The sequence below is a fragment of the Pithys albifrons genome, chromosome 5 (assembly GCF_047495875.1).
Source record: "Pithys albifrons albifrons isolate INPA30051 chromosome 5, PitAlb_v1, whole genome shotgun sequence".
Classification (NCBI taxonomy): domain Eukaryota; kingdom Metazoa; phylum Chordata; class Aves; order Passeriformes; family Thamnophilidae; genus Pithys; species Pithys albifrons.
The window spans coordinates 3,391,807-3,514,928 of NC_092462.1; the positions used below are offsets into that span (position 1 = coordinate 3,391,807).

At 46.3% G+C, this 123,122-nt stretch overlaps 1 protein-coding gene and 1 non-coding gene across 10 annotated transcripts; both read left to right on the top strand.

Annotated features, from left to right (window-relative positions):
- The first annotated feature begins 23,352 nt into the window (after positions 1-23,352).
- LOC139672047 (bifunctional heparan sulfate N-deacetylase/N-sulfotransferase 3) lies at positions 23,353-118,154 on the top strand. 9 transcript variants are annotated; one of them, XM_071555465.1, is made up of 16 exons: positions 70,506-71,035; positions 71,533-71,680; positions 72,024-72,380; positions 76,562-77,688; positions 92,416-92,503; positions 93,046-93,200; positions 96,816-97,001; positions 99,161-99,289; positions 105,867-106,049; positions 107,775-107,871; positions 108,688-108,811; positions 111,166-111,340; positions 111,761-111,931; positions 112,912-113,021; positions 113,562-113,664; positions 114,678-118,154. In XM_071555465.1, exons 4-16 carry the CDS (start codon positions 76,708-76,710, stop codon positions 114,795-114,797), a joined length of 2,622 nt encoding a protein of 873 aa, XP_071411566.1. In that variant the 5' UTR covers positions 70,506-71,035; positions 71,533-71,680; positions 72,024-72,380; positions 76,562-76,707; the 3' UTR covers positions 114,798-118,154. The 9 variants fall into 9 exon arrangements, with proteins under 9 accessions (XP_071411572.1, XP_071411566.1, XP_071411568.1 ...); XM_071555467.1 differs by lacking the exon at positions 71,533-71,680 and having other exon boundaries at positions 72,164-72,380; XM_071555464.1 differs by lacking the exon at positions 70,506-71,035 and having other exon boundaries at positions 71,042-71,684; positions 72,164-72,380.
- A 2,427-nt stretch (positions 118,155-120,581) lies between these two features.
- LOC139672678 (small nucleolar RNA SNORA24) lies at positions 120,582-120,712 on the top strand. Its single transcript, XR_011697964.1, has one exon. It is a non-coding gene; the product is annotated as a small nucleolar RNA SNORA24 (small nucleolar RNA).
- Positions 120,713-123,122: the final 2,410 nt, after the last annotated feature.

Consider the following 123,122-nt stretch of genomic DNA (forward strand, 5'->3'; position numbering starts at 1 on the left):
TCTCAGGAGTGGTAATAATGTTGCAACCTCCGCTTTGGCACGGTAATAAAATCCTTCCTTTTGTTTTGTTTGTAGGTTTATCTCAGTTTCCATCCCCCATCTCAGAACTGTTGCAAACAGGAGCTGTTAAACTCCCCAGCACATGAGAAGGTGAGCAAGTTTGCGTGGTTTGATGGCTCATTGTCCTGTGGCTGCGGCAGCTGCTGCCCATTGGGTGTTGTGTTCCATCCTGGCTCTGCTGCCTCTGTCTCAGGGTGTCCTTCAGTTCCCAGTCAGGGCTCAGCTCTTGTTTTTGGGGAGCCACCAGCAGCTCCAGTACCAGGTTAGCCCTGAGAGGCCTGGAAATACACCCAGCTCTGGTGATCTCTGGCTTGGAATTCCTCCTGTCAGTGAGTTAACCATTTCCATGCTTGATTTCACTGGAGATTTCCAAAGCTTTGCTGATAGAAAAAGGTAACAGCCAATTATTCAGACTAGTTGTAGCCACTCCATTAGTGCAGAGCTCCTGCCAAGCAGCCCCTGGTACTTTTATCTTGAGTGGCATAATTGGAGATGGTTAATCTTGTTCCATTGTCACTGAGGTGAGTGCATGAATAGCCCCTCCAACATCTGTGTGTGCAACCAGCAGTGTGAGAACATCCTTCTGTGCTCTGTATTGAGCCCCTTCTGCTTTAGAAATGTTGTTTACATTTTAGAGCCTTGGTTTTGTGCAAAATAAATCAACACCACTTCATGTAGATACATTATGAATAAAAGGTAAGTTTTAACTTTTTCAGTTTATCAAAGTTGAGCTCCAAAGTTACATTTCTCAGTTTTGGCACAAAGACAGTTTGGAAATGGTTTTGTGTATTTACAATTTTGGTGTTTTGCTGAGAAAGGAAATAGAAAGTAGAGTATAAAATGAAGGGGTTCTTAAAACATTCAGTATTTGTCACTAGAAGGCTTGCTGTGAACTGACTTGGTTACCACACATGGCTTGATGGAAGGGCTCTGTCCCTGCTGACCTTGTTCCACCTCCCTTGGATTCAGCAAGGCCTAAGGAGGCTGTTCAGTTCCCCCAGTGCAGCACAAGTGGCTGCAGCAGAAAAGCTTCTCCATCTCCCACAAATGTTCCCATTCCAGAGTCCTGTGGCCTAATTTGGATCTCTCTTTAATTGGCCCTAGTCTGCCTCCTCCACTGTTACTGCATTTCACCCACAGTCACACAGCCTTTCATCTGTTCCAGCATTTTCCAAACCCACTGAAAATCTTTGGAAATATTTCCAACTGCTAATCTGATTATCTTTCCATCCTTACACAGTCATTCCTGCTCTGACTGGCAAATAGAGACACTTAGTTCTCCCTTTAAATATAAAATTAACACAAACAGTTACTGCAGTGAGAGCTGTGCATTCACTTGGATCAGCTGAGTTGTATCTGCCCTCCACTGTAAATGGTGTTTGTTCTCTCAGTGACTCACTGATCATCCATTTGTCAAGCAAAACTTTGCTACAGTTTCTTGATTTATTTCACATCTCTGATCTCCTTGACCTTGTTTAAAAGATAAAAAAAAAAAGAAAGAACCATCAGATCTAAACCCCACCAGAATGGGAATAGAACCAAAGAAGCACTTTGTAAACAAGGGGCTCTTCTGACTGAAACTGTAGACATGAATGTATTTATGGGAATGTTTTGTTTTCTCAAGGAGAATAAACTAGATTGTTATCTGAAGTAAATAATTTCCTGACCACTTCCCTCCGGTGGGATTTCAGTGATCTGAATCACAGAAATCTGTTCAGTGCCAGAGCAGTAATAAATAAAAGTGCATGGAACATCATCTGAAGTGCAGAATACAGTAGAAAACAGGGTAAGGTGACCTGGCAACTCTGACATCTCTCATTTTTATGGTTCCTTGGGGTAGGGAAAAACAATTCTTTGGAGCTGACTGTGTTCATTGTAGCACAATGACCATGAAAGGTTCCTGTGGGACACTTGAATAACTGACCTTTGGGGAAAAACCAGCCCAGTCAGGAGAATCCGCAGATCCATTTTCTGTTCTCATTATTGTCCCTGCCCCAAGTGCAGGACAGGGCTGTGTAAGCACAGCTGGGATTGTCTGCACTGCAATGCTCTGATCAGGCACTGAGGGGCTGCAGGAGGAGAAGGTGGGGCTCCAATTAACTCCATCTTGGGGCAGATGGAACACACTGTCTGAGTAGAAACAGCTCCAGTCACTTTGTACAAGTGTTGCAGACTACACAAAAAGAAATAGAAACCTTAAATACAGGTTTGTTTGTAAATGTTAAAATGCTGTTTCAGAAATACAGGCCTTGGCTTTATGTTGCTGAAATGCTGAAAACTCATGTGGGTATCAACTTCAGGGCTATGTAATTAACACTCTTGTCTGTTACTGACAACCTTCTTTATTAATTTTGCCACTTCTGACATCAGCACCTCCCATTCATATTCAGAACAAGGCTTGTTTGTGGGATTAATTTGTCAGGTTTGTTACTGCAGTGACTTACATGTCTTTAGGCTGTTGTACAGAGAATGTCCTTTCCCTGTACAATGTTCAGCCACAGGTAACAGGAAAGCTGAGTCACAGTTACAGGTCACCAAGCCCAACATAATTTAGTGTGAGTGTAACTGCTAATGAAGTGCTCGTAGGGCCCAGTGATGGATGTGCAGATAATGAGCAAACACACACCCCCTCCTCTGTTTTTCCAGGAGTGTGTTGTTTTTCCTATTCTCTTTTTCTGTTACACTGCCAGGCTAACAATAAGCCACTGATGTTTGAGTTGTGTTATTAAAGTGTGATGGTGTAAGATGATGTACCATTAATGTGGAATTCAGCTGAGAAATGTGAGGATTCCAAGGTCAGCAGCAGGTGAGGATTATGAAAAGCATTGAAGAGCACAATGGGAGCCCCATCTGTCCTGGGTTGAGCTGGCAAAACGCCAACTGTCCAGGACAGAGTGAAGAGGGTTCCTCCTCCCCCCAACCAGCTAAGGGGAAAAGGAGAGGGAGAGAGGAAAAAAAAACTTCCAAAGTCAGGTCTATGCTGAAACTAACTACATGTATTTATACAGAAAAGAGAAAATTAAGAGGAAACTACAATGTAACACACACTTACACAAGTCATGTATAACAAGAAATAACTTCCCACTTCCCAGTAAACACAAATTCTACCATTTTAACTACAAATCATTCTAGAGAAGTTGATACTTCAGAGACAGACTTAAGCAGAGAGAAAAGCTAGGAACAAATATTTTACTTCCCTCAGATAACATGATGTTAAGCCGGTGCTCTGGGCTTGGGCCTCCCCATCCCTCCTGGGACAGCAGAGTGTCTTGCTGGCACCACAGCTGTGAAGCAACTGAACAAGCCACACCCACACACCAGCTCTTACCCCTTTTGAGATGATGCAATATGGTATGGAATACAATATTATTGGCTAGAAGAAGTCAGCTGTTAGCTAGCACAGCCCAGCTCAAGTCAGCTGACAATTCCCAGGCCTAGCTGAACTTTAAAACCTAAATTTAGGCCCACCTGGCTAAACCCATAACACCATCCAATGGCAACTTTCTGGTACAGGAATGAACTTGACCATATTGCTGAGGTTTCCAAGTGTAATTTAGTTTGACCTTTAATTAAGTGCTGATCTCTCTAAGGGCACTCAATTACCTGGTCCCTGGGGTGGTCACTTCAGGTGGGTGGCCTTGTTTGTGTGAGGTATTTGTACCACAGAGGCCTAAGAAAAGCATGCAAAGAACAACTCTCTGCTCCTTTCTGTTCATCAGCTGCCAAGCCCTGACCTTCCTGCAGCAGCTGTGCTGCTTTTGTGCTGGGACCAGCAGTAAGTGTGTGTTTTACTCCTCCAGAAATGGCTCGCTGAGCTTTTGTTGCATCCCAGTCAATTAGAGCTGACAGGAAATGATTGTGTGGCACATCTTGGGTGCTGAAGGACAGCTCAGCCCCTCCCTGTTCTGTGCGTCCATTTCCCAGTGTCTTGTTTGTGTTCCCCTCTTTTCTGTAATTACCTGATTCCTTTAATGTCACTCATGTCTAAATGGCTCAGAGCCCGAACCCCTCAGGCTGTTTGCCAGACAGTTCCACTTGCTGGTTCTCTGCTGCACACAGGGAAGGTTCTCCTCAGTTCCCTTAGGGAATGTCTTTGGTGTGCCCAGTCTGGGCTGTGAGATTGGGCTGTGAGACTGCCCAGCTGTGCTGCAGGGGCTGCTCCCCAGGGCCAGGACAGGATGTGCTGAGCAGAAAGCCACTGTCTGAACTGGCACATCTGCATGGTTTAGTTTTCCTGCATATCTTCTGGGGACCTGTCTCTGTTCCACTCAGCAAACACCCTTCCTTCCATAAAATGAGAACAAAAGGAGCTTTCTCCGGAAACAGTGCTGGGAGCATCTGCTTTCTGTGAGACAAAAATCCTGCTTGGAAACATCCTGCTGGAGATTGACACCAAACTCATTTAATAAAGCAGTGCCAAAAGCAATCGGGGGAGGTGTCAGTTGCTAATTGACCTGACAGGATTTCTGCTCCAGAGTACCTGACACCCCTCAGGCCCCTTTGGGAGCCCTTCGTTGCCCTGTGGCCCCCTCTGGGGTGGGCGGGGCTGGCACTGCTGTGTCCCTGCCCTGCTCCGAGGGGCTGTCTGGGCTGGGCTGCCCCGGGGCACCTGCAGCTGCTGGGCCTGGCCTGGCCCTGCCTGGCACAAAGGGATCAGCATTCCAGGGCTGGGCAGTGCCCATGGACTGTGCAGCCTCCCTTTCCATGTCCTGCACCTGGAAACCTGCATTTCCTCCTTCTTCCAGCTGCTTTCAGGAAGCACAAACAGAAGGTCTCTTGATCCAAGGTTGTCTTTGTAATTAGATAAAATGAACCAACATGCTTGAAACCAACACAAAGCCTTAGTGATCTGTAAAACACTTTTCTTTTTTTTAAACATGCATATGCAAAGTATATAACTGATGTGCTGTATCCTGAAAAGTCAGGTCATTGGAGTGGAACTACTTTGGGGTTTTTTCCCCTTTTATGTTATTGTTTTCCCCTCAGGCAAACTTGCCAGCCAGGGCAGCACAGCAGAAAAGCCTGGAGAAACCCCTCTTGGCTCTTCCTCATCAACAGCACTACCAGTACAGGCACTGCTTTGTGCAGCCCTGTTTCATCACTCTGGACTTTCCACATTTCCCTCTGAAGCAGTTCATGGTACAAAGACAATAAGGGGAAAGAGTGTAGTGATTTTGAAATAGGAGAGTGGTTTGAACAGTGATGGGGATGAAGTGTGGAATTCTGTTGAGAAAACACCTTGAAATATCCATGATCTGGAGGTAGCTGACAAAATCCATCTTCTCAATATTGCAGGAAACCTCTTTGTAGCTTCTACTGGAGTTTTTATAAGCCAGAAAAGTAAGAAAAGGAAAATACTTGTTCTTTTCCTCGAAATGGGCAGAAGGAAAGTAAATTTGATTTAGGGGATTTACTTCACTTATGTCACACCATCTTCTTCCCTAAATGTCATCCCTTACGTTTTGTGCAATTAGCCAGCTCAGTTTCCTCAAATAAAGGCATTGATAAGAACACCATGTTCATCAGAGCTGATCTGTCCTGGGTAAGGAAGTGGGTTTAGGGTTCCTTTCTCCCCAGCAGTGTATTTTCAGTGTCAGGGACAGCAGTCACAGTGCACAAGGCAGTGGAGGTTTCAGCTGGTGGGTTCTGCCCAGGGCAGGAATATTGGCAGTGCTGGGGCTGGAGCTGGGCTGCTCTGGGGGCAGTGAAGGGGCCCTGAGCTGGTGGCCCAGGCCAAGGTTCCTGCTGGCCAGGCAGGGGCTGGAGCTGTGGAGTGGAGCAGCTGAGAGCACTGACCCTGCTCTGTCTCCCTGGGCAGTGTCATTGCTGCTGCCTTGGAAGGAGCAGGGATAAAACATGTTTGTTTGGCTTGACATCAGCCTTGGCTTATCTCACAAATCAGCTGCTGGTTGGGCAATTCCTGTGGAGCCTGATTGTGTAGCACATTCATTTTCATGGCACAATCTCTTGCTGAAATGGCTCCTGATGACACGCTGGAAAGCTGCAGAAAATAGGAGATTTGGTGCCATTTTCTCAGCAAGATTCACTCACAGCAGCAGAACTTGCACACAGTTCTGCCAGACACATTATCTCCTGCAAAACTGAGTGTTGGGCTGTATTTATAGAACTGCTCTTGGGCTAGAAAATGACAATCATCCACTTTTCCAGTGTGTGTGGGCAGGGGCTGCAGATCCAAACAGAAGCTTTGCTTCTGTGGAGAGCAAATCAATGCCATGTTGGAATTCCCAGCCAGCCTGGCCCCAGGGATTCCAATCCTGACCAACAAGCACCCTGAGTTTGGGAACTTGGCAAGTCTCGCTTCCAATTATTTGGAAAGACTGTTTCAAATCTCACTCTTCAGTTCCCAAGGGACAATGGCAATTTCAGCCATTCCCAGAGATCTGAGCAGGGCCTGCAGTGCTGACTGGGGGGGTTGGATTGATGGCAGAGCAAAGCAAGGGAAAATGATAATCCAGTGGGCCATTTAGCTTTGGCTCTTGAAGTAGCCAGGGCAGGAAAGGAAAGTTGATGCTGCTAACCTGGGGCAAGAACTTCTCCAGGAAAAAAAGAAATTTCAGCAGCCTGTGTTTGATGGGTGTTGGTGTCAGTGAGTCACATCAAGTATTGCCAAGTCCCCGAGCAGCAATAAATCAATGAAGCTCCACAGATTCCTGTGTCCTGGGCAGGTCTCAGGGAACTGCTCAGCAGCTTCAGCAGAGAGTTCTGCTTGTTTGTATCTGTAATTAACAACAACAGAAGAGGAAAGGTTGCCACAGTCATTGATGCAGAAAGCAGAGAAAAACCTTTTCCCTCCAATTAATAAGAGTCTTTGTGGTTGTGTTGCACTTGGAAAGTGTGAGAGCTGAAAGAATTTGGACAGAATTCTAAACCAACAGAAAACATTTTCTCTCAGCTTCTTCTGCCATTCCTGACCCGTTGCATTCCTGATCCTCATGTGGTGGTGAACACACAGTGCCAGCAATGGCATTTGCAGGAGAGAGTATTTCTGTAGGAAAGGTGCTTGTCTGCATCCTGTTTGGTACCTCTGCCTGGGGATGTTTTATCCTTGGCTGAGGTGATGTGTCGTGGCTGAGCCAATTGCCCTGTTCCCTGCCAGGGAAAGGAGCATTTCTGTTCCCCCTCCACAGCCTCTCCCTGCCCTGTGCTGGCTCTGGGGGCTGTTGCTCTGCTGAGCCCTCTGGGCTGGCTGGAGCTGGAACATCCCAGTGCCAACCCTGCCCCCAGGCTAAAGCCCCCTGAGCTGTGTCAGAGGGTGGGATGGCCCTGGAGTGGCTCTGTCAGCTGAGAGCAGCCTGGGCCAGTCTGGGCCAGCAGGGCAGAGTCACTGCAAAGGCACAGCTGCTTCTGGAGTTTGTTGGACAGCTGAGAATTCAGTTTCATTAGAGATTCCTGGGGATGTTGAGTTTTGGGGCAGAAATGATCTCATTTAATATGTAACTGCTCTTGCACAGACAGCTCCTTTAATATCAAAGCTCTCTGTGCTTGTAACATGAAGACTCTTCATCAGATCTAAACTTAAAATGGTTCACTTGAGGTCTTTGTTGTATTTGGTAAGGATTAAATAAGATTTTTCCAGTTACATGTGATAGAACTGTAAGATGAGCCCTAATGATACAGTCAACAGAAAGTAATTTCATTCCTGCTCCATTGTGCTGTACAATAAAGTCTGAAATTCGTGGAGCTCCTCTCACTTTGATTTAAGCTCATCCCATTCTCTAAATAAAGCTTGTTACATACTGGAAGTGGAAACTGAGAACTGGGATCTGTTGAGTATCTCCTGGACTGTTTAAAACCATGACCTGAATCAGTTTTCATTATTAATCAGGCACAGATTCAAAAAGCAAAACAACCACCAAAAGAACACCACAAAAAACAGAAACAAGCCAAAACACTCCAGGGGCAATGAGGAGAATTTCACCCCACATAAAAGCTAAAATTCCCTAAAATGACAGGACAACTGGATATCTTGCTGTAATGGGGTAAAAGGAGTCTCTCACTGCATTGAGGCAACCCCTGTAGAGCAGGTCTGGCTGTGCCACCCACTTTGTGATTGGATTTGTTGTTGTTGTTGAGAGTTCCCCAGCACAGGAGCTGAGTGAGTGGCCCCTCTGGTGTGCAGTGTCACCCCAGCCTGGTGGCTCTTGCTGCTTGGCCACTCCCCAGGGCTGCTGCTCTGCCTCTGCTGCTGAGAGGGAGCTCAGTTTGAGCCACAGGACTTACTGTGTGAAATAAGTGATTTGGGGGAATTAAGAACATGTTTCTGAGTTAATATCTGGGCAGTGGAAACATCCCAGTGTGTTCTCTCTGTAGGGGCTGAGCCAGCACATTGCAGGGCCAGTGCTGTGGGCAGCAGAGTGAGAGTGTGGCACACCAAGGGTGGGCATTCAGGGTACAGGGCAAAGACTGATTGAATCCATTTCTGTAAAACAATACTGTAATTTTCTGCTATCCCTGTCACAAATCCAGGAGCTGCAGGTGATGGTACAGAGTAATCAGTGTCATCCTTGGATAACTTGTGCCTCCTTGAGAGAGTAAATCACCCACTGGGTGGGGCTTTTTTACCTGCTGACAATCAGACCTTTGCAGCCCCGTCCCTTTGGCTCCCAGAGCTGCAGTGCCGTGGGCACAGGGTGGTTCATGCCCCTGGTGCCAGTGCCTGGGGCTCAGGAATGGCCTGTGCCAGGAGCAGGGCCCTGGGCTCTCCGGCTCTGCTCCTCCACAGGGAAAGGGGCAGGGAGGGAGGGCTGGAATAGGCTCAGAAACTGAGAATTGGCTGCTTTGAGTGGAGAAATCAGCCACGGGTGACCTGCATTAGAACAGTCAGGTGGTGCTGGACAGACATTGCAGAGCTCTTGGTTGTCTGTTCCATTGTTCCAGTCAGAAACAGAACTAGGTGTGAAGTTCAGTGGTGTGGGCAGTTGTGATTCCCTGACAGTGTGAGCCACTGGTTTTACTGCATTTAATGACTTTGTAAATTAAGTGATTAAATTGCTCAGGAGATTCAGGCTTGGTGTATAAATAGCCTATTTTAATCTAATTGAATGTGTATCATTTGTCCTTCATATCTTTCATATAAGAGCTTAATGTTATTTGTTGCCCATTATTTTTCAAGTGAAATGAGCATAATTAAGAGGTTATTAATTAGCTGAAGTATGTTTTTATTTCATTTTGCTCTAATTCCTCACAGAGTTCTGTATTATCTGTTCAGGGAATTGCTCCCCAAACAGCAGCATTTACCACCCTGGGAGGTCCCCTGTAATTGATTTTCCAAGTGGCTGGTGGGCAGCTCGTGTTGTTAATGCTCTTACCAGTGCTCCTGTCTGGGCCAGAGGAGTGTCCAAAGGAGAGGGGCTTGGATGACACAAATCCCAAAGTTTTTCAGGTTCAAGTTGTTTATTGGTGACAGTATTTAAATGGGGGGTTTTTACACATAGGGATTGCATTTTGCTGAAAACAAATGAAAATTTTATATAGGTAAAAACAGCAGCATGAAATCCTGCATAAATAATGCAAAATAAATACATCCATCTCCCTTTAGGTTAGGTGAAACACTAGCAATTATTTTAATTAACAGCTTAGTTGACCAACTCCAATTGGAAGGTGCTGTAGAAATACAAACTGTTATCCCTGGTTGTTTTGGTACAGAAGTACCAATTAATGTTTCCTACATCCAGGGCTAATTACTGCAATGTATTTAATGAAAGGGAACAACCCTGCAGTTTGTCAGTGTGGATTCTTTCCTCTGCCTTTGCTCCTCCTGAGCACAACAGGCCAAGTGCAGGGTCAGGCCAAAAGCTGTTCCACACCTTGAGGCTGGAGGTGTTTTAGTGTCCCTTGTGTGTTTTGATCCCTGGTTGGCCCATGTGACAGTTCCCCCACATGACATGGAACGTTCTCTCTGCTTCTCCCAGAGCAGCAAGAGAACCAAACAAGAGAAACAAAGGTACTTGGTTCTTCTTGGGGTGTTTGTGGCAATATTTCATCAGGGGAAAGCTCTGATGGGGAGGGAGGAACTATTAAAAAGTAAATTTGTGACTCAATTTCCATGGTTATACTAAAGGGAACAAATTGTCAGATGGGATTATCTGTAAATTTGGACACAGGAATAATTTAGCATGAGCAGAACACTGGAATGTCTTTTCTTTATGAATAATTAACACAATTAGACAAAAGAGGGAGGCAGAGGGACATGGAGTTTGAGAGATAAAGACAGAGCAAAATGGAAAATGAGCTGTGTGAGGGACTCTGGAACAAACACACTGAGCTCAGAGCAGCTGCTTTGGATGTTGTGAAGATGAGAGAGTTTCTCACATGGCTTCAAGGGAAGGTCCAGATGCAGGACACCATAAACCATCATCTCTGAAGGTCTGGAATACTCTGAAATAGGAGCTCTGTGGCCTCTGACACAGCTCTGATCTCTCCATGGTGCTGAGAGGGACCTGGCCTGGAGCAGACACTGATTGTGGGCCAGGAATGGCTCCCTCTGCTCACAGAGGATCACCATTCAGGAGTTGCTGAAATCTCAGTTATTCCCCAAAGTCTGTGTGATAATGGCAGCCCAATCTCTGAGTAAGGGAATGCAGAGGAAATAGGGAATTGAAGATAAATTCCTTGCCTCAGGGTAGATTGTTCTGAAAGAATCTTACACTTTACTGTGAACTTCAGCTGTCCCTTCTGCCCCTCAGATCTCTCCTTTACTGTCAGAGCTGCCTAATTGGGTGAGCATGAGAACTGTTGCTGCTCTGGGCCAGCCACTTTTCCATATTTAAATCTTTTTGCTTTGTGTTCCATCTTATCATTGCTTTTGATGTGTGACTTTCTGTAGATTGCAGCAATTCCAGAGGAACACTGACCCGGATCTCCCACAGGCTGGAGGTACAAGGTCCTGAAAACATCTCCTGTGATGTTTCTCAGCTGGATCCAGCTCATCATCATGAAATTATTGCAGCAAACCAGAGCTGTTGCCACTGACTCCAGCCCATGATCTGTGCTGAAGGCTCTGATGGAAGAACAGCAGAGAGCTGAGGCTGCTGAAGGGGAATCTGCAGCTGTGAGAAACAAAAGCTGTGGCCCAGGCAATAGAGAACATCTCTGAGCCTTCAGTGTTTCTGTGAGAACAACAACTTGCTCTGTGACAAATACAGGAGGGAGCAAAAATCAGATTAACCCCAGAATATCTGAGTGTTTGCAGTGCCAGGAGGTGCACAGGGAGATAATTCATTTTGGATTGCTTGATTTGAAAGATATTTCATTATTTCATCTTCATGTCAGAAACTTTCCCTTATGTAATGAACAATCACAGCCTTTTGAGAGCAGCCAGAAAGGGAAGGGACACAGCAGGGGCTGTTCAGTTTGAGCTGTAAAAGACATGGGAGGGACATTCAGACTGACAGGAAAGCAAAAGGAGCTTTTGTCCAGGAGGAGATTTTGTTTTCCTTGTCCGTATTCAGGTCTGCAGCCACACCTGAGGGGCTTGTTTGGGTTTCTCCATTAAAGAGAAAGAGACAGAGGGACATGGAGTGGCAGAACAAAACAAGTGACACAGAGGAGAATTTGTGCTCTCCCTTCATGGAGTGTCCCTTGTGTAGAAGCTCAGCCAGGGATGGCCCAAACTGCTCCTGCAGGATGTTCCTGCCCCAGCAAAGCCCTGCAGAGTCTGCACAGGCAGCACAGGCCAAAACCTGCTGGGTTGATCTCCAAAAGTGGCTTAGGAAGTTGTTTTCCACTTTCTCAACAAAACGTGATTAGTGGTGATAACTGGTAGAACCCTAAAGGTGCCAGTACTGGCTGCATTTCTTTGAGCACTGGAGACAGGATTTTTCTGGTTGGTTGGTTGATTTTCAGGCCCTCACAGCGCTGAGTCAGAAGGGGCTTTTCCTCAGAACTCACTTCACACTTGCCTTCAGTCTGATGGCAGCAGTTTGATTGTAGGGAATTGTCCGTGTGTGATTGTAGGGACTTGTCCGTGTGTGATTGTAGGGACTTGTCCGTGTGTGATTGTAGGGACTTGTCCATGTGTGATTGTAGGGACTTGTCCGTGTGTGATTGTAGGGACTTGTCCGTGTGTGATTGTAGGGAATTGTCCCTGTGACAGGCAAACATTTACTTGTTGGTCTTTTCCCTATAAAAAGCTGCAAACCAGAATCTGATTCCAAACCACTGTCTTGATTTTTTAACACAATAAAGAGCAGATGTTTAAAATAACAGATGAGCTTTCAGGAGTGTGTGAGTTTGGATGGTAACAGAAGTGGAGTTTCCTTCTCCTGTCTAATAAGATGTGGGACCTGTTTCTTGCCCTGCCATTTTAGGCTTCACCTGGAAAATCAGGATGAATTCTCCCCATTTCCTTTTGTGGGCACTTTGCAGGTCACACCTTGGACATCTCCATCAGCCTTTTCTCCGTCCCTGCTGCTGCATTTTGGCACAGATCTGTCAAGGCTTTGATGGATGTTTGGGGTGCAGTCTGTGTTTGTTAAAAGGTGCCCTTCTGGTTTGCCTGTTTGGCTGATTTCAGTGCTCATGAGCTGCAGGATGAGGTGTCCATGAATCCTGGGAATTGGAACAATGGCAGATGCCTGTTTGGGATTCTGCAGGCACAGCCTGGCCAGGCCTGGGAGGAGTCCCTGGCACTGCCCAGCCTGGCAGGGGGAGCTTTAGGGATTGCACAGGGCACACTGCAGTCATTTCTGGAGCACTCTACTGCCTAAAAAAGGAGGATTATAAACTTTGTTCTGGACTGTATCCTGATTTGTTTCTTGATGTACAGTCAACAGTAGCTCTGTGAGATCAGTCACAGTTACTGAGGCATACTGAAATCCACTTGTTTAATTTTAATTGCTCCTATGCCTGACCCTCTGTGAGGCAGCTGTTCATAAATTGCTTTTCTCCCAGACAGGACTTTCATTTCACTCCAGGGTAGATTTTTGCCTTGTTCACTCAACCAGCATTTTGCTGTCCCTTCTCTCTCCTGCCTGGCCCATGATTCTCATTTCTGTGCAAATAATTTTCTCTCTGTTTTGCCTTCTCTCCTCATCAGCAGAAGCTGCAGCCTTGCCAATGAGTCAGCTTTAATAAGGGAGGTGGATCACTGGAATTATTAGTTGATGTAAAGTTACAGCCCTGGAGCTCTTTGTGGTGGTCTCAGTTAACCTGTGACACGTGAGCAGTTTTGGTGCAGAGTCCCAGTCAGGTCACGGAAACTGCAGTGCTGAGGGTGTGCTGGAAGCAGGGACAGTCATTTCAAACTGGCATTCTGAGTGTCCTTCTCCCCCCTCAGGCCTCAGCCCTGGCTGTGCCCTCATCTCCCTGCAGTGGAACGGCCTCACAGACCCCTCCTGGTGCCAGCCTGGGCACGAGGGGCTGCTCTGCCCTGGGCAGGGCTGGAGCTTTCCCATTCCCATCAGCTGAGGATTTTCTGGGCCCTTCAGGAGGCAATTGAAGCTTCTCTCTCTGGTCAATCCTTTTAGGCTGATAGTAAGTGCAGGAGATAAGGATAAAATCCCTGGGTTTCCTTTACTGAAAGGCAGCACTTTGAAAGGGGACAGGTGGGTGCAGGAGGCAGGAGAGCAAACCCAGAGCCTGGCTGTGTCTGGGAGAGCAGCAAAGCCAGAGCCTGGCTGGGTCTGGGAAAGCAGCAAACCCAGAGCCTGGCTGTGCCTGGGAAAGCAGCAAACCCAGAGCCTGGCTGTGTCTGGGAAAGCAGCAAACCCAGAGCCTGGCTGTGCCTGGGAAAGCAGCAAACCCAGAGCCTGGCTGTGTCTGGGAAAGCAGCAAACCCAGAGCCTGGCTGGGTCTGGGAAAGCAGCAAACCCAGAGCCTGGATGTGCCTGGGAAAGCAGCAAACCCAGAGCCTGGATGTGCCTGGGAAAGCAGCAAACCCAGAGCCTGGCTGTGCCTGGGAAAGCAGCAAACCCAGAGCCTGGCTGTGCCTGGGAAAGCAGCAAACCCAGAGCCTGGCTGTGTCTGGGAAAGCAGCAAACCCAGAGCCTGGCTGGGTCTGGGAAAGCAGCAAACCCAGAGCCTGGATGTGCCTGGGAAAGCAGCAAACCCAGAGCCTGGATGTGCCTGGGAAAGCAGCAAACCCAGAGCCTGGCTGTGCCTGGGAAAGCAGCAAACCCAGAACCTGGCTGGGTCTGGGAAAGCAGCAAACCCAGAGCCTGGCTGGGTCTGGGAAAGCAGCAATGGCTCAGCACAGCAGCTCCACAGCTGCTGAGTCTGGGTGTGGCACTGCAGGAATGGGATGTTAGGGCAGGGAGTGGCAGCAACTGGGGGGATTGGGACACTTTATCTGTGATTCCTGATGCAAAGGGAGTCAGGGAGATGGGAGAAAAGATGCACATCTGGGAAAACTGAGCACATCTTGAAGAGGTAGAATAAGTGTTTCTTCCACAGTAGAAGAAGAAATTAAAATAAAAGTGGTATTTAAAGTAAAGTAACATTACTAAGCATCATTCCAGGAGAATTGCACAGCCCCAAGTAATTCTGTCTTTAGAGATTTATTAGGAGTTTTACCCTTGTGATACTCTCAGACCCTGTAGATTTTAGAGCACTCTGTGTATTTTCCCACAGTTTCCCTCCTGTTAAATAACGAGGAGGGAAGGGGGTTTCATATGGATGATTCCCATCATTTTAGGAGTTTAGTTCAGATGTTACTTGTCTGCCTCTGCTTTTGTCGTATTTTTCATGTGCATTCTGTGCTGCTTTTGCAGCAGATTTTCACACACAGGTTGCCATTTCCCAGCAGGGGTGGGGGCAGGAGGGCAGCACACACTGCTGCTGGTGGGAGCTTGATAGAGAGAACTCCCTTTTCTTTGTATTTGGAACTTTGTTCTTAATTATCTGGAAGGACAGAATTTTACTCTAGTGCTCTGCTGAGGTGAACTTACCCTCTAAATAAAGCCTGAATTCTCCTCTTTTGAAAAGGCCTGGCCAGTCACTGGTGTAGTTTGGGTGGATCCTCCACAGACCTGCCAGCACAGGCAGGATTGAACTGTTTTCCTCTGAGTGGCCCAAACTCCAGAAAAGGTGTTTGGCTGTAGGAAGGGGCAGGATTTGCTTCCACATTGGTGCACTCTGGGAGTCATTATGGTGACTAATGAGCCGTCTGACTCAGGGCCCCAGGGCTCACACACACCAACCAGGTACCCCCGGGATGGGCACTGTATGAAAACCTCAGTCAAACAGAACCCCGGGATATTCTCCCCAGCCTGTGCCATAAATCCCAGGCAAACACTCCCAGGAATGAAAATCCTCTGGGCAACATTAATTGTAACTCACCCTTGGCTTGCAGGAATTCATCTTCCAAATGGAAAAACAGTTTGTGTCCAATTAATTCTTGGCTTTCATTTGACTCTGTCAGAGAGTTTTCCAACCCAGTTTTGATGGGGTTTATTTATTGAATACAAATCCTTGTCAGCTGAGAATTATTCATGTGTATTGGGAGGTGATTTTTACCCCCAGCAGCCTAGCCTGGCTGCTGTACACAGGAGGCCTGAAAATGCAAGGCTGTTTCAGCCTCTGAGCCCCAGAGCTGAACTCTGTGCAGAGCTGGGGCCCACCGTGCCCCACACGGGCAGGAGGTGTTTGGTGTCCTGAACCAGAGGCCACTGGAGAACAAGGGGAACGATGCCAGCCTTGGCAGTGTGAAATACCTGAGCACACTGGGGGCTGCTGGGCTGGGCTGGTTTGTGCAGAGCTGCTTTAGGGCAGTATTTCTAATGGAGAATTTTAGTTCTCACAACACAGGGTGAGCTCTTCAAACAAAGCTGTTACACAGCAGCAAAATCCATAATGCACCTGCTGGGGGAATGAGGGGGGAATTTAACCCGGGCTCCCTTACCCTCTGTGGCCCTTCTGCCTTGGGCTGTGTAGGACCATTCCAGTCCAGTTTAGGACTCCCAACTTCTGTGCCCTCATCAGTCTGCTCAGCAGCCTCTTCTTCTTCCAGCTTTGCATCTGATTTGGGGGAAAATTCTGGATAGGCTTAATTTTCTGAAATGGGCTTTGTAAAGGTTTGTGGTTATTTGACATGAGAACTTCCAAGAGAAAATAAACACATGAGATACATGTAATTGTCAGTTCAAAGAAAGGTAGGTATTTTTGCCAGCATTTATTTTATTTCCAATTCGGTTTTGTCTGGCTCACCTCAACAGTAAAAACAGTTGTGTTTGTGGCAGAAACAAATTCTTACCCAAGAAGTTTCCCACCCCAGTCCTTGCTGGGGGCTCTATTAATAGAGTAACTTCAGTATCATTGTGTCTGCTCAGTGCCTTGGCTTTGCCAGAAAATACTGATGTGTAGCATCATCTGTCCAAGGGCAACAGCACCATTAATTGCTGAGTGATGTGCAGAACAATTGGAGCCCTCCTGGCTGGTGTGCAGAGCTGAATGAGCTGGTTGTGTGTGTCACTGAGTGTAGTGTCTGCAAAATTCACAGCTGAAGATTAGAGGCTGATGTTTGATTTTGTTTACGTTCTTTGTTTACACTATTTGTTTTAAAGCCTGTTCCCCCCTTGTTTGGTTTCTGGTGATGAAGTATATTAGCAAAATTCCTGTGGCAGTCAATCCATCATTCCAGCTTGAATTTGAAGTTGATTTTGGTTTAAATTATGTATGGATTTAAAGTTGTTTTTCTCCATATAGTATTGGAGTAACACACAGCCAATTAGACACATGCCCAGTGGGTAATTTCCAGTATTTTATTGCTGGATCTGCCCCAGTTTTAGTCAGCAGGATTCTGCAGAGAGGCTGTTAGTTGTGTCAGTGCAGGCCTTACTGCAAACAGCACAAGGGCCAGAAGAGGAGCAGGAGCAGGAGAGCTCTCACTGCAGAGTGTGTGAGCTGCTGCTTCATGTGGGATTTACCACCTGCTCCTTTTGAGGAGTGTTAATCTTTCTAAAGTAGCAGCAGATCCACTGACCATCCTTCCAATCCTCAGAAGGGGAAGGGATGAGGGAGTCCCTGCAGTGAGGGATTGAGTGCAATCCCCATGATCCTGTGTCTCTGGGCAGGGCGCTGTGAGAGAGCCAAGAGGATTTATCTGGGAGATAGAAGGGCTGGAGGGAGAAAGTGATCCTCCTAAACCCACTAGAAAAGCATCCTGCTTTTGTTCCTTTAGGAAGCAGCTCCTTAAAAATGGAACTTTTCTGTAAGAGCAGCTGGATGGTTCCTGTTCTTGTTTTGCCTTTTCAGCACCAGCATTCCCCACGTGGACACACCGATCCTGCTCTGACAGAGACGCTCCTTTCAGCAGGATGGTTCTGTGCTGCTCTCAGTGCCATCCCACCAGGGCTGGGTGGGGTGACAGAGCAGTAACCTGGCTGTCCCCTGTGCAGGCAGGGGCTCCATGCCCTGTGGGTCACCGTGGCAGTGGCTCTGGCAGCCCTGGCCCCACCGCTCTGCTGGGAGCCCAGAGAGGGGGAGAAGGGCAGGGAAAATACTGAACTCTTGGCAGGCTCCCACTTTAATTGTCATCTGTGTGTTCTGCTGCCCTCCATGCACATGGAAACAAACCCAATTCATAATGCAGGTCCCAGGGAAGGAACAGAGTCTGAGGCAACAGCCAGACAGTGACAGTCAGAGTTTGTAACAGCACAGCCCTGCAAAGAGTAGGTGTTTGTAGCAGAGGAGGTTTGGGCTTTAATGGTGCCTGATTTCAGTTCCCACAGTGACTGGGGTGCCTGGAGGAGGAGAGGCTTGAGGAGACTCCCACAGCTCAGCTGTGCTGGTCCTGGCACTGCTCTGGGATTCCTGCCAGGGGGGTTTTGGAGCTGCAGCTCCCAAAGTGGTATTGTGTGGACTTGGTTTCACATGACACAATAATTTCTCAAGAGTACAGGTGGGGGAATGGAGGTTTTACTGTCAGAACTGAGATGGGCCATTCCCCTCTGCACAGGGCTCTGTGGGGCAGCTCTGTGTGCAGCCTGTCCCTCCCGCCCAGGGCTCTGTGTCCAGCTCTGTGTGCAGCCTGTCCCTCCCGTCCAGGGCTCTGTGTCCAGCTCTGTGTGCAGCCTGTCCCTCCCGCCCAGGGCTCTGTGTCCAGCTCTGTGTGCAGCCTGTCCCTCCCGCCCAGGGCTCTGTGTCCAGCTCTGTGTGCAGCCTGTCCCTCCCGCCCAGGGCTCTGTGTCCAGCTCTGTGTGCAGCCTGTCCCTCCCGTCCAGGGCTCTGTGTCCAGCTCTGTGTGCAGCCTGTCCCTCCCGTCCAGGGCTCTGTGTCCAGCTCTGTGTGCAGCCTGTCCCTCCCGCCCAGGGCTCTGTGTCCAGCTCTGTGTGCAGCCTGTCCCTCCCGCCCAGGGCTCTGTGTCCAGCTCTGTGTGCAGCCTGTCCCTCCTGCCCAGGGCTCTGTGTGCAGCCTGTCCCTCCTGCACAGGGCTCTGTGTGCAGCCTGTCCCTCCCGCCCAGGGCTCTGTGTCCAGCTCTGTGTGCAGCCTGTCCCTCCTGCCCAGGGCTCTGTGTCCAGCTCTGTGTCCAGCTCTGTGTCCAGCTCGTCCCTCTTGCCCAGGGCTCTGTGTCCAGCCTGTCCCTCCTGCCCAGGACTCTGTGTCCAGCTCTGTGTCCAGCTCTGTGTCCAGCTCTGTGTCCAGCTCGTCCCTCTTGCCCAGGGCTCTGTGTGCAGCCTGTCCCTCCTGCACAGGGCTCTGTGTGCAGCCTGTCCCTCCTGCACAGGGCTCTGTGTCCAGCCTGTCCCTCCTGCCCAGGGCTCTGTGTCCAGCTCTGTGTGCAGCCTGTCCCTCCTGCACAGGGCTCTGTGTCCAGCCTGTCCCTCCTGCAGTGTCATGTTAAATGCTCTCTGTCCTTCTGTCCCCACAGTCCAGAGCAAGGCTGGCTCTTGGGATCCCCACCCAGAAACACAGGAGGGTTCCTGTACCTCTCTGTGTCACAGCTCAGTTTGAAACAGAGAACTACAGATTGCTTAATTAGCTCAATTACTTTGCATCTGTGATTAGCTGTGGCTGCAGGAAGGGCACAGGGAAAGGAGAACAAGAGTTCAACTTTGGACAAGGCTTGTAACTTTAAATGTACATGCTGAGCTCAAATACAGCAGTTCAAAAATGCACATAATTGTAATGATTTTTCAGGATGGGTGGTTTTAATTCAGTTGTGTTTTGTTCTGCTTAGGGCAGAATCTGACTTGTTAGCACAGCAAAAGTCCCTTCTTTCTGTGCCTTTGCTCTGTTTACCAGTATTGTGCTCCAAATTAATCTTTGATCAGACCCTGTCATCTTCCTCTCCATTTTTATTTGCTAATCTGAATTAATAGCCACTAAAAGAATTTTTTTTCTCAAGGAACCATTAACTCTTTCACTGTTGTCACCTGAAACATTTACCAGGTCAGCCCAACACACAGATTGCAGGCTGTTCCTGTGCTGCTGGAGTGCCCAATCCCCCCTGTTCCCTGTCTGCTGGAACAGGAACATCCATCCTGGAGGTGTCTTGAGTTCCCTCAGGCGTTGGCAGGAAAACATCAGTACATTAGGTTTGAGAAGTGCCAGTGATTTAGAGAGAACACTGACAGTAAATGAAGTTTGAGGGAAAATAAATAATGTTTGGGTTCTGTTGTGGCACCAGAAGTTTCCAAGGCCCAGCATGGCTGTTGTTATTGCAGAGGAACTGAGGGCTGAATTCTGGGAACTTCAGATCATGGATGGAAATGTGAGTTCTTCTGCCCTTTGCTGAGAGGAAATCCTGTGTGGTTGGTGATCCTGTCAGTGTTCCCCTTCCTTGGGAAAGTGAAGAGCTGGAGTGACCTTCTGTGCCACCATTCCTCCATGGAATTGCTTCCTCATCACTTAATCCCTGGCATCCAGACCATGCCACAGTTAACCAGAGTGTTTGTAATTAGCACATCTCTAAGTGTGAGTGTGCACTGGAGTGTGTGTGGTTCCTGCTTTTGCTTATCAGTTTCTTCTTCAAACAGTTTGGTGCTTTTTTATGTAGGACCAAAAAAAAGAATTTAAACCAACTGAAACATCTTTGTTTCTTCCATCCTTATGCAGAAAACAGCTGAACAGTTTAAAAGTAACTTGGACAATTATATCTAAGACAACTTACATGCCAAGCCTCAGCCAGAAATACTTTCTGCAGTCAAATTATCAAAGGCTCTGAAAGAGCATTTCTGATGGAACTGCTGATGCCACGTTTATTGTAGGGGTATGAATGGCTGTAATGAAGCTCCAGCTGATGTGCTGGCAAAGCTGCTGCTAAAACTGGCTCTGAATTTGTCTGGCATTCAGGAATGCTTGAAGTGGCCCAAATGTTTGCAGCATCATTGCCATGTGCCAGTCTCCCTTTTCTCCCAGAGGAGTCAGTGAGGAGCAAACCAAAGCTCTGCGGGTGTCTGTGCCCCCTGCCCTGGGCAGCACCGCTGGGCTGGCACAGCGGGGCCTGTCTGTGCCCCCTGCCCTGGGCAGCACTGCTGGGCTGGCACAGCGGGGCCTGTCTGTGCCCCCTGCCCTGGGCAGCAGTGCTGGGCTGGCATGGCAGGGCCCGTCTGTGCCCCCTGCCCTGGGCAGCAGTGCTGGGCTGGCACGGCAGGGCCTCTCTGTGCCTCCTGCCCTGGGCAGCACCGCTGGGCTGGCACAGCGGGGCCTGTCTGTGCCCCCTGCCCTGGGCAGCAGTGCTGGGCTGGCACGGCAGGGCCTCTCTGTGCCTCCTGCCCTGGGCAGCACCACTGGGCTGGCACGGCAGGGCCCGTCTGTGCCCCCTGCCCTGGGCAGCACCGCCGGGCTGGCACGGCAGGGCCCGTCTGTGCCCCCTGCCCTGGGCAGCACCGCCGGGCTGGCACGGCAGGGCCCGTCTGTGCCCCCTGCCCTGGGCAGCACCGCCGGGCTGGCACGGCAGGGCCCGTCTGTGCCCCCTGCCCTGGGCAGCACCGCCGGGCTGGCACGGCAGGGCCCGTCTGTGCCCCCTGCCCTGGGCAGCACCGCCGGGCTGGCACGGCAGGGCCCGTCTGTGCCCCCTGCCCTGGGCAGCACTGCCGGGCTGGCACGGCAGGGCCCGTCTGTGCCCCCTGCCCTGGGCAGCACTGCTGGGCTGGCACGGCAGGGCCTGCTTGTGCCCCCTGCCCTGGGCAGCACTGCTGGGCTGGATCAGCAGGGCCCGTCTGTGCCCCCTGCCCTGGGCAGCACTGCTGGGCTGGCACAGCAGGGCCCGTCTGTGCTCCCTGCCCTGGGCAGCACTGCTGGGCTGGCACAGCAGGGCCCATCTGTGCCTCTTGGGGCACTGCAGGGTGAGAGGGAACTGCCCTGGGCTGTTCCTGAGGGGCTGATTTGGCTTTGTGAGCCGCCAGTGTCTGTGCTGGGCAAGGGCTCAGTTCCCAGTGGGAGTGTTTGGGAGCTTTCTCTTCTCCTGTACAATTCCAGCTGATCAAATAGTTCAGGGCCTGTTTGTGATGGTTTGGCTACTTGTGAGATTGCAGGTTAATCAAGTTGGGGGCTAAACTGGTTGTGGTAAACTCTTGTTCAGGGAGCCATCAAGTGAATTAATCCTGTCCTGTATTGACTTCCCTTGAGCTGAGAAGGGCCTGACATCCTGAATCAACAGAAACCAAATTTAAAATTATTTCAATGGGTGCACAGCAGGGTTTGCACCAGTACAATGAAGTAACTTTTATATCACAGCTTAGACAAGTTCAACAGGGTGCAACTCTGGCTCTGGCTGCATTTTCCAAGGGTTTCAGTGCTGAGGGCAGGAGAACTAAAATGTCTCTGCAAAAAAAGCTTCCATGGGAAATTTCTTGAAAGGTACATATTTTTTAAGAAATTGGAGTTTTCCCTCGTGGAATTTTCATACAGCAAAAGCTGCAATTTCTACTGGAACATTTTAGAAATGTCAGAAGATAAAAGAGGCACAGCAGTGCCTTGAAAGAGTTTTGAACTGAAATGAAGGTTTTTGTTAAATTTAACTGCAGATGCTGCTTTGTGTCACTAATCACTGAAAAATATAATTCTATACAATTAGTGAGTTCTTCATCTCTCCCTTTTTTCTTTCAAAAATCTGGAAAAGGAATTAAAAAATGAATCAAAAAATCACCACTTTGTTTGGCAGGCTTTAAATTGGATTTGATCTGTGGAGCTTTGCTGCCAATTAAATGTGCTGATGTGCTGGTTTAACAAACCTGTGTCTCAGCAGCCCAGCAGGGGGGACTCTCCTGGTTATTTTCTGTTTGCCATGAGATTTGAGCAGAACATTGGTGGGTTTGTACCAAACCATTCTGAACGAGATGGGACAATATTCGCAGTTTGTCCTGTACAATCCTGTGTTGAAGGAGAAATCTTGGTACATCTTCACACATTCAGGGGTTAAAGAGTCTGATGTTTGAATCAGTCAAAAAAGTCTTGTCATGAAAGTGAGTAAGTCCATTTTGGTTCAGTCTCCCTGGAACTAAATCTTCTGTATTTGTGAAAAGCCTTTTGCAAAACTCCATTTCCCCTGACTCTGTAACTGTCTCATCAAACCAGCAGCACTTCTGGTTGCAAGAGTTTTGTTTTTGTGAATTGATTGTCTTGAGGAAATTGTAAAAAATACTGAAATTCAATTACTTTTCAAAAATCTTATCAAGAATACTTTGCAAGGATGAAACATTCCCCTCATACACCTCCTGCCATCTGATTCACTGCAGGGGGATTATCCAGGTGTAATTTAGGGCACAACTGAGCCCTCAGAGGGCAGGTGACCTTAAGCCTGGCATCAGAAATGATGGATCCATCCAACAGCAATTGCTGTGGCTCATGAGATCACCTGAAATGTGTTTAGTCACACAAAGTGTTTAATTCAAGCCATTCCAGTGGCTGTGCTGGACAGCGGCAGGGATGGCCTGGGATATGAACAGTTCAGTGCTCGTTAAGCTGCCACTCATTAGCTGCCTTCTCCCTCATTAACAGGGATGCTTCATGAGGCTGTGCTGAACAATGGATGGGTTGAAGGGTTCCCCTCCAGCAGGCAGCCCAGTGGGCAACTGGAACTGAAAAGCAGGGCAGTAAAATCATAGTTATGGAGCAATAAAAGCAGTTTAAATGGAGCTTCATCTGTCTTGAGATACTTTATTAGGCAAAGGGTGTTGACAGGCAGTGGCAGAACTTGATCTCCAGGACCTGCCTGAAGCTTTGAGATTGTAGCCTTGATAAAAATAATGTTTAACATCTGATTTATCTGCAGAGCTGTGGAAAGACAAATCAGAATGTAATAAATCTTTTTATGTTCTTTTTCCAGCATCCTTGCACTGGAAGGAAGATTGGCACCCTGCCAGCTGAGGAGGCAGGAGAGGCACAGCCAGGGGTGCAAAGGCTGATTGTTGTGTAAGTGGAACTTGGACTGATTCCCACTCACACTGGGGTTGCTCAGGTGGGCTGTTCTTCCAGGAATTCCCAGCAAAGCTGTTGCTGCTGCCGGGGCAAAGTGTCTGAGAAATGGGCTGTGACTGGAGAGCTGAGAGCAGAGCCAGTCCCTGAGCCCCCCCAGTGCCCTTGGCCTGGCCCTGGGAAGCACAACCTGCCGTGTTCCCCCTCAGCAGGGGGAATCCCACCGGGATAATGGGCCCTTCCCACCGTCCATGGGCAGAGCAAGGTTTGTGGGGAAGGCCCTGCTGTGTGAGGGGGTAAGGCAGGCCAGAAACCAGGACAGATCAAACCCTGGGGAATCCAGTGCAGGAAATCCTGGGGAATCCCAGTGCAGGCAATCCTGGGGAATCCCAGTGCAGGCAATCCTTGGGAATCCAGTGCAGGAAACCCTGGGGAATCCAGTGCAGGAAATCCTGGGGAATCCCAGTGCAGGCAATCCTGGGGAATCCACTGCAGGCAATCCTGGGCAATCCCACTGCAGGCAATCCTGGGCAATCCCACTGCAGGCAATCCTGGCTGTGCTGTTGGACACCTGGGCTGGGATGGGGCTGAGATGTCACCTGGCCTTTGTTTCTGTGCATGATGTTCCAGCAAACACAACTGTGTCAGCCACTCTGGGGGAACTGGGTCTGTGCTGTGCTGAATTCTGCACCTTGGTGAGGTTAATGTATAACCTGAGACAAGACAGTTCTTTGTGTGTTTGGGTGTTCAGTTGTCACTGTGAATTCTGCATGAATTAAGTTCTACAGGATCTGTTGTAGCAGGTGGTAATTCTCGTAAAACTTGAGAACTTCATTATGATAACAAATGATACCTGAAACTGCTGCTGTAAAGTCCAGGGGAAAACTTGGGTTATTTTCTGAAAGACTATTATGGTAACAAAGGCCACCAACAATGCTCTGTGAGCCCAATAAAATGGAAAAATCCGTGTGTTATGAGGACAACTGAAATTGCTGAGGCTGGTTGGCTTTCTTCCCAAAACAAGGGCAGATTGATCTTTGGACACAAGCTGTGAGCTGTGCACAATTGCCTCTGCTAAATACGTGCTAATTGGCATCTGAATGAGATTTGGTTAATCTGCTGCTTAAATAAGTAGGTAGAGAAGGGCTGGGGATGAGTCCTCATTTCTCTGTTGTAAGAAAAAAGGCTTGCTAGAATAATAATTTATATCAGCAAATATAATGCAAATATGTGCTTGTAGATATGGCAGTCAATTAGCAGGTGTTTTCTGGGAACATTCTATGAAATTACACATTCCTGCTTTATTCAGGTATTTCTGAGGATTAAACTTGACAGAAAATCAGCTAAATGGTACATTTAAATGCAGTTTGGGGTCTCCTGATTTCTTGAGCCATATGGGAAAGTTTTCCAAGCAATCCTGTGTTCAGTTGCATGGGCTGCTTTGATGTCCCAATGAACCAGAAAATTCAAGTGATGGAGTTAAATGTGTGGTCCAGTAAGGGCTTCCATCTGCTTTTTTGTCTTATTAACTGCCAGAATTAGAAGAATAAATCATTGCATTTGTAAGGTGCTAATGGTACTTCCCACTGAGGACAAACCTTTGTCTTTAAGGTGCTGAGCCCCATCACAGGTAGTGTATTAAATCTGGAAAGGGAAGTGGTTCAGTCCCTCACAACAACCCAGCACCTGACACAGGCAGAGTTCAGAGCCTGGGGGTGTGTGCAGGTGGCTCTGTGTGTGTGGGCATCACCTGCCCTGGGCTGAGCCTTTGGGGTGCCCAGGACACACCAGACTGAGCCCCTGGGGGTGTGTGTGGGCATCACCTGCCCTGGGCTGAGCCTTTGGGGAGCCCAGGACATGCCAGGCTGAGCCCCCGGGGGTGTCTGGGCCTGGCTGAGTCCCCTCCCTTTGGGGCACTGCTGGCAGCGGCTGTGGTGGCCTCAGCGCCAGTTCTGGGCTCTGCCTGTGGACTGAGCAGTGAGGGCTGTTCTCAGAGGAGCAGGTGAGGTAAAGCACATTCTACAATATTTCATTAACAATCAGTGACCTGAGAATTATCCTTCAGTATCACAAGGATATTCTGCTTTTCTTCCCAGTAAAAGCAACTTGGCTGCTGCACTGAGGAATGGGCAGGACCTGACACTGCTTGTACATTTTTAGCACACCTAAGGCAAAGGTCATTGATGATGTCACAAATCAGCTCTGTGTAACTTCAGAGACAGCACATGTTACAAAAAATGTTTAATCCATGCCCACGATGCCCTTGCCCTATGAACACTGTGCCCTCAGAGAGTGTTGGATTCCATGTGCATTCCATGTGTTTCCATCCAGTGCTGTGTATTTGCAACAGTGAGCACCAAACCCACTCACCCCTTGTGACAAAGGCCCTTCTCAGAGTCGATTCTTTCCCTCTCCAGAGCAGACAAAGCTGAGGAATGGCCCATTCCCTGCCCGGCACAGCCATTCAGTAGCCCAGGCAGCCCCTCCTGCCCAGCCTGGGGAACACTCAGAGCCCTCCCCTCGGCCCCCAGTGCTGCCAGGAGTGAGAGGGAGCCTTGCCAGGATAGCACTGAGCCTTGGGCAGCAAAGTCTCCTGGCTTTTATTTATTTATGGCCTCTATCAAATAACAAATGCCTTTCATTTTTCCTCAGACAGAATTCCATTCTCTGGCTACACCATCCTGTGCCATTTTCTGTCTGGTGGAGACCTCTGTGCCCCAGAGAAAACCCTCCATTCAATAATACACATGGGGAAAAGGACATAAAAATACACTAAAAACTCTTGCAATTTGGTGTGGTTTGAGTGGAATTCCAGCTTGTCTTAGGCAGGAATCACTTCGATTGTCACTTTAAGAGTAATGATAATACTCATACAAAGATAAAGTGATTTCTGAAGAACTCCCAAGCTTTTTTTAAAGGACTTCCTGCATATTTTAGCAGTGAATAAACCTTAAATTTATTCAGTAATAGATGATGGAAAAGCACTCAAGAATATGAAAGAACATTCCACATTTGTTTGAAATTACTTCTTGAAAACCAATGGCACCATAATTTATCAAAAAAATAAATTATTTGCATTTTATGCAGTTTTGATGAAGTTTTCCATTAGTGTGGTTTCTGTGTTTATCCAGGAGATACCATTAATCTGACATAAGTATTTTTTCTGGACAATTTCCCCTCTCTGATGTTTATTTCCTGCCCTGCTCTATAACCCCCCCAGCCCTCAGCCTGCTCACCTGTCCCTGTGGGCAGACCCTCTGGCTCCTGGGCAGGGCTCTCCCTCCACCTGCCCAGGGGGAGCAGCTCCCCGAGCTCCTGGGGCTGGATTGGGATGGGCTGGTCCATAAAGCCCTTTGGGTGCCTCCTGCCCAAACCCTCCAAGGACAATCATTGCCCAGAGCTGTGGGTACCAACTGCACTTTGAAGGACTCGTGAGCAGCCTCTTTTTGTCTCCCCTGTCTCTGACCTTTTATCCTTGGCTGAGTTCTGGGAGTCATTCCCACAGCAGAGACATTTCCTACACACTGGTGACATCAGCCAAGTGTGCCATGAGGGGCCAGGCTGTTCCCTCAGCACTGGGGTGTCTGTCGGTGGGAGCCTTTCCCTCAGTGCAGAGGAACCCAAACCCTGTGCCATGGGAGTCTGGAACTGCCCATCCCAGACAGCTCCCCTTGCTCTGATAAATAAAGGTACCCAGGGGGTCCTGCTGCCCTGGGGGGATCAGAGAGACAGGATTTGTGGCTCACAGGTGCCAGTTGGACAGTGCAAATCCAGTATTGAAAGATCACTGATACCGGGAGAATCTCAGGCTATTCAGGTCACAGGTTTATGTTAATTAATGGAGAGCACTTGCAGGGATGGGTTGAGCACTTTGTCCTGATTCTCAGTGACACTTTCCCACTTATACAGGGCCATAAAATAGAGAAAACCAGCCTGTCTGTCCTTCTGTGACAAACAAGTCACTCCTGAATTTCAGACCTTTTACTTTTGTTCTTGAGCTTGAACTGCTTGGACTCAGTGCCAGTTTCTGTCTTTGTTTTCTGTGCATTTTCAGTAAGTGCCATGTCTGTCACCTGACCTTCTCTGGTGTCCTCAGGTGTCAGACACCTGCTCTGTGTCCCAGGGGTTACCCATTAATTTCTGTGTCTCCACAAACACACTTTACAGTGAACTCTCCAGCAGTGATGCACTCGAGCAATGTGTCTGTAATGTGCATAAATCTGTGTTTGTGCCAGTGGCTGTTTTTCTGCACACTGCAATTCTGGTTATTAAGTTCCATCTTTCGTGGTTGTTTTTGCAAAAATTGGCTTTACACACATCAGGCTTTGCTCCCCTTGTTTGCACAAAAGCCCTGTAACCTTATTAATAATGACTTTAATCTACAATTTCCAGCCCTGCTTTCCTGCCCCCTGCTGTCCATCATGTTATTTCCTGCTGTCTCTGGGCAGTTTGTGGCTGTGCCTCACAGTTTGCCAACTCTGTTCTGCATTTATAGGCTCCTGCATGGATATGTGAGAGCAAAGGAACAAGGGAAAGAGAATTCCTGTTCATCAGACATTGATGTCTAAATGACACTCCCACTGATTGTCATTTCTGGCTGTTTCCCAGCTCAGGGATAAGTCACTGGAATCCACGGGAGCTGGCAGGGATTGTGGCTGTTTGGCCTGAAGTGGAGCAGGTTCAGCCCCTGAGTGGGGCTGTCCAGTGCAGTGGGGCAGCAGATTGAATGGATCTTGCTGTTGCTGTTGTAGGAATAACAATAATTACCCCTTTTCCCTTTCATTAACTCTGTGATTTGATAGATATGCTGCTTTTAGAAAGGCACTGGCTGAATCTCTGCATTCCATCTTCTAAAAAGCCATCCTGTCTGGGAAAAGCTCTTCCAAAGGCCAAGGAAAGACTTCAGCTTGCAGGTTCTTCAAGCTGGTTCCTTGTGTTCTTTCTTAGGAAACTGGTCTGTAATGAGCAGATCTGATTTCAAGCTGCACTGGGAAGAGAGACATTTATAACTGTGGGTCAAAGTTTGAGGGCAGTTCCTTTTGCCTGCTCAGAGTGTGGTGTGTGATGGTCAATGGCACTCTCAGGAAGCAGGGCCTGTGCCAGGCTGGCACAGCTGCTGGACTGAGGGCTGCAGAACACACTGCATAGGGATGGACAGGCTGCATTTCTTTGTGCCAGCCTTGCAGATGAAAATACTCTTGCTTGTTATTTCTTTTCTACAAAGTAGAGATTCTGAGGTGATGACAGTCTGGGTTTTTCTGTGAGCTTTTTCACAGAGCTTCCCTTCTCCTCTCAGCACAGGAATGAGGCACTAACGAGCCATGGGCAGTCAAAGTGTCCTCATGGTATAATTTATTTAAACACCAAAGTCTCTCCCTGGTTCATTGTGATGGTCATTAAATAGGCTGAGGCCTCTGAAACCTGGGAAGGCAGAATAAGGAGCTGGTTGATCACTGACTGAACAAGGACTTAATTTAGGTGTGATAAAACAATGTGAAACCCAGGAGAGCTCTGGTGAGCACATATTGTGGTATGCCCAACTCTTTCCAATAGTGCAGAGTTGTTTCAGCAGCCCCCACCCCTCTGTGCCCCCTCTGGTTCTCACAGGACGGGTCTCACCTCAGAGCGTGGCCAGAAACTGTTGAGCACTTGAGTGGAAATGGTGCTGATGACTTTCATTTTAGGATAGGACAGGATTTCACTGGGACCTTCATCATCCTCAGTTCAATCACTGCAGTGAGCAAGGCAAAGCTTTCCTTCTCTACCATTAGTTTCCCATTTCTCATTGTACTTCTTTGTGCTGATGTTGGTGAACTCCACTATCTACATTACACACAACCCCAGCAACAGGTTCATTTGGGGAAACCAGTTTATTTTACTTCACTGGCAAAGGGTATCCTTGAAAATAAAACTGGTGTCTAGGCCATGAGGTTTTCCCTTTTTTTCTGTATCTTTATTTTCATCTCTTTCTTCCCCCAGAAGAGACATAGAAAGCTTTTAAAACGTGTTTGTGGGAGCAGAGTAAGTTGTACAGGTTTGTTTTATGTTTGCTAAGGAAAAAGTTTATCAGACTGTTTGGTTGGTCCCTGCGGATTCCTTTTGTGGAGAAAGGCTGCCAAAATGTCAGTCAAGGCTTCAGGCAAAGCCCTCAGCAATGCTGATGCATTAAAATAAACCCACAGACCAGTGCAGATGGAAAGGCTTTGGGCCTGTGTGTCTGTGCCAGGCTCAGTGCTGGGTGTGTCCCAGGCCTGGCAGTGCTGCCAGGGCTCCCTGCAGGGGATCCAAGGCAGCCCCGGCCTGTGTGGGCACAGACACCCCACCAGCCCAGGGCAGAGCTGGGGGGCAGCTCCCTCAGCTGGGGGGCTGCAGGTCCCACACACAGCCCTGCCCAGAGCTGCTGCTGCTGCCCTGGGGCTGGTGGGGAGAGCTCTGGGGGGCAATTCCTTTGTGCTGCAGGACTGACCCACTGTCCTTGGGGTGGCAATTGGGATGTGGTACCTGAAACAGCATCTCAGGCTCTGCATCAAACCCAGGGGCCTTTTCCTGCCCTAAAATGGTGCTGAGTTGTAGGGAAATAAAGTGTGTGTGCTGGGTGTGCTCGTTCAGCCCCTGCTCCTGCAGCCTCTCTGGGTTTGTGACTCCTGGGGCATCAAGAGCTCATTGTCTTGTGCTGCTCAGACACACAGTCAGTGCCTGGCTTGGGATCCCTTGGGCTGCAGGGACAGCTGGGAGGGAGCAGGGAATGGAGAGCGTGTCTGTGTGGCACAGGAACAACCTGGTGTCCAATTCACTCTGTCTTGTTGTGCACCAGCAGGAACACACTGGCCTTGCTGGGCTGTGTCTGATCTGCTGATTATTCTCTTCTCCTCAAGGCACAAACACAATCCCTTCATGTGCAGCTTCAGTTGAGGGGCTGTGAAAAATTGAGGCACCAGCAAAATCAAGTCTAGAAAACTTGGTGGTTCTCAGCAAGGATTCCTTGGTGTCTTCTTTGTCACAAATCAAAAAACTGTCTCAGATAATGAGAACTGAATTTTATATATTTTATATTTTCCCATGGCACGTGCCAATTGTTTTCCTGTCAATTTAGCCAATAATTGGCAGCCAGTATTTCTTACCCAGAGCTGTGCCAACCAGAGCAGACCATCACGAGTCTGTCTCCCTAAACTAGTAAACAAAAGCAACAAGAGCATTTTCTTACTGTTTTACAGTTTTAAGTGAAGAGGTTACTTCTGATTTGGAATTGATTTCACCCCTTTCAGCCCCAAGGCAGAGCAGGTTTCACCTGTGCTGAGGCAGAGATTTAGCTGAGAACACAGGAATGAGGCTCTGCCCAGCCAGGTCCCTAATTACCCCCTGATTGCCCTGCCAATTAGCCCTCCCCAGGCGTGGATGGCCAGTCTGTCTGTGGCCTGTGTGGGCCCCTCCTGCTCCCTGTTCCCTGCTCTGTCCTGCAGCAATCCAGGCCCAGCCAGCAGGGTCTGCCTGTGCCCCTTGCCCAGAGCCCTCGTGGCACAGGAGGCACCCCCTGTGCCCATCAGCCCTTCTGCTGCTGCACTGACCTCCTTGTAAAGTTCATTCCATTGCAGTTACTGACCCAAACCCCTCGTTCCTCCAAACTCTGGGAAATTCATGTTGATTGACAGAGAAAATAACAGCTGATTGCAGAACCTTTCTCTTTTTTTGCAAAATAAATGTGGGGGGTGTTTAATGGCATCGAGTTACCTGGGATGGAAAAGCTTCCTTAATTTAGTGAATTACTCTGTGGGTCGTGCTAAGGAGGGTTGGCCTGTTCTGCTCCTGTTCTCTGTGATGGCATCAGCAATAAAAAGCACAGAGGGCCCTTTTTAATCATTAAAATTGCAAAGGCCTGTCAGAATGCCCAAGTCAAGCAGGGCTGCTGAGGGGATGGCACATTTATGGGAGTGCTTTCAAAGTAAAAATGCTTTTTATGGTTGTGCCATTAAAACAACAAAACATGAGGAATGCAGCAACAGAGCTTTCAATCTTAATTATAAATCAGCTCAATTACAGGTACAAGGTAACTTGTATTTCTAGCTTTCTGCCTATAAAATTAAATTATCTTTGTTGCTACAGAAGAGCAGTGCCCATCTGTCAGGCAGGTGAGTTAAAAGCAGGAAGGACTTCAGATTTCTCCTCGCTCTTTTTGTGTTTGTAGCTACCTATATCTGAACAGTGAACCACCATAGAACTTTATGATTTTAATTTAACTTCTCAGGCATTAACAGAGTTGTTCCAGAAGTGAATTGCCCAACGTTCCTGGCTGGGTTGGGGGCTGATCAATTATTGAACAAGTGGAACTAATGAAATGTACATATGGAGCAGAAAGAGACCAAAAATTAAATAAGTGAGAGACAGAAACTGTCCAAAAGTACAACTGAGCAAACAGCTGCAAAAGCAGAGCTGCACTTTCAGGAGCGAACCGAGCCAGGTCTGCCCGTGAGTGCCCCTGTAATGAACAGCTCAGGGTGTGCCTGCAGGGGTTGTCCCAGGGGGGCTCTGCATTTCATACATGTATTTATGATGCTGACAGCAGTGACAGAGCACTGGGGGGTGGAGGAGCCTGGGAACAGCTGGGCCTGGAGCTCAGGCAGACACTGAACATCTGGCGTGACAGGAACCTCCTTGGGGTGTGGCAGAGCTGAAGCTCTGGGACATCACCCAGTCTGGAGGAGCCACTGAGAGAGATTTCAGCCCCTGGGTGTCAAACAGCGTTTCGGAGCAAAGAGCCAAGTGGGCCAAGGTTAAACTCTGGGCTCACATTGATTGTTTCTGTTTCTGGCCCACTGACAGTGCTCAGGCAGCAGGAGAGGAATGCACTGGCTGTCCTGCGTGTAATTAGTTGGGTGAACAGACAGCTGGAATTAGCAAAAGAGTTTATTTAGGGAAGGAGTCCTTACTGCATTCCAGCAATCCCCTGGTTCATTACAGAGCAGTATAACTCAGGTCCCATGTTAGAACTGGCTCTGCCATTCCAGCAGGGCTCCAGAATGCCCCTGACACCATCCCTGTGCCAGGGGGAGTTTCTGCAGGACCTCGTGGTGTCTCCAGTCCAAATGTGTTTCTCTCCTGTGGCAGAGGCTCTGGTGGGACCTCCAGTAGAGCAGCTCCTGAGGTCCCTTTTCCCAGTGCCCCCTTGCTGCCCCAGTGCCTGTGAGAGGCTGGTACAGTCTGGTGTCCTTCCTTTGGCACTGATCCATACCCTGAGAGTTCTCTGCAGGTGGGAACAACGGGATTAGCTCAGCTCTTGTGCTGCACTTGGAGTGCCAAGGGTCGTCCCTTCCTGTACCTTCACTTTGCACTGAGGATTGCAAATGCTGTAGTCCTAAAAAGCTCTGGAAATACAATTAAAATCAAAGAGAATACTTGCTGGGGCAGAAACTGGCAGTGGTCCTTTCTGTTCCCCAGGATGTGCCCAAAGCCATGAGAATGGGCCCTTGTTTGTGGGCAGGTGGGACGGTTCCCTGTAGGACAGAGGGATGTGCAGGGCTGTTCACACCTTCAGCTCACGGGAGGGACTGAAAGAGAAACATTGTTGGAGTGAACTGTTCAATCAGCTTCTCTCTTGTGTGTGGAGATACAGTTTATGTGTCTGAGGGATAATGGGGCACCAGAGGACAGAGTGAGCTAATTAATACAAAGGCTGAGGATGAAGATTTTAGTGTGCAGCGATGCCCAATTCTGTTCTGTTTGCAGTACAGATAATAACACCCTGCCTGTGGCATGGCCATTTCAGCATCTGTGTTCCAAATTCCTGGCACAGCAACTTGGTAGGAAAAGACAAAGATTCTTCCTGCGTTGCAGCCACTTTGATCAGGAGATAAAAATGACCAGGTTGTAAAAGAGGTAATATCTGGGTCATTGAATCAATTCAGCACCAATTTATGACTGTGCAGGGAAATGAAAAGGGAAAACAAATAGTCTTTAAGTCCTGTTAGCAGAAGAAATCCATCACTCAGGCTCAGCTTTTCATTTTTAGGGATGTGAATACCATAAGCATTGAACATGACTCAGCTCGTAAATCAGGTTTGAAACAAAAGCTTTGAGGTGTACAGGGAATATTTACAGAGCTGCTGTATAAACCAGCAGTACAGATGTGCACAGAGCAGGAGGGGATTAAATGTTGTATGTATAACCTCAGACTCCAGAGAGGGTTAGGAAGGATGTTACCATTTTCATGGGCTGACAGAGGCAGAAGCTCTGTGGTCTCTGCCTCGTTTGTTCTTAGATTTGTGAAAGTTTTAAGTGCTACTAAATTTCATCAAGGACCTGAAGTGCCAAATTAATTGAACCTGCTCAGGAGAAGCAGTGCAGGATTTTAGCAGGTGCAGGATCAGTTCCATGTCCCTCTGAGCTGCAGAGGCTTTCAGGCTGATGGGGCTCTCTGGTCCAGTTACCACCCTTGGGTTGTTACAGCAAAGGATGTGAAAATGTGTTGCCGAGACTGAGATCTTTGAGGTAACATTTACTCACACACAGCACAGCAATGTCAGGCTTAGAGCAGCTCACAGTTCCTGTGTCAGGCTGGGGTTGGTTTGTTCACTGAGGTGTTGCTGCCACAGCCCTGGGCACCGTGTCCTGCTGCAAAGGGCAGGCCAAGGGTCGTTGCTCTGTTTCTCCTGCTGCCTTCAGTCTGTCCCTGTGCTCAGTGCCCTCCCTGCTGCCCCACTGCCCCAGCAGCACCTGGGCTGGGGCTGCAGCTGGAGATGTCCAGGGTGTCCCAGAAAAGGCTGGGGGCAATTTGAGCAGCTTTGCTCTGAGAGCTGTCACTGCCCCAAGTGCTGACCAGCCCTGGGCAGCCCCTGCACTGAGGGTTTGTCTTCAGGTGTCCTCAGAGCAGTCAGGCAGAAAGAGTTCTGCTGAACTGGGGAGTTGAGTTCTGCCTGCTTTGGATGTCCTGGGGACTGTGTAGTGTTTCTGCTCATTTCTGATCTCCCTTGTTGGGCAGCCTTTGGCTCCAGCTGCCCCCAGTGCTGTCAGTACCTGCTGTGGCTGGGGCAGAGGGGATGGCTGATCCCCAGCAGGGGCAGCCCTGGGAACACCCACCCACACACAGAGGCTGCACTGTCTGTCTGCAGAGAGGTTTGGGGGGAACAAGTTTGTTTTCTCAGGTGTTTCTATATCAGCAAAGAAAATAGTCCCAAGAACAGTATCTGATGATGTTACACAAGGGCAGCAGAGCAGTTCCTGACTCCTGGTTTCTTCTGAACTCTGCTGGAGGGCAGTGAAGTGCAGGCAGTTCTTGTCCATCCTGCTGTGCTTGTGCAGCACAGACAGAGCCTGCTCTTGCTCCCAGTCCATCAGTGCCTCACAGATGGAGTGTCCTTGCAGTTCTGCCCACGGGACAGGAGTCTGAGCAGCTGCCCTGAGCCCCCAGGGCAGCAGTGCTTTGTAAGGCTGAATCCAGCACAGAATTGGGTGGATTTCCATAACAAAACTGCAGAACTGAGGTCCCACCCCACTTCTTACCCATTCTCAGAGGCTTTGAAAGGAGAGGATTTGGAGTCCTAAGATACCAATGTGCTCCTCCCAACCTCACTGTGAGCAGTTTGCTTTTAGAAGCTCTGTGGCACAGAGACATGAGCTTTTCGTGGTGTTCCCTTCTCTTCCTTGGGTGATTAACTCACTGAAATGCACAGAAAGTGCCAATAGTTTGGAGTTATGGTTACTGGTTATATTTTACTTTGCTTTTCCTAACAACCAGCTCCCCCTGCTGCCCCACTTCTCTCCTGCCCCAGCGTTCCTGGGCCCTCTGTGTCCTCCCAGGCATGTTTGTTTTCTGCATTAGAGAATGTCACCACATTTGTGTCCTGCCCCTTTTCCAGATGGCCCTTAAATATATTAAAAGCTTTTATTCTGAGGCCAGTATAAAACCTTATGGCTCTCTTTAAACATACATGGTTTATGACTTACTTCCACTGTATTTTTCCTCTTGTCTGTGCTGCCAGGGATTTCTGAGTGCACTTTGTCATTCTGACTTTGATTTGTTAATACAAGGCTGTACAGTTTTTGGCATTCCTTCTCTTGCTACCTAATGTGGTGAAAGTCACTGGAAATGCTAAAGCTGTTGCTCATATTTCAGTGAGGAAATAAAGCAACAGGTCCCTGTGAGAGATCCTTCATTCCTGCAGGTGATTCCGTTCTCGTTCCCAAGGAGCCTGGTTTGCCTTGTCCCTGAGGAGAGAGTGTGGCGTGTTTGGGAAGGGGCTTGGGGGGCCAGGCTGTCCCCCCAAACTGCAGCAAAGGCCCTGTCTGAGGGAGAGTCCCTTCCCAGTCTGCCCATGGAGGGGCAGCACAGCTGGAGGGGCAGCCCCAGGGCCTTTGTGTGGCACTGGGGGCTCCAGCCCAGCCCCAGGGCCTCTGTGTGGCACTGGGGGCTCCAGCCCAGCCCCAGGGACTCTGTGTGGCACTGGGGGCTCCAGCCCAGCCCCAGGGCCTCTGTGTGGCACTGGGGGCTCCAGCCCAGCCCCAGGGCCTCTGTGTGGCACTGGGGTCTCCAGCCCAGCCCCAGGGCCTCTGTGTGGCACTGGGGGCTCCAGCCCTGCCCCAGGGACTCTGTGTGGCACTGGGGGCTCCAGCCCAGCCCCGCCCCAGGGACTCTGTGTGGCACTGGGGGCTCCAGCCCAGCCCCAGGGCCTCTGTGTGGCACTGGGGGCTCCAGCCCAGTCCCAGGGACTCTGTGTGGACTGGGGGCTTCAGCCCAGCCCCAGGGACTCTGTGTGGCACTGGGGGCTCCAGCCCAGCCCCAGGGACTCTGTGTGGCACTGGGGGCTCCAGCCCAGCCCCAGGGACTCTGTGTGGCACTGGGGGCTCCAGCCCAGCCCCAGGGACTCTGTGTGGCACTGGGGGCTCCAGCCCAGCCCAGCCCAGCCCTGCAGTACAGCAGGGATGTGACAGGGGCTGTCCCAAGCAGAGAGCAGCACTCTGCAGCCCTGGGCTTGTGCACGAGTGTCCCACACACAGCAGGACCTTGCAGCAATGTGTGTGTCCTTGCTCTCTCCCTCCTCCTGCTCCCCAATAGTTTTCACTGAGATTGCTGAACAACAGAGCAGATGGAAACCTTATTTAAATTTAGAACCCGTGAACACCACATGCTGAGCTCAATGGAGCAATTCAAGTCAGTTTCCTTTAAATGAATATATTTTTTAATGCTGGATTCCAGTTAGAATTTTAAAATAGCATAAACATGATGTAAGGCATGTGCAGGTACCTGTATTCCTGCCCATGGAAGGCCTCACTTGGACACAAGTGTGGAAATGTGTTCTGAACAGACCAAACTTCACAGCCAGCCCTCCTAAGGGACATGAACACTCCATTATTTATTAGAGCCATTATAAAAGAAACTCCTGCCCCGTCCCTAAAGAGAGAGAATCTGTCATGGTTCCCAGGCAAGAGAAACAAGGATTATCCTTGAAAGCGGTCAGAGGAGAGAACAGTTTTTACCAACTTGTTGGTGGAGTTGCCATGGGCACCAGCCAGGAGCCGAGGTTTAAATGTCAGATTTCCCTGCCACTACTGGGTTTTCCTTTTCTTTTGTTTTCTTTTTGCATTCATTCCATTAGTCTTTCTTTTTTTCCTTTGTATAAGAATCTCTGTACCCACATTCCTGTTTTCTTAGCACCCAGTTTTCCTGCTTTTTGTGCCTATCCTTGGCCATCTTGCCAATGCCAGGTAAAGAAATATGGTTGGTTCTCTTTTCTAAGTAAGAAAAGAAGTTGTTGGATCCTGGTTTGAAAGCCATTAGCACATTGATATTTCCCCCCCAAGAACAGCAATGCAGAGCCTGAGGCAGTGGGGGCAGAGGCAGCAGCGCAGGGGCGGGAGCGGCTCCTTCGGCGGGAGCAGCCGCGGCGTGGGGAGACACGTGGGGAGCTCAGTGTGGGCTGAAACAGTGCCCGGACAGGGACGGGGGAGGCAGGAGCAGGAGGGCAAAGCTCCCATCTGTGGTGATGGCTCTGCAGGGGGAGGAAAAGGCCAATCCTGCCGTTTGTGGCGGCTGTTCCTGTGCTGCCGCTGCCTGAACTGCGCGGCAATTGAGTTAATGCACCCGTTCAATCGAGATAAAAGCTCCGCAGCAGCACTTTAGAAAACACTTCTTTCTTTTCTGTTCCTTTTGCCCCCTTTCCTTAATTCCTCTAAGCCGGCACAGGACATCTGGGTTGGGTTTGTTTTGTAAGCTGGGTTTTGTTTTGCCGTGTGTGTCTTCACTGTCACTCCCAGACAAGCCTTGGACAAACCCCATCTATCCATTTGTGTTTGGCTTCCTTGGAACAGCACTCGGGGGAGATGGGCATGGACACATCCCAATCCCAGAGGAGCAGCTCAGAGGGGCTGGGAATGGGCACGGACACATCCCAATCCCAGGGGAGCAGCTCAGAGGGGCTGGGAATGGGCACGGACACATCCCAATCCCAAGGGAGCAGCTCAGAGGGGCTGGGAATGGGCACGGACACATCCCAATCCCAGGGGAGCAGCTCAGAGGGGCTGGGAATGGGCATGGACACATCCCAATCCCAGGGGAGCAGCTCAGAGGGGCTGGGAATGGGCACAGACACATCCCAATCCCAGGGGAGCAGCTCAGAGGGGCTGGGAATGGGCACGGACACATCCCAATCCCAGGGGAGCAGCTCAGAGGGGCTGGGAATGGGCACGGACACATCCCAATCCCAGGGGAGCAGCTCAGAGGGGCTGGGAATGGGCACAGACACATCCCGCTCCTCAGGGAGCAGCTCCTGAGGGCTGGGAAGTTGGCATTGCATGGAGATCGCACATCCCAATCCCAGGGGAGCAGCTGAGGGTGGGAGCAAAGTTGGCACCTCCTCTGGAGCTGTTCCTCCAGGCTGGCCATGGGCTCGGCAGGGCCACGGAGTGCAGGCACAGCCCTTGGCAGAAGGGAAGGCAGGAGCTGCACAAGGAAAGGGGAATTTTTATAAGCACCAACTAACGCTGGCATTGACTGGGCACCTGGAACATCCATTTGGTCACTGGGTTTGTTCTGGAGAACAAAGGTGGGATTGTTCAAATTTGGATCCTGCCTTTAGTTTTGTGGCTGTGGAGAATGTGATAAAATAGTGTTTGTGGCTTTGAAACCCATTTCTGATCTGCCTCCCTGTGACCCTGCCTTGCCTTAAGGAACTGGGCATGTCTCCATGTGAATGTTTGACACATAATTAATGTAACCAGGGTCTTGGTTTGGGGTTCCTCAGGGCCCAACTTGCAGGACCGAGACCAATGTCACATGCTGAGTGCTCCCACTCTGCCAGGTGGATCAGTCCCTGCCATGGGATTCTGGTGACTGATCTTTGCTGTGCCCTGAGGATCCTCAGCAGCCTTTGGGGGAGCCCCAAGTATCAGTTTACAGCAATTCCCCACAACTTCTGAGGGAGACGTTCCAGAGGGAGAGCAGCACAGACCTGCCCATCAGGGGCAGCTCAGCTGAACTGTGGTGGCTGTTCAGGGATGCAGTGCTGGAGTGTGGAAAGGAGCTCAAGTCCCTCCCTTTGCTGAAGTGTGGAAAGGAGCTCAAGTCCCTCCCTTTGCTGAAGTGTGGAAAGGAGTTCAAGTCCCTGTCAGACAGTACAGAAAATGTTTCACTGCCAATAAAAGGCCCTTTCAGGCTGTTGGTTCAGCCCCTTCACAACGGGCCTGGGACACAAGGGCGGGTTTGGGCTCCTCGGACAGTCGTTTCCCCTCAGTAGTTGCTGACCCCACAAGGCAGAGGACCCCGCCAAGCACTCAGGGAACATCCTGAATTCCCAGATCCCTTCCGGGGCAGCAGCAGCAGCACATCCTTTGTGCTCCAGGACGGTGTGGTGGCTGCTGGGCTGGTGTGGCAGTGACACCGTCTGACAGGAGCTCTGCCCCCTCTGTCACACCCATCCCGGGCAGTCTGGTCACAATCAGAGTCTCGGTCTGCCCAGAAGGCTCTTGGAAAGGTGGGAACTCTCTTTCAGCCCAGCACTGCAAGACAGCTTGGACAGCTTCTGAGTGAAAGGTTAACAAGAAAGGCAAAAAAGCTGTACTTTTGTACTGCTTTCTGCTTTAAAGTTGTGTGTGCACTCAGTTTTAGAATTTTGGGGTGTTCTTTGACAAAAATATTTTGTTTTCCTTTAAACATTCTCAGAATTGAGACAAGTTCATTATCTCAGCCCAGGGAACAGCTGCCTTTTGTTTGGGGAGTTATGGGCCCCTGTGTCATAACAGCCCTCAGACAACTTGGTGCACACTAACTTAATATTTTCAATACAAATCTGCTTTTATTTTAATATTGTCTTTAAAACACGGGGATTTCTTCAGCCTCTACAGGTTATTGTGGTGGCTCCCTTAGGCTGGACGTGTTCACCTTCACTGAATTAGGGAAACGTCTCCACCTTCAAGAGCAAAGTACCAAAAAGGAGCTCTCAGCATCTCTGGTTCCAGTAAAGGAAACACACAAACAGAAACACAGCCGTTCCCACTCCCAGAGCAGCTGTTCCTAAGCCGTGAATAAATAAAGCTGTGCAGACTCCCAGGGATGTGCATAGAACACATTCCTGTCCTCTGCAGTCACTGGGAGGAACCTCAAACAGCAGGTGGGCCGTGGGACTGCTGACCTGAAGTCCAATCCATACAGGAGGCAGAACTTAGAACGAGCCATAATGGAGTTGTGAGACAAGACTCACAGGCGATTTCCTGCGAGAGAGAGTGAGATCGAATCCCTTTGGGGCTTCTGCAGCCGCTGCCGAGGCTCGGCTGTCACTCTGTCATAGGGGGAGGTGCTTGTCAGGACTGTCAGCAGAGGAATCGCTGCCAGCAGCTATTTACCATTTACTCACAGCCAGCAGATGATTCTCACAGCCCGTTTGTTTCATTTCTGTGCATTCCGGCTCGTGCTTTGCTGTCTCTGTACAAGGCCCAGCCTTTGTGTTACACCAACGGGCCCTCGGCAACTGTGGCTGTGAAAGTGCTCCAGGCAGAGGCAAAGCCCCTCCCTGCCCGTCAGGCATCAGCTCAGGGCGGGCATTCTCTCTGTGGTTCTGAAAGTGTTAATTCTGACAGCGTTAATTACCTCAGGGAAGCAGTTCTGCAGCTGTTGATTGATCCCAGTAATTGCTCGGCTCCTTGGAGCCGCAGCCCCGTAAATATCGGCCCCACTGGCGCTCCTGCTGCAGCCTCAGTGACCCTCAGTGCGGCAGCAAAGGGAGACACGCCTGGCACAGCATCCCCAGGGATGGCTCAGGTGGTTCCTGGGCAGCCGTTCCTGGTGCAAAGGCAGGGCATGGAGTGCCCAACCATCCTGCCAAGCCCCGCTGTGCCAGGGCTGCCACTCCCCCACAGCACTGATCAGCGTTCCTCGTCCTGTCGGGGTTATTGCAGCCCTGTCGGGATTATCTGCAGCCCTGTTGGGATTATCTGCAGCCCTGTCGGGGTTATTGCAGCCCTGTCGGGGTTATTGCAGCCCTGTCAGGGTTATTGCAGCCCTGTCGGGATTATTGCAGCCCTGTCGGGATTATCTGCAGCTCTGTCTCTGTTTCTGGCTGATGGCAGAGAGTGTATGTCCTAGTTCAGCTGGAGGGACCAGCTAACCCTGTGTGGTGGTGATCAAACCTGTGTATTCCACCCCCTCTATTCATTCCCCAAGGACAATGGGCCATTAGCAGCAGCTGCCCAGGGAGCCATTATCACTTCACACCCAGCCTGAGGGGGGCGGAGCTGCTAATGGGCCATCAACAGCTCAACAACCCCTGGCTCCCAGAGTTAATCACCCATTGTGTGAGTCCCCGCCCAGGGGGAGGGACTGAGTGCTCCCTGAGGGTACATAAGTGGTGGGTAAGAAGACCTCAGGACCTTCTCGTCGGATCCAGAGCAGCAGCAGGACCTCGACAGCAGGAGATCACCGCTCTCGCCCAGACCACAGCCCTCGCCTGCACCAACAGGTTTTTCTTTTCCTTTTGCTCTGGACTTGGGGGAGCCACAGGGGTCTCAGCAGAAGGGCAAACAAACCCCCTTGGGTTTGTGCCCCAGGACACTGGGTTATACTGCTGGGGTATTGTGAGTTGAAAGCAATTTCCCTTGTGTATCAGTGTTGTTATTGTAATATTATTATTAAATTTTAGCTCTGACTTATAATCTCTCTCGTGGTGAGTTCATTTCCCCTGCTGGTTCACCTTCAAACCAGCACATCTTTTGGCGCCCAACGTGGGGCACGAGAGAGAAGTCAGAACTACAATTTCATTTTGTGTATTTGGGTACAGAAACTCCCTGACTACCATGTTGCTTGATGTATTCATGTGGATGGTGTATCTGGGCCTGTTCATATTTCGACACATGGGGAACCATGTGCCTGTTTTGATGCTCTCTTTAATACCAGGGAGAAGGATCAAAATTGCTTTATTAATATACTATGTTTATGTTGTCATAACATCAGAAGCAATGAATTTCATTGTGAATGTATATTCAGTCTGGTCTGCCTGTCCTGGTTTGGGTTGTTACCTCTGGGGTCTCATTAAAAATAGCACCCAGACTGTGGGGAAAACAGGCGGAGATGGTTACTTCCACCTTTTCACCTCTGCTACAACAATCATTGAAAATATTGAGCTTCCTTTTGATGTTAGGGACAGCATAATCCTGCTGTTAGTGTTGCTTTGTCTCCTCTGTACTGTATACACCATGTTTAGGGTCAGAACTGGGCTCTCTAAGGAGACTTGCTGGAGGCCTGCCCTGGGAGCGGATGATGTTGAGTGGCACGGGAAGTGGGAAGATATGGGCCAGTATTTGGAGACCTTCTCTCCTCAAATGATCTGGAAATTCACCCCGGAACAACTGCAGGACCCTGCCAAAATGCTAAGCTATGTGAAAGGAAGATGCTCTGGTAGTCCCAGAGATGTGCAGCTCACAGCAACCTGCTGGGCCCTGGCCACTGCCTACCGCACACTGCTTGGTGTGGTACAGCATCATCAGGAGGAGGAGAAAAGGAGCAAACCCACCAGCACCATGTCCACCCAGACCATGACTGAGCCAGAGAGGAAGAGAGATACATCAACTAGCGCCATGTCCACCCAGACCATGACTGAGCCAGAGAGGAAGAGAGATACATCAACTAGCGCCATGTCCACCCAGACCATGACTGAGCCAGAGAGGAAGAGAGATACATCAACTAGCGCCATGTCCACCCAGACCATGACTGAGCCAGAGAGGAAGAGAGATACATCAACCAGCACCATGTCCACGCAAACCATGGAGGAGCCAGAAAGACAACAGAAACCTATAGCAGTTGCCCCTGTCCAGAAAAGGAAATCAAAGACCAAATCAGTTCGTATAGTGCATGACGAGGAAGAGTCAGGACCTTCATCTCAAGCAGAAGAAATGGAGCCAGAAATAATCACCCGGTCCCTATCCCTGGGAGAGCTGCGTGAGCTCCGGAGAGAGTTCACACGACAGGCAAATGAGTCCATCTTGACCTGGCTACTTCGAATCTGGGATGCTGCAGCCAATGATACAATTCTAGATGGGAGTGAGGCAAGGCAGCTGGGATCCCTGTCTCGAGATGTTGTCATTGATCAGGGCATTGGAAAGAGACAGGAAACTCTCAGCCTCTGGCGGCGACTGTTGTCAAGCGTGAGGGAGAGATATCTTTGTAAGGAGGACCTCCATGTACAGCAAGGACAGTGGAACACGATGGAACAAGGTATCCGGTGCTTAAGGGAATTAGCCGTACTGGAGATAATCTTTTCAGAGGATGAGAGATTCCCTAAAAGTCCAGATGGTGTCCAGTGCACATCCCAGATGTGGTTAAAATTTGCACGACTTGGGCCAGAAATGTATTCTCGCTACCTTGCAACATTGCAGTGGAGAGAGGGAGAAGACAAGGTGGGTGCACTGGTCAGCAAACTCAGGATTTATGAAGACACTGTCACTGCTCCATTACGAGCCCATGTCTCAGCTGTGGAAACAAAACTGGCTGAACTGGAAGAGAAGATTAAGGAAGGACTCTTCCATATCTCTCCAGAACAAACAAGAGTCTCCGCCATCAGAAGCAGGCGTCTCCCAGCTAAGGAGAAAGGGTACACTCCACGCGGCAATCTGTGGTTTTACCTCCATGAGCATGGAGAAGATATGAGGAAGTGGGATGGGAAACCCACCTCTTCCTTAGCAGCTCGGGTACGTGAATTGCAAAGAGGCACAACTAACACAGGCAATTCTTCAAGGTTGAAGGCTGCTCCGGTCTCTCGTGGGCAAGGCTCCAGACAGTATAGGAATGATGATGTTATGCCCGATCCTCTTGAAGGAACCTCCCGGTCATATTCACAGGGAGAGCGCAGTGAATACCATGACCAGAACTAGGGGGGCCCTGCCTCTAGCCAGGTAGAGGAGAGGGACAATCGGGTTTATTGGACTGTGTGGATTCGGTGGCCTGGCTCATCAGACCCACAGAAATGCAAAGCTTTAGTGGACACTGGCGCACAATGCACGTTGATGCCATCAGGATACGTCGGGGCAGAATCCATCTCTATTTCTGGGGTAACAGGGGGATCCCAACAGCTGACTGTACTGGAAGCTGAAGTCAGCTTGACTGGGAAGGAATGGCATAGACACCCCATTGTGACTGGTCCAGAAGCCCCATGTATCCTTGGCATAGACTACCTAAGGAATGGATATTTCAAAGACCCAAAGGGACTGCGTTGGCCCTTTGGCATAGCTGCTGTGGAGACAGAGGAAATCAGACAGCTGAGCACCTTGCCTGGCCTCTCAGAGGACCCTTCTGCTGTAGGACTGCTGAAAGTTGAAGAACAATTGGTACCGCTGGCCACAGCCACAGTGCACCGGCGGCAATACCGCACTGACCGAGACTCTGTGACCCCCATACACAAGATGATTCGTGAGCTGGAGAGCCAAGGGGTGGTCAGCAAGACTCACTCACCCTTTAATAGCCCCATATGGCCAGTACGAAAGTCCAGTGGAGAGTGGAGGCTGACGGTGGATTACCGTGGTCTCAATGAGGTCACACCCCCCCTGAGTGCCGCTGTGCCGGACATGCTGGAGCTTCAGTATGAGCTGGAGTCCAAGGCAGCCAAGTGGTATGCCACCATCGACATTGCCAATGCCTTTTTCTCCATTCCGTTGGCAGCAGAGTGCAGGCCGCAGTTTGCTTTCACCTGGAAGGGGGTGCAGTACACCTGGAATCGACTGCCCCAGGGGTGGAAACACAGTCCCACCATTTGCCATGGACTGATCCAGACTGCATTGGAAAAGGGTGAGGCTCCAGAACATCTACAGTACATCGATGACATCATTGTATGGGGGAACACAGCAGGGGAGGTTTATGAGAAAGGAAAGAAGATAATCCAGATTCTCCTAAGAGCTGGTTTTGCCATTAAACGAAGTAAGGTCAAGGGACCTGCTCAGGAAATTCAGTTCCTAGGAGTGAAGTGGCAAGACGGGCGTCGTCAGATTCCAACAGAGGTGATCAACAAAATAGCAGCTATGTCCCCACCGACCAGCAAGAAGGAAACTCAGGCTTTCCTAGGCGCCGTGGGCTTTTGGAGGATGCATATCCCTGAGTACAGTCAGATTGTAAGCCCTCTCTACCTTGTGACACGGAAGAAAAATGATTTCCAGTGGGGCCCTGAACAACAACAAGCCTTTGAGCAGATTAAACAGGAGATTACCCATGCAGTAGCCCTTGGGCCAGTCAGGACAGGACAGGATGTGAAGAATGTGCTCTACACTGCAGCCGGGGAGAATGGCCCATCCTGGAGCCTCTGGCAGAAAGTACCTGGGGAGACTCGAGGACGACCACTGGGATTCTGGAGCCGGGGATACAAAGGATCTGAGGCCAGCTACACCCCAACTGAGAAAGAGATCCTGGCAGCGTATGAAGGAGTTCGAGCTGCCTCAGAAGTGATTGGCACTGAGGCACAGCTCATCCTGGCACCCCGACTACCAGTGTTGGGCTGGATGTTCAAAGGAAAAGCTCCTTCTACCCATCACGCCACTGATGCCACATGGAGTAAGTGGATCGCTCTGATCACGCAGCGAACCCGGATAGGGAATCCTAATCGCCCTGGGATTTTGGAAATCATCACCAACTGGCCGGAAGGTGAGAGTTTCGGATTGTCCTCTGAAGAAGAAGAGGAGCAGGTGACACGAGCTGAGGAGGCCCCACCATATAACCAGCTACCAGAAGAGGAGAAGCGATATGCTCTCTTCACAGATGGCTCCTGCCGCATTGTAGGGACAAGCCGGAAATGGAAAGCAGCTGTATGGAGTCCTACACGTCGAGTTGCAGAAGCGACTGAAGGACAAGGTGGATCAAGTCAGGTCGCAGAGCTGAAAGCTGTTCAGCTGGCTTTGGATATCGCCGAACGAGAGAAGTGGCCAAGACTCTACCTTTACACTGACTCGTGGATGGTGGCCAATGCTCTGTGGGGATGGCTGGAGCGCTGGAGAAAGGCCGGCTGGCAGCGCAAAGGGAAACCCATCTGGGCGGCTGAGATGTGGCAGGACATCGCTGCCCGGGTAGAGAAGCTGAGTGTGAAGGTCCGTCACGTAGATGCTCATGTACCCAAGAGCCGGGCTAATGAGGAGCATCGTAACAACGAGCAGGTGGATCGAGCTGCCAGGATTGAAGTCTCTCAGGTAGATCTGGATTGGCAGCATAAAGGTGAATTGTTTCTAGCCCGATGGGCCCATGATGCTTCTGGTCATCAGGGCAGAGATGCGACATACAGATGGGCTCGTGACCGAGGGGTGGATCTAACTATGGACAGTGTCTCACAGGTTATCCATGACTGTGACACATGTGCTGCCATCAAGCAGGCCAAGCGGGTGAAGCCTCTATGGTATGGTGGACGGTGGTCGAAATACAGGTATGGGGAAGCCTGGCAAGTTGACTACATCACACTTCCCCAAACACGCCAAGGCAAGCGCTACGTGCTGACCATGGTAGAGGCAACCACTGGATGGCTGGAGACATACCCCGTATCTCACGCCACTGCCCGGAATACCATCCTGGGCCTTGAGAAACAAGTCCTGTGGAGACACGGCACACCAGAAAGAATAGAGTCTGACAACGGCACCCACTTCAAGAACAGCCTCATAGACACCTGGGCCAGAGAGCACGGCATTGAGTGGGTGTATCATATCCCCTACCATGCTCCAGCTGCCGGGAAAGTTGAGCGAGGTAATGGACTGCTGAAAACAACCTTGAAGGCGTTGGGTGGGGGAACTTTCAAACACTGGGAGCTGCATTTGGCAAAGGCCACCTGGTTGGTCAACACCCGGGGCTCCATCAATCGAGCTGGCCCTGCCCAATCAAAACTCTTGAATACTGTAGATGGAGATAAAGTCCCTGTGGTCCATATGAGAGGTATGTTAGGAAAGACTGTTTGGGTTAGTCCCACCTCAAACAAAGGCAAACCCACCCGAGGGATTGTCATTGCTCAAGGACCTGGTTGCACTTGGTGGGTAATGCAAAAAGATGGAGAAACACGTTGTGTACCACAAGGGGACCTAATTTTGAGCGAGAAGAGTTTGTAATGTTTCATTGTATACATGTGTATATATATGTATAGGTAAAAAGGGGGTTAATTTGGGAATGACTAGATGGAGTGGAATAAGGGGTGGATAATGTCCTAGTTCAGCTGGAGGGACCAGCTAACCCTGTGTGGTGGTGATCAAACCTGTGTATTCCACCCCCTCTATTCATTCCCCAAGGACAATGGGCCATTAGCAGCAGCTGCCCAGGGAGCCATTATCACTTCACACCCAGCCTGAGGGGGGCGGAGCTGCTAATGGGCCATCAACAGCTCAACAACCCCTGGCTCCCAGAGTTAATCACCCATTGTGTGAGTCCCCGCCCAGGGGGAGGGACTGAGTGCTCCCTGAGGGTACATAAGTGGTGGGTAAGAAGACCTCAGGACCTTCTCGTCGGATCCAGAGCAGCAGCAGGACCTCGACAGCAGGAGATCACCGCTCTCGCCCAGACCACAGCCCTCGCCTGCACCAACAGGTTTTTCTTTTCCTTTTGCTCTGGACTTGGGGGAGCCACAGGGGTCTCAGCAGAAGGGCAAACAAACCCCCTTGGGTTTGTGCCCCAGGACACTGGGTTATACTGCTGGGGTATTGTGAGTTGAAAGCAATTTCCCTTGTGTATCAGTGTTGTTATTGTAATATTATTATTAAATTTTAGCTCTGACTTATAATCTCTCTCGTGGTGAGTTCATTTCCCCTGCTGGTTCACCTTCAAACCAGCACAGTGTAACTCGGGGCAGGTTTGGCACAGAGTGTAACTCAGAGCAAGGTTGGCACAGAGTGTAACCTGGGGCAAGGTTGGCACAGGCACTGCAGGGGGTCAGACAAGGAGGGACAGGTGGGGGAAATGTCACTGAGCCAACTGCCTTGTCTGAACTAGATGGAAAATTGGACCCTCAGCCCATCACTCTCCACACACCAAACAAACTCAGCACTCCTGTAGTGGGTCTGTGGCAGGATTCCCACTGCCCAGGGATGTGTTTCTGAGGCAAATACCACTCTCCAGAACCATTTGGAGCAAACCTCTCTGTCACCACCTTTTATTGCCCCTCTGCACACCCAGCCAAGCCCCTTCCCCAGCTCGGACAGGGGGTTAAGGATCTCAAATGGTTGTTTGGGAACCCCACAGCTGTTCTCAAGAGCAGGGCTGTGTTCCAGGGCATCAGCAGCCTGCAGACACTTAGTCTTAGCTCAGGCCATGGCAGAAACGAGATGGAAAGACTGGAAAAGTTTAGGTTTCCATGGCAGTGCATCAGGAACATCCTCACCAGTTTCAGGGCAGGCCATGTGGGAACAGGAAAAGCTGGTCCAGAGGATGATGGCCAGAGGAAGGAGGGAGGGTGGGTGGGATGGAGACCCCACTGGCCAGAAAACAGGGGATACCACATGGCCTTTTAAAGCAGTAATTTTCATGGGAAACTTCAGCTCTGAGAGACAGAAATGTCAATGTGCATCAGGAGTGTGGGGGCAGCACCCAAATGCAGGAACCAAAGTGACCCAAAGAGGGGAAATCAGGGGGTGGCAGAGGGGACTTCATTGTCAGGGTATCCATAACCTATCAAGGTGGTGGTTTGTGATTGATTCTTTTTTGTCTTTAATTTTGAACAAAGAAAAGAAAACACCATTACAATAATTCACACTCAGAAGTGCATTTTCCCCATTGCATTTAATACAATTTCATTAAGTTAGCACAGTCCAAATTAAAATGTGAACAAGATATTTGTTAAATATATCAAAAGCAAATTAAGTCTGGATTTGAAAAGGTGTTAAAGCTTTTCCTTTTATAAAATACAATTAGTTCTAATTTGTCTCTGAAGTTTAAACTGAAATGAATTTATTGTTGAAATATGAACCAATGGCTTAATCCAAGCTTAATGCAGTTAACAGTGAGAAAACTTCAGCAGGTTCAAATGAATATTGTTATTATGCTGAGGGACAAATCAGCACAGCAGAGCTGAAATTCCTGGAGCTCCAGTGGGTGACCCCTTTGAAGTTCATGGCCATGGGAGAGGCCAGAACAGGGAAACAAATACACAGAAAAGGTTCATCTTTTTAGTCAACTTGCACAGGTAAATTTTCCCAGGAGTTTAAGGTGGAACATGAATACCTTGAAGCCACATTGTCTGAGGTGCAGTGTGGTGTGGAAACACAGACTGGCACTGCAGTGATGTCTTATTGGAGGGTTACAAATTCTCTGTCAGTGTTGGCATTCTTTTGCTGCTGTTCTTCATTACCTGCCCATTGCAGGGAGCTCTCCTGTTCTCCTGTGCCCCACCCACACAGCCAAGCAATGGATAGTTGGGGTCCTACTTACCTTCACTGCTGAGAGATTTCTCATTGAACTCTGCCAGTGGAAAGATTAGTGGTCCTGGTTGCTCCAGGAGAGTGAAGTTGCCCAGGACAGAAGTGAGTAATAGTGAGTCTAAAGCCATGGCTGTAAACCCACAGATCTGTTGCAATAAAGGAGTTTCAGACAATGAAATATCCTCTCCAACTTTCAGGGTCAGGCTCGTAGTTCAGTACGTCAGACACATCACTCTGATCACGTGAAGCAGAATAAAACAGCCCATTAATGGCATCAGGAGTTTCCAAACTGACTTCCTCTGTTCCCCCCTGTCCTGTGCAGACAGACTGGGAGGCTCTCCCTGAGGGCAGAGCAGGGCAAAGGCAGCTGGAGCTCCCCTGGACTCCTGGGGCCCTTTGGGTTAATCAGCATCACTGACCATACCTGGGAAAGATTATCCTGGGCTGGTTTGTTACTGCACTGCCCTGTTTGCTGGGAGCACACAAGGCTTTTTCTGCATCAAACTGCTATTCCAGTACAAAAACTGTAGATGTAAAAACATGTAATAATTTGGCCAAATAGGAAGGTTAGAAATTGAGTTTTGTTCCGTGCATGAGCCAAGCCCCCAGCCCTGTGCACAGGGGTGTGTGAGGAGCTGTTGGCTCCTTTGGCTGCCATGGCCAGGGCACAACTGAACAGGCTTTCCCACCGGGAACTGTCTGATGTTGCTGTCAGCAGGTACCAGCCCCAACCTGCACACAAATCCTGTTTGCTGGAGCCCCCGAGGTGGTTCATTCTCTGCCTCTGTCAGGCAGAATTGTCTTGCAGGAGGTCAGTTGTTCTGCAGCTCCTGTTGCTTTCTGTGAGGTCGTTCCTGCAGGAGGCACCTGGCAAAGCCCTTGGCAGCTCCAGACAAGGCTGGTGATTTCCAAGGTGCTGTGACAGCGTGGGAAGGGTTTCCACAGCTGCACAAATCTCTGTTCTCTGGATTTACCTGCAGTGACCTTACAGAGTAACCTCCTTGTGGCTACAAAACTTCATTGCTGTGATCCTGCTTTGGGTTTGCCTCCTGGGGGTATGTGTGCTCTGGAGTGGCACTCCCAGCGCCTCCCTGAAGGCTCTTTCTTTGATACTCTCCATGTTTCTCAGGTTGCCACTGCCCTTTCTGTAGCAACCAGTTCCCTGTTGCTGCAGGAATGCCAAAGAAGGGATATTCTTCTGGTTATTTCTGTCTATGTTGAAACCATTGAGGGAAAATATTTCAGGGCCTCTCCCCACAGCCCCAGCTGGACCTCCCTAAAGACCCGTTTTCTCCTTCCTCCTTTCCAGGCCTTTAATTTGCAGCCACTTCCCCACTGTTTACCAATTTTAAAATAATCCTTGTCAGTCTCTGAAGTGCAACCAAAATATGTTTTTTGTGGAAATGAATAACTGTTGTGTTGTGTTGGTGATGAGAAAAGGAAGCATTTCCATAAAGAGCAGCTCACCAAACCCAGCAGTTTCATTTACAGCCAAGTGAGAAATAAACCTTTGGTTCTCCTGGCACAGATTTCAATGATTGTCCTGTGCTATTATTTGCTAGGAACACTTCCAAGAAGACTGTAGGGAAAACATTGCTTGTAATTGTCCCATAATGGGAAAACATGGATATGGGTCAGGCAGGGCCAGGAAGGCTGGGAATGGATCCGTGGGCAGCAAAGGTCAGCAAGGGAACAATACAAAACTATGGGGTGGGCTGTTTAATATCCATGGATAGGGAACACTGGTCAGATTTGGGCTTGCATTGCCATTGCCATTGCCATTGCCATGGATGTCTGAGCCTTGCCAGGGAAAATGAGCATTTTTATGCTCCAGGTACAAGGGTGGACCAGTTCTTGTTTGCAGACTTCACGTTATTGAATTATAGGGCTACTTTTCAGCAGTAAACTTCTCAAATTTATGAACCAGACAAGATTTAACGACTCCATAAAGGAAATAAATGAGATGTTTTTCCAATTAAACAAAATTACTTCTTTAAGTCACTATTTAAGAGCTCTGTCACTGTGTTGCAAGGATGGGGAGAGGAGGATGCTGCATCCTAAAGAAACACTGAAAAAAGCTGCATTTTGGAGAAGGGGAAAAGAAAATAACATTTGCAGGTGGTGCTGAGGTGACAGGTGCTCTAAACACCCCAGGAACAGACACAGAATAGAACAGAATAGTGCTTGGTGAGACAGGGATGTGCAGAGAAATGCACAATGAGAATCTGCCTGAAAAAATGCAGAGGTGTCTCCTGGGGAAATGACCCTGACCTCAAAGGTCCAGTGGGCAGGAGGACTCTGGGCAGTGGCAGTGAGTGAGGAGCCCCTGGGGGGAGGCTGGCACAGCCCCAGCCAGCAGCACTGGGACAGGGATACAGGGAGGGGCAGGGTTGGATGCGCCGTGTTCCCGGGGCCAGCATTCCCTGGGCAGGGAACTGGTCCCAGTTTGGGTGCTGGGCCTGGCTGGGGTCAGGCCAAGGGCTCCCTGGGGCTCTGTGGGGCCTGGGAGTCCTGTCCTGCTTCACTGAGCCCTGAGTTGCACTGCTGCTGGTTCATGAAAAGAGACATGATGGGAAACACAACAGCAGCTTTCCTAAGTATTGTTTGCAATCAAATCATTGGGATTTTCCTGTGAGAAGAGGGATATTTAAGAAAAGCAGAGGCCTGAACTATGTTGCTTTTAAATGTATTCAGTTTGCACTTCAGTCTGGGAGGAGAGCAATCATTTCTCTTTGTCTCCTGATGGAAAACTTCCTCCTTCCTCCTCACTTCCCAGTTCATAGTAAAAAATATGTAGCGTTACAGACTAGAAATCATGTCAGTAGCACAGAATTGCACTCCCCAGTATTGTCATGTCAGCCCAAGGCTGCCGTGCCCTGGGTCACTCTGAAGGGCTGAATGCACAAACAGCAGCTCCAGCCCTCCATACCCACACACTCCCTGGTCCCTGCTGGGAACAGAATCAGTTACAGGTGGAGTTACAGAACCACTCAAGTGTCACCCCGGCACTTTATTTTCAGCCCCTCTCGTGACTGGGACCCCCCGAGCCTGAGGCTGTGAAGGGGCATCAGGGCAGGGGCACTGGAGCTCTGTGGGTGTGAACGTGGGGTGTGAACGTGGGCACCGTGTGGGGCTGGGGGAGGAGCTGCTGCATCCAGGGCTCCTTCTGGAGTGATCCCTCTGGCTCCAAAGGGGCATCCAGGGCTCCCTCTGGAGTGATCCCTCTGGCTCCAAAGGGGCATCCAGGGCTCCCTCTGGAGTGATCCCTCTGGCTCCAAAAGGGCATCCAGGGCTCCTTCTGGAGTGATCCCTCTGGCTCCAAAGGGGCATCCAGGGCTCCTTCTGGAGTGATCCCTCTGGCTCCAAAGGGGCATCCAGGGCTCCCTCTGGAGTGATCCCTCTGGCTCCAAAAGGGCATCCAAGGCTCCTTCTGGAGTGATCCCTCTGGCTCCAAAGGGGCATCCAGGGCTCCCTCTGGAGTGATCCCTCTGGCTCCAAAGGGGCATCCAGGGAACAGCAAACATCAACAACTGCCCAAACAAAACCCCACCACCTCCAAACCCCCAAAATGTGTTTCTTTCCCTCAACAAAAAGTTTGCAGTCTCTTTCAGAGGAGGTAAAAAGCCATTTAAATCTCAACTATTGCCAGTGGTTTCTCAGTGTTACAAAGTGCAGGAAAAGCAAATATGTAAACATTTAATTTTTGGTTTCAGCTTTACCTGGGGCTGTCCCAGCCCAAATGACACCAGGGAGCCTGTTCCTCTGACCTTGGCAAAGATGTTCCTCGTCAGGAAGTTCAGGGGCAGGGCTCAGGCCTGGGAGAGCTGCATGTCCTTGTCTCTGCCCTGTGCTCAGTCCTTACCCTGCAGGGACACAGAGCCTGTTCTGCAGCTCCAGGCTGTGCTTTTTCTTGGTTTGTGTCACACTGTGGGGAAGGAGACTCCAATCCAAATTTTAGTCCCAAATATCTTGACCTGAATCTCTGCCAGAATAAGTGGAGTCACTTTGGAAGAAGATCTTTCCCTTGTGTTGTCCCATTATGGATTTCTGCTTCCCTGCCACTCATGTCCCTCATCCCACCCTGTTCCTTGTGCTGTCTGTCACTCACAGCAGGGGAACAGCAGTTCCCTGTGTGTCCTGGCTGAGCAAGGAGCCACTCCGTGGTGTTTAATCAGATAACACAGTTCCTGGAGGAGCTGAGAGCCACAGCTGAGCAGTGACTGTGGAATGCAGCCTTTGCTCTTCTCATCCCACCTGCTTGTTTGGCATGGGAACAGTCTGGAAGGGCCTACTGGAAGCTCATTAGACAAGAGGAATAAAATGCAGCTCCTTGTTTTTATGTTACTCTTGTTGGAGACATATCCCATATAGGGATCTCAACTATAAAGAACTCTTAATGCAAAGAAGGAAACGGTGGGATCAGTGAAAGCCTAATTGGCTTTTTCAGATGTGTGAACATGAGGCCAAACACGTTCATGTGTGTGATGCCCATGAGATGAGTGTCTGGTGAAGAGCTGAGTGCTGGACCCTCCAGTGGCACAGTGGGAATGTGTGGATTCCCAGGGCTGGTGTCAGGCAGGACATGCAGTCACAGTGAAGAGCCCCAGCAGTCATTGATGGCAGCAGAACAAGGAGTGTGATGCCTCTGCAGCCCTGCTGGGGAGTGTCCTCTGGGGCATAGCAGAGGGGGGTGGCAGGGAGTGTTGGCCCTAAGGAGGTGATTTCTCTGGTTCCCACTTGGCTTCCCCCACAGCTCCCACTGTATCTCCATGTCCCCACAGACCCTTCCTTGAACCACCACATTGCTTTTCTCTTGCTGTTGTTCTGTATCCTGAGCACCTTCTGGAGCTTTGCTGTCCCTGGTTGCTTTGTGTGTGCTGGTTTGCAGCTCACCTTGAGAAAGGTTTGTTTACAGTTGCAGAGCAGCCTCCGAATTTAAGCCACCCCAGCCCTGACAAACATTAATTTTACTTTCCAGTGTTTACTTTTAATTCTTTTGCTTTTCTGTATCAAGTACCTGAGCAGTGGGAGTTTGACATTTGCTCACTGACACACACAAATTCCAATCAGCTTCAGTGGATTTTGGATTTCCAGCTTCCATAGGGAAGGCCCAGAGGTGCAGCCAAGGTGGTTCAAACTGCAAACAAATCAGTTATTGGGTAATACCCGTTATTTATTCTCAAACACTCAGTGCAGTTTGGGTGCAGGAGCACTGGGGACAGTACAAGTGGGTGCTGTTTGAACACAGGGGTTTGGAAGCAGACACGGATTTGCATTCCTTGATCCACCAGGACGGGTTAATCAGAGTCAGGGGTACTTCTGAATAAGGTTCCCTCTGCACAACTGGTTACAGAGCACATGTGGGAGCTGGTTTGACTAAGGGGGAAACAGAGTTCCTTGCTTGGCCCAGGCTGTGCCCTGGGCGCTCCCTGGGCAGTGCCAGCAGTGCCAGGGTGGATCCAGCAATGCCAGGGGGGATCTGGCAGTGCCAGCAGTGCCAGGGTGGATCCAGCAGTGCCAGGGTGGATCCAGCAGTGCCAGCAGTGCCAGGGTGGATCCAACAGTGTCAGCAGTGCCAGGGTGGATCCAGCAATGCCAGGGTGGATCCAACAGTGCCAGCAGTGCCAGGGTGGATCCAACAGTGTCAGCAGTGCCAGGGTGGATCCAGCAGTGCCAGCAGGGCCAGGATGGATCCAGCAGTGTCAGCAGTGCCAGGGTGGATCCAGCAGTGCCAGCAGTGCCTGCAGTGCCAGGGTGAATCCAGCAATGCCAGGGTGGATCCAACAGTGTCAGCAGTGCCAGGGTGGATCCAGCAGTGCCAGGGTGGATCCAGCAATGCTGGGCAAGGTCACAGACTGGTTCCAGAGCCCTGACTGGAGCCTTTAGGAATTCTGCTGCCATCTGCTTTTATTGCACATTAGTTTTAATGGATATTATTGGTTTGTGAATACCCTTCTCCCAGATGCTGCTGCAATGTAGTTTCATTGCATGGCAGTTTAATGTGATTTTATTGCTTTATAAATACACTTTTCCCCACTCTTGCCTTGCTGCCAGGCTGTACCAAAGTGTTTGCACATTGACATCCCTGCTGGCTGAAAATCAAGGTTACAGCAATCACAGCAGGGCTGTGCAGAATGGCTGAGAACTGAAAATGCACCTCACAGGATGATCTGGATGTTCTATAAACAAACAAAGCAGAATCTTTATTCATTATTTATCACTTGTGCTCTGTGACATTTCTTCACAAGGTGTATCTGTTCCCTCTCACAGAGCTGAGCCCAAACACAGGTGGGGCAGCTGCACATTCACCTCTCTCCTCTCCTCCCACACTGTGCTTTTCTCTTCCCTCAGGCTGCACCTGAAGGGTCAGATCCCCGTCCCTCAGACACCCCCAGTGTCTGCCCAGTGCCCCATCCCACCCCTGCACCATCTCCAGGTCCCACAGGCTCATTCCAGGGGGCTCTGGTGTCTTTGTGGTACAGAGACCCTGACTGGGGTCAGTGGGAAAATGCTGCTGACTTGGGACTATTCCTGCAACACCAACCTGTTTTACTTTTACCTGCCTTAAAAAAACAACAACAAAAAAATGATCTTTCAGAACAAAATTGTTTTCCTGTTCTCTTTTCTCTTCCTTTGCCTGCCTTTGGTTGGGGTCCCGCTGTGTAGTTGTGTGAGGAGCAGAGTCTGCCTGTCCTCTGCTCTTCCTCACCTCGTGGAGCAGCTGCACAATCCAGTGAGGCTCTGCTTTGTGCTTCTCTTCTCATCTGGGAAGAAACTCATTTAATTCCAAATTAACTGCTCTCAAAAGGACTTTTATTTCCTTCTTCATTTTAACACATTACAAGGCTACAAGTAACTGTAGTCCAATTTTAATGAGCACAGTTGGAGGGGATAGTGTGGATAAATGTTGGTGCACATCAGAGCATCCTCCTCTCTGGGGCTGTGATTTGTCAGAGCATCCTCCTTTCTGGGGCTGTGATTTGTCAGAGCATCCTCCTTTCTGAGGCTGTGATTTCTGGCAGAGTATCCTCCTTTCTGGGGCTGTGATTTCTGTCACACCATCCTCCTTTCTGGGGCTGTGATTTGTCAGAGCATCCTCCTTTCTGGGGCTGTGCCCCTGCCTTGGGCCAGCTGTGGGTACTGCCAGGCAGGCAGGAGAGGATGCCAGGGCCAGACCTGCTGCCCAGTGGGACTGGGGCAGTGAGGAAGGAGCTTTTTTACCTTCAGTTAATCATTTCACACTGGCTTAGGGAAAGCAGGAGGAGTTATTTCACAGCTGCATCCCCATGTGTCCTATTTCCATGGATTTTCCCCCAAAACAATGACATGAAATAAATTATTTTAATGAGATGTACAGTTCCATGGACATGAACAAAGACTCTGAAGTATTCATCATAACAAACCCATGGAACTTTGCAGTGATTTCCCTTTTTGAAGTGGACTGTTCTTCAGGCTGCCCTTGAATGTAGGTCAGTCAACCAGAAGAAAAGAGTGAGCAGCTTCAAGTTATGTATTATTTACATATTTACATTTATGTGTTATGGGCGTCAGGAGAAGAGTAATAAATCTCTTTATCTTTGACTCTTCCCTTCAGTTCTTCCAAGGGAGGAGCAGACAGGATTTGGGGTTGGGGTTGGGTTATTGTTGCTGCCTGTGGTTACTCTGGTTGTCTCTGCACACAGTGGGTGAAACCAGGGCAGAGCTTCAGCAGCAGCACGACAGGTCCTTGTGCTGAAGCTCCAGAATTCTTTCAGGTCTGACAAAAGACAAGTCAGGCTTTTTTGGTCACAGGGACAGAAAACTAATTAAGTCTTCATTGAAAATGACAGCAAGCTTCTCTGAAATGAGACTTTTTTCCCCTCCATCTTTTGCATTATTTCCAATTCTGGTATAGTCTAAAAGTCACAGACCAAGCAGACTGAGCCAAGCAGAGCAGAACATTCTTGTAGGAGCATCTGCTGTGTCAGAGATTTGTTTGTGTATCTGAGGGTAACAGACCTTGTGCCTGCTCTGGCCCAGCATCACAGGTTGCACTGAAAGCAAACGCCTTGGAAAGCTCAGAGGCTGCCAGGGCTGGAGCTGCCCCAGAGGCCCCTGCAGTGGTGCCTGAGGGCAGATGTCGCGGTGAGCGAGAGTCAGACACAGCACCCATAGGGTTATCGTGAAAGCTCTGATTTATTTAGACTTTTCTTAGGGATTATATACTTTTTTGGCAGGGTACACGCGCTTCGCAAGGCAAGCTGATTGGTTAAATGTCTATGTTCACGCGCTTGCAGTTACAGCTGATTGGTCAAGCTCTTCTGTCTACTCACAGTGCCGTGGCGCCAGGATGGCTGCTGCTTCCTTCTCTCAGTTCCTGTTTTATATCCTGCTGACATTTTGCAGGCAGCCAAGTTCCTCTTGCATGTTTACCAAGTTGTCCCAAGATGACCCAATGCTCTGTTCATATAGTTCTAGTATTTTTCCATGCCCTGCATCGGCTAAAAATTCTTCCACAATTCCCCCTTTTTCTTTTAAAGCAGGGTAGGCCTGATGTAAAAGGGCACGGGTCGTGGATTGGACTATGTTCTGTAAACAGGCACAAAAGCAAGGAGCAAAAAGAAATAGACCCACAATCACTATCAAGCACATTAGACCAATTTTTAATAGGGACGTGATCCAAGGGCCGAACCCTAAAGATCGTAGCCAATCTTCCAGACCAAACCCTGTGGACAACCCGCTCATAACGCTGATCAGGACGCTCCTTATTAAAACTGCGGAGGGTGAAAGCAAACCAACAGGTATCTTGTGGTTGAAGTGGAATTGTAAAGAAACAGTCCTTTAAATCGATGACAACAAGGTGCCAATCTCTGGGTAACATGGTCATTAATGGGAGGCCAGGTTGCAGTGCACCCATAGGCCACATCTGTTCATTGACTTTTCGAAGATCGTGCAACAGACGCCATTTTCCAGATTTCTTTGGAATGACAAAAATTGGTGTATTCCAAGGGCTCACAGACAGCCGAATATGCCCTTGCTGAAGTTGTTCTTTCACTAGCTGAGCTGCTATCTGCTGCCGTTCCTTAGTCATGGGCCATTGCTCCACCCAAACAGGTACATCTGTCTTCCATGAGATTGCAGGGGTGGGCGGCAGCTCAGCAATGGCCGTCAGAGAAAAGATGCAGTAGTCGCTGCTTGAGGTGGAATGGTGATTGTCGCCCCTAATTGTGATAATACATCTCGCCCAATCAAGCCTTGCAAATCTCCTGGCAATGACATAACGAATGGTCGCAAGCTAACAGTCTGTCCCTCTGGGAATTGGAGTTGAACAATCGATTTGCTTTGCAGAGGCATCTTGCCTCCCCCAACACCATGGACCGCATCAGACGCCTGCTGTAAAGGCCAGGTCTTAGGCCACACTATTCGGGACAGGATTGTTACATCAGCACCAGTATCACACATTGCTGTTACTTGACATTGTTCCTTCTTATGATGTACAGTAAGAGTTAGTTGTGGGCGTTGTTCCATTTTTTGTACTAAGTTAACAAGGTGTTGTCCAGTGGAACCGAACCCGCAGTCACCGCGTAGCTCACTATTAGGCAAAGGGGTGGAGGGATGCCATTCATACAGTAGCAGTTGTGCAAGTCGAGTGCCTTTTTCAATTGTTAGTGGTGGCTGAAAGGTGAAGGCAATAACACAAATTTGTCCCGTATAGTCAGCATCAATGACTCCCGGCAAAACAATAAGTCCAGCCAAGCCGGTCGAAGATTGTCCTAAGAGTAAAGCGCCAACGTTCATATTATCCTTCACTAAAGGCCTGTATGTTGTTGTAGGAATTTTACAAGGGGCAGAATCTAGTATGGTGATAGTCACTGCTGATTCCAAATCGACCCCCAAACTGCCCCCTGTGGCTGGGGAGGACAAGTTTCTTGTTGCCGAGCCACTCCTACTTGTGTCTTGGCGCGGGGCCTCTTCGCGCTGCCTCGTCCGTTTTTTGAACCTCTGCAGACGGCTGTAGCATGATTGTCGCGTTGACAATTGTCGCACCAGACCGTAGCAGAACATGTTCGTTGGAAATGTCCTTTACGACCGCAGCGGTAGCAGATGGCTGATGAGGCAGACGCTGGATCTTTGGTTCTCTGTCCAAGTTTTTGCACTGCAGCAGCAACAAGGCTTGTAGTAGGTTGTATAGCAGCCGCAACTGCGCCAGCAATGATTTTAGCTTGTTGTCCTTGCTCGGCACGCAAGGTTAGTTCAATCATCTCAGAAACATCAGCACCTTTAGGTAGCGTTGCCAATATAGACTTTGTTTTTTGGCTTGCATTTTCAAAAGCCAGGAGACGAAACATGCTGTCCCGATTATCAGGTGGAAGCTGAGATGAACCCATGATCGCAGCATGAAGACGATCGATAAAATGTGTGTAAGATTCGGTCAGACCCTGTCGAATGTTAATAAAAGAGGGAGCGCCACTGGCATCTGGAAGTGCTTCATAAGCTTGAATCGCGGTACACGCCACCAACTCCAATAATGCAAAAGGATAGCGTACTTGTTCAGCAATATTGGAATAGGCGCCAGAGCCCGTTATCATGTCGGCACGAACTCCTCCAAGTGGGTCTTCAGCCATTCTTGGCCGATTTGCTTCTTCTTTTGCAAGTCTTTCCCATTCTCTATACCATATCAAATACTGTGATGGTGTTAGAAGCAGGCGAGCCAGGTTGGCACAGTCAATGGGTATATTAAGGTCGGAAGTATACAACCAAGTAATCAAGGCTCGACCAGTTTCCGACTTATGGCCATTCTCCTTCAAGGTGGTTTTCGCTTGTTGGAGAACTTTCCATTCATGCTTCTCATATCGCACTGCCCCTCCCTCTTCGTCACGTATTATCAGGCAGGCGACCATAGAGGGGGACCACCCACCCTCGAGTATTGCATCTTTAATTACCCCTGACCATCTGCGGGGTCGCGCTACTCCTGTTGGCCATGGAGACTGTGCCTTCCCTTGTATGATATCGTGCAGGGTCGGCTGCTTATGAGTCTCGTCATTGTCCGAGGAGCTCGCCTCCTTCCCATGCTCTCGTAATGTTTGTTCAATATGATCTAAGACCCGTCTACCTCTCCCGTCTAATCGGACCATAACCTTTGTTAATTCCGCTGCAATCGACTCTAAGGTGACCGATGGAGAGGGGTCTTGCAAAGGTTCCGCATCTCTGGCGGGTGGTAATGGAACATCAGTCGGCAGAGGCCGGCAAGCATTTCCCCCCAACACAGGCTGTTGAGCACACTCAGCCCCAGCCCCATCGGAGGGCAACGGTGGGGCAGAGGGTACTGCTGTTGACGGCAGAGTCACGTCAGGCAAGGGTGGTAGCAGAACCGGAGCATTTTGTGTTGAGCCAGATATTAACTTCGATACGGATTGACAAGCTTGCCCTGTAAGACCCTTGATAGGGAGCGGGGATTCAGACCGCGTTACCGGGCACGAGAGACAAGACTTTAGTGGCGGCTGCTGAGTGACTGGGGAAAGCGCTTGTACAGCTGCGGCAGCTACTTTTGTTTCGGCTTTCATGTCTTGAAGAACATTTATAACAGTTCGCCAGGTTACGTGCAAATCTTTAAAGTCTTTATCTTTTCCTGAGATAGTCAGTTCCCACATTTTATCACCAAGGACACGCCACTCCTCAAACGTAAAGACTTGTGGGGGTGCCTTAAAATAGCCTTGGCCTCTGGCCCAGGCTAGCAGCTTTTGTAACAGCTTTTCGGATATGGCTTCCCCTCTCTTAGAGAGAATAGCCAGTAGCAGCCGTTCCGCCGCGGCGAATTCCGCCTCCATTGTCTAGGTACGAGCCGGCTTCAGAACCTCACTCGCGAATACAGCCCAGCCTTACCTTCGCAAGGAAGGACGAGGGGCTCTGCCGTTCAACGCCGTCTGCGTCTCTAAGGCGAGTCAGAAGAGGGTCTCTGTTCGGGCGCCAAATGTCGCGGTGAGCGAGAGTCAGACACAGCACCCATAGGGTTATCGTGAAAGCTCTGATTTATTTAGACTTTTCTTAGGGATTATATACTTTTTTGTCTATGTTCACACGCTTGCAGTTACAGCTGATTGGTCAAGCTCTTCTGTCCACACACAGTGCCGTGGCACCAGGGTGGCTGCTGCTTCCTTCTCTCAGTTCCTGTTTTATATCCTGCTGACATTTTGCAGGCAGCCAAGTTCCTCTTGCATGTTTACCAAGTTGTCCCGAGATGACACAATGCTCTGTTCATATAGTTCTAGTATTTTTCCATGCCCTGCATCGGCTAAAAATTCTTCCACAGGCAGAGGGGCTGTTTGGCTGCTCACACAGCCCAGTGTGAGGGCTGGGCACACCAGGGTTGGGTGCCCATCACAGCAGCTGCAGCAGGGTGAGGGCTCTGCAGCCACAGCCCTGCAGGGTGCATGTTCCGCACTCTGGGGCACAAATACACTGCAGGGAGCACCACAGGGAATTTGCCTCTAAAAGCACCATTAGAACAAAAGAAGAGAAGAGTTTGGTGATTGTCTGGGGCTCAACCCTGCAGTAACTCTGGCAATATTGTCATTAAAATCACTGGGTTTTTCCTCATTGGAAAAGGTCTACGAGAGCAAGAGAGTAATGTAAGAAAAGGTAAAGCACATATGAGGAGAACTGATTTGTTCTCAAGGAAGTCAAGCAAGTCAAGCCTCTGCCAGGGCTCAGGCACCCTGTGAGGGAAGAGTGTCCCGTGGGCATCTCCCTGCTGAACACTGCTCAGCTCCCTGGGCATCTCCCAGGACACTGCACAGCTCCCTGGGCATCTCCCAGGACACTGCTCAGTTCCCTGGGCATCTCCCAGGACACTGCACAGCTCCCTGGGCATCTCCCTGCTGACACTGCTCAGCTCCCTGGGTATCTCCCTGCTGACACTGCTCAGCTCCCTGGGCATCTCCCTGCTGACACTGCACAGCTCCCTGGGCATCTCCCAGGACACTGCTCAGCTCCCTGGGCATCTCCCTGCTGACACTGCTCAGCTCCCTGGGCATCTCCCTGCTGGACACTGCTCAGCCCCCTGGGCAACCCCTGCCAGTGCAGAGCAGGGGGATGTTTGTGTGCAGTGGTGCTTTGAGGAGCGCAGGAGTTGTCATCACACTCCTCAGAGCGTGTTGGAAATGCACCCTCACAATGGGAAAATATTATTCCTTTTATTCCAAGGACAGGAAGAAGGATATGATCCCTTGTTTTAAACAAAGACCTCTCTAACTGGGTGTCTCGAGGGCACCATTACACTGAGAGCTTTTTGCTTTACAGCTGATGTTTCAGGCTGGCTTGTGTCCACAGCAGTTGGAAATCACCACCATCTGGGACCTGGGCCTGCATTTCTTGGCATCCAAAAAGATCCTCTTAAGTCAGAGGGAGCTTTATATGCAAAGGAATTCATAATAAACCTTAATTGCTATTCAGTGGCTTTTGTGCAGCATTCTCAGTTCAGTTCCCAGTGGATGCCTCTGGCAGGGAAAGCTCCCAGTGCCACCACAGCTCGTTTGGTGTGAGATCTGAGCTGGGATCCAGCCCATGAACAAGGACCTGCTGGGGTGACCTGAACCCACAGAGCACTCACTGCCCCTGCAAATGGAGCTGTGCTGAGAAAAACAGCACTACGGGCTGTAATTGAAAAACTTCACAGAGAAATTAAAGCTATTGAAAAGTATTTGAATACTCGGGAACTGAGAGGTAGGGACTTTATTAACTACTCTGCCAGTTCTAGAAGAAGAGTTCTAGAAATGCTTGTTGTCTGCCACAAGTGCTGTCCTGTGTTACCTTGGGAAGAAGGAGCTGAAAATGGATTTTATGCAGTGTTTACATGGGTGGAGTAACATACTGTGGGAGGGGACACATCAAATTGGAGTTTGAGCACTTTGTATTGAAGGCTGAAGAAAATTAAAGGAGAAGGGGGAAAATTACCTTGTCTGTTATTAATTTATTGCTTTGTCAGCTTGAGCAATGGCCAATACACCTGTCCAGTGACTTAATTGGACTTAACTGCATTGGGCCTTCTCTGATGGCAAATGAACAGTCAACAGTTCATGGTTTTTCAAATGGACATTTTCCCTAGAAGAAAGAACCAATTCTCTGCTAGAGCTGAGGATGTCACTTCTGACAGGATACAGACCCTCAGCTTTATGCCAAGTGTCAGCAAAGTCAGGCTCCTGCTCTGTGTGTCAGTGCAGGGGTTTGTCTCTCAGAAGAGGCTCCAGAGGCAGAGAGTGCAGTGCACACAACGTGGGGATGGAGGCAAAGAGGGGCAGCTTTAATTCTTTGGCTCCAATAACACTCCAATAACATGTGGCAGCAGCTGGGTAGTGATAGCTGTCCCAGCACAGGAGCAGAGTCACTGGGGAGGCAGTGGCAGGACAGAAGCTGGGTGGCACCTGTGCCCTGTGCCAGGGAGGGCCCTGCCCCAGAACTCCTGCAGGGCCACGGAGCCCGTGCTGGCACAGCTCAGAGCACGTGGGGAGAGGCCACAGCAGCCTAAAATACACCTGCACAGGCCCTGGGATTGAGCAGCAGAGTCTGCAGAGATGGATTTTTGAGGAGAATGTGTCCCTGTTCAGCACAGTCATTCATCTTCATCTACTGAGACACAGAGCACAGCCAAGTGTGCATAAATCATCCCTGTTTGTTCTGTTTGTGCTGTGCGTGGAGGGGATTAGAGCACTTTGGACACTGTTTATGTCACAGAGGAGAAACAGTGCAGTGTTAAGATAAAGGAGAATACTCCTTTGCTGCAGGCAGAACATGCACCTCCAACAGGCTGCAGTCTGGAACAAGCTGTGAACAGCAAACAGTGTTTGGAACAGCAAAAATACTATTTCTAGCCAAATAATGAAAAAACAATGCCCTGTACTAACTGAGAAGGTCTGACAGTGCCCCTCAGTGAGAAATACCTGATACAAAAATGGATGAGGTGTTACCTCCTCAGCAGAAAGCAGAGCTCCTGAGTTCCTTTGCTGCCTGTGGGGCTCATTGGCATGAGCTAGGGCCTTTGTTTTGAGCTCAGGGTGCCTCAGCCTTCCCAAAGCCTCCTGTGCCCAGGCCTCTGGGTCTGAACCGCTCCAGAGGCTGCTCCTGTGTGTCCAGCCACGTGTGTGCTGCATTTCTGTGCAGGATCCAGACTTCAAACACGATCCAGGTGGTTCCAAGTCACACTGCAAAGCACAGAGCAGTTGTCAGAGAATGGCAGCTGTGCTGTCAGGCAGCAGCAATCTGGCTGTGCTCCCCCTGCTGAGCTGAGGGCTGGTGGGAGCACAGTCACTGCTCACACAGCCACACAGTCACAGGGGCACAGAGTGGGCAGAGCCGTGTCTGGGTGCTGTGACACTCAGCTCAGTTCTGCAGCTGCTCCCGTGCCCTGTCCCTGGAGCTCATGGCCCAGGAGAAGGCACCACATGCCAGGGCTGTGCCACACATTGGGCAATGGGCAATGACATAAAATGGTCAGGCTGACATGTGGGGCAGTGCCAAAACATTATTTTCTAGGCACAGCTCCCGGGCAACTGCACAGGGAATTCCATACAAACCTGTGGCATTATGCAGCATTAGAATTCCCTGCTGTTACATGGCTACCAGCTGCAGCTTCAGGCTCCTGCAGTTTATGCTCTAGAACAACACAGGCTGAAAAGGAGAATTAAACTCCTTGTGACAGGAGCCACCTTGTCCTGTATTTGCACAATATCTGGGGCAGTGGGGCACTAATAACAATAGGAAATCTCAGCTTTTCATTTGAATCTTCAGTCTCTCTGGGTTAGCATTTGCCTTTAAGGTGACTTAACAGTTTGCATGTAATTACAGTCTCTGAGTCTTTGAAAAGAACTGTTTCTCTTGAGTTTTCTGAGTGAAAGAAAATACCCTTATTAGCCTGTAACCTCTTTTAAATCCCTGTCCCATATGGTATTCATGTGGCATCACATATTAGAATATAGGCCAATACCCTGGGTAATGTGTGCTACCATGAATATCCTGCCTTGATGAACAGGGTAATTAAGATCTCTGTGCATGGTGCATGTCTGCAAATGGGCAACCCATTGGTGTAATTCCTTAGGATTAAATCAAAATAATATATGGCAAACACAAGAGTTCTACCAGCCTGTCTGATATTTGAATCCATTTCATGTTTGGGGACAGCTGAAATATTAATGGGCAGAAAAGTAAAAGTATTCAAATTAATTCTAGCAGGAAAGACAACAATTTCCCCCTCTTTTTCTTTCTTTACCTGTTGACTTCTGGGACAAATGACAACCTGACACGTTTCCCTGGAGGCAACATCTTGTGTTGCAGAGTACAAGCTTTCATTAAAAGCTGATGCCTCTGGAGATGTTCCTGTTCCTGTGAACAGAATGGAGGTGCTTTTCTTCCCCTGAGAGGAACAACCAACAAACCCCCACAGCTGTTCCAGCCAGAGCAGCCTCAGCGTCAGTGGGTTTGCTGTCACTGTGCCTGTTGTGGGTGATGTCCCAGCACAATAAACGGTATGAGGGCACTGGGATCGATAGGATCCTCTTCAGTCATCAAGCCCAGGCCAGCACTGTGATGAACAACGTGTGCTGGTCACTCAAGCTCCATCTCAGAGGTAACTGTGCTTTATGTCCCTGCTGCTCACAGAGTGGGTCTGCTTCATTCTGGTGATTTAAGAGCTGCTTCTAATTTCCTGCCTAGCTGTACACCAGTTCTACCCAATCATTATTAGGCCAAAAATCTCTTTTGTCTTCAATACTCGTTATCTACCACTGGGCATTTGTCTCTCCCCATCACAAGCTGCACCCACATCACCTCTGAATCTTCACCTCGAGCATCCTGTGACAGGCTGTGTATTCATTCCCCTGGTGATGGCAACAGCTCTTCTCTCCACTTCTTTCACTTTGAATCCCTTTCCCTGAACTTTAACTGGCGTTCCAGGTGAGGTTTTACCTCAGTCTCATGCAATAGCAGCAAATCTTCCAGTATTTCCACCTCTTCTTTCCCTCTGCAAGCTCTGCCTGTGGTATTTTCTAGACACATCCCTGTGGCAGCTCACAGACATTCTCTGACTTCTATTGTACCCACGTCCTTCTCCCCTCAGTGATTCGCAGCTGCTGAGCTCTCCGTCTGGAGCACAGCCTGTCACTGACCCTGCGGGGTGTTTCCTGCTTGGGAACAACTTCCCTCTCTATGCAGCCTCCTCTGCTCCCTACTCTGTGTTTGCTGCTGCACACCCTCCTGTTCTGTGCAGCCTCCTCTGCTCCCTACTCTGTGTTTGCTGCTGCTCGACCTTCTGATGCTGTGCAGCCTCCTCTGCTCTCTGCTCTGTTTGCTGCTGCACACCCTCCTGCTCTGTGCAACCTCCTCTGCTCTCTGCTCTGTGTTTGCTGCTACACACTCTCCTGCTCTGTGCAGCCTCCTCTGCTCCCTGCTCTGTGTTTGCTGCTACACACTCTCCTGCTCTGTGCAGCCTCCTCTGCTCCCTGCTCTGTGTTTGCTGCTGCACACCCTCCTGCTCTGTGCAGCCTCCTCTGCTCCCTACTCTGTGTTTGCTGCTGCACACCCTCCTGCTCTGTGCAGCCTCCTCTGCTCTCTGCTCTGTGTTTGCTGCTACACACTCTCCTGCTCTGTGCAGCCTCCTCTGCTCTCTGCTCTGTGTTTGCTGCTGCACACCCTCCTGCTCTGTGCAGCCTCCTCTGCTCCCTGCTGTATTTGCTGCTGCTCAATCTCCTGCTCTGTGCAGCCTCCTGTGCTCCCTGCTCTGTGTTTGCTGCTGTGCAGCCTCCTCTGGTCACTGCTCTGTGTGTGCTGCCCCAAGGCTGGGGCAGCTGGGCCGTGCTGGGAATGCTGAATGTTCAGGGGCACAGGGGCAGGGGGAGTGTATTTGGGTAGAAATAAGGGAAGGGCGTGAGGAAGTTAAGGCAGCACTGAAGGATGCTGCTTTTCTTTAAAAAACAATAACTAAATTCACCATGTTCTCCAGAGTTACTTTTGCTAAGGGAAAGATGAAATTATGACAATTTTCTCAGCTGCCTGTGGATGACATTCTGCTTTGGGAAGCATTTGGATTATTGCTTGACTGAAACGCTGGGTACAGCAATTTAATGTTTTCCCTCTTTGCCTGCACTTTTTTAGAACTTTTCCTTTGTTATTGATGGGAAAACTTAATTGATTTTAAGGGAACGATGCCAGTCCTTCTTAGCCCAGAGTATGCCCTATTTTATTATGTATCTTAAATCAATTTTAACAGAACTTTTAATTACATACTGCTTTCTTTAAAAGGGCAAAGATGCTTTAAAGGGTTGTTTGTGCTTATAACAACTTGGTTTCTTTTTAATTATCTTCCATCCCCATTATCACTTCCCTGTAACCAATTTCAATAGTGCTAAGGAGCTTTCACTCAAATTGACATACATTCAAAACAACTCACTAAAATGAATACATTCTGAATCTATGCTTCTATTTTTTTGCATATTTATTAAGTCTGAACTTAGGACCCTGATATAATGGGAAGGAAGAGTCTTTCCTCCCTTTTTATAGGCAAATTCCCTGGTAACTTGCGACAGAAAATGCTCAGTCCTCCTCATTAATGGATCTGTCTCACACCTCACACGGCATGTGACTGGAGCAGTAAGGGATGGGGTTTGAGCTCAGAACAGACATTGCTAATGAATTTCTGGGCTTCTTCAATTCCAAAGCTGCCCATTTGATCATTGTACAGAGATGACAATTGTCTCGACACCCTGATTAACATGGAACAAAAACATATTCATAACAACAGTTTATTCTAAGCCTGGAGATAAAACTGCCTTTCTGCTGCCAAGTACTCATCACCCACAGTGTGTAATTAGCATCTTGCTTTCCACTGGCTTGAAAGGTACTACTACAATGAATGCAGATAGGGGGATTTTTTGTAGGCTAAGGTATTGAAAATTAAATAGAAAGTACTGAAAAGAAATTATAAATGTGTTTTCCATCTGAAAACCAGTGGCTTTTTAGAGAAAATCCATAAGCGTGGCTGCCTTCCTGTATTGTTTGCTGCAGAACAGTCATTAAACACTTCACAAATGAAGGGTATTGTGATAACAGTGGTGGAACAATGGACTTCAGTTATGGACTGGAACAATGTTGGGGATTTTTTCTTCTCTGAGATCAGCTAATGTGTTTTTGCCCACAAGTCAAAATCTTAGGCCACATTTTCCTCTTCATTATATAGAGGAAGCTTGTAAAGAAAACCTTTTCCAATATAACAAGTTTATGATTAATCCTTAGAGCATCACTAATCTACAGCAACTTTGCCTTTTGAGTAGTAGCATTTGTAATAGCTTTAAAAGTAATAATGAAATTACTGGTACAAGCACTTGCCTGGATGCTCCTTGTTTTCATACTCCTGGAATACCTCACTGTAATGGCTTCCTGCAAGGCAATGCCTACAAAAATACAGGCAATAATCAGTGTTAGGTTTAAAGATGTATCTAAACTTTGAAATGACAGGACTAGATAAAATATTTCTTTATTAATTGGAAATTCCTGTTATTACAAGTAACTCTGCAGTCAAAGACCTTTTCCTGGCTTATGGAATCATGTCCAAAGTAATCAGTCAATCTTACAGATGCAGTTTGTGGTGGAAGTTGTAGTAATAAAAATGCCTAAATTTTGCACAGATTTCAGCAGGACCAAGAGTTCATTTGCAGACTTAGAACAATGCAACGATTAGAACTGTTTCTTGCAGTTGTAGCCCCTAGAGGTAAGACCCTGAAGCAAGACAGGATTCAGATCATTTGAGAAAGAGAAAGATTGCTGGTTATGCCAAAGGAGGAAGCACTGAGTGAAACTTGAATGTGAAGCAGAATAGGAATGAGAAGGAGAGCATTCACATCTAGAGGCCAGCAGCTAGAAAGGCAGAAAGTGAGGCCTTAGACCATAACGCAGACTAGCAGTGGTCTAGATATGCCTCTCTTTTGTCTACAGTGCAGTAGAGGACCAGTTTTCCTCCTCTCTAATTTCCTGTCTGTATTTACTACTCATTTACCTATTCTCTTGTGAGCTACTCTTGGCCACAAACCCTGGCCAGCAGCACAGTCAGCAGTGTCTGAGATATATTGCTCACAGAATGGCTGAGACATCATGCCCAGCTCATGCTGCAGCGACAGCTCAAGAGCAAACAACTGAACAGCAGCCCCAGGAAAGCTGAAAGCTGTTCATGTTCCTGCCAGAAGCGCTGGGGGCCGCAGCTCTGCCTGCAGTGCCTCAGCCCGGAGGGAGGGATGTCTGGCACAGCTCTGGCAGCACCCAAGTGCTTCGAGGACAGCTCCTGTCCCTGCTGGCCACGGGCACTGAACGCTGTGCCAGCTGCTCAGAACGAATGGCAGGAGGGAACCCAAACCCTGAATGTGAGCTCATCCAGCAATGACAGTCCCTTCGGGCTGCCTTGTGCCCCACACCTGAAAGAGAGCCCCTGGTAGGAAAAGCCCTTTGTAACAGAGCAGCTCCAAACCCAGGCAGCATCAGCAGTTCCTGCATTCCAGAGGCTTCATGGGGGAGGAAACTGCTTTCAGTAGAATATTGAGAGGGCAACAGGATTTCCAATGAACTCTATGTCAGGGGTTACCAACCTCACCCAGGGTAAGTCCTTGTGACAGTCCTCTGTCCTTCCAGCCTGGCTCATGGAACCTGGGACCTCACCCTGCTTTGCAGCTTAAAGACATTAAAATTTGGGGTGTTGAGGGTGCATCATGAGAATAAAAGGGAGGGAAGAAAAGGATCAAGCAGTAAAAAACAGTATTCCTGAATTAATTGCTCTAAATTCTGCTGATGTTTGGAAAGCAACGTTCAGGTGGCTGTAGCTTTTTTTCCTTTGAGTTTTTGCCTTCAGTTGATCATAGAAGGGAAGGTTTGGGCAGACCTGCCAGTGACAGAGTTAATCCAATGTATTGAACTGTCAGCCATCAGGTGAGCTCACAATCGCCAGGCAATTGTGAGGGAAATTAACCACATCGAGAGGGCACTTGTACGATTTATTAATTTTATTTCCCATTTGTGAGAGCTAATTCAGTTCCGACAGGGACCCGTAACTCCCTCAGCTGCGGTGCTGGAACAGCAGCCCCATCTCCAGAGCGAAGGATGCAGGAATCGGCGAGAAACACTGAGGGGCTGACTGTTTAACACGGGGCTGGGAAATTCACATTCCTGCAGGATTTTAACCCCACATTGTCCTAAGGAAACGTATCTGCCCTTCGGGAATTGCCACCCCTGTGCTCTCCCTGGGAACCGGCTCGGCGGTGCCAGCGCTGCCCCTGCTCCGGCAGCCCCGGCTGGGCAGGAGGGCGCAGTTCCCTCCCCTCGGCACGGCTGGGCAGGGGCTCGCCGCCTTCCTGGGAGAGCAGCGAGAAATGTTCCCAGCTCCATCCTTTGTTTGGAACAGGAGCCACAGCCCCACAGCGGCAGGGAGAGACGGATAGAGGGAGGGAGCCCTCGCGAAGGAGGCGCCGCGGGCGCGGCTGTGGGGGCTCAGGGGGCTCGGCCTGAGGGGCGGGGGCTGAGGGGGCTCGGCCTGAAGGGGCTCGGCCTGAGGGGCCGCGCCAAGCCCGCCCCGGCCCGGCCGAGCCCCGCGGAGGGCGCGGCTGTGGGGGCGACGCGGCTGAGCCCCCGCCCGGCCCGAGCCGCGAGCGCGGAGCGGCTCCTCCTCCGGGAGGGCCCGGCGGGAGCGCCGCGGCGGCTCCGCGCCCGCCCCGGGCCGGCGGCTGTGCCGGAGGAGCCTCCGCGGAGCAGACGGCGGGTCCGTGCCGTGCCGGCGGCTGTGCCGAGGGAGCCCCCGCGCAGCAGCGCCCGCAGGTACCGAGCGGGGCGGGCGGGGTCGGGCCCGGCGGGGCGAGGCCGCAGCGCGGCGGGACGGAACGGGCGGGCCCCGGCAGAGCCGAGCCCGAGCCGGGGCGCTGCCGCGCTGTTCATCGGCTGCGGGGCTGTGCCCTCCGTTCCCCGCGCTCGGCACGGCCCCTCAGCAGCCCTGCCGGGGCTTCTCCCTTTTCCGCCCCTCACGGAGCTGCTCTGCGCGATGCGGTTGCCCTCTGGTGTTTGTGGGAATTGGTTATGCTCTGACGGGGAACAAAATTAACGTGGTGCGGTAATTGTTAATAATTTGAGGTGTTTATCTCTGCTTGGACTCCCAGATCCCGTCAGGAATTGGTGCGTGTCGCTGCTCGGTTCAGCTGTCACGGGCAGCCTTCGGCAAAGGCATAAAACTAATACATTACTTAATTCACTACTTGATGTGCTGGATAATTGCTTCAGGTTTTGGTGTGGTGGGTTGGGATTTTTTTTCTTCTTGATAGAATGGAAAGTGGAAGAAGTGGGATTTCGCTCCGTGGCAGCCTCCCCGGTCGGGTCTGTGGAAAGCTTTGATGGTGCTGAACTCTGATTATTAACTCTACATTGGCTCGTGCTTGGCCCCTGTGGGGGAAAAGAAGGCAAAGCAAAGGTGTGGGTATGGACCAGAGAATGTGCTGTACGTTTATCTTAAAAACCTTGAGGTAGTCGTGTGGTCTTTAGATACTATTGTTTCTACAAGTGCTGAAAAATAGTAGGGTTTATCTCAGAAAAATTGTATGTGATGTCTTATGCTTTATGATATTTCAGTTGAAAGTATCATATGAAGGTAAAGTAGTAATTTGAAGGCCAAACCCAACTTCTGTGTTCTGTTAAAATCTTCCGAGCCTTCTTTTAAACTGGCTTTAAATACTGTATATTTAATCTTTGTAAATATCCTTTAATGACAGACTGTGAGGCGTAAATTCCTGTCCTGTGAGGGTCTCTTGTACTGCAGGAGCCGATGCAGCACGGAGCTGAGGAGATCATAGGGACAATAGAACCTGAGGAGTGCTTGCCCCACGGACTTCAAAAAGCATTTCTGTCCACCAGAATGGTTGTTCTGCCGAAGCCATTCCCTTTTTTTTTTTTTGGCAGATATGAGATAATGTAAGCCCTTCAGTAGTCACACATTCCGGCGCTTGTCATGTGACACCAAAGGGTCCCAAAGACTTCCCTTGACAGTTGATGTCTCATATCACCATCTTTTCAAGTCGAAGATGTCTTTTTAGTATGCAGTCATGAGGTCTCACTCTCAGCCTGAATTTACTCATCTGAGTTGTCACTGCTTGAATACTCCAATCACTACAATCATGTAAGTAGCAGTACTCAGTATTTAGAGCCTACTTTCATATTTTTGTAATTGATTTAAAAATCTGAGCACTACTGTCCCTCCCAGGTTTGGTTGTCTTCAAATGCACTTTGCTGCTTCCTACCTTGTCGTTTGTATCTCCAAAGATTTCCATTTTAGTAATACTGGTATGACTCCAGAGTACTTCATTTAAGGTCATGTTTTATAGTGACTGGCCAGAGCAGACCTGTGTGTTCAGGGAAATTAAATAGCATTCTGATCAGTGGAGATGTAAATGGCTACATTAACATGCTGAATACTATGTCAATTTTTTGGTCCAGTCTTTATTTAAAACTTAGCCTTCATTTAATATATCAGCAGTATGTCACTAGCACTGTGGTAGTGGCCAGGTGGGTAAAGAACAGAACCAGAATACAGTGATGGGGATTTTTAGAAGGGGAGACTTCTTGCGAGGCTGCTGTGCTATTTACTGGATAAGTTGTAATGCCAGGAAACAAAAATTGAAGACTTAGAATTTCATGTTCTTTGTATTTGCTGCTTCTCATTAGTGGGCTGTCCCCAGCCAGTGCTGTCTCATGGAAGTATTTCCATTAGGGTTATCATACTGAAGTGATTTGCAGAAGGCAAGAATTTGGTCATTTATGTTTACCAGTGAAACAACAAGCCAAGGGAGGCTGCAAATAGCAGGAACTCTCCAGGTGCCTTAAGATGTGGTTCAGCTCTTTTGAGCTCATCATGGTGTTTGTCCTCTCATCAGAGCTGCCCTGTCAGTGAATTAAAAAAAACCAAGCCAAACCAAAAACCCCCAAACAAACCCATAGCTGAAGATGTCTGTTCTAATGCATCTGTCTGGGGCAAGGTGCTGCAGACACCTGTAGTTGTGGCTGCCCAGCAGTACTGCTTGGGATAGTAAATCTTCTGCTTAATAAGGTGATGCTTCTTTCCTGTACCCAGAACTACTCCTGGGCTGCAGAGATCACTTCTACAGTAGATGAGAAGGACGTTGAGCCTTGCTGTGTGTACTCAGAGTAAAATGCAAAGCTTGCTTCCATGACTCAGCTTTCTCTCAGCAAGATCAGCTCCTCTGTAGTGAGTCCATAACTTCAAAACAAATTCTGAATATTCAGACATGTTAATATTCACCTTAAAGGAAGCATTTTGATACCTTATACTTGGAACAGGTAGAGGGTTCTGCTCTGAATTTCTTGGTGGTGTGAAAATAAAAAATAGAAGAACAAATGCAGATTCTTCTAAAGCAATAAGGTTCAAGATGAAGGAAAAATGAGGCAGATGTTATTTCTTCAGACCATGGAAAAAAGACCATACAAATTCTTTTATGGGCAAAACTTTCCCCAGAAGTACCTTTATGGAACATAGGATTCACTGAAACAATACTAACAAGCTTGAACTCTTGCAAAGAGTTTCTAGACTCTTTGATTATTTTTTTCTTTGAGCTTTTTTCTTATACCTGAATTTTTTTATTGCTCTTTGAGTTATAATGGCTTCTTTCTTCTGTAAAATACTGTATTCTTTTGTTAAGAAAGTAGAACTCCCTAAGTACTGTCCTCTTCTAACAGCTCATGCAGTGTTGGTACCTTCTGAATTACACCCTTGGTCTGGTTTTGCTGTTAGAAGTGATGGCAAACAGGGACTATTTTCCCTGAAGCCATATCTGAAGGACTGATAAAGGCCACTGTGGAGGTCTCAGTAGGTCCCCCCGTGTGCTGTGGGTGGTGCCCCTCAAAGATGTCTCTGGCTCTGTCAGGTTGGGTGCAGGATGAATTATTTTAGCATGTGCTGTAGGACAGCATCAGAATATCCACCAAGTCCTGTTGCTCCAAGTAAAATGCTGCTGTTCCTCGAGGAAAGCAATTGTACCTTGTCAAGGCTTTGAAACTATTTTGGTATTATTAAATGCATGTTTTCTTTGTGGTTTTTATTTTATTCTTTCTGTATTCTTTCGAACTCTTGCCATGCAGACCAGTCCTTAAGTAAGTGAAAACCACATAAGCATCAGGCTGATACAAGAGGGCGTACATTGAAAGACTTGTGCCTGCTCTGTTCCGTTCCCCTTCCTTACTGTCTTCAGTGTGCCAAGGCTGGCTGTGTCCTGCTGTGTCCCAGAGAATTCCAGATTCCTCAGAGCCAAACCTCACATCTCTCTTGGCATTTCCAGTCACTCCTCCTCACAGCTGCGCTCTGCAGCCTCAGGGGGCACCTGCAATTGGGAGCTAAGGATACAATGACAGGGGTTTTTGTGAAGGAAATAGTGGTTCCTGGGCTGGCTCCAGATTTTCTTCTCCGTGGAATGGAATTAGGAACCGTGTCCATGCTGCAAATGTTTCCTGGGTTACAACCCTTCTGTGATACCCAGTTCAAACAGCTCTGTCTAATCAGCCCTTCTTGCTATGAGCTTAGGTCAGTGTCAATTCTCATTTTTTCTTTATCTACACCAGCCAGGTCTGTGGTTATTGAAGAGGAGTAGGAGAATGTTCAGCTTTTCTACACAAGGCAGTAAGTGTTAATTTTAGACACTAAAATTACGTATTTCTTGGCACTCAGGCAGCTGAATTGGAAATGCAAAACGAGGAGAACCCTTCGTGTGTGTAATGAAAAATCGTCTGTCTGGAAACATTCCTCTGGTTTTACTCATTCAGGATGGAGCTCCCTCTTTGTCACCTGACTTCTTGCTTCTTAAGTATCTCTTTTCTGCTATCTCAAGTGATACTCTTTAAGTTAGAGTGGCAAGGATCAGACCATCTCAGTACTGGAAAATGTTCTTTGGCTTCTTCTAAGAGTACTTTCATATTGTTGTTAGGTCTTTATATGTTCTTCACCTTGTTGTCATGTGAGTGCCTCTAGAAACTGAGCTGGGATTGTGTTGCTTTTTGTCTAACGCTGATCGGTGAGCTCCGGTTCGTGGGTGCAGGGCAGGTCTCTGCCTGAAAGCCACGAGCACATCATTGTGCAGCTGCAGGGAAGGCTCAGGGCTGGGTGTGAGTCTTCCCACAACAGAAAGGGTTCGTATTAAATCACAGAATCCCAGCCTATTCTGAGTTGGAAGGGACCCACGAGGATCATCGAGTCCAACTCTTTAGTCAATGGCCCACACAGGGGATTGAACCCATGACCTTGGTGTTATTACAACCAGGTTTTAACCAACTATGCAGGTGTCTGTGAGTTAGCAGGTGAAGAGAGTAGGATTTGTCCATCCAGACAGCAGGATTATCTAGCAAGTTCCAGGTTTAAATGGAATCTTAACTATGAATAAGACAGCTTACCTACGCCTGCTCTTTGTGCTTAATGGTGCAGTTTTGATGAACAGGATGCCTTGGAGTTTCTTTTTCCCCCTACCTCATTTTTCTCCTCATTTATTTTTTTTATGCTTGCCACACTGTCCAGTTGTTTTACTCAGAACTTTTGACAGCACTTGTACTGAGGGCTTGAAAAATCACTGCTTTCCTCAAGTACAGTCTAGAGTATAAGTGTATCTTAGGTGATCTGATCTGCCTCTTAAATTAGCCTTTAATTTAATACTCTCTCTCCTCAAATTTAAGAGCTGGATTATTTTATGGCTTTTTTAATGCAAAGAAATGTGATATGCTTTTAACAATTTGAAAAACTGCATGGTCCAGTGAAATGCTATTTGTTTTCTTTTAATGTTACAGGAAAAAGGTTATGTTTTAGAAATGCTCCTGTAATGCATTTAATATAGAATATATTGGTATTTGTGTGTGCAACAGTTGAAATGTGCGTGCTTTGTTAAGAACTTCTTGGTTCTTGAAAAACTGATATAAGATAGAATTTGTTCAATCCTGTTCCCCCAGCTTGTTGGGGGCGGAAGCAAGAAGGTTATAAATTTTCTTCAGTGTTTGGGTTGTCAACAATTGCCTACTTGGAGCTAACTTTTTTTTGATAGAAAGAATTTCTGAAACACAGTAAATTCTTTGCTGTCATGTCTTGCCTTTTCAGTGCCTTTTGGGGTGAGGATTAAAGACCCTCAAATGCATGTGGCAGCTACTGAGAGCAGGAAGAAATAAGTAATAATATTGCCAAGTTTTGAGCTGTTGGTCATCCCCAAATCTCTGCCTGGCAACGACTTCTTTGCTCGCCATTGTTTTAAGTGGGATGACATTTCATAAATGCAATGCCCCAATTAAATCTCTGGTTTTGTTTTCTTCCAGACTGTATCTCCCATAAAGCTCTGTGGAAGATAGATGTGTATGCTGCAATGGTGACATAAATATTTCAGAGGACTGGAACAAGTTGTTGAGAGTCTGTGTTTGTTTTTCATGCTGCTGTCCAGAGCTATCTCAGGCAAGTAAACACCATGAGTTTTATCCTGAAACTGCACAGACATTTTCAAAGAACAGTTATCTTGCTGGCCACTTTCTGTATGGTGAGCATAGTTATTTCTGCCTACTACTTGTATAATGGCTACAAGCAGGAAAATGAACTTCCAGAAATCTCCTCAGAAGTGGAATGTGGGGATCCTCAACTCTTACCATACAAGCTGATGGAGATGAAGACCATGAAGCCTATTGATCCCCTGAGGACAGACCTTGTAGTGCTGGTGTTTGTGGAAAGCCAGTACTCAACATTAGGCCAAGATATAATAACCATCTTGGAATCCAGCAGGTTCCAGTTCCACGTTGAGATTGCGCCTGGGAAAGGTGACCTCCCAGTGCTGATAGACAAAAATAAAGGCAAATACGCTCTCATAGTATATGAAAATATTCTAAAGTATGTCAACATGGACTCTTGGAACAGAGGCCTTCTAGATAAGTACTGTATAGAATATAGTGTAGGTGTTATTGGATTTCTCAAAGGCAGTGAGAACAGCTTGCAGAGCTTTCAGTTGAAGGGGTTTCCTTTCCTTGTCCACAGCAATCTGGGTATTAAGGACTGTTGCATTAACCCTCATTCCCCACTGCTCCATGTGACTAAATCTTCCAAGCTTGAGAAAGGGCCCTTGCTTGGAAATGACTGGGCAGTTTTCCAGATTAATCACACAGCTTATCAACCAGTGATATTTGCAAAAGTAACGACACCAGAAAACCTTTCTCCACCTGCTGCTCTAAGTGCTCTCTATGCCACAGTAATTCATGACCTGGGGCTCCACGATGGGATACAACGAGTCCTTTTTGGCAATAACTTGAATTTTTGGCTGCACAAGCTGATTTTCATTGATGCCATCTCTTTCCTGTCTGGAAAGAAGCTCAGACTGTCCTTGGATAGGTACATTCTGGTTGACATAGATGACATCTTTGTTGGGAAGGAGGGAACAAGGATGAACACCAACGATGTACAGGTAAAGTATGTGCACAAATTAATTGCAGTGAAATGATGGTTTTTTATTTTGAAGTGAATAGTTGTTAATGGTTCGAATCACAGCGGCTGCAGATCAGAAAGTATGAAAGTGTTTGGGCCTTGATAGAGAAGCCAGTCTGTCTTTGAGTGGTCACTGATTGCAGGTGAAGCAGCTCCCTGAGGCTCCAGGCTGGAGAGGGGCCCTGCAGTGTTGCTTGTACTTGTACTAGAACAGAATGTAAATAAGGCTGGGTACCATCACTTGTTGTCTCTCAGGTGGCACACAAGTCCTTGCTGAGCTGAGTTCTGTAAACAGGGTGGGCACCTCTGAATTCCGTTCTCTTTGCTACATATGCAGAGTAGTCTCCTAAAAAGAGATTTAAAGACAACTGGTTGCTAAGTAACTGAAGGAGAGGGGCTAAGAGCAGTCATGTTTTCACACACAGCACAACCCACCCAACACGTACCATTCATAACAATTGTAGAGTGTTCAGCTCCCTGCTTTGATGACCCCTCTCTCTGAGCACATACCTAGTGGTGTTTGGAAACCACACAGGACTTCAGGGCTGGGCCTACTCTGAGAAGCAGGAGGTGAATGTGATGAGCAGTAGTAAATGTCAGCATAAATTGTGAAGAATAGCCTGGGTTATTGGCTGTTTGAAACAGGTTTGGATGTTAAGAGTTGCCTGCAGCATTTCACCTCACTTGTCTCTGTTTTATGGCGCTTGCTTGCAAGGAACGTGTGTTAATACTGGTCTTAAAAGCTCATTCTGTTGCTAAATGACTTGATGATTTCCATTTTAACATTTGGACTTGCACATTCCTGAAGGTCACTTTGCACTCTGCACTGCTGTTCTAGTGAGGTGATAGTTGTGGGTCAGTGGCAGTAACATCTTAACATTATTTCTTCCTGTGTACCTGGCTTGCCTTTTGTGAAGTGTTGTTCCAAAGCAGGTAATTAGAGGTCACCTTGTAGAACTGTACTTGCCTCTAGAAACTAAAATTCTGTAGGATGCTGATTGTTGGCCCCATTTATGCTAAAAATAAGGGAGAATGTTTTGTTAGAACTTTCTTAATGGAAAGAAGAACTGGGAAAAGGAGAGACATGGACAGTACTCTGTGCAGTTGGTTTTCGTTTGCTTTTAACCAAGTTTTTGGTTTTTTTCAGTGTTAATATGGTCAAGCTGCAGTAACTCTGCATATAATGCTTCCTTAAACAAAAGGGTTGAACCTGCAGTTAAACTTTAATTAGCTCTAAAATTGCAGCATACACTCTTTTCCAAGACATTCTCTTCACAGGCAACTCTAATTGAGATATAACCTCCTCGCTAAGTAGGTGTTTTCCTTGGGCAAACAAATCTCACGGGAGAGAGCGGGAATAAAGGGGAAACTTAATAAATGGGATGTCTCTGGAGAGCAGGATGGCAGTGTTTGAGTTAGGGGGGTGATTTGGGAATCTCCCAAACACAAACTCAGATTGCAGGAAAGAAATAAGGTCTGACCCACATCACTGCAGCGCTCCTGTTTCTCTGCAGAAGCAGCAGGTTCTGGTAAGAAAATACGTAAAATAAAGCCTGAATAAACCTCTCGTTGTGTTGTGCAATAGCAGTTTGAGACAGTGTGTTTTGTATTGTTTATCTTTACAAGTGACACCTTTGGGTTGTCATTTTAGGATAAGTTAGGCTGTTTAATTGCCAAAATTACTTACCAGAAACAGGAGGCTAGTGAGAAAAATTCGATTAAAGCAGATACAGAAGGATAAACTGTGTTGTTTTGGGAGAATGATTTGCAGTATGTCACAATGTAATCTTCCCAAAATAAAACTGTCAAATTAAATAGAAGTAATAGCGAGTGGAAATAACTTTTAAGTAGGATAACTTCATTTATACAGAACTGTGTTCTGAAACAGTGGAACCTGAAAAAAGTGTTCCCTTCTGATTCTTCATCTACTTATAGTTAAAATGTTCTGTTAAACATGTTGTTAGGGCTGTCAGATGCAATGCATCTTCATTACCATTAATATCAAAGGAGTTATCCTCTGTGGCACAATGACATGTGGAAGGAATGAAACACAATCAATTTGCAGGAGTTGGAAATCCGTTATTGTAAAGTTTATTTGCAGATAAATGACATTCCATTAAACAGCAGTGTTTTACTGAGCTCTGCTGCACTGACTGTGATGGAGAATTGGGCTCTGCAAGTGTGCAAAGAGGTTGCTAAATGTAAACTGTGTAATGTCAGTCCTCGAGATTAGCTCATTGCTACTAAGCTTACATTTTAAATACTAGCAATGTAGAACTGAGTAGGATGCTCTTCTGTGGTTTAATTTTGTTTGACATGTCTCCTATTTAATGTTGTCTGGGTGTACCTGGTAGAACTGTCAGCTTGCTGAGAGTAAGGTGAATGTTTCTACATGTGCTCTATTCATGCAAATCAATCTAAAACTCTTCAGGAGGCTCCCACCACTCAGGGGACCTCTGGGATTGGTTCTGACGGCTCTCTGTATGGAGAGAGCTCAGGAACTGGAGGGTTAATGCAGAACTGATGCAAAAATAAGGTGGTTGTCTGGTCCAGCCCTGCTGCTCAGGCTGGGTCATGTCCAGGTGCCTTTTGACTGTGATCAAGGAGAGAGATCTTGACTACATGTAAGTTAAGGTTTCCAGCAGAATTCCTTCTTCAGATACCTAAATGAGATGTGCAGGGAGGCCAGAATAGTTAATCCTTGGACATCAGGCTTAAGTGCCCTCCCCTGTAAAGTGTGTGAGTTGGAGCTGAGCACTTAGAAAAATTGCTGTCATAATGTTAAGGGGTAATTTTTTATCAGTATTATGTATTGACCTCAAAAGAGGTCAAGGCAAAAGCAGACCCTCTAAAATGAGTGTCTCCTGCACCTCTGAAGAGGAGGGAAAGTGATGGCACTTGAGCTTGAGTACCTACAGTGTCAGGAACACAAGCGTAAAGAGCCCTTCTGAAAATATTTTAGGAACATTGTTTATCAACCTGAATCCTGTAAAACTAGTAAGTGGTTTGTTTTAAATCTGTTTGCTAAAGAACAGATGAAATTTATTCCAATTTCACCACAGTTTCTTCAGTTAAGAAAAGAATACCCTAAAACCTTGAAGCAGTGCTTCAGATTTTTATACTACCTGACTGTTACAGATTTGCCTGTCTCTGTAAAATCTGGGCTGATAGCACAGAGTTCTTCAGTGTACCATGCTGAGTAGCTGTCACTCTGCATCCACAATAACCATCCATCTTCATATTTATTTACCTTATCTTCCTCTGGTATAATAGAAATAATGGAAGGGAGTGTTTCCATAGTCTAATTGCCTCCCACTTTGGAAATAAGCTTGGTAATATCATCTCAACATTCATTTTTCAGTAACTTTTGTGTCTCCTGTTGTCTGTCAGGCAGGAGGGACCATTATGCTGTGACAATGTTGTATTTTATTTTCCTTGTGTCTTTTAGAAAGACTAAGAGCCCGTGCAGTGCAAGTAATTCATTTAAATGGACATACAGAGAATAATCTGTCTAGATATCCACAGAGGAAGTTTATCTCAATAGACCATAATTGTCCTGGCTGACAGTCTACTAATTTAATATCTCTTTTTGTTACAGTTACTCTTTGTGAAATTTTTATGACTATAAAGCATTGAGATTTTTCAAAGGAAAAGCAGCTGAGAGCAGGGGGGAAATTAAATGTAATTTCATTTTCCTGTTGACAGTTTGTGCTGTGCTGCTGGTCTGGGCAGTGAGCTGGTCTACCTTCTCCTTCATTTCCCCAATACATGCACTTTCTGTAGTTCCTTGAGAGTTAATCACATTCTCCAAATGAAAAATTAGAACACTGTGAAATAATTTTGTCCTAATAATTAGCTGTGTGATCTTTTCTTGGCTATCTTGCCCTTTGTGTGCTTTTCAAAAGAGACGCTTTGAATTGAAGTCAGGATAGGGATCTCGTGTCTTTCTTCATGTAAGCTTAATCTTCTACACCTGTAATTATTCTTCTGTGATTGGCAAGGGAAAAGGTTTATATAAACCATATCCATTACTGAAGGGGATGACAGATCTGTTCTTGCTGTTCTATTTCGGGAGTGCTTGGGCAATGCTGAAATGGGCAGTGCAGGCTTCAGTCTGCAGTCCTTCAGCATTAGTCATGGAAGAATTGGACAAGAGCTGCACTCTGTGTACCATCTGTGCCAGACATCGTTCTCATAACAGAGGGGGTTTAGCCCCAAGGAATAAATTCAGAGCATTTTAGTCTCCATCTCCTGCACAGTCTCCCATCTCGGCCGGATTTTGAGGTTTCTAATGCAGACATTGTATCAGAGCTAGTCCCGTAACTTCCGTGGTGGGCAGAGACAACAGGAAAACAGCTCATCTCTAGGCAGGCACTGCTGAAGGGAACTGCACTTTAAAGGTCTGTAATTGTTTGTTGTTCATAAATCGCTGCTGGAGTGACTATGAACAAATATAAACATTTCCATTTGCTCAGGTCAGTCTTCCATGTTCCACAGCCAGCGCTTTCTCTGCTTGTTGCTTCCTTAGAGCACTGGTGGCCTAACCTTTTGTTTAATATAATTCTGCTTAATAACAGATTTCCCCTCTAAGAGCTAATTGTTTATTCCCTATATTAAATTCATCCACATTAGTCAGCACAGCTTAAATTATTACAGTTGTTTAAATCCCATTAAGCGACTTTTCACCCTGTGCAGCATATGTGGGAAGAACCCAGATCTTCCCATGGTAAGGCATTCGTTCCACTTGGCTCCAAATTTTAAAAATACAACCATGTGTCTTTTCAGTTACTCTTGGATAGGAATGACCTAAATATTTGCCTCGGAAGAGAAGCTCAGATGTATTCTGTGTTAAGGCAGAACTTCTGAAAGGTGCAGAAAGCCTGAGCTGTCAAGACAAAGGATAGCTCCTGTCAGAGGAGGGAGTCTGATTCTCTCAGTTAATTGCTTCTTTCTCTCCAGGATCACGTAGAAGGTTATCGGGAAAGAAATGACAGATGTGCCATCAAACGTGTCAGCTGCACAGCCACCAGAGATGCTCACAGCTATTTGCTTGCACTGAGCCATAAATCTTTCCTTTGGGGAGAGTCAAAAGAATCTTTTTAATCACCTCTTTAAATTACATAACAAGTTAATGATTAAGAACTTTGGTTCTGCTAAACCATTTTACATTCCCACTCCATTAGCCACAGTACCTTTAGACCATTGTTCAATGTGTCCACTGCGTGTTGCCTTCTCTGTTAATTTGAGCTGAAGCTCCTGAGGTATTTTATATTGACTTGTCAGAAATAGCAAGGAACAAGTGCGTTCTGTCCTTCAAAAAGTGTCAAGAAAAAGGAATATTATTAACCCTGGTGTCTCTGTCACTGTCTGGTGCCCCAGGAGGGCTGATTGACGTGAGCACATTGTTTGAGGTACAGAAGTCTGGGATATTATCCGCTGTGAGACAGTAGAGAATTAGAGAATTAGATTTCAGAACTGAAATACAACTTTAAAACAAGCTATAAAAATTGTTTTATATATTTTATGGGCTGCTACCAGCATAAAGTACACTTCACTAGTCAGTCATTGTAACATATAAAAGCAGTTTGGTTTATGTACCAACTTCTATGAATTTGAATCAAGTAAAATTGTTACAACTGCTGCTCAGTAGAACCCAGCTCTTTCTGTCAGAGCAGCTGTGCTGGTGTTGGAGATGGAAAGCTGGATAAAATTGTCAGTCAGAGAGGGGGTGCGGGATGTTCGAGGGCAGTGAGACTGATGGGCTTGAGGCTCTGATACCCCAGCACCAGTTTGCCTGTTGGTCTGTCTCCATGAGGGAACTACAGAAAGGAAACTGTGGCTTCTGTGAATCCACTGGTGCTTTCCCAAAGATGATGTGCACTGTGGATTCAATCACCTGCATCTTTCCAGAAAGTGAGAGTAGTTTGTTGTCATTTTTAAATTCCCCACATTTCCCTGTGATGGTGAATACTTTGCTGTCCTTAGGATGAATGTAACTCTCTTGACATGGTGTCCTTCTGTTCTCAGTGGAGTTCTGTTGTACCAGAGCTATTTTATTTAAAACACAGGGAATTGCATTCCCCTGAGATAAGGTGGGCTGACTGAATAGGAGGGAACACAGTTCCTGCTCTGTGCCTTGACTTAGTTTATCATGCAGAAATACCTTTACACTTGAGCTTAAGGCTGCACATCCAAAGCAATCCATACAAGTGCTGAGATCCACCAGCCTGCAGCCATCATTTCTGGCTCACAGCCACTTAGCAAGCTTTGTCTTCCTCTGTCTGCTCAGAAACTTATAAGGGATGTAGATGAATATTTTCATGCATGAGATAAAAACACACGTGATTCAACACAACCTGAACTCAGCAGTGTTTGGGTTGATCCATCTGTCCATGAAAGCAAAACCTGCTATCCTGTCAGTCTCTCTCTCTTCTTACATTCCAAGTTCTCTTGGTCAGAGGCTCTTCCTGTTCAGAAAACACCTCGATAATACAAATAATAATAATGCAGTACAGCTTCCCACAGAGCTGCACAATTTCATCCCTGTGCTAGTGGCTGCTGCAGATTTATTCTGGGCTTTTCCAGATGACAAGTTTATCATCCAGTTCCTGCTGCTAATGGAATCAAATAAAACTTTCACAGGCAACAAATAAAAACAAGTCTAGAAACCAAAGCCATTAGCTGTAAAACATGATACCAAAAGTGCCCCTGTCTCCTTCCCCATCTTCAGTCACATTCAGAAAGGAACAGTCTGGCAAGAAGAGAAAAATGAGGGTGGAAGTGGGGCTAAAAAAGCCTCAGAGCTGGTTTTGGTAGAGCTCTAATGGCACTCAAAAGGAAACTGAAAAATCATTTTGCATTTTTATAAAAAGTGGGGGGGTTTATCCCTTGTCCTTTCTCACTGCCATTGTTACAGGTAATAGAAATGTTGAAAATGTAATCTTGACAACATCCTAAAAACAAGATGAATACTAAAACATACCCAAGTTTGTATGTAAACTGGCTTGAAATTCAAGCTGACTGTGGAAAATGCCATTTTACATCAGTGGAGTACTTCATCTTACTGACTTTGGAGGCTTCTAGAATATTGGGCTCAGTTCTGCACCACTTGGTAAGAAATATTTAGAGTGCTTAGAGACACCAGAATAGTCAGGAAACTTCTGAGCAAAAAAATGAAAAGATAAAGGCTCAAGAATTGAGTAAGTAACTGACCGAAGCAGAAAGGAATAGGCTGCAGATGTCTGCGGGGCAGAAACTGTGAGGAGGGATAAAAATATTTCATGTGAGGCACAGGGGTGTGTAAGTGTAGGCTGAATAGCCAGTAAAAGCAGAATAGAGGCTAATATCCTAAAGGAAGTAAAAGATTATGTAAGTCTCTAAAAATTAGATTTGTCAAAACGCCATGAATGTGCTGTTGGAAGGAATATAATATTGGCAGGGAATTTGAGATATATTCTCAATCTCTTTCAGTATAATCAAATGCAGAGCTCAGTTGGGTTCCTGCTGCTGGTTTGAGGTTGCAAGTGTAGAGTTTGCCAGCTGGGATATTTCCCTATGTACATGTAGTTTTTGTGATCTTGCCTTTTAGGCATGTGAACACTCATGCAGAAACAGAGAAGGTGTGTTTTAACTCTTTAACAAAATTATCCCTCTGTTTTTCACTGAAACCTTGGGGGGGTTTCTGCTCAGTTATATCCGTTAGTCTCGATACTACATAGGAGTCAGTGAAACTGTCCAAGTTTTTATTAACTTGAAGTAAGTCCTTATGTCATTTCTGTGTTGACTACATATAATCATAGAAAATACGGCTTGGGGAAAGAGTTAGGTCTGTTATTTTATGGAGGCTTTCTCTCTTTGTCTGTCTGTCTGTCTCTCTTTGTCTGTCACTTCTTTGTTACCAGTGCTGATGTAGCTGGGGAATTTCGTTCAGCAGCTTTAGAACTACTCATAAAGAGAAGAAAAAAGTGACCCATAGCTGGTGAGCAGACTAAGACTGAATTCCCAGCTGTGTCTTACATGGAGCTTTCAGACAGAAAAAATGAAAATCTTTTAGGTCAAGGATTGTTTTTTCTGTCAATAAACATGGGGCATAGAGGAGAAAAAGAGCCTTTGGTGCCTCAGCTCACCCCAAACATTGCAATAAAGATAAATAGATAGATAGCTATATGATAGATAGATAGATAGATAGATAGATAGATAGATAGATAGATAGATAGACAGATAATTTTCAATCAGCTGCAGCATTAAGAGACCCACAAGAATCTTTTTGACTCTTCTAGGAAAAAAAGAACATCTGAGAAGCATTTGTGAAAGGACTGTGTTACCACTGTGTTGCCCAGCCCATGGAGTAATCTTTATTTAAGGTGTCAGTGATGTGGTAATTTTGTTGTGCTTTACTAAACAGGGAAAGCAACCAGCTCTGTGGTGGTTTTTCTATAAATCAGGTTTGAGTCTTCATTTATTTGCACTTTCTTTGTTCTCTAGAATGTAAAACTAAGCATTAACACATATTCTTCTTTGGGGGGGGGAAGTATAAACTGGCTAGTGTTGATGGCCAGGTGGAATGGGGCTCTGAGCAACCTCCTCTAGTGGAAGGTGTCCCTGCCTATGGCAGGGGCTTGGAACAACATGGTTCTTGAAGGCCCCTTCCCACCAAACCATTCCATGGGCTGCCTCTGGCCAAATCCATGTGCTCTGTCTTGGAGCCAGTGATAGCCAGTGCTGTCCCTTTGTCCCCTGGATGGGGTGTGGGGCAGAGCAGGAAAAGGAGCTGCTTTGGAGGCCTCATGTCAAGGGCAGGTCCTACAGCACAGTGTGAAGGGGAGTGCAGACATTGCACTGTGGGAATAGCAATTGGAAGACAAACCTGTGGAAAGCCAAGCTTTATGGAACAAACTTCTTTTGTGTGCAAGCCATGGATGTAGAGGTGGACCCAAAACTGTATCTCTAAAAACAGACAGATCAATGTGGCTGTGGCCAGACTGAGACTGAGACAGGTGTAGTGGCCCAGCTGCAGGTGCCTGTGCATCAGGCGAGGCCCCCTGGGCTCTGCTGCTGAGAGATCAGGCCTGGAACCCTTCCAGGGTTGAGCCTTGCGGGTACTGTGAGCGTTCAGGGGCTGTGCCAGCAGCAGGGCGAGGGGCCTGGAGCCGCAGGCTGGGCAGTGTGCACTGTGTCAGGGAGGGCTGGCTTGGCCTGCAGCCAGGCCCTGCCTGCTGTGCCTGTGGCTGCTGCCAGAGCTACAGCTGCAGTGGCATGGCAGGAAGCATTAAATAAGCAGCAAATGTGCTGCTGATAATGAACGTGCTGCTAGGAGCTTGGATCATAACCTCTGTCCTTTCTGAGCTGGGGGACTGTAAAATACATGCCCCATTAGCCATGCCACTTTTATCTGTGACAAAATACTGTGCACCCTTCCAAACAAGATCTGGGGCTGTGCCAGTGTGGGCTGTCTGATGAGGGGGTGCAGAGGTTTAATGCCTGACATTTACTGGGAGCCAGCTAAGTGTGGACAGGAATCAATGAACAGCCCTTGGAATTTATCTGCTGCTGCTGCTGCTGGGAGACAAGCCAGGCTGAGCAGGCAGAGCAGAGTGGCCCAGAAGTGACCTGGAACGGGATCTGAGCAGCTCCGTCACCCTGAGAGATGGATGGGCTGTCCTGTCCCAGCCCAGGCAGCCTCCTGTGGGGCTGTGACTGCAGCACAGCCACCTGCACTGCTCCCATAGTGCCTCCTGCCGTGCTGGCCATCACCACATCCCTAGAACTGAACTGGGGAAACACAAAGAGATTCCAAATGCATTTTAGAGCCACTTTGGGTCTGAGTTCTGTCATACTCTTGAGAACTTACTTCATACTCGATGTTTCATAAGCAGGTAAAGCGCTGGGTAAAAATGCAACCAACAAGTTTTCTGTTGAATCCTGCTTGACCAAAATCCAAGGAAAAGCTGTAGGATGTTAGTTCTATTTCAACTGGCCTGGGCTTTTTTTAACCTTTAATTAAAAGAAGCACTGGATTTTTTTCTGTTAACTCCAGAATAGTGAGATCACTTAGCTGTTTAGTAATAGTAACCTCTTCCATCTAAGTGCAGTGTAATTAGGAGCTAATAATGCAGAATTTGAGACAGAATCCTGAAAACACCATGCTAATTGCTTTGCTTTCTTACACAGCCTTGGCACCAAGTATTTATAACCTTGAAGTTACCTTGCCATAATTAGCTGATTCTCATTAACTGCTACCTCAGCCTCCAAGAGCAAGAAGTTGGTGAAAGAAGTTAGAAATATTTCTTAAATCTCTTGGTGGTACAAATGATTTACCCAGATGAAAGAGCCTAATTGCTTGAAAATTTATAATTGGACCATCATCCAGATCATTATTGTTTGTGGTATAAAAACAACTCCAAAGGAAGACCCAGTGACATTTAAAACAGTGTGTTCTGATGAAAAAACTTGTGATTGAAATCATTTGAGTAACGTTTTCCAAAGTGGCTACTTACATTTTTAGGATCCTTTAGTGGGCCTCAGATTCAGATACCTTGTTACAGCATCTGAGCACATAAAATGGGGTTGTGGCTCTTGAATTTTTTTCTTGTATTGGACCCTGAAAACCTTGAGGTGCACATAACTGGGCTCCAGCCTGGTACCTTATTGACACTGTGGGGGGAAACTGTTCTCTGCCAGAAGAACACTTGGCAGAGAAAGCTGAAGGTTTTCTTTGTTTCTTTGTGTCAGCTCTAGTAAGAGAGTGCACAAAGGCAATTTAAGCTTTCTTCTTCATTTGTGTGAAGGATATTCAAAATATTTTTTCAGATACACTCAGTATACCCAAAGCAATTATTCTTTCTCCTGCATAGATTAAATGTTTATGATAATGGGTGTCAAAATGCTAATCTTGGAAGTCCAGAAAGAGTAGACATTGAATTTTAATGATGTTCTGAAATACATAATTTATCATGAGGGAAACATTTTTCCTCAGAAGCAAAATCGTCTGTCCAATAAAATTGTAATTCCCAGACATTTGGGACGGACCTTCATTGAGGCTGTTCCTCTTGTCAGAGGCTGGAAGGGCAAAGGGATGTCACAAAAAGTGCAGAGTAAAAGGACATCACATCAGGTACAGCTCATTAAACCTCTGTGCTGAGAACTCCATTCAGAAGTTCAAAAAATGGCTCTAGTTCTATTTCTTCCCTCTCTTGCAGGGGTAGGACTGGAGAGGAAATACGGTATGAAAAATTAAAGCTATTTCTGCATAAGAGCTCCCATAAAGGGGCTTGATGGGCTTAACTTGTGTGTTTTCACATTGCACTTCCTATTAATTTGTCCTTCCCTTTCAGAAGGTCCTTGCCTTCATTAAAGAGCCAACGTGGCATTAGAAGTTTTTCTCAAAAGCAAAGTAATTCCTAATTTAATGGCTCCTTTGATAGCATTGTCAGACACAAAATAGTAAAGGGAGCATTCAGAGATGAGATCTGCTTCCCAAAAAAGGAGGAAGAGAAAAAGCTTTCTGCAGAATTCTGAAGCTGACCTTACTTTTGTTGCTGCCACAAAAGCAGGTGCTGAAGTGTGAGATGTTAATGCTGCAGCACTGTCTGCTTGCCAATGGAGTTAAAATCCACGTGCTGACAAGTAGAACCAACAGCACGTTGGGTTATTTCGCTTTTCAAGTGGCAAAGTTCTTCAGCAGCTTTTGAGTAGGAAAATAGTTGTAAATATGTTGGTATGACTGAACAAAGAAGGCATCGTTGCTCTTTGGAAGCAGAGCTCAACAAGGCATTCCTGATGGATTTCTCTGATCAGACAAGACGTTTGGGTCTGAGTCTCTTTGTTGATGCTGAAGAAATTACAACTGTCTGTTCACCAAAGACAAGCTGACACTTGTAACGTCCCTGTGACAGACTCTGAAGTGAAACCATGTGCAGAGATACTTGAGGAGGGGGCAGGATGGTTCCCTGGCTATGAAGTGGGAAGCAGGTTTGACAGCAGGAATTTTATCCCTGGCTTTACAGCTGATTTACTCGAGCAGAAGCTTTTGACAGCCCATGTCATCTGCCTGTACCTCTGTTTGCCCTGTTTGCGAGAGGAGAAAAGCTGTTGCTTTGCTGTTAGGATAACTTTTGTCTACTCTTTAAATTGTAAGAGGTTCTTTTTCTGAGATTTTTTTTTTGACTGTTGGTGAAAAAGGGGTCTTCAACCATCTAATGAATTCTCACACTTGATTTCTGGGACAAGGAATTCCCTAACCCAGTATGTGAGCTTAGGAAAAGTTGAAAAGAAAGTTCAATGTCAGTGAAAGTGATTATGCAGCCAGTGATCTATTTCTATTGCAGTGCCAGCAGAAATATGACATGTACTCAATAATTATTTATAAATATATTAAGGCTTCACTAAACCATCTTTGGAACTCATGTATTTATATAACATCTCATATATTTATGTAACATCTCATACAGATACTCTGAGGGTCTGTTCATAATCAATCATAAAATGTACAGCAAATATCAGCAGCTCCCCCTCAGCATATAAAATAGCATGTAGAAATGAAACTGGGCTTTCTGTCCCCCTGCTTTTCTCTCTTTCTGTCTTTCTGATGGAAATTCACAGTAATAGGCCCTGCCATCTGCTACTATATATTTTTCATGATTTTTAACATTTTGTTTTTAGAACCTGAAAGATGAGTAAAATGTCAAGTTGCCCAGAAAATAATCGTAGGCACGACAGCTCAAATGTTAGCTCAGCCTGTCTGTACAAAACGTGGTTCACAGCAGGTCTGGCCCTCCCTCTCCACAGACAGAGCAGCTACACCCTTGGTATTAGCTGGTATTTCCCAACACAAGGTGAGAAGTGGGAGCTACACTGGCAAAACTAATTCCCAGTGAAGAAGTAAACTTTATGTTGCATTATTATAAAAATGTCATGGGCTTCTTGCTGCTTGTTTGAAAGCCTGGGTGTCTCTGTTTTTCCCAGTCTGGTTTTCCATCCTGCTGAGACCAGACTGGAGCTGGCAGGCTGGGGAGGTGTTAGAAAGGTACAGGAGAAGACAATCAGCTCAAAAAATGTGGAGGCAAAGAACCGTGCAGGCCACTGGTTCCTCCTGGCTGTCAGGCCATGTGTGTGGCCACATCCTCTGCCTCCTGCCATTTGCAAAGACACAATTATTTCAGTGAATCAGTTCCCAGCAGCTCGAGGGTGGTTTTCATAATAAATCCTGTGCAGATTTGCTGCCTCTCATTAGAAGAAGGAGCCTCCCTAGATCTGTGCACTGTCAGCCTCTGCAAAGGCCCTCGTTACTGCATGGCAAGGCTCTTAATATTCCACTTCATAAGTCTGGAGCTTGTCTTCAATTATTTCCATTCTGTGCTTCATTTTACTCATTGCTTTAGAAAGTCCCTTGTTCATAGGACGTTTTCCAGGCTTTGCAGTGAAAGAAGATGCTCTTTACCAGGTGAGCCCTGGAAAGGACCTGAGGAAGAGCTCATGTGCCTGATCAGGTGGATTTTGCCTCCATCTGCAAAACAGGCCATATCTTAAGGAATTGCACCTTGACTGTACTGTGTGCAATACCTAAACTGGACTCACATTTTGTTAGCATGCCAGTTAGAAAAATAATTGTAGACAAATTACTTATGTAATGAAAATGACCATAGAAACTGTAATTAAAATTATTGGCACATATCAAGGCACCAAATTGTCATTGAATTTCAAGAGTAGGGAGCCTATTAGACCTTTAAACCTTTGAAAATCTCCAGTAATTTTAATCTTTGTGCTTTTAAGAACATTCCCCCTTCATAAGACACTTAGTTACTCATCTCTGACAATAGTAATGCTTTTAATCACTTGATTAAAATCATTGTGCTATAATGTATATTGTCTTTGCTGTTCTGTTTTGTTCTTGCTTTGCAACGTTCGAAAGCTGGATTTCTGTGCTACCCCTGGAAAACTGAGGGAGAACAGCAGGGGGTAAGAGTTTGGGAGATAACTCCTGAAACACTTACGTAAATTTTGGGAGTAACAAATCAAGAAGAGCACATTGCAGTCCAAGAGTGAGGCTGTAGCTGGTGAAAAACGCTTTCCCCTTTTTTCCTACATGCTGGGTTTCTGTTTGTACTAATTTGGTGCAAGTACAGGATTGCTGGCAGCCAGTATTCCCACTGTCTGAGAAGTGAGTCAGAATTTGGGGGAATCTGAGTTCTCTGATGGGGAGTAGGCTTCCTATAACTTCTGCTGTCTTTCTACATTTAATTTTTTTTTTTTGCATTGCCCATGATTTTGAAACATGCCTGAAATGCTGTGTGTGTATTTGAGCTGATCTATGGAAACATCATCCTGATAGTTGCTGCTCACCCCAGTGAATGGAGCAGTGGTGGGGTCACAACAGATCTGGAGATCATTCCTGGCTTGTCCCACGTTTGCTGAAGGTCTTTTCTCTGTGTGTGCCTTTGTTTTCCTTGGTCATGGTTCAGGGAGTAAACCAGTTTTTAATTACTGGTCATCCTCACAAGGAGAATTATGGAGTTTGCATGCTGTCTTTAAATGGTAATAAAATACCTGTTACTGCTTTCTCATATATAAAGAGCTGGTTTTAAATAGCAAAACCAATTGAACAGACAAATACCTGTGAAAATACTTAAATTGTTACATTAGATTTCTGTACCAGGTTATGTTTCCTACAGGTATGTTTATATGGTGGGTTGGGTTTTATATTTTTCAGGCCCTGCTTGACACTCAGAATCTTTTGCGAGCCCAGATTACAAACTTTACTTTCAACCTGGGATATTCAGGGAAGTTTTATCACACAGGTAAGAATGAAACAATGAAATCACTTCCAGTTTGATAGTGTTCTTTACAGTCTGAGGACAGTAGGAATGATAGAGACTAAGAGTCTTAGTAAGATGTGATTTCTGCTTTCAGTGCCAGTGTGGAACAGATTAAATTCCACCTCCTGTTTTGTTAAAATTTAGTTCCTTTCAGCCTCTTGTTGACTGGTAAATTCCACCAATCACATGAAATTTTCCACTGATTTCACTGACAGATCTGTTGAGCTACCACAGTTTATCCTTTTGGACAGTTCCATCTCTAAAGATGCAGCAATATGTATCAGCCATTAAAATCACTTTGTAATTAAAGCCCTGTAGAAATAGGGGAGATGGAGGACAAGGTTGAACAGGATGTGGGCCCAGCAAAGAGGTGCTGACCCAGCTGTGTCCTCAGTGCCCCAGCAGGCAGTACCTTCAATGGTCACATGTTACTTTGTTAGTGCCATTCCTGTGTTTTCAGACATCTGTGAGAATGGAACAGAAGTTGAGCCTTTACTTCAGCGGTGGTTTTGTTCCCTGTGCAGGCACTGAGGAGGAGGATGCAGGGGATGACCTGCTGCTGAGCTCTGTGGGGCAGTTCTGGTGGTTCCCCCACATGTGGAGCCACCTGCAGCCACACCTCTTCCCCAACGAGTCCGCCCTGGTGGAGCAGATGAGCCTCAACAAAAAATTTGCCTTAGTGAGTTACATTTTTGCATTTTGTATTTAATTTAGGTCCTTGGAAACCATTGTTCCTGTTCTGTTGGAAAATGAATCCTTGTAGAATTTGTTTTAGTCTCTGTGAATTGGGAAAAAAGGAAGGTTTGGTACAGTACTTTTTACAGTCTTTTGTGCTATGAAAATTCTATTTGTCAACAGTTGGCATTTCCTTCTCAATTAAAATTTGATGTGTCTTTATGAAAAAAATGTTACAGAAAAATTCTTTCAGAATGAAAAATTAATATGTTCTCATCTTGGAAAGTCAGTATAAATAAAAGATACTCTAGTTCAGTATTTTTCTGTAGAAAATTTTGTCCAAATAACTCATTGTTTAGATTAGAAAAAACATTCCAGTTTTCTGAAAGAATAAATGCTCCATCAAAACATGTTGAATGACTTGATGAAACCACTGCATGGTAGGATTAGTTACATGTGCCACATTTTCAAAGATGCTTTTCTGCAGTGACACCTAATAACATCTTATATATTCCCTTTGGATCAGCTTTATATAAACGTGTTTTGAAAAGCTTTGCCTTTACTAATTATTTAATCACAGCAAAACTCTGAAAAAAAGGTTTCAATGAGAATATAAGAAAAAGTAAAACCAGGATTTAGGTCTGAGGATACCAGAGAGAACAGGATACACTTAATTTTTACAGCAAAACAAAACCAAACTACCAAACAGAACAGAAGAAGTGGTCTTACATCAGAATATCTCAGCAAACATAACTTACTTGCTGAACTACATCTATGGTTCCAACATCCTAATTTTACTTCTCCCTTTTTAAAATACACTGGTTGCTCTTCAGGTGGCAGGTAAAGACTTTGTCCCTGGAAAGAGCAGGGGAATTTAAAATGCCAGAACAAAAGAGTGTACACTTATGGCCATGTGTCAGTGAGTGTAGGAGGACAGGATAGCCCTGAATGTCAAGCAGTTAAAGTTTATATTTGAAAACTTTGCTTTTAAGTAAGCTACATGCTTTCTTTGGAACAAGGATTTCACCAAGTTTACTGAAAATTCTGGTTGTGCTGAGTACAGGCCAGCTTGATTTTAATGTTTCTTTTCTAGAAAACACTTCAGGAGAAGTGAGAAGCATGAAAATGTAAAAATCCTGTGTCCAGATGCCCCTTTTAATTCCACTCTGCATTCTGTTCCAAGCTCTACTGGAATTAAAATGAGTTCTTGTTGTTCTGGTGTGACCTAAGACATCCTTTGGGGGGATAGTCTACAGTATGCAAGCATTCAAGTGTGTTATTAGAATAATGCATATTCAGCCTTTTCTTACACAACTGCCTGAATTTCCATGGTGTTCTCTACTTTCAGTGCTCTTTATAGGCACCCATTTTTCTGTAGGATAAGACTTACAGTGTTTTCATATTCCTTAGTAACTGGTTTATTCAAAGGAAGAGGTCCAAGTATCAACACACAGAGTATGAATAGCCAAAGAGGTGAAGGTGGCCTTATAAATACAACCAAAATAAAACCCTCTAAACAGAATTCAAAGGCAGTGCAAGGACAGCCTTGCTAAACCAGGGCAACCCAGTGACACCCTATGGACTGTGCATTCTGCTCATCAGACTGTCAAAGAAAGATCTGCACACTGTTCCTTTGAAAAGTAACCTGAAAGAAAATGCATTAAATATGAAGAGAAGGCAATAGCAGCAAGGTCGGTATGTAAACAAGATGAATGACAGGAGTCTGCAAAAACAGGAAGTGTTTACTCCATGACATCTGCCTGCAGAACGTTACAAGTTGTCGAGATGTCTGTTTCTCCACAGACACAGTTACAGTGACCTTTGTTGGAGGCTACAACCTCTTGTTGGTGAATAAAACACTTGACTGCATCTAATTTTAAATTTTTCTTTTATGGCAGGTTATTTCAAAGTCCTCTTTGTCATGGGTTACAGCTACCTGAGGAATCACAAAAAGGAGAAGGGCCCAACTGTGTTTACATTTTAATCTTCTGCACAGGCATAAACTACAAGAAGAGCTTTACATAGGGCTGTATTTCCACACAGTTACACACTATTCTGAAACCTACACACACCATCCAAACTACCTAACAATGCACAGCTATAGCTAAATATTAAGTAATAGATGTTTCATAAAATTTCTGGATCCAAGCAGTCTTTATGTAACTTATTTTAACTTTATAAAAAGAGCTCTTTAGATGTGTTCTTCTATGGAGTTTAGCAAGTTTCTTTTCCCTCTTCTGCATGAGCTCAAGGTCTCCAGACAGATTCCATTCTTATCTTAGAAGCTGGCACCTGTGAATCTGTCTTTGGTTCAGTAGCTTGAAAAGTATGTGTTCTAACAATCCCCCTAGTTTTATTTTCTAAATGAAGCACAAAAATTTCTGCAAATCTACGACAAACTAGACATGGAACACAAGAAAGAATACATGGCACACTGACTGAAACACAGAAAAACTAAGGCCTCGATTGCTGCACTTGTAGCATTGGCTTCTTTGGCAAGACAATCTAATCTGTCTGAAGTGGTCAATGCTTGAGCTGTTCCAGTTCCAGATATAATGGCAGAGAAGACTCTTGCAGTGGGTCCCTACATGTCTACATTAAAATTACAATTTTTATTGTATTGTTCCATGAATCTTTTCTGTCTTTTCTGAATGGGGACAGTTTTTGATAATTTATGAGGATTGAAAAGAGTTAATTTTCCCAATGTCCATTGTCCTCCTTTTGCTCTGATGGGAATGTCTTTCCACACTCTTGATCCACAAATTAAAAGACAGCCTTGGGTAAACCAAGAGGTGTCACTTCAGATTTGACTGTGACAGAGGTGTTTGATTTGCACCAAAACTGAGCATTCTGATATGTGTCAGATGGAGACACATCAATTGCCATGTGATGATTTGGGTTTGAATCTGAGGGATCAAATTGAAAGCAAAAGGTGCAGTCAGGCTGCCCATGATTTTAATGTCTTGAGTCTCAATTGAGATTTGAGGAAAACTATCCTTAAACTTCTGTCATCTGCACACTGCAGTCGCTGTGCCTGGTGGAGTTTGGAACATTGTGGCAAGTGCTGGTGCAGAAAAGCCATCCCCTGAGAGCTGTTAAAAGGAGGGCCTATTAACAGGTACGAAATGGATTGGCTGGAGTGGCTGCACACACACACAATGTGCCAGTCTCTGGCATTTTCAAGTGTCACCCAGGTGTTCTGCTGATCAAAGGCGGTCTGGTCAGAAGGCCAGATGGCTTCGATCCCACCGATGGCTTCGATCTGTGGAGACAAAAGCAGAAACTTCTCCCCAAGTTCTGAAATGCTTGCAATGCTGTTTGTATCAAGCAAGGGAATTGCTTTAGAGTGTCATTTGTTGGTGAGGAGTGCCCTCCTGTGGCGGTGAGTGCGACCTGCAGCCTGTCCTTGCTGCCCTCGGTTTCGCTCCAGGGGCCACCCCACTTTTCCATGACGGACCTCAGGGCTGCGGTCGCAGGGCTCGGGGCTGGGAACGTGTCTCGCTGCTGTGGGCTGTATTTAGTACCTGTTCTTGATCTCTCTCAAACAAAGGATCTGAGAAATACCAAAGCATCAAGTTTCTTAAATTTTTGAAAGCACCATTGTTCTGTTATGTTTTAGGAACATGGTATTCCAACTGACTTGGGCTATGCAGTGGCTCCACACCATTCTGGAGTGTATCCAGTGCACGTTCAACTGTATGATGCCTGGAAAAAGGTCTGGAACATCAGAGTTACCAGCACAGAAGAATACCCACATCTGAAGCCTGCAAGGTACAGACGAGGCTTCATCCACAAAAATATCATGGTGAGTTGTGTTGATAAAGTTCACATTATGCTCTCCCATTTTATGAACACTTTATTTTTAAGTGGAAAAGCACAGTATCCTGAAAGTTCAAATTGCAGAAGCACATTGTGCTCTGCATAAGTAGCAAGATATATTTGACAGTGTGTTGTTAATTAAAATGAGTCTGTTGCTGTGATGGTACTGCTGAAGAAGGCGGTATCCAGGCACCCCACTGCCAACAGTTTCCAGGCTGCTGACTCCTCTAGTCCTCCTCTTAGTGCTGGTTCAGAGACCTGCAGCAAACAACCAGCTTGGCATGGTTCAACAGAACAGGATGGGATCCATTCCTGCGAGGTGGCTGTGACTTCCATAATGCCAGAGGGTGTCCCTGAGAGCCCCGTGTGCCGGGGAAGGGGCGGTGCCAACAGTGCTGGGGCCAGCTGGGCCGGAGGCTGTTTCGGGTTCACATCCTGTCGTTGTTGCCTCGCAAGTGTTTCTAAACAGCTCCCCACAATACTTGGTGGTGTGTTCTCCAGTGAGGTTCTCTTGGACTGTGGGGAAGAGCAGGGAAGAGGGAAGATGGGGGTGTGCTCTGTGCTGTACTGTGGCTGCAGTGAGCAGCTTTGGAGGGGGGAGTGCCTTACAACACTGCCCCTCAGAACAGAATTCTGGTGTGTTCTGGAGTTGCCATGGATACACTTCTCTGAGCTAAATAGTAATAAGGTTCCAAGCTATTTTTGGGTGAAGCAAATTAAAATGATCTCCGGAAATCCGGGAACAAAATTGACGCCATGCAGGTCTGAGCTGCAACTTGTTTTCCTCAAAGCAATCCCTGTATGTAAAATAATGCTTGTGGATGTGCTCAGCGAGCAGGAAGCATTTGGGGAGGATGGATTGACTCAGAATCTCCAAAAATCTCATCATGAATTTTTGTCAAAACATGTAATTTGAAGACACATAATGAGATTTAACACAAGGACACTGAGGCCAAAATCTATTTCCAAGAGCAGTCATATAAAACCACCTGTTTGGGCAGTCTCAAGCTTTCAGTTCTCCAGGACAAATACATTAATTTTTTACATCTGCAGGCTTATGGTAATGAATACATTCAGTAATAAAATGGTTGTGTAAGATTTGCCCCAGAGCATCTCCCATCCAGTGCAGCTTCATTCCCTGCCTTTGTGAAGAATTGTTCTCATATTTCATCTGTGCAATCCAAAGGTTTTTGAAAAACATAAGCAAGCTGATACCAAACCTGCAAATTCCAAACATTTTCTGACAACACAGGATTTACAATCTGTGGTGACAGTATCCTTTACATTAAATGAATGTTGAGAAATGAAACTGCAAGAAGTAGAGTATCTAAAAACCCCACAGCCTGTGTCCAATAAGGCACTTGCATGCTTTCAAAGTTAATGTGTTCTGACAATCCTAGTTTAAGAATTACACATGAACATCCATACCCAGCTGTTGATTTTCTCTGAGGAACAGGCATTACTGATGTACTCTCAGCAGGTTATTTTCCAACGTCAATAGAAAATATTTTGAATTTCTGCCAGAAAACTGCATTTATTAGTTCTTCCTCTTGAAAAGGTTTGTTCTTGGAATGTTTTTTGAAGTTATTTTGTTCATACTGCTTTGCAGCTGGTCTTACAAAACCAGCACAGTGGAATGAGAAGCATTCTTAGGATGTGAGCATGACTGGCAAAATTCCACTCCTGTCACTAGAATTATTACTGGTGGTGATACCTAGGCCAGATTAAAAAACCAATTTGACTTTCCAATTTCAGTTAAATTTACAACAGAGCCATTGTTCAAATAAAAGTGGAACTGATTAATACAATATAGACTGATAATATTTCAGATTATGTTTCAAAATATTTAAAAATTTTAGAACTCCTTGTTGACTAGTCTTTTAGAATGAGGTGTTACAGACAAAATGTGTTTGAGGAGGTTGCTGAGTTGTAACTTGGTGATTGAGATCAATCTGTAGTTTCAAACTGAATATGATGCATTTTTGAAAGTTATGATTTCAGTGTTAATAATTCAACTAAATTATCACTGACTTCTGGCAAAGTTGAGATGCCAAATCTATCCAGCATTTATCAGTTATGTGTTACTTACCTGGCATTTATCTCATTAAAAGTATAAACTCTTGAATATTTTTTTTATAAATTCAGGTGCTTCCCAGGCAAACCTGTGGCTTGTTCACCCACACCATTTTCTATAAAGAGTATCCTGGAGGTCCAAAGGAACTAGACAAAAGTATTCAAGGAGGAGAGTTGTTCTTCACAGTGGTTCTCAATCCAGTAAGTACAGTGTAGCTTTTAAATGTTTTTTAAAAAATTAATTAAAGGAAAAGTACATGTGATCTCCCTTCTAGAGGATGGCAGGAGTCCCAGTCCTGCCTTTGATGGTGTGTATCATTTCAGGCATAGAGTCACAGAGTGGTTTGGGTTGGAAGGGACCTCAGAGATCATCCCATTCCTGCCCCTGTGCAATACATCCCCATTGGCTGGGGAGGGTATTGGTGCCATAGCAATGCTTTGGCCAAAGGTGGGTTTGGATTGAAACTTACTGGGCATAGCAAATGAGGAAGTCACAGTAATAATTCTGAGTCAGGAAATACGTGGCTGAAGCACAGCCACAGCATGGCCAAAAACTGTCTTGTAACAGTAGGGAAACAGGAAAATGTAATGTGGGTGCTTGAGGCATAAGCCTTTCAAGTTAAGGGAGTTAAGAGAATGGGGGGGAGGACAAGATAAGTACTGAAACAATCACAATATTTTGGTATTAATCAGCGTGGATCATGCCTGCCTGACATCCCTGCATGTGAGTACAGTAATGTCTTTTTATATGTGACACTTAGGTCTTTGATTCATGCATTGCTGTGCAGACTGTGTGATCATCTAGTTCTGAAAATTGTTATATCCTCAATACAATATAGGCTGGAAGAATGGAAGTTAAATGCATTGTGTTCTGACTATTAGGGCAAAATCTGCTCAAGGCCAATTGTTGAGATCCTTTTAGGGAGAGCCTCTGGTTTTAAATACCTGCTTATGAACAGTTTCTGAAGTTCTCAGCATTAGCCTGACATGTAATCAGTTTCAAGATGAGGGTTTCCATCTTTGTTGTCTTTATGTATTGCATGTATTTATATTGTGATTTGCAGGTCGCAACTGGGCAAAGGTTCACACACTGGAATGAAAACAAAGCAGCATTAGGAGTCTGTCTAATTACAAAGTGGTATTTTGGACTTCATTTTCATTGGGGTTGATGGGATTTCTTAATGTGAAACACCCACCTTTTCAGAGGATGCAAGAATTGTGTTATGAGACATTTTCTAAATGTGAATTTTCACTGATACAGAACTAAGAGGAAACACTAACCCAGGAATTGTTACAATGTCTGTGAAACAATAGTCTCAATAATGAATACTTAATATTAAATTTCCAAAAAAGAGTGTGAATTAAATGTAAATCTTAACAAATTCCTTCGTTATATTTATTTTGGGTAACTGATCTTAAGTGAACATAGTTTTTCAGGTGTAAGTTACCAGGCTGTGACTTCAGTGGGGACTCTCCACTGAAAGAAGTGCCCCTAAGAACGAAGCCCAAAAGTTCTCAGTGGTTTGCTGTGCAATGGTAGCAATTCACAAGAGAGGCTTTGCTTCCTTACAGTGTTCCAGATCAACCACAATCTGCAGAATAAAGCACAAAAAAGCACAGTATATTTGTATTTTGTGCATCTGTCTTCTCTTAAAGATCCTGCTGACTGCAGTGGCCCTCGGGCAAGATCGTGCTGTATCAGGATCTGCCACAAAATGTTTGACAGGAGAGGAAACAAAAGCAACCTCAGCAGTCCTGTATTATGAGTATTCTGACATTATTTCCCCCACATCATCAGCTGAATTATTGACTTACAGGGAGGTTGTGTGACTGGCATTGATTGAGCCAGGGAATTCTGTGGCAAAGCCACAAGGAAAACATGTACGTGTGTGTAGTGATGAGAATCTCATCCTGTCACACAGATCCATGTCTCTTACTGTCTCACATTGGTACTAGTTTTCCCAGCATTGTGCTGACTTTAAAACATTTTAGTTAGCATTTTTCCTGATAGACTTCTTAGAATCCTCAGTGACTTGAGATTCATCTATCTAGTCCTGCAGTATTCAGTGAAATTCTTGGATTAGTATAACAAATTTCTGTCCAGAGTCTCTTACAATGCAGTTGTACCAGTCTCCTAAGTATGACTTGTAGCTGGTGAAGGGAGTGAGCCAACAGAGTCTGAGCTTTTATAATGATGAGGTGAGTACAGACACTGCCATCAACTGTATCGTTTCTTCTCAGGTGTGCCAGTAAATCTCTTTATCAATGCTGGCCAAGACTCCATCAGTGCTTCTGATAAGCCAGTCCCAGAGCATCCTTTGAGCTGTGGCAGGTGCACGTGGGCAGCTCTGCTGCCCTCCCAGATCAATGTTTGAGGGTAACCAACACTTCATGAAAATTTTCTGCCCCTTTTCTACCCCTGAGGAAAACAAACATAAAAGATTATAATAAGTGCATTACATGCACTTAGATGCACTTCCTTACAGAGTGCTGTGTGTCTGCAGATGGAAAGAAAAGGGAAAATGCCCTGTGGAGAGTAATTTGGTGAAAGCCTTCAGATGGTTGACAGCCCCACAATGAAACTAATGTGTAGCCAGCTGTGTGTTCTCCACATGCTTACAGCAGTGCTGATCAGAAGGGAAGACTGTTAATGCTTCAGGCCCTTTGTCTGATTGATCTTAAAATAATTGTAATCTTTGTATATGCTCAGTTCTAAGTATTATTTTCTTCTAATTTTCACCTCTCCCCAGCTGCAGTGAGGAGAGCTGTTATTAAGCTAATTGACTTGCAGCAAGGGAGAAATTACCTCCTTTAGCACTGAAAATGAGAGGATTTTTGTGAGCATCAGCAGAACCTGCTGTATCTTAATGTGACCCTGAACAAGATGAACACCCAGGCTTTGGCACTACAGAGCTAAAAACAAAAACAAAGGCATTGAGGCTCAAATCTTCCCTCTCTGCCTGTCCTGCTTGGCACAACCACATATTTAATTGCACTGAGTGTGAGAGGCAGGAAAGAAGTTCAGTTTGACAAGCCTGAGTGAGAAAGGCATCAGTTCCTTCCCTTCCCTGTCCTCTCAGACTAGTTTTGGGAATGCCTGGGAACTCCCAGCAGTAGTTTGGGGAGTTGGCATGAATTGGGGCAGGGAGAGGAGTCAGTTTTGCCCAGCAGTTTGGCTGACTGCCATATACAAGTATTCTTTGCCTTCCTATCTGTTCTTCAAAGCCCACCCATAAAAGGCAGACACAGGGTCTGGTGTTTTCTGGGCGGAATAGAAAAAGCTACAAAAATTCCTAAATGAACAGGCAGCAGAGAAAGGCTGTGGAACAGACAGGATTAGCTCATTAGAGGTGATTCCTTGGAACAGTGTACAGGAAATGCATTGAAATTGTGGGCAATTAAGAAAACTTGACCCTTCCATGATCCTTAAAATTCTCGAATGGAAAGCCTTGTACAAGTGGTTTATTCTATCACTCTGTCAGTCTAATGGAGCAAACCCAGCTGTTACTGAGCCTCTGAATACCTGAAACAAAATGTTCTGAGTAACTTGGAAACAATATCAGAGCTGCAAACAGAGTGTGCACAGTGCCAAATTAATTGGAATGTAGGTGCTCTGAGAGGTACACACACTCTCGTGGCCTGTAAACGTTTGCTCAGGAGCTAAAATATCAGCAATATACTAAATTGGTAATGCAGCTGCTTCTAGTGCCTAGCTGAGAGCACATAATTAATTGTCAATCATAATTTAACTTCATTTTGCAGTGTTGTGCATGACCTCACTGAGCTGGGAGGCCTCAGTGCTGCCTTTTCATGTGTTGCACAGATTGGAGGGTGACACAGTGCCTGGTGACACAAGTACCTTGGTGACTGGTTCAATAACATGATTTATGCAAGCTGCAATTGCCTGCAGTAGATCTATATATGGTGAAAACATGAAATATGTGCCCAGTATGTAATAAGTGTTTCTTACAAATTTATTCTTACACCAACTATTTTAGTTATGGATTTAAAATGCTGGAATAATTAATCTGTTTAACATCATTTATGCTGCAGTCTCAGACCTCCCTCCACTTCCCTGGTGGGGAAGGAGGAGTGCAGAAATTCTGGGGAGAAGCTGGAAGGGGAAGGCAGAGTGTAGGAAAGCACCTTGGGCTGCTCTGATCTGAAGATGTGTGAGAGCAGGGAAGGAACTGCTGCCCACAGACCGGATTTAGTCCCAAACCATCATTTTAAAAATTGTCTGCATTCTATTTCTGTTCCCTCCTGAAAGATATTAAATCCCATGGAGAGTGTGCACTGAAGTGCAACCAAGATGATAGTTTGTTTATGAGGAACAGCAAAAAAAGGGTGATCCTTCTGCACTGAGATAAAGAAAATGCTGAGATGCCCCGAAAGAAATTATTTGAGAGAAGTGCTGGAAGTAATGAAATCAAATGAGTTCTTTGTATCCGAAAGGGAGGTTAAAATGCATGTTAGACTAAATATAAATCTATTCACAGCTGCTTCCCTTTTGAAGAAAGAATAAATATGTGAAGCTCTGTTTGTATTTTTCAGCATTTCCCTGGGGTGCAAGATTATTGAACAAATAATGTTATTTGTCTGGCCTTGTGAGATGCCCACAAAGGATTCCTTTTATATCTCCTGATCAGTGGTTCTAAGAGAATAAATCTCTATAGCACAATGGGCTGTTAGTTGCAGAGAAATAGTAAACACTCTCCTTAGCTGGAGCTTGTATGAATCAGGACGAGGTATGATGGAGCAAAACAAAGCATCAGACCTCAGTGTGGAAGGCAAATGTCTCCAGTGTGTTTGCCTTGGTGTGAAACGGCCCCACCTGCAGGGGGCAGGGAATGAACCACATTCCATCGTGCAGCACAGGGGATGGGTGGGGACACCATCCCTCAGCTCAGCCACTTATAGACGTAAAGGAGACCTTTCCTTTAGTGTCAAGTCATGGACTACATCATGTGTTTGGTTACATTAAGTATGGACTTTTTTACAATTCAGTATTTCAGTTTTAAACCAGCATTTGATTGTCTTTGTTATAAATAATTAACCATAAAGTATCTGACATAAAAACCCCTGTAAAATGGGAGCTAAGGTCTCTGATCTATTTTTCCCCTTCACTGACACAGTTTTATATGCTGGAAATTATTTATGATGATACATCCAATCAGTTTTTCAGCCTGCACTCTGACATTCTTAAAATTACAGTGACATTCTCTTCAGGGAAGGAGTAATGCATATTTTCCCCGAACCAGCAATCTTTCCAACTTCTCCTGCCATTTCTTTCATGGCAGTGCTGTAGCTGTTGGCAGGTGAGGAGTTGCCAGGAGGTGAATTGACATTAAAAATGTCAGAGGTCAGCCCACATGTAGGAAAGAAAGAGGCTGTCAAGAAAACAGGTTAACCTTTTTTATGGAAACCTGCAGACTGTATCTTTGTTGGGAACAGCGTTGTCCTGTGCCTGGCCTGTTCTGCTTTCAGAACTGAAATAAGGAAACTTGAAAAGGTTATATACATTTGGTTCCCTAAAGGGAAGGGGTTTTCAATCTCAGTCCTGTCTGCAGTAGATTGCAGTTTTTCATTCTTTTCTTCTTCTTTTTCTTAAATTGAAGGCTGGAATTCCTTTACAAAGATTAACTTCAGTTCCTGAGCTAATTTCAGAACTATGACCATGATAAGCCTTTCTTTTTTTAAAATGGCTTACATCAGGTCTTACTTTAAATACATACTGCTCATTCATAGCATTAGCAGATTTATTTATAAAAAGAGTCATGTTTCTAATTTTTTAATGGAAATTAGTCTGGAGAGTTTATCTTGGGAGAGTTCTATTTTAAAAAGAACTTCAAAAAAAGAAATCAATGGTAGAGAGACGAGGGTTTGCAGATTGGTGTGTAAGAACAGCCTGTTTCATCAGTGAGAAATTACCTTGGAAAGGATCATAGTACCAACAGAGGTTTGTCTTGAGCCCATCCTTGCAGTCCGTGTGTTCCTGCTCCGCTCATCAGGTGCCTCCAAACATGCCCTTCCTGTGAGGAACCTTCCACTGGGAGTGTAAAAGTGCAGCTGGGTCTCAGGATGGAGCAGGGAGTGTGTCTCTCAGTATCAGTTTCACAGTAAGGTGTTGGGAGAGTAAAAGTAAAATCCCAGCAGCCTTAAAACTTTGGGGCTTTTATTTGGGAGTATTTTATGCACAATTATTTGGAAGTACTCAATCAGCTTTCAGATTATTTTTGTCTGTTCCTGCATATGATTTGTCTGGCAGCCCAGTGCTTGCAGAATAGCTTTGTAGAAGAGATGAGCTATTCATCCTATAAAACTTCCACCTGCAGCAAGGAGATTTAAATCACAGCAACAGAGGTTGGCTACCTCTTGGTCTCTGACTTCTTTATTCTTCCACGGAAGCAGAAATTGCATTTTAACATTGCATTTGTAGTGCACTTAAGGTAGAACTGTGAGCATTGCTCTTGCTGTGTCCTCCATTCAGTAAATTTACATGAAGATCATGTCAGTGTTGCCTGACCCCAGGGTGGGATTGCATATCCTGGTGCTCACAGAGCTCCCGGGGCCTGTTCCAGCCTTTTCCTCATCGATTGCATTGAGCTGCCTTGAGAAGAGGGATGTAATTCAATGAAGAGCAAGGGTGGCAAGGTCTGTGTGAACGTGATCCAGGCCTTGCAGCAATAAAGAGGGAAAATGCAAATGAGATCTGTGTCGTGTGGTGTTGCACTGCCATCTAGTGATCCAGGTCTGCTCTCCTTGTTGTGTCCTGCAGATCAGCATCTTCATGACACATTTGTCTAATTATGGGAACGACCGCCTGGGGCTCTACACCTTTGTCAACCTGGCCAACTTCCTGCACACCCGCACCAACCTCAGGCTGCACACCCTGCCCCCAGTCCAGCTGGCCCACAAGTACTTCGAACTGTTCCCTGAGCAAAGGGACCCTCTCTGGCAGGTAGGAGGTTTAGTGAGTCAGAGATCAGAAGAAAATGGTCTTGATGGTGTTTTTTGTGAAATTCTTTGTTTCAGTTTCTTGCAGAAAAAAGCATTCATATGCTTGGATTTCCTGCTTGGTTCCATAAAACAGCCTGCAGAAGCTTCAGTATGTGATTGTGTTCCCTGTCACTTGTAAAAGGCTGTGAAATTAATATGTATTAAGATGTATAGTTAAGATTATCTTTAATTCGTTTAATTTGTGACTATAATTTTAAAAATGTGGGGAAAGGCAGCAAAGTGCATGTTGTGTTATTTCTGTTCTCCTTTGGAACTAACAGCAGTGAATGGCAGAGTGGTGTATGTGCATATTCCAGCAATTAAAGAAATGAACTTTCCTCCAGGTGTGTAAGGAGAAGAGGTCACCCAAAAAGAGAAAAGAGCATTAAAACCATGTTAACCTAATGTTAATCTTATTAGCCAATTAGAATTAGATTAGATAGATTAGGAAGTTACCCAAAAGGCTGGGAACTGCCCAAGGAAGTTTGGCAAGAAGCTGTAGGTATGTGGGTGCTTGCAGGGATAACGTGTACCCCAAACGTCATCTTCTTGTGGTGACTTGAGAGAAACACTCTGAGGAGCAAACTTTATTAAATCAAACATTAAAATGTATCTCAGCTTGCTTACTCAAATGTTTTCTAACCTTGGATATTAAATTGCCAACTGAGAATCTGAGATGACAAATTTGTACTTAAATATGCATCTTGACATTCATGCTGTTACTGAATAAAACATTGAACTAGGGGGGCAAATGTCAGGAATTTTGCATCATATTAAGATAGAATGAATTTAAAAGTGGAAATTAGCCTGTAGCCAAATAACTTGAAAATTATAATTACTTAGAGAAGACATTTGTAAGTAACAGTAACTAAGACATACTGAATATGGTACATTTTGTCTGTAATGCACATTGATCTGAATACAGTGGCATATTTTTAAGCATAGAAGGGGTACATGAAGATAATTCCCTTCATCTCAGTGCAGTACTGCCAAACAGCAGTCAAAAACTGTTTGCAAGGAGCATTTCCAAAACAAATTTAAACTGACTCTGTTGCAAAGCAGCAAATGAAAAAACAAGATCAGTAGTGTGTGCTGGTTTGAACTGCAGAATCAGAGTATGTATTTCTGAATGGAAAGCCTTAAGTCATAGCTAATTTACCCCTTTACTTTGAAAACTGCAGCATGTATAGCTGTTCTGGTAGTGTAAAATTAAAGATCAGTAGTTAGATACCTCATCAGCAATTCTGTGTCTTCCTAAAGTGTATGTAATTGATGAATTGATTTTGAATTACTCCCAGAGCTTAAGATGTGAGATCCAATTTGTCCTCAGCATAACTCCACTGAACAGGCTGACATTTTGTAGGTGAAATGATCTTGTCCCAGGGTCTGTAGCATCCCTGGGGCAGCTATATATATGTAGAATATCTCTTCAACATACTTCCCTCAGGAAAAAAATGCAAACAAATACTTAAGAGAACCAGTTTCTGGCCTGGTTCCATTGCAAAGACCTTTCTGAAGCACAGAAATAGTTCTTGAATACATGGCATTGTTTTCTGTCATAAGGGAAAATAACATTTTCTGGTAAGATTATTTGTACGTGGATGTAAAATTAGTAGTTTATACATAATTTAGGAACCTTATCAAGTGTGATTACCAATGAAATTCTGAGCTCTCCTCTCTGTTTTAGAATCCCTGTGATGACAAACGGCACAGAGATATCTGGTCTAAGGAAAAAACCTGTGATCGATTACCAAAGTTCTTGGTTGTAGGACCCCAGAAAACTGGTGAGATTTCATTGCCTTTCAACAAGACAGGCTATGTGTAACTTCAGATCATTTTGCTCAGGCTGCTGTGTAGAGATCTTGATCACCCAGCAGCATTTTTTGATTTTCAGTTATCATCCAAATATAGTAATGCAAGTTATAATAATAGACAATAAACAGAAAATGCAGGGTCAGATTTTTGGGACTTATGTCAAAATTAGTAACACTGTCTGTCTTACTGGTAATTTATCAAGCTCTTGTCAAAGTGGAAAGGACAGGACAGACATTTTTCAAACGAGTTGGATTCTGAATTGCAAGTTTTTTGCTCTCCTGCAAGTGTCTTGTTTATAGAAACCTGTTATTTCTTGGAATTTATTACAAGTCAAGAAGTTCCTAATGGACAGTTTGAATTGCAAGATTGCAGTAGTTTATAAATTAACTTAATGGTTAATTTTCTTCTCTGTAATCAGAAAATTGCATATGTGCTTCCTTTCATCTTCACCAATCCCTAATAGCTACTTGAGTGCAAGTGTCTTAAATTATTTTTTGTGACAGTCTCATTTAAACCAAGCATTATTTTTAAAACACCCTTATTGTAAGTGTGAAAAACAGATTTCAGCACTGGCATTCCAGATTCTTTTCTTAACTATTTGCAGTTCTTTAAATGTCTTCATTCTAAAAGCTCAGAAAGCGCAGAATCTCGGGTGACATAAATCAACATCCCCTCACTGAAATGAAGTGGAATAAAGCTGGTTTAGTCCATCTGTGAGTCTGAGCCCCCAAAAATGTGTGTGTGTGAATTTCTTTTTAAATCTTGGACTTCTATCCTATTTGCAGGTACCACAGCCTTGTATTTGTTCCTGATCATGCATCCTTCCATCATTAGTAACTCCCCCAGCCCAAAAACCTTTGAGGAGGTACAGTTCTTTAATAGAAATAACTACCACAGGGGGATTGATTGGTAAGATGGGTTATTAGTATAAATATACAAGTTTATATATTGTGAACAATACAAAAATTGCATTACTGTTGGTAATGGTAACTGTGCTTACAGAGTGAGATAAGAAATATCCTTCAGTGTTCTTTGAAATGAGAAATAAATGCAAGTGAAGATATCATAAATGCACTAACTTTTGTGAGGCTTTCTTGTGTTTACCCATATATTGATATATACAAACAGTAGCAAAATGTGATTTTCTCATTGTTCATTACCTTTGAAGTTGGGACAGTGAGGGTTGTTGGGGGGATATATGGACACAAAAGTTATGTTCCTGTTGTAAGTCTTACAAGAAAAAAAACCAGGGAGAGGCATTTTTTCCTTGAAATAGGATTTAGAAATGATAATCATGTGAAAGGGGAGACAGTCATAGCCTCTCAAAATGTTCTTTTAAAATCAAATAATTAGGAGAATGTGTCTCTGCAGGTTAGTGATGGATGCTAAAACAGAGCATGTGTCCGTGCTGCCACATTCCCTGTGGATACCAGGGAGTCTCCAAGTCACTGCTGGTTTCAGGTGCTTTCAGAAAGGGCTGCACTGAAAGGCACTGACAGATGGAAAGCAGTTACGTGCTGTGGTGGCTGGGGAGCACCAGCAAAGGGTTATTGATTATTTGTGTTGTTCCTTTATTTTGCCCCCAGTTTAAGGGAAAGCAGTTTTATTGCCTGTGACTGTGTGTTCATCCTTAGCATTACCAGGTGAGCGCCGTGCTGTGGTCTCAGTGCTGCAGACACGGCAGGTCCTGTCGGTCTGTAAGTCACTTGGTTTTCAGAGCTGTAATTGCTGCAGCAGGTTCTTACTGGCAGGTGGGGTGAGTCAGCCGGTTCCTGCCAGTAGGGAGGTGCTGGATGAACGACAGGGAATGGGAAAGCTGCCTGTGCTGCTGAGGCCTTTGGAGTCAGCAAGGGTGCCAGGCATAGCAGCTCCACACTGGTGGGGACAGGCTAAGTACAGCGAGCCACTTGTTCCACAGAGTCAAGCAAGGTCTCCATGTTGCTGGAAGACACTTTACTGCTTCTTATCCTCCTGCCGTATCCATTCCCTCATGCACAGACACAACTTGGCTGCCAGTGCTGTGCCAGGTTACCTTCACCTTAACACAGCACTGGTGCATAAAGCTCACAGTGATCAACCCATAAAGACCAGGCACGTCCTTGTAGCAGGTTCCCACCACAGCAGCCACCTCTGCAGTGTGTGCCCCACTCACCACCACTGTCAGGTTCTCACAGTCAAGCCTTGGATCCTCACAACTGCCCACTGGTGTCATTGCTTATTTCTTAGATTTGCATTCTGTCTGCCAGACCAGTCTCTCAGACCTTCTATTGTATTTCAATGCTGGCTTGTAATGAGCTTACTGAGTGGTAGTTAGATAAAAGGTCTCTCCTCATTAGTCCATTGGTTGGCTGGGATTCTTGCAAGAGTCACAAAGAATGTTGAGTTCAATTTCTTCTGTGGTTGTGTAGATATAGCTCTATCCCTGGCTCTAACTTAGGCTTTGTCTGAGCTTGCATTTACAGAAGCAGAGGAGGTTCTTTCAGCCCTCACAACCTCAGTATTACCATTTTGAAAGCAGTACAGATGTAAATTGTCATCAGTGGTCTTCAGAGGAGGTTGTTTTAAATGGCATTTATTATATCAGTACCGTTTAAATGAAGAATTAAGAAGACCAGTATTTCCCATTTCTTTTTCCCAACAATAATGTGAAGTGGTCTGAGGGCCATGGGTAGAGCAGAATATTGCTTGAATTTACATGCAACTTCATAATGGTGAGGAAAGCTCACAAAACTAAAAGGAATACAACCCATGTTTCCCCAAAACTGGGACTCATAGAACAGTAAGTGAAAGATTCCATCACTGATGAAGCTGTGGGGGATTGTTTCAGTGCATCTTCCCCACATAAACAGGCTCTTACTCTTATGAGTGAAAGCCATTCTGATACTGAATCATTTTTTCTTACTATATTGCACGGTAATTAATGTCAGCAAAAGGCCAGATTTGGAGAACACAATTTCTACTTTTGGCTTCAGCAGTTTGTTCTGACTGAAAAGTGCTAATTTGCTAATTTTAAGAAGATACATGAAGATTGTAACATTTTCATCCAGTTACAAAAAAAATAGCTGCAATGTCTAGTTATATGTAGTGAGAAGGTAGCTAGTACTGACTAAAATATGATCAAAATATAATGTAAACTTCTGTTTGGTTCTATCTGGCAATTAACTATTATTTTAATTGAGTATTTTAGAATAAAATATGCTTAACAGATTTATCAAACTTTGTGTGATTTTTAAGTAATTCTGAGGATGATGTTGCTTTCCCAGGTATATGGATTTCTTCCCCACTCCTTCTAATGTCAGCACTGACTTCCTCTTTGAGAAAAGTGCCAACTATTTCCACTCGGAGGAGGCTCCCAGGCGAGCCGCGTCCCTCCTGCCCCGGGCCAAGATCATCACCATCCTCATCGACCCGTCCGACCGCGCCTACTCCTGGTACCAGGTACGGCCTTGAAGAACACAGGCAGGCACAAGCAAGGGGTTGCACCTTGAATCCTCTCTGTGCATCCTCTCAGTGTATATTTATATAAAGGGTTTGGACAGTACAAGCTTTTTTTCATCAGTCAGTGACCACATGTGATCACCCATGGGCTGTCATTTAAACCTAAAAATATCCTAAGGGTTAGAACACCAGGAACCACCTTTTCAAAAGTCTGCCTGTAATATGAGCATGTAAACAGGCTTATTTGATTGATTTATGTAAACAGCACATACAGAAATTAGTCTGTAGACACAGTTATCTAGTTCATGTTCAACATACAAGATAGATTAAGTAATTCTGGTCAGTAAGAACAACTGGTTTTGTCTTACTTTCCCAGCACCTGTGGCCTGTAATGTTGCAGCAATGTAACTTCTTTTGCAGCATCAGCGCTCCCATGAGGATCCTGCAGCCCTGAAATTCAGCTTCTATCAGGTGATCACAGCGGGACCCCAAGCCCCCTCTGAGCTCCGAGCTCTGCAGAAGCGGTGCCTGGCCCCTGGATGGTATGCTATCCATATTGAAAGGTGGCTAACTTACTTCCCACCTTACCAGGTGAATAAGACTGTAACTCCACACCCTCATCTTAGACATACATACTGCATTAACGTTTGCCTTTGTAAAAGCCTTGCCTCCTGAATGCTGATCTCCTACCAGTCATTATCCCCCTCCCGGCCCTGTGCGAGATCAGGCCTCAAAAGATGCACATCCTAAGCCCTGAACATCATGTGATAACACAGGGCCAGGCAGACAATTTCACGTGATCAGTGTCTCCTGGGCAGATTTATTTCTGGATTTTGGCGACATTAGCAGTGTGTCTGGCACTGCTCCCCACCCAGCATTAAAGTTACTTCACTTGAGGGAGGTTGGCTGTGATCCAAACCATCTGTTAGCCAGGACTCTTCTGGCTGAGACAAGTTGGCTGGAGTCTGCACCTTCTGTTTTCCCAGAGTGTGCCAAGGAAGCTCTGCTGCCTCTAGTTGGTGTTATTCTCCACATTCTCTCTTTTCAGCCAGCCTTGTGTCTGTCTTCATGAGATACACAATGCTGTAACATGATGGTACTCGTATGAGATTCTCTACATCATGTCTTTACTAGCTTCTTTCCCAAATCAACCTGTGAACATTGAACAATATGCACTGACATGCAGATTTTTTCAGATTTTACATCCCACAGTGATAGTGAAGAACTGGTGGCCTTATGTTTTCTCAGTAAAAGTAGTAGCTGTTAATATAATTTTTTCTTGGCTGGACCAATCGTTCTCAATTTCCTGCCAATATTTCATATCTTTTTAGGTCCTTCATTACTATTTCTCTGTTGTCATAACACCTTCCATTTTAGTATCATTTCAGATTTAATTAAGATGCCATTTACCCAGGCCATTAATGATGATGACAATTAAGACTGGACCAATTATTGTTTTCTGGTGCTGTACTCTCCATGTAATGAAGGAGTTTGACAGAGGTGGAAGTTTCAGTTTGAAGCTTGAATTATTGAATTTTAAATTAAACTTCCATTTATTTTATCTGTTGTAGTTGCTAATTATTGATGGACAGCAGCTGAGAACTGACCCCTCTACAGTAATGGATGAAGTACAGAAATTCCTGGGAGTCTCTCCTCATTATAATTACTCTGAAGCCCTAACGTGAGTTAATTAATTCATCATTTTCACATGTTTCTACATTGCTGGAATACCAGTTATTCTGTAAGGCAGGTCTCTGCAAATCAAGCCTCTCATACATGCTTGAGCTGTCACTGGGATGTATCTTCAGAACACAGTTCAGAGTTGAATTTTCCACGAGTCACCCACTGAGCCACTCAGTGCTGACAGAGACAAAGCTTTGTGAGAATTGCATATCAATTTTGGATCAATCAAAAGAAATTCTACTTCCATAAGTGGAATGTGGAATGCTGACATGCATGAATTAAGGAAATAAATTAGTTACTCTTTATTTTTGACATCATCTGAAAAACAGATTCAGTGGTATCAGTCAGGAATGTAACATCCACTCTGTACATCATAAATACATGTGTACACAAATCCTTTGGATTCTGACACTTAGATTTGGCTGCCTGTAAAATAAGGCTGATAACTTTAGGTTTCCTCTTTTGACTCTTCAGTCTAAACTTTGGAGATTTATCCTCCTTGCAGTATCTCACAATTTTTACAATATATTTGTTTTAGGTTTGACTCACATAAGGGATTCTGGTGTCAGCTCCTGGAAGAGGGAAAAACAAAGTGTCTTGGAAAGAGCAAAGGCAGAAAATACCCTCCTATGGATTCTGAGGTAAACTATTATGCTCACTGGCATTGTGCAGGGATTCAGCTGCCACATCTGGGACATGATGCAGGCAAAATCATAAGAAAGGAGAGAAGACAAAATTAAGTACTTCTGAAACCCTGTCCCATTTACCTCTGGACTTAAACAGCAGAGGCTCCACAGTGCATGTATTTCCTCAGTCGTGGTCAGATATTTATGTCTGTCTGGTCCTTTGTCTCTGTGAGCAGTTAGACCCTGACAAGTAACTCAGGCTCTTGTATAATCCAGTTTTAAGAGAGGTTCAGTTCTGTTCCTGTGACTTTCTAAATACCTTCCCTGGACAAACACTCAAATGGTGAAACCTTCGTCAGATCAAATACTGCAGCAGTTCAGTCTCCTGTCCCAGCTGTAACTTGTATGTTGATTCTGTCTTGCATTCCCATTTCATTTAGCCTGACTAAAATGCAAATAAAAACTTACCATTTGAGTAGCAATAAGAATTAATGTACCAAGTAAGCCAGGGTTTTTTTCTCCCTGTAATTAAATTGTAAGTAACTTCACATCAGTCGAGTCTTACTGACACAAAATCATTGAGTGAGAAGGATTTTGGTCAGAGATAAGACTATTTCTTTGCTGTTGTCTTTTTCAACTTTAAATACCTCTGAAATGAGGTTACTGACACATATCTATGTACAAAAATATTTTAGAAACTTTCTTATCAATCACAGTGCAGTAAATTCAAAGTGCATCAGCTCAGTGTGACTCTATATTTACATGGCTGCTTGAGAGTGGAATGAAATCCTTTGCTTTGACTTTCCTGTTCATTTTGGACAACCTTTGTTTCTTCTGAAATGGCCTTTTAGAATTTAGCTCCTAATGAAGAGCTTAAACTTGCATGCATTAGATAGCATAAAACTGTACAAATTGTATCAAAGGAAGTAAAGTTTTGACACAGGTCAAACAAACTTTGAAACATTGAACTCACAGCAACTGCTATACTGCATTTTATTAAATAAAAATACCTTCTTTGTGTCCATCAGTGCAGGGCCTTTCTGTCAAGCTACTACAGAGATCACAATGTGGAACTGTCAAAACTCCTACACAAACTGGGACAGCCCCTGCCATCATGGCTGAGACAGGAGCTACAGAAAGTCAGATAGCACTGGAAAACAGCTTCTTGAAATCTCCCTTCCACGCTTCAGTCATCATACCTAGACTCTCCAGCAGCTGCCAGAAGGTCTTGTAAGATATACCTCTTCAGAAGAGTGTAAAAGATAGAGATGATTTCCATATGCTGGCATGTGGATTGTAAAAATACACACGTTTCTTAGCGCTCTGTCTGGATACATTTCTGGGCCTATGGGCTTGTGGACTACTGTGCACATCTGTGGAAGTTCTTTACAGCTGGTAAAAGTATCAGATACATGACCTGTCCAATTTCACAGTAAATATTTACACTTCTATATTTCAGTTTAAAAGTATTGTGTCTCATGTAGGTTTGGTAGCCCATTTATAGACCACTGACCGTTTTTCTTACTATTTGATTATCGTGTTGCATAAGATAACTTGATGTGGCACAAAATGCCAAGTGTACTTCTGCCTTTGGAATCAGCCTGATAATGCCCAAAGTGTGCACAAACACAAGTGAGAAGTGCAGTTATCATATGTGATTTAAGTGCAGTTACCATATATGATTTAGCTGTGCACAGCAACTAAATACATGGAGCAAATCTGGAAGCCAAAAGTAATGCAGAACAAACCCATACAAACAAAACTGTGATAAGAATCCATGATTACATCCTGTAACAACAAACCCTTACAATTATGTCTGATTTGTACTGACTTAAATGTTAGACTATAGCCATTATCTGAGCAGAAATTTAATGGACATGTGAAGCACAAAAATTGCAGTGTAATCCTCATGAGCAGTGGTAAACAACTGTGCCCCAGCCTGGAGCAGTGCAAGAACAGGCCAGATGCAGACACTGCACACCAGGCTTACACTGCTGAGAATCAGGAGTGACTCCACTGAAACAAATGAAAATCTCAAAAAGAGCAGAAACACCCCCATATTTTTATTGCCTTAAGTTGCACCACTATTTTTCCTTAATTTATTTGCCATTTTGCATTCCACGATCCTTCAACCTTACCAAATGTCAGCATCTTTCAGTCAGTTTACATCAGCTGCAAAAATCTTATCAGACTTCCAGAAGAAAACACCTGTCCTGGTTCCAGACTTCTTGAACACATTTGGTGTTAAATACTAGGAATAAGCTCTAGGGGGAAGAGAAATGAACAAAATGTGTAGTCATGGTAGGAAGACACAAATATCCAGCCTTGCATTTATGTGGTATATTTCAATGACACATCTCTCAATGCATCAGTTTAGCTGTGAGATAAAGTCTAATTAATAGTACTTAAAAGTTGAGGAAGAAGATCGGTGAAAACTTCAGCTGAGTGTGGCCTTAATGCTTCTCCACTGAACTTTGGCTCTGAGTGTTTCTAAAGGCATGAAGGGGGAGTGAAAACAAAAGAGAACTACAGTACTAAATGCAGTGGTTTGTACAGTAGCTCTTATAATGTTTTCGTAATTTGTTTTAGGATGAATACTTAAAAACATGCATCAAATGGTGGAAAAACTTTCTATGTCTCAGTGCTGTTTTACAACATTTATGTAATCATATGATTTAACTTCCAAGGTAATGGAATGGAAACCAGTCTGTTATTCCCTAAATAGAAAACTGATGTTGAGATCCTTACTGTACCTCTAACTGATAATCTTTGTTATTTATTGATTTTGTCTGTGTAATATGTGGTTTTGATAAGCCTGTAAAGAAAAAAGTCCAGACAAATTGCTGTATATAACACTATTCTTTACACAGCACATTTTTGCTAAGGGAATATGCATGATAAATGATGAGGACCTACTAGAGTAGACATTTTTTAAGATGAACACCTTTATTATTTATTAGACAGAATGAGAATTTTCATTTCCCTTTAAATATTCACTGTCATATAGATTGTCTCAAAAGCTGACTTGTCTTAAAATACTTCTTACTTCATAAAAGAAACACTCTGGATTCTGAACATCTGTAAATGCAAATACCCTGCATGCTGTGGACAGCTCATGCTTCCTGCAAGCATCCATATAGATTTGTTACAACTGAACTGGAGAAAATACCTGGGGTTTTCATCCTGGCATGATTGATTTTACCCTTGATGTAACCTGGTGTAACATCACTCAGACACTTCAAAGAATCCACAGGGATTGCACAAAGCTCCTGCTGTGCACAGCTCCTCTGTGTTCTTCAGTGTAGCAGTTGGAAGGTAGAAAATGAGAAAAATCTTGGGCACTGTATCAGGTGCCTGACGTTTTCAGGGTGAGGGGCCCTCTGCACACAGATGAGTGAGTGCCTCCTACACGCAGGAGGAACGGCCTTTCAGCCACAGTCAGAGTTCAGTCTTTGTTTGAGAGTTCCCTCTCTGGGCAGCCAAGGGCAGAGTGAGGATGGGGACGTGCACATTGGTCACATTGTCCCCTGGGAAATTTGGCATTCCAGCTGTGGTCACCACAAGGCACTGGGATGGAAAGTCCTCCATATGCATGGCCTTGGCCTTGGAGGGATTATCAATTGTTTGTAAAAGGATGGTATGAAGACACATCTCTTTTCTCCAGAACTATTCTACTTAAATATGTTCTTACGTTTAACAGGAGCCTTTGAGAAACAGAGTGACTTGTAACATGCAGTCAGCTTGGTGAGGAGTGAGGGGCTGAGCACAGCCTGCAGACAGCAGCCAGTGAGTTACTGCCCATGTCACAGGATGGACAGCCCTACAGCACAGTAAACGTGGGTTATATGGCAACGTTTAACCTCTTCATAACTTACCTGCAATCAGTGTTTGATATCCAGAAATAGGCTATCAGTGTCACCACTCCTAAAAAATACTGATTCTTAACAATGAATTTCTATTTTCTAGTCAAAGTCAGGTGTTTTATTGTGACTGGTAACACAGACATGGTTTCTGTTCCCTGGTAGGTAACTGCACAAACAAATGCTTGATTAGGTGAACTTCACCTTTATTTTCCTAAATAAGATTCTGAAATTTGCTTTCTGCAGACCTCTGTGCCAGTAAAAACTAGTGTGTGGTTATGAGCAGAAAGTGACCACAGGGAGGGTGTGAACACAGAGCCAGATACGAAATCACCTAATTATTTGAGCAAACATTCCTTAAAATACTGTGATATTTTCCCAGTGCTACTTGTGCAGAATTAGTTTGAATGATTTCCAGACTATCTTGTACAGAATATTCTTTTTGATTGCTTAAAAATGTGAAACTTCCTCAGGAAGAAATTAAATAGTTATTTCAATGTTTATAGATGTAATACTCTTGTCATTCACATTGAATGAAAATTGCTGGAAACATTTTTCTCAGTTTTTTTTTAATAAAATATAGATATTATTCTGATAGTGGCATGGTATTTGAAGTGCAACAATAAACTCTGATAAGGAAATGTAGTGCTGTGTGGAAGTGCCTTTCATGTTCACAGAAGTCCTTTTCCAGGTCAGTGAGCAGCTCCTGCAGCCTGACACTGAGCTACAACACAGGCCAGCAGCACAGGAGCAGCACGAGATGTTTGCAGAAATGAAAAATGTTGCTTATTCTCACTGTGAGTGAATGTTGCTGCTTCATGCAGCTGCTCATTTTACTGCTTTTGCTTCCTGCTTACTTTTTATTTCTTGTGCCAGAAATTGCTAATGTGCTGGAGAAACATCTCCAGAGTTTGCCATTTGTAAGATAACAAACAGAATTTATTCAAATTACTTGCCTTGGGGATTCAGTAGTTGTGCCAATCCATCAGCCTACACAGACATGAGAAAAACTTTCTTGGGAGAAACCTCTAAAATATTATATGAATGTCCAAAGGAAAATTCAGTTACCAAATTCAGAACAGAAAAATTTCCTTATCTAACTGGGCAAAAGCTGCTTAAAATCTTCATTGAGTGTGGAAAGTAGGAAACCTGTGATAACAAAATACTACATTCACTGCAGATATGATGCAGCCTGTAATTAAGTCTAAGCTTCTTGTATAATGCCCATCTCCATATCTCTTAAGAACAGTAAAAGTGAAATGATAAAGTAACAGGTAGTAAGCAAAGATCCTGGCTACAAATGATACCTGCTTAGCCCTTCTCTCCAATTTATCTGCTTTCATTTAATGTTTCTTTTTAGTTCTGGCCAAATTCTTAGAGCTCAAAGGCAAAACACACTTTTTTTGTCTGTGTGGACCACATGGATGAAGAAAGCACAGCAGTCAGCATCAAAGGACAAATCCCAGGAACAGGAAAGTAAGAGCTGAAACCAAGGGACAGGGAAACCTGAATGGATGAGGAATTAAAGGCAAATTAAGGATGGTCATTTCAAAACCACACATTGAGCTGGAATCTTCACTGGTCTGTGGATGACAAATAATAGTTAAATAAGATGCTGTTGTCTGAAAGGTACAGTAATTAGGGGGATTCAGACTTGGCAGTAGGATGCATTTCTTTGCAGAGGGTGACCAGTCCCTGAACAGACTTCTGGACAGCTGGTTGATGCCGCAGGCCTGTCAGTGTTTAGAAAACATTTGGACAATGCCCTTAACAACAGGTTTTAACTTTTGCTCAGCCCTGAGGTGATTGGGCACTTGATCATTGTAGGTCCCTGCCAACTGAAATGGGCTGGTCAGTTCTGTTGTGTTCTGTCCTGTTCTAATTTAAAATGAGGGTGTAGGAATTCGGCCAGCATTAACCTGCAAATGAAGCATTTGCTTATGTGGACTGGAAAAGGCAAATAACTTGTGTTCACCTAAAGGGATGACTTAATTTTTCTAGTACACCTTTCACAACCTCTTCTTTCTTCTTAGTCTATGGTTATCAAATAACAAGGAGTATTACTTTAACATTTATGGCTGGACTAAGCATAAACACACACCCACACGTGTACCTGCACAGAGCAGCAGCAATGCCTAGGCCAGCTGAAGGGCTCTGTTCTGGAGAGTTTCCATGGATCCCTTAGTCGGTTTGCCCCCGAGGGTGCTACTCAGTGGCTCCGGAAAGAAGGAGCACCGAGGGTTTGCTCCATGTGCGGTTGGCGCGGTTCCCCCCGTCCATGCACCTGTCAGTCACCGCAGGCCCCGCCCCCTGCCCAAAGCCCCGCCCCACGGGCAAGGCCCCGCCCCTGCCCGACTCCCGCCGCTGGTGCGCGCGGGGTGAGTCACGCGCAAGGTCTCTGCGAGGGCGGGTGCGCCGGGCGGCTGTTGGTGGTGAGGGGCGGCCATTGGCGCTGAGAGGGCGCGCGGGGCGGCTGTTGGTGGTGAGGGGCGGCCATTGGCGCTGAGAGGGCGCGCGGGGCGGCTGTTGGTGGTGAGGGGCGGCCATTGGCGCTGAGAGGGCGCGCGGGGCGGCCGCTGGTGGTGAGTGGCGGCCATTGTCGCTGAGGGGCGGCCGTTGGCGCTGAGTGGCGGCCATTGTCGCTGAGGGGTGGCCGTTGGCGCTGAGGGGCGACGGTTGTCGCTGAGGGGCGGCCGTTGGCGGTGAAGGGCGACGGTTGGCGGTGAGGGGCGGCCGTTGGCGCTGAGTGGTGGCCGTTGGCGCTGAGGGGCGCGCGGCGCGGCCGTTGGCGCTGAGGGGCAGGCGCGGGAAGCGAAAGCGAGGCTGAGGGGGAGGCTGGAGCTGGCGCCGGACCCGGCGCTGCTGCTGCTCGCGGACCCGGCGCGCTGCCCTCCACAGCGGAGCCGGCGCCGCAGACAAACGGAGAGAAGCTGGGCGAGCAGCAGGTGGGCTCCGTGACGGGGAGGGCCGCCGGGTGGGAAGCCGTGCGGAAGCGCGGGACCGGGGTCAGGGCCTGAACCCGCATGAGGGAGGGAAAATGGCGGGCGCCACGTGGCGGCGTGGGCAGCGGTGATCCATGACTCCATGGGGGCTGCCGCCTGTGGCTGACTCCCTTCCTAGGCATGGAAGAGCAGGGCCTTGCTAATTGGCATAACTTGTACCTTCTTGTGGGTATGAGTCGTTGACTATAGCAAGTAACAAACCGAGCCTGCCGTGGGCTTGGCCGTGACCCCCCTGTTGTATTTTTTGCTTGTTGGTTTTCGATTTCATTTTTTTTTGTCCCTAATAAGCGATTACAGGCCAGTTTTTAAACTTTTACTTTTTTTTTAATTCCACAGGAGGGCAGGAGCTGGAAGTGTGGAGACCTATCCATTGAAGATCCTTCCACAAAAAGTATGTGACTGGGTGCATATTACACATAAAGTTCTTCAGAAGTGAAGTTTTGGTCGGGAACAATACTGATTTGATAATTTATTTTTAGTGATTAATCTGCTGCGACTTGCCCTTTAAAATCAAGGTATAGGCTTGGTGTTTTATTTTGAGCCATACATACTTCCATTTTTACGTGTTTTATTGACAAAAAAGTAAACCCGAGTGCATTAGTATGACTAGGAGGAATTGGGTTGGGCTGTGGATGCATCAGAAAACATAATCCACTATTCCCAGCATAAAAGGCACATTCATTGCCTGCCAAACTAGAGGTGTACACATTTACAGATTCCTCAGCGATATTCCTGTGCCACTGGAATGGCTCTTTCAATAAGCACGTGGGTACTCAGGGGAATCTGCAATTGCAGGAGCAGAGAGAGGTGTCGGATACGAAAAACGTTGTTGTAGCGCATCCTGCTGTCTGTCTGCTGTCTTACTGTTTTCCCAGTACCAAAATTAAACTGCCTCAAACTTGTTTTTACAGGGGAAAACCACTCTTGAGTTGTGATGACAGAAGATGGGACTAAATTCCACATGTAAAATCTAGGAGTAGCTGTGACTAAACCTTTTAGTTTTTATTTAGGGTTGGAATTTATAGATTTTGCAAGCAATATTTCTGGTTATGAAGCAGAACTAGCTAAAGCTAATTTTAGGTAAGATCTTAACCCTTCTTTAAAATATGGTGAAAATTTGGAGCTTTAATGAGAGATTATGCAGTCTCATTTTGACAAATAGGGGCTGGAAGGCAGCTTCCTGTGCCTCAAGTTAGCCTTGGCTGCTTCTGTACCAACGCAGGACAAGTAGCCTCTTTTGTGCAGGTTACAGGGCTCCGCTGCTCCTCCCTTTGGGCTGTCACTAAGTGTTGAGCAGATACAGTCATGGTTTTGGTGGTTCAGTGGCTGTGTTGCCCTCTCTCGTGGCTGACCACACTGCAGTATTGCTAAACCCAGTGACGTGCACCTTCAGTGGTGGCTCCTCTGCTGTTGAAGTGTGTTGGAAAGATTGTTGCTACGAGTGTACCTGTATTGTAGAAGCTGAAGGTAAGTTTTTTGAAGTCTAGAAACCAGATGTAGAAACTTCAGTTGTGATTTTGTTATCTATAGCAATATAAAATATTCAAATGTATAAATAAATCAATAAAGATATTTTGTCTGCAAGTGTGGCTTCTTTCTTGAAAGACTGCTGGTTGCCAAGATTAGACCTGCACCTGTTCCTTGGAATTACACATGCCAAATCTGCTCTCTGTGGGGGGAATACACCTTTTGATAGCAGGTCTCAAATTTGGCAGAATCTGGTTTCAGGTGCCTGGTGCATTGTGTGGGAACCATTCTAGAAGTGGTCTGACTTTATCAGAGCTTATTGCTGCACAGCAGAAACTGAATTTAAATGTAACTTTTCGCAGTTGTTGAGGGCTCCCTATTTACAAAAAGAGATGGAACTCCACTACATAATGAATCATTGCAAAATTGGACAAGAGACATTTTACTGTCTTAGCTAATACCACCTGTGCTGGCACAGCCCCCTATGCAATGTTTTCCACTTAATAAGGAAATTTTTCACAAATTGTTCCAAAAAGAAAATTCAGGAAGGGAAGAGGAGCTTTCAGTGGACTAGGAAACAGAATCTGTGAAGCTGGCCATGTAATTTGCTAAGAGCTTGGCAGCTGAGGATGGGGATTCCTGTTGGGAGTGAAGTTACAACATGGGTTAGATCTGTGGAAATTACATGTGGTGGTGTTAAGGAGATCAGGGAACTGTCATAGGAAACATCTTTTATTTTTCAAGCAGATACTTTTCCTGCCCTAGCGGAAGTACAGCTGGATGCATATTCTGTGGAGCTATAATAAGTGCTACCACACCTGTTTAATTGGTGGTTTGTGATTACTCTCCTTTCAAACAGCCCTATCAGATGACTTCCTTGCAGCTTAGAATTCCAAGCTTGTGGCTGCCAAGCCTGGAAGCCAATCATCCTGAGTGTGTTGGTGAATTTCCTTTTTTCCAAGACTTGGCTTCTGTAGTAATGTGCTTCTAGAAAATAACATCTATTCTATGAGGGCACTTACCTGCTTATCTTACACAAACAGGTGTCGGGCAGACTGGCCAGGAGAGAGCTGGGGCTGTCCCACAACAAGGGCTGAGCAGGACAGTGCTGCTGTTGTGGCAGGCACACGGATGCAAAGTGGCT

What these genes read in the sequence shown, in the direction of transcription:
- LOC139672047 (XM_071555471.1), top strand. Translation starts at nt 76,708, where the DNA reads ATGAGTTTTATCCTGAAACTGCACAGACATTTTCAAAGAACAGTTATC. An exon ending in TACCACAGGGGGATTGATTG is followed by an intron (nt 108,812 to 111,165) that starts GTAAGATGGGTT and finishes TTGCTTTCCCAG; the next exon opens with GTATATGGATTTCTTCCCCA. An exon ending in GCGCCTACTCCTGGTACCAG is followed by an intron (nt 111,341 to 111,760) that starts GTACGGCCTTGA and finishes CTTCTTTTGCAG; the next exon opens with CATCAGCGCTCCCATGAGGA.